At 42.7% G+C, this 122,038-nt stretch overlaps 4 protein-coding genes and 1 pseudogene across 5 annotated transcripts; 1 reads left to right on the forward strand and 4 right to left on the reverse strand.

The window, feature by feature from the left end:
• Window positions 1–15,424: 15,424 nt before the first annotated feature.
• On the reverse strand, window positions 15,425–18,266 carry LOC131271950 (galectin-4-like). The gene is made up of 4 exons (XM_058273543.1): window positions 18,240–18,266; window positions 17,687–18,149; window positions 17,200–17,600; window positions 15,425–15,517 (listed from the first exon to the last, which is right to left on the reverse strand). Exons 1-4 carry the CDS (start codon window positions 18,264–18,266, stop codon window positions 15,425–15,427), a joined length of 984 nt encoding a protein of 327 aa, XP_058129526.1.
• A 16,641-nt stretch (window positions 18,267–34,907) lies between these two features.
• Window positions 34,908–91,472, forward strand: LOC131271946 (zinc finger protein 436-like). 2 transcript variants are annotated; one of them, XM_058273539.1, is made up of 9 exons: window positions 34,908–34,993; window positions 35,145–35,570; window positions 35,633–36,283; window positions 47,314–48,022; window positions 48,380–48,660; window positions 48,731–49,030; window positions 49,109–49,192; window positions 49,272–49,320; window positions 91,372–91,472. In XM_058273539.1, exons 1-7 carry the CDS (start codon window positions 34,991–34,993, stop codon window positions 49,190–49,192), a joined length of 2,454 nt encoding a protein of 817 aa, XP_058129522.1. In that variant the 5' UTR covers window positions 34,908–34,990; the 3' UTR covers window positions 49,272–49,320; window positions 91,372–91,472. The 2 variants fall into 2 exon arrangements, with proteins under 2 accessions (XP_058129522.1, XP_058129521.1); XM_058273538.1 differs by lacking the exon at window positions 91,372–91,472 and having other exon boundaries at window positions 49,272–50,331.
• Window positions 36,375–37,238, reverse strand: LOC131271953 (transmembrane protein 60). The gene is made up of 2 exons (XM_058273548.1): window positions 37,112–37,238; window positions 36,375–37,047 (listed from the first exon to the last, which is right to left on the reverse strand). Exon 2 carries the CDS (start codon window positions 37,028–37,030, stop codon window positions 36,605–36,607), a length of 426 nt encoding a protein of 141 aa, XP_058129531.1. The 5' UTR covers window positions 37,031–37,047; window positions 37,112–37,238; the 3' UTR covers window positions 36,375–36,604.
• On the reverse strand, window positions 86,671–89,046 carry LOC131265028 (uncharacterized). Its single transcript, XM_058267293.1, has 2 exons — window positions 88,248–89,046; window positions 86,671–88,076 (listed from the first exon to the last, which is right to left on the reverse strand). Exons 1-2 carry the CDS (start codon window positions 89,044–89,046, stop codon window positions 86,671–86,673), a joined length of 2,205 nt encoding a protein of 734 aa, XP_058123276.1.
• A 10,758-nt stretch (window positions 91,473–102,230) lies between the features above and the next one.
• On the reverse strand, window positions 102,231–103,078 carry LOC131265039 (uncharacterized; annotated as a pseudogene).
• Window positions 103,079–122,038: the final 18,960 nt, after the last annotated feature.

The raw sequence follows: 122,038 nt of genomic DNA on the forward strand, positions 1-122,038 counted from the left end.
TGCATGTGACATTCTGCACCGAGCAAATGATAAGTTTCTAAAATATAATTTCTATAATGGATTGAATAAAGACTCATTTAGATTAATTAAAAAATCTTTGAAAAAAATTCAAATCCTAAAACATCGATGAATATTTTGAAACTTTCATGAATCTTAACGAATCTTTGACGAATCTTTAATGGATTGTTTGATATGTATGGGTCTTGGGGCTAAAATAATAAAGGGGGTCAATACTTTTCCATTGCACTGACTTTTTGTACTTCATTAATTTGTTCTTCAAACAATCATAAATCTTTGGAATCGTCTCAAAATCGAAGCAAAGGATCAGATTCGTGAATCTGCATGTCTATTACTCAAGTCTAATTGAAAGCTATCTGCAATCATTATAATAGCACATCCAGTTTTAGCAAAGAAAGTAATATGATTAAATGATCGTCGAAAAATTATTTCTCTTTCCCTCTTTCAAATTTTTCTCCAATTTTAGCTACTTCAACTAAAATATTTGATTTCAGCGCAATACACATAATGAAGTACAAGTTGACCCAGACCAATTGGGGTTTTGTGTGATGATAAATTTAGAACATCTTCAAAAATCTGAATGAAAATGATGAACATTACCAAATCAACATTACCGAACGAGGGTTAAAAGTTCTTTTCTTTTCTCTTGATCGAATGAATCCGATCGAATTGAGCTGTCAATTTTCATACATATAACATACATAAGGTTCGGTTTCTTTGACGCGATATGTATGAAAATTATTCAACAGCTCAATTCGATCGGATTTCTAATCAAAACGACCGAACATTTATCCACTAAAAATTTGCCTTATTTGAATATTTGCTGCACCAATTTTCCATTGCTCAATCATGTTACTTAAAATTGATGGAATTATACAAGTAGGTAACGTATTTTATCGATCCTCATAATTGATTTTAAATTGTATCAAACAATCAGGCTCAGCACGGACTTTGATCGAATTAATCCGATCGAATCAATTTTTATACATATAACGCCAAGGCTTCGGTTTCTTTGACATGATATGAACATAACAATTAATTGATTGAACTCCGTGCTGTGGCTGAATATGTTATACGTTAAACACAAAAACAGCATATGATACTTTTTCATTACACTTATCAATTCTCTTAAACAGGTCCATTCGACCATTTGTATAATTGGTACAAAACAATACGACCAGAAAACGGAAAAGAAAAGCAAGTGGAGCACAAAACTACTTGTTAGCAACTCGGAGGATGCCATACCTCGTTATTGATATCATTATCACCTAATCACTTTTCGGCTGTGCAAGCGCCCATTATCGTTGCCAAGCGAAAAGATCTAAAGGCAAGCAGATTGAAAAAAAAACAGGCAGGAAAAAAGAATGCAATGGTTTGTACGACAGCGTGGACCCTTGTGTGACAGCATAACTAGCACTCTTGCGTTCCCTGGTGGCCCATTGGATGATAGCTCTGTCTGAGCTTGTTACTGTTGCAGAGCCACGGTTTTCCCAAGTACGCCTCTCCAAAAGGACATTCTATCTTGTTTTCGAGTGGTGGTGGTTCCATTTTTCGTCAACGTTGAAATATCGCGCGTCATGCAGAACCATCACGTTGGAAGGCGAACAAAATGTGGAAAAAAACATTCCTGTTCCATCATCTTGACGATTTTTTTTCTTGTTTCAGACACGAATTATATAAAATGTGCAAAATAACGGTTAAAAGTGCACAGAGCAGAATTTCCATGACGATGTGCTTCAGGCCATTGTTTGGAACCGGTTTCATATTCTTTCCATTTCAGAATCGCTAGGGCACAATATTTTATTCTTTTTCTCGAGCAAACGTTTTCAGGATCTACTCTTTCTTTTCCAAGGAATAATAAGAGTGTACGAGGTCAGAAAAGCTTAGCTTTGACGGAAAATTGATCTTTTCATATGATAGGGGCAGTTCAAACTTCTCGAGCATTTTGATGCATATAGTTATGATATCTGCAGGACGTTTACGAATTCGTAAAACTATAACTTTCCTTAAACTATTTGAACAAGGACGACGTTTTTTTATTATGTATTATGTTCATCATGAATATAAAAGTTAGTAGTACTTTTTTTTATATAACAAGCTTTTAAATGGCAAGTTTTAAAAAACTTAAATAATTTATTTTGAATAACCCACAATTACTCAATGTTTGGTAGTGTGTTTGGGTGTCATAGCAACATTTAAATCCAAGCTATGCAAATTCCCTGTTGTATATGCAACTTTATCCATCCATCTATCCATTCATTATTTTTGTTATTGTTCTTAAAACACTTTAATTAAGTGATCCCTAGCTAGTATGAAACAAATATTAAAAAAAGATCATAAACACATTCATATATCTAGTGATAGCAGAACACATTTCAAATGAGTAAAATAATTTTATAACAATAGCTAACGTTAAGTTTTTAAAACATATTAGTAAGAATGATAAATCAAATCTCAATTAATGGCATCACGATAAATGTGACAAGTTATTACCACTTACCGAGTAATCGAACGAGCTTTCCGTTTGGTTACCGTCAACCTCCTTACTTTTGATCTCGTCAAATAATTTGTACTTATTCACCTTAGTATATGTAGTACAGATTCACTTCAACAGAGTTCTTTATTTTGTTGTTTGGTTGATATTCACATTTACGTTTCACAAACACCTTTTACTTTGATAGTTTCACTTTCGATGCAAAATTGCGGTAGTGATGCAAGATGCGGTAGTTTCTGGCAGTGAAATGAAAATTATCTATCTATTTAGTCTGTTTAGTCCGTGTAAACTATTCGAAACATTTTCACTTGCTGACAATACAACATGCTTTCGCCGCATACGAATATTGATTGAATTTTATTTATCTCACAACCTTGGTTCGAAATATTTTTTCCTTCCCGTTTGTTTTGGAACGTGTGAAATAAATTGATGGGAAAACTTACGTGCCCGTAGAGAACACTTTATGTGTCGTTGGAAAATGAAACGGTTTGCAAACCACAGCCTGACCTCGAGGCCATCAGGTGTACGCAGTGCAGCATTACCAGAACATATAACATGGGATGATGCGACAGCTCGGTTCGAACAGGTGAAGCTGTTTACACAAGGTTCAAAATATTTGAATACCGCTCCCTTCGGTGAACAAAGTGAATAGCTCTGATGAAAGTGATTGAAACGGAAATCGTGAGCGTAGAAATGACATTTCTCGTCCACCAGCAGGATACCCATCTGTGCATTAGCGTAATGCATGCAAACCGTACCACAGAACACTCTCAAACCCGCCGTCCATTAATATTTTTTTTTTTTAATGTGGCACGACATCCCCTAGTGGGACAAGGCCTCTCTCTGAAGAGAGTTTGTGTGACCGAAAGACGGTATATTATAGATCGGTGGTCAGCCGTTCATAATACCGGAGGGTGCCAGACTCGAGATTCGATCCCACACCTGTGGTGTGGTGTTTCCTCGCGCTACCGCTGCGCCATGGGCACCCCCATTAATATTGGCTAACGGAAAATTTGCAAATCGATTGGCAAACGAACCATGGTAAAAGCACAGGATGTTCCACCGCACAGCGGGATTGGAAGTGTTGGCACTTTGGAGAAAATGGATGCTGGGCCGTGCTGGGAGCACAAAGATGGCGTACTGGCGTGCCATTGTCCTCATGCTTCGACATTTCTAGCCGAAGAAGTGAAGCTTCTGGGCCATATCCACACTATTACATCCGGTCGTTGGCCTTCTCCTCCCCCGGGGGGCTACAATGAGGTACTCTTACCACAGAAGAATTCCTGCGGATGCTATGCTGTGCTCATTTCCTTTTCCAATACACATTGTTTCGAGGATTGTAGTAGAAAAAAAAAGAATTGCTATTCCTGGGTTTAAATTTTTTTCCCGGCAATAGTGCTTGTGTTATCAATCCTAGTCAATCCGCAAGAGTTTGTAACATTTTAAATACCGAACCAACACGTGGGCGCGATATTGGTTTGAAAAGGTAATGAAAATATCAATGTGAAAATCACGACTCCTTCAGCAGCATAAAAGTGCTGACTTCAAGAATCATGAGTTGAAAATACTCAGTGTACATGTATGTGTACTACATGTCTTGTGGAATTCAGGAAAATATGTGAGGTTGAACATGCACACACACGCACGCACTTTACAACCTTTGTGGGAATATCCTTATGTTTTTTTTTCCTTCCGAAACCTGAATGTAGCCGACATGAACGAGCGGTACATAGGTTAACAAAATCTTTTGTTGCACGATTCATCGTAGTTATGTTTTTTTCGAAGACCTTGAATGTTCTTGTTTAACAACGAGAAACAAAAATGAAAAAAAAGAATAAATCGCTAAGAAAACAAAAAAAAAATCATCAAAGAACACAAAACCGGTACGTATGAAAACGTTCATACAACGTTAGAATGAATGGTGACGGTTACGAAGCGAGAGACGGAGCGAGGCAGGCACATTTGCTAACCCCTGTTTATCCTTTCTTTTAAGAAATGTAAAAAAATCCTTCGTTGACTCGCAGCTGTGTGTGTTAGACGGGATAACCGGGAGCAAGCCAGGAAGATATGGTGGAAAGCAACGCTGGCACCTAGTCTGGTTGGGATATGCTGCCCAAGACGAAACCGCGCTTCCGAAAGCATCGGTGTGGGAACCCGCGACGAACAAGCCCAACCGAAAGCGAAGGAAAAATTAACTGCCAAAAAACGACGACACTATTTTTGGAACATTTCTGGCAGAAAATATCATTTTGTTGGCCAACTGCCATCGCTGAGGAGGGTTCGAGCTCCGTTCGCAAACGACAGATTTATCTCGCTTCCGCTGGCCATCGTCATTGACGACTTGGCTATGAAAAAAAGCAACAAATTCTCACTCTACGTCGGTGTATGCTAATCGCTTTTTCGGTTTGTCTGTTTCCTTTTTGGCACCGATCCAGAACCGCTGGAGCTTCACAGGCTACTTGGATCGAAGCAAATGGTGCTCGAAAAATGGATATTTTTATTCCGTAAATTCGGTTTGGTGTTCACGATGGCGACGGGAAAGTCCGACGGTCACATTGGACAGGTGACATGGAGGGCAGATGTACGACACGCGTGCCACGGCATTCCTTATGCCAGTGCCAGGCACGAATTCACCTCATTCGTAATCCACCCGTTTGAGATTTTTTCTTGGTTCGCACTTGAACTATTTCCGACGTATCTAACTGGCAAATTTGCCTGTTCAACCCTGAGACGATGTGTAGCATTCACTTTCCTTTCCTTGAACTGCCACCGAAGGAATATCCGACGAAACTCTATGGACTACATTTCAATGCATTCTTTTGCGCACAACGCATTTCGGTTAGTTGATTACATAAGGGATTTTAGGTCTGTAAAACAGATGGTAACGCAGTTGAAGAGGGAGCACATTCGCCCGGAAATTAACCAGAAGAATGTAAGTAAACAAACACACGGTTCGCGAAAAGGAGTATTTTGCCAATGGACCAAATGACAAAGCTTTCATCACGTCGCACTCAATATCGGGAACGTAGCAGTACATTCAATATGTCATTCATCACTAGCGCCTCAAACGTTGTGCACACGAAAAGTCAATACTGATCAACTGTGATTGTACACTTTTTATAACATTTTAGAGCAAAGTCTCTCTAATAATAAAATAAAACTGTTTAAAACATACTTTTCACAGCTTAATAAAAACTGGTATTACTCGAGATGTATAGCGATATTAGCTGCATAGATTAATCGGTATTTAATTTTTCTTAATTTCCACTGCACTATCACTGTCCAATTTTGGGATATTATCGTGATTTTTCTGCCACTTTACTTGCTTCGTATGTTGTACGTTTCATGAGTCCTCATTAATATCATGCACACTGCGTCTATTTTGTTCATGGTCAGCTATAGCTGTCGGTTACTGAGATCTCTAAAGACGGCGCGCTTGCACAAGCTCGAATACCCGACTAATACCGACCAGCGTCTTTCTGCCAACTAAACCCCGACAGCCAATGCCTCACGCAACGAGGGGAGACTAATAGCAGAGAAAATTTCACTCTTTTTGGCTCCACTCGAGCCAACGATGAGGATGGCGTATCCTCTCCGCGTCCACCGACGGTTGATGAGCAAACATCGACCGCAACACGATGCAAACAGGACGTGCATGGCACGGATGTCCCTCGAGTGCTCGTGTTCTTCGCCTACTTTTCGCGACACCGGCAACGCGGGTTCATATTTCGTCTACGGGTCGGATGCTACTGCTCCGCTCCAACCATTCACCGCAACAGTGCTTCCACCATTTCCTCTTCAGACCCTTCAAGACGAACTCTTGGCAGATGATAGTTGGTAGAAGAAGGGAGATCTAAATGAACCGCGCAACATGCAAAGACTCAGCCGTGTAACTTTACAAGAACTCAAAGATCCACGAGGGAGCCGTTAAGTTTCAACATGGACTCACTCACGCACGTTAGCACGCACGCATGCAAGCAGCTGACCAGGAGCAATGTTGAAAATATAAATAGGTCAGGTTTGAAGACTTTTCACGACTGACGTTGGCGGCCTTGGTGTTCCAAACGAGGATCAACTGGTACGTGATTATGAAACGATTGGTGGAAACTCGATACATCGGACCATCCTGTTTGCATCGTTTTGTTTAGTTGAAGGTTCTTGAATGCCAAAAACTTGAAGTATTTGAAAAAGTGAAAATCAATACCGATTCTGGAATACTACTAATTGTTTATGCTTTATTGACTGACACTTACGATTTTAATTATTATTTATAATCCAAAAGCGCACATTGTTGATTAATATTAATTCACAATACCGATTTTGCCAGAGCATGGTATGAACAAAATTCGTCTTGAAATAAAAATTTGTAAAAAAAAATAAAAATATTGGAATAGTATTAAAACTGCCATATTTCGTTCGTACACTGCTCAACTGCTGTTATGAGTACTTTTTCCTATTGCGAACCTTTACCACCTAAATTTCTTGTACAGCCAGCATACGTCCACATTTTATTTGGATAACGTTAATACGCAAATATTTTAAAATTATATTACTTTTTTATTCTTCTTTGCTTGTTTAAGACCTTCAGTTTACAAGAAGTGTCCTAAATTGGTGTGAAATAACATTTTGGTCTCTAAGCCATAAAATCAGAACAGTTTTAATACTTTTTCATATTTGTAACTTTTAAAGTCATTTATACCGATTCTGCCAGATTGCATTAACTGTCCAATGGAGGAAAAACAAGGGCATTCCTCACAATCAACCTGATGAAAATACGACGGACTTTTACGAATGGTAAAACTAGGGTCGCGAAATATGATCCCTGCATTCCGTTACTAGCTACAATCGGATGCGAAAGCATTTAATCATCGTGACAGTATCCTTCATCGAAAGCAACTGTATACAACCTTCACTGATTGATAAACAATAATTCCCTACAAGTCTGCCCTTGCCACGTCGCAGGTGAGCGTAGAGAACTTGCGAAACGATATACCACCGCCCATTCGCGGTTGTACGGCGGGCCGCAACCCGGTTATGATGAATACCTAACAGCCAGGCGCAGTGAAGGACAAGAGTCCGCTTTTTCTGCCCTGCACGGATCCGCCGGATCCCGGGAATGGAATTTTCCATCCGCTCCCTTCCAGTTGCGAGGGTCGTGCTGTCCAGGACCACCGGGCCTCCACCAATACCAGTGAAAATGGCAACGGATGAAGCGCTCACACGTACACACTAGTTTCCGCTCGTACACACACAAACATTACGGAACCCCCTAGGACTCGCGCAGAACAGGCCACCAGGAGGGTGCCACCGGAAACCGATGCTTTGGGGTGTTCGAGTTTGTCTCGAATGCGAAAAACCACGCGGTATTCTGAAGGACGTTTGACGTTTGGCTTGCGGAGCACCTGGTTTCCCGGACGTGTTGGACGGGGCCAGGAGCTAAGGGTCCTTTTTTCATCGATTATTCATAAACCTTTACATCGTGTTTCTCCCTCCTCCCCATCCCTCCCCTGATCCTGGAAACGGAAAATGAAAGCGAAGCATAATTCCCGGTGTTCTACCGGAAAAAAACTCTTCAGTGTGCTGTGGCGAAAGGTAGGGCACGTTGGTCCGTTTCAGTAGGCCATGAAAACTGTATTTCAAAAAGGCATGATGCAACGTTGGCCGCATTCTATGCGCAGTTTCGCCGCGGTCGTTACGAAAATAGTTTTCACCAGACGGCCAGACGTGTTGACCGCGAAAAACTCTTGTCGGATTGTCCGAGGGCACTGGTGGAAAATCGGCCCAAAACGGTATTCCTACGGTGTGGTTTGGTTTTTTGGGTCACACACTCTACCGTCCACCAGCAATCGGTCCTACCGGGAAGCGATTATTCATGCTGCGGGACCATTTTCGTGATTATGTAATGCAGAATGGCGACTGCTTGAGGATACAGCAATTGCAGGAGTCGTTACAATTTAGCAAAGGACAAAGCTATTTAGCAACTGGACACCGTAAACTCATTCGGCATCACAATTTTGCTCTTCCGTTTCGCCAACGATTTTCTTTTCATTTACGCCATTGGGACACAAGCAAACAACCAAACAACTAAAGCGAACCCCTGCGTTCAGATCGGGTCGATAATTTTCCTCCAAGATTTTCGTTTCCTTCCTCGCGCAAACAGCGGCAACAAATACCAATACTAGCAAAGGGTGAAAATGGGGAGCATATATCCATGGGGCCACCCACCCACACTAACACATCGACCAGCACGTAAATGGACGCACGCACACGCCCACCGCTCCTATCCTAAGGGTATCGATTGACGGGCAAAACTCCCCCGCACACTCTTGGCCATCGCAAACCGTACCGAAAATCCGTGTGACCGTTCCGGACGGCGGAGATTTGAACTCGGGACCGAAGCTCTCTTCCGGGGGGCGCACACAAGTTCAGCGTGGAAAACTGCTGGCCGCTTGCAACAACCGCACCGATAGAACTCGCGAACGGAACTGAACGCCGGCGCCGGCCACCGTCGACGGTTGACCGCGGTCGCGCATTCACCCTTATTTTTTCGCGATCATGGTGTCTCGCTCCTCCGGTTGCCATTGCAACGGGTCGGGTCCCATACTACTACCTGGTGCGCCCGGCTGATAGATTCCATGGAAAATGTGCGGCGAGATAAACACTTGTTCGGGCCTCTTTCTCTACATCACTCCATCGCTCTTACTCGCTCGAGGGGACATGCGCGGCACCTGCCAGTAAAGAATAAGTGAGAGATGCTGAGCAATCTACTAACCGAGAACACTATGTGAATAATCTAGAAGTGCTAAAACTAAAAACAATCTGGTTAAGTTAAGTCACCCTTTATCACCATGTAAGTCACCCAAGTTAACATGTGTGAAGTCGCTCCTATCATACTTTATCTTAAACCAGTTTAAAAATTACTTTTTTGTTACTTTTTGCTAGCATGCGATATCAAGTACAATTAATGTGATTTTTTCAGTCCTATCACCCCTTATTCTAACACAGTTTACCTTTTATTTGTGATATTAAAACTGCAACGCATTGTACCAAAATCTCGAATTTGGTGTTCTTTCATTTTAAAAAAATTTGCTACGACAATCAGATTACTGTAACGAATTTTATAGCTTTCAAACTACTTAACTTTCTTTTGTTACTCAGTTAGTTCTATGAAAGCCTTTTTTATGTTATTTGTAATTTCTTTTTCATGTAGGTTGAAAAACCTGCGTTAACCCACAGTGCACACTTTGCTCCAAATTTTCGATAGTCCAGCGAACAGCGAATCGAACCACATGCCGAACCAGATGAGGACGATGTGTTCTCTCGCTTTTCACGGTGCCATAATAAAACACGAGAGAGAAGTCCTACTCACAAGTTGTGATTTTAACGAAACTTTTTCGATAAAAAAATGTCTGCTATGTACAGATGCGAGTTTCTGTGCGTGTGTTTATGTGTGTTTCATTAAAGCCTTGCAAGGACGCAGGAAGTGTAGCAGAAAGAGGATCTACACCAGCATGAATTTTGTTGAGCGCAAACGAATGGTTATGAGCTTTGAGGTGCTTTGTGCGCTACGATTAACGCAGGATCTCCAATGAATATTTATAACTTTGTCACTAAAAGAAACAGACTTAGGTGTTCAATATAAAAGTATTGACTTTGATATTTACCTTCATATTAACTGTTGTGTAAACTAGTTTTCGTTATATAAGTCATGGTCAAGTTAAAATGCATTTGAATTCATTAAAGGATGCTTTCAAAAAGTTTACCAAAATATTCACTAGTTATATCCTATATTATTCGGGTTCGTAACTTATTTTTGCTTAACATCAACTCTAATTTCACTGTGTACTAAATCTTTCTTCTGGTCTGCTCAAAAACACTTCCAATACTATTCGCAAAGAGTGGGTTTATTTAAGAAAATGTTTTTTAAACAGTTGCTTGTTGTACAAGAAAACAATGTTTTCAAATGATGGGACGGGATTGAGTAAACCCATTTTTCCGTAAAACTTTTAGCGTAATATTTTTAGCAATAAAACTGAAAATAACATAGGCTATAAAGTCTTCCAACTTGTCATATGCTTATATCCCCCGCTGTTGGGATAATAATGAATGACCGAGCACTATAATGGTTGGTGATGACGTCATGAGGGTTCCATTAGAAAAATATGTAAAACAACATAAACAACATGTTACCTAATCACCCTCTTACACGGGGTTGATCCCATTTTCCTAGAAATTGAAAGTATTTACTCCCTGCACATTACTTTTGCTAATACGATTTAAGCGACAGTAAAAAAATACCATGTGAAACTTTAACACTATGCTATCGTTCAAATTTTAACTTCAATCGTTTGAAAGCACTCATACTTTTCCTTACTTTATCCTTTTATAGAGATTACTCATCCAACCATGGCCACGGAGCGTTACAACCCTTAATAACCGATCAAGGATTGGTAGTTTTGCTTCATATTATGGATAAGGTGACGTAATCTGCGTAGGTCGTGACTCTGTGTAACACAGCTATAAAGTCATAATGAGTACGTTTTCGACGTATCCATACACATTAACAATGATGCAATCGATTACGAAAGTACTGAAATGATTTTTATGTAAGTTTAACAGAACGATAAATGAAGTTGAGCCAGAACAGCTCAGGAGTAGTTTTTAAAGTATTACATGTGTTTTGATTACATTTAAAAAAACGAGATGCAAATCGGTTTTCTGTTTACAATCCTTGCATCTTCATAATACATCTTCAGCGTAGAACCACTTCGGTGAGCTATTGTACGCTATTAATAGCGCGAATTGCGAAGTTATTTACGCTCTTCATCTTTAGATGCGACCATTACCTTGTTGGAAAGGGTGGTCATGGTGAACCCGGTTTCATAAATTTTAAATGCTCTTGTAGGCCTAGGCTGATAGAAAAGCTTACAAATTCAAGCGAACAAAATCAAATCTCTAGTAATCTTCTCAGGTACGGTTACACACATATTTTTATTGATCAACGCATAACCTTTTGCCGGAAGCCGCATACAAAAAAAAAAAACGCTTTTACTAATATAACACTTATATACATTGTATAACAAGTATTGGTTCTTATTGAGCAATCCTTGTTAATCTTGACCCACTGTTCCAAACTGCCCCCAACTATCCTGTTTGTATGTTTTCTCGTGAAAAACGAGAGTTGTTTTCCAAATCCTTACATCACAATTCTGCAACGACGCAAAAGCAATTTTCTATTGAAATACCGTGTTTTTTTTTAGTTTCTTTTCGACAAATTCGTTGGCGTCAATAGAAGTAGGAATATTACACTTTTCACTTCATGGTACGCATCATGGCGAGCGTGCGGTTCAGAGGAGTGGGTTGTATTGGCATCAATCATTAATTTCGCTTCCGCGCGGAAACAAAACAAATCTATTACTTCTACTGGCAACCCGTTGACTTGCCGAAGCACATTGGAGTACGGCGTCAAAAAAAGGCCGAGCAACAATTGGCGAGAATTTCAATTAACTTTCAATCAACCAACGGAACTATGTTTAGCGTTTGATAGGAAGTGGTGGTCAACCAAGTTATATTTTTTATTTCCTAGAACAATGTGTTTGGTTTGACATTTAGGTTAGAAGTATTTTATTATTTTTCCATTTTGTTTTCCGTGTTGGTATGAAAATGTGAGCAAAACAGGAGTTAGCGAGGCTCTGAAGCGATGTGAAAAACAGGTAAGTTTGTAGCATGAAGTTACTGTAAAGTTTTTGTTTAAAGTCGCACAACAAACCCAATGATTTGTAACGACTTCCAAAAAGTCATTTAAAACAGGACTCGGAGAAGTAGGGGAAAACATGCCAAACAAATACAATATCAGTGTTTCCTGAAGCTGTCACTAGCAGCGCCCTTTGGCGAGATCTACTGCCGATGGTTCTGAAAAGAAAAAGCACTTAAAAACCGTTTCCCATAAAAACGGCCAACGTATTACAGCTTTCCGTGAGAGGCCCAGCAAGATTTGGCCCAATCGTTGGCGTTTTCCATTAATCACACCCACACTCGCAACCCATCTGTCACAGCCAAAGGGACGACACACCGAAGCCCGGTAGTCTCGGAAAACCCACGACTTATCCTGAGAGTTATCCTTCCCTTTTGCGCCTACGATCCGTACCGAGTACACGTGCACTCTGGAGAAACTATGGTATGCTCCCGGCTATTGGCATTTTCTTCGGGTTCGCGGGCGTCGGGTGTGGAAAGCCTTCATTCATGCGCGCGTGAGGAGGGTCGGTTCATTCATCGGTCGATATTGCCCTTGGTCTTCCGGGGGCTGCGCAAAAGGAAAGCTCCCGGCAGGTCTTTCCATCCGCGGAAGCTCCTGCCCGCTGATGGGGACTACGTTTTATTACTGATTTACTGTTGGTGTTGGTAAATGAAAGGCTACAGTAGTCGCTCGGCTCAAAAGTCGTTGGGCTGGTTGAAGAGAAGGTGTGTCCGATTGATTGAATGTGTGCATGATTGCGGATGACATCGACAGGATTTTTGATTCCAGCCGACCACGTTGCGGCAAATAATTTCTCGATTTGCCCACGGCTCATCATTCCGGGTCGCACCGGAGAAACCTATCGCATTATGCTTATGGCGGATCTACCTATGAGCGGACTGAGCGGCGGCGCTAAGCCCTGGGAAGAAAATTTAAGAATCCACCGATATTATTTGTAAAATATATTTTTCTCTTTTAAAATAGCGAGTGATATCAAACATATTTTTTTCAGTTACATTTTCGGTGTATTTTGATATTTCTTTTTCATTTTTAATTTGGACCTCTTTACCTTTAATTTCTTGGTAAAATATATTTTCTTACTCATGTTTTTTTACTCAAGAGATGCTCCAACGGATTTAATGGATGCTACACTGCCCATACTCGCATATCAGTTCCATTTGACTTTTCATCACTTTTGAGTTATCCCCATGACTAATGTTCATTTTCAATATATTTTCCAAAAAAAAAACTCTAAGCGGCTATTTAGTGCATGCTAATGTGAAAAAAATACCCAATTGACTGCGTCCCATATTGAATGTACCCACATAAGAGTCCCATATATGATTACTTTGCTTAAATTAAATAAAAGTTCTAGTTATTGAAACTTCAACAATTTTGTAATATAAAGTAATTTAAATAATCAACAAATGGTTGTAATTCAAGTGTTTTTAACGAATTATACACTGTTCAAGTGCAAATATCCGTATGGAATAAAACCCGAACATTTACGTTTTGACGAGCAAGGTAAACAAAGTATGCTATAAGATGGGACTGATATGCGAGTACTTTTGCTTTCGCCTTCGAAAGTACCCGCATATCGTGTCCCATATAGTTTATTTTCATCATTTTAATACTAAAAACGTGTATTTTATATAAAATGTCATTCTCAGCGAAATGTTTATGTTACAATACAATAGTTGTGATCAACCTATCATGTATTTTGTATCACTAATAACAGCAAAAGAATTTCTATTGTGAAAATGTTCAATCGTTATTTTCTCAAAATGGTGATTTTGCAAATGGGACTCATATCCGAGTATGGGCAGTACATCCCATGTATGTTTTTGGGGGTGCCCATAGCGCAGCGGTAGCGCGAGGAAGCACCACACCACAGGTGTGGGATCGAATCTCGAGTCTTGCCTCCCTTTGGTATTACGAACGGCTAACCAGCGATCCATATACATATGTAATATAATACCGTCTTTCGGTCACAGAAAAAACTCTCTTCTGAGATATGCCTTGTCTCATTAGGGGATGTCGTGCCACATAATAATAATTGCCCATGTCCTTATAGTTAAGAGTAGGGGTCGGCAAAGTCCAGCCCGCGGGCCAAATCCGCCCCGCCAACTGATTTCATCCGGCCCGTAAGAAAATGTTAGTGCTTTATACCAAAACCACAACTCAATTTGTTCACGATGTCAGGTTTGTTTTCTTCCCAAAATTAAAGATTAAAATTGTTTGAACGAGGTGTTTCTGGTATATGTTGAAAAATAAAATCAAAATTTAATGAAAATAAGTGTAAAAATGTGTAAAAAGTTTAGAGATAAAATTACAAATATTGTATCTTTTAGCTCCTTTTATGTAACTTTACTTTTAAAAAAGTTTATACTATTCAAATGAGTACTACTTTGAAAACATTAAATCATCGTTTAAGGTAACCGGCCCGCGCTTTCGGTTTCCTTTTAATAATTTGGCCCTTTTGAGGAAATGTATGCCGAGCCCTGCTTAAGAGTGTATATACTACTTTTAGAATTTATTTCTATTGATAAACATAAAAACCATATGACAATACTGCAAACATGTATAATGGATTACAAGCTCTTATAAGACAAATAACTCGAAATTTGGACTTTAGTATAGACACATATAGGATATAGGATAATGAAAATGATTAGAGGGCCCCGATTATCCCTCCGCTTGGGGCCCCGGAATAGATTGATCCGCCTCTGGTTACGGGGGAACTGGTCGATGACAGTGGTATTTTGCGTCGCAGTAAAAAAAATCGTAGACGAACGGTGAGTAAACAACTGGTGTTGACGTAACAACAGATTATCACATATTTCATTTGCGTTTGGATATAATTCGGTGTAGTTTGCTTAAGGCTAAGGATGTTCATCTTTTCTCGCACCGTGAGTAAAGCGACATATTGCTGCCGGCCTCGTTTTTCAACTTTAATCACAAATTCACAATATTTCGTTTCAAATTATTGAAATTTTCTTCCTTAGACAATGAAATAAATGTAAAACTCAAAAAATCTAATAATAAAATGAAGAGTGACGAAATGTATAAAATGTATGTAACAGTGGTGTAAAACGGTTGTAAAGAAATCCATTTTAAAACAGCAGTTTAAAATAGTTAATAGTTTATTTTATGCATTACTTACATGAAGTAAAGATTTATGTGTTACGTGAAAAAACATAGCCAATGTAACCGAAAACAGCAGCTATAACCAGAAAACGCAATACTCTCATCATACCAATTGAACAGGCCTGAAATGAAAGAAAAACGTTTTTAAAACATTAACACTTCTTCAACAAACATGATTCATAAATGAATAAACGTTACGTGATATCATATTTTACTTTGTTTAGGATGAATTACATTTCGACCCTGCGTGATACATACAAGTAGAAGTTCGTAACTTCTTGATAAATATGGAAATTTTAGCAAAAAAGAAATTCAACAACTTAGGAATCAGGAAACTTAAGGTTGAAAATACATATTGCAATTGTTCAAGTATATAATACAACATTCATCAAGTACATAAATGTGTTATGTAACTAATAATAACGAGTATGATGTGAAAAAGCATTTAGAACCAAGTGAATTTTTTTTTCGTGTCCGAAACAACACGTGTTTACATGTTTACATAAATTAATAATAACGTAGTAAAAAATTCTTCTTCTTCTTCTTCTTGGCGTAACGACCTCTTGGTCATGCCTGCCCGTTAAGGGCTTACGAGACTTGTTTCCCTGTTGTACGTGGATAGTCAGTCCTCTCGTACAGGAGAGGGTCCGGTCTCGGTTGGGATTCGAACCCACACCGTCGAGGTGGTGAGCCTCGGCAGCTCATGGGCCGATTTTCTAACCGGCGCTACCGCTCGGCTGTCGCGGACCCCCTCGTAATAATTACGTACGTAATTATTCCGTTCTCGTATTTTCGTATCCCCAAGTGCCCACGGTTTGGGCAATTTTGCTCCACAATTTTTAATGATGCATGGAAACCATTTTCCTTAAAAATATTGGCTTTTGTTATCTTTTATTGTTTTAATAGTTTTGTCAATATGTATAATGAGATGTTAGAGAATCGAAGCTGCGAGAAATTAATATTTTTCTCTTACATATTGTCTAATCTTGCGTTGTCTGCAGGCCTGTAAGTCATGAAAAGTACTTTAAATTGTTAAATTGTGTTTTATATAAAGATTATATAGCACTCTGTTCCACGCGTCATTATAAAGTGTGAAACAAAATGGCTCTTACTGAAATGTGCTTTTAACTTCAGACGAAAATGTGTTTTGTTACATTGGCTTTCACATCGTATATTTCAATGTGATGTAACACCATTATTCAATTTAAAATCCATATTTTTAGGTTGTGGATGCAGAATACGTGCAATCTTGAGTTAATTTACTTGGGACTGTGCCTCCACAACTACATGCAATGATTATGAATCGAATTATGTTTTGTATTCATTAAGTAACATATTGAGGAACTTTAAGAATGTCTGGTTGAAGGAATATATGTTATTACTTCATTTTGGGTTTAAATTGCTTAATTAAAAGCTAAAAAAGATTCAAGGCATTTTACCCCGCTGGAGTATCTTGCCAAACTTTCCTCTAGGTGTCGGTTTTGGTTTGCAGATTTATTTCTATGAAACTTGAGGAGGTACGCATTGTATCGTAACTATCTTACATTCCAAAACTACTTGAACAGAATTTTAACACAACAACCAAAATATTTTCTAAATGGTGGCGTGTCATTCACATACATTTCACCACCCCAAGGGGAGGGGGCAAAAATTCATGAGTTCGATCCTTTTCCAAAGAATCATTTAAAATCTCTTTGCATATTATACAACCACCACTGTTGATATCAGCACTGAGAGTAATTACATTATTTTTATTTCGCCAAACACATTACTAATATCATTTATACTAAGGATGCATGCTTACCAAAATAGCTGCTGGCATAGCTTCACATTTGGACATCCGGCTAAAACAAGACCTCCAGAACAAGCAACGATTGATCCTTCTTGCCTTTGCCGCTTGCTTACGATCCACCTGAAACAACGGCAAGAGGTGCGAAAGACTTTCGATGCCCAACAGGAGTCCAGCGTTCCCGGCGATTGTACTACGAGCGTTACTATTCGCCTGCAGCTGAGACGCAGCAAGCTGTACTAGTGGTAGCACTTGCAGTATAACCTCCCCTATGTTGGCGGGCTGGTGTTGCTGGTGCTGATAGCCTACTAGGTGGTGCTGTTGAGCTGCTCGTGGGTGCTGGATTTGCTGATGTTGTTGGAAAGGCTGCTCCAATGTCGGGTATAGTCCCGCGGGCAGTTGAAATGGGGGCGCTGCTATGGAACGAAAGCGAATAAACAAGAAATAAAAACCACCAGTCACTTCCAGTTCCATTTAGGTGCTGAGCCGTTTTGATTCATACTTGGCTGCTGCGCTCGATGCGGTTGCTCGCTGGTGGTTACGTTCCAATTTTCGTAGTGAATTGCAAAAATAATACAACCGCTCGAGATGAACAGATAGCGAGCCGACGCAAGCGGCACACGGTAGCCGAAGGTGTGGAAAGGGGTTCCATGTAGCACAATTTCGTACCCGCTGGTGGTGGGCACAATGGTCAGTTCAAAGTCCTGCCCGCACTCGATCGGACAGTTGGGGGCACGTTCTTCTGCACCATCGGTAGTGCAACCGATACAGAGATGGTTGCGAACGATCTCCTTCCGCCCGGGATGAATTGTGATGTACAGCGGTACGTCCTCGTGTGGATTCAGGAGTGCTTCCTTCTGTAGTATGATGTGCAGCGTGTTCTGTGGTTCGCGAAAGTGCCCTTTCAACTTAATCCGTGAGCCATACCGCAGTTCACCCGGCAAACGGCCAACGTAGGGCAGTAGCTTCAAATGGAAACACAGAATTGGAAATCAAACATTCGAAGTTTACATTACAACCGCAGGCACAATTTAAAATTTCCAAACACTGCTCACCGGTGTAAATACTTGAACGCTGCTCATATCCCTGCTCAATTTCACACTAGTCGCATCCACTACGATCCTGCCCGTACAACGCTTCGACAGATAATGACCGACGTCGTGCAACTACGGTTGACGATCCTTCCACAACGCTGCTCGCCGGTTTGGGAAAGAATTTCGAAAGCACGACATTGAAAATTTTCTGGCAACTGTTTCGAGCGGGAGGAAAAGCACCAGCTCTGCGTGTACCCGCGCGTGCTGAAGTGAAAGGAGAACCCGCGATGCGCGCACTGTCTCTTTGGAAATCGGGCATTGGATTTTGTTCCTTTTGGATAGGTAAGATAAACCATTCAGTCACTCCGGCCAGTAAGGTACGGGAGTCGACGATTTCGCGAAATAAGTTCATGGTTACACTACCGTTATTTCTGCTCCCCCAACGGTCGGTTTGCTCCGAGCCCCACTAAAGATCGTTTCGGACTGTTTCGATTCCCCCTACGCGGTAGGCGTTGTTGTGCACGTTTCACAAGTCGGTGAATGTCACGTGACGAAATGTCTTTGGGATCAGTGAATTTGGAAGCTTGCTTTCTTGTGGGCGGAAGCGGTAAGAGTGTTGTTTTGCCTATTTTCGCCTTGCTCAGGGTGATCGCACCCTGATGCTGCTGACCGGAACACCGCCGAAAATTACGCAACGGTTTATATGATATGCACGAAAAGTTGAATGACTGGACTGTAATGAAGGGAAGGCCAACTAGTGCCGCAACAATAGTTGTTCTTTGAAGCTGCAGAAATGAATCAACGTGCGAATCTAGGTCAATACGATAATGTAAGAAAAAGCAGATGCTGTCGATCGTTTTGATGAATTTTTATATATGGTACATGGCGTATACATCATCCAAGAGGCACTTAACTTCCATCGCTTACCACGCTTATGGCATCAAATTAGACAGCCTGTATGGTGTTTCGTACGGGGTTCCTAATGTTCTGTAGACATGCTAACTATCCATACATTCTTGTATTTTAATTTGTATTTCGTTCAATCCCTTTTTCTACGTAGTTGTTCTTTTATATTTTTTTCATGATGAAATTCAGTGCTGGGGTTCGATGGCATGGGTTCGAATCCTAACCATGACTGGACCCTCCCTGTACGAGAGGACTGACGACCCACGTACACAAAGGGAAAAAGTCTGCCCTTCATGGGGCAGGCATGCCCAAATACAATCGGTTCGCCTAGTAGACGTGTACAATTCTATGGCCAACCTGTAGCTGCACATAACATATTTCAAAAGTACAGCAAATATTATAAAATCACCATCCAACATCTACCATGCAAATTTTGTATCATTTAAATAATGTCAAAATGCTGTTTTTCCGTTGCTTTTTAGCATAAAAACCATAAAAACTTATGCTTATTAAACAGCTAATAGTAATTTTACATCAGATCAATTATATCAATTAGATCTTGTTCGGTGAGATAGCCTCGATTTTCCATTCATTTCAGTAACCGCCACATTGAACTGAGAATGAAAAGTTTCATACCGAAAATTTCACAGATAAATGTCGGTGCAAAGAGTGAAAGAGATACGTACATTTGCTATCTCTGTTGCACACAGCAGTTGTCAGTCTCGTCTTGCTCTGCCATTTTCATTAGTGATGGGGATACTGAATCCCTACAGGGATTCGAATCTTTCGATTCAAATCCTTTCTGAGATCCGGATCTTCGAATCCGAATCCCAATCCGTCATATCATACATGCTCATCTGATGCCGATTTTTCATATGATGTGTTTAATTCAATGAATGATTTACATAAGAATATCAATATAGTTGACATTATTCTTCTAATTGTATTGAAACAACACGAACAATTTAGTCCTTTTTGGGAATATGCAGACTAACTGATTTACCCGAGTTTATTCCAAGAAGAGTAGCATTTATTATGTTTTAAAAACAATTGAGACAGTGTTATCATTCAAATTGAATCCATCGTGGGTCACTGAAACAGTGAAGCAAGTCCTTTGTGATGTTTTTCCGCACTTTCCCAGCGGGCACTTTATCGCGGAACGAACATGTTTGATGCTCTGATAACATTTTTCACAAATAGCGCCTCAGACATGGCTGATATCATGTATTTCAAGCTAGACAGGTAAGTAAACTGGTGCTTTGCGTCCATTAAAATATATCTAACGTATTTGAGCTATTCAATTGGCCCAAATGAGCTGTTTTATTCACAGGTCCAAGTTTATAAGACCCCCCACTAGCTCACTTTTTTCGCCGCTCGTTTTTGGCGGGAAACGGCGAATTCTCTCCCAAATTTTTTAGAGATCCGGGCGAAATATGCTCACGACCTTGCCGACACCGGGTCTTGTTCTAGCAAATGACCTCTAAACGCTGAACCGGTAAACCGGTTCGGGCGAAACGTTGTTTCTGTACACGCACCGCGCATGCGCCGCGCATGTGCGCGAGAGGAAATTTCATCTTTTCTCTCGACGTGAGCTGATAGAATAACTAGAAAAGATGGATAAAATGTAATATGTTCCTTGAGACAAAATTACTCGTCTTGCAAAGACCTTTCATTTGAGGGGTCATTTGTGGAAATCGGTCAAGAAACTAAAAAGTTATGCGAGAATTGGCTTTTTTAACCTAAATTGCCAATCAACCTGATTTACCTTTTCGCCCCCTCGGGCGAACACATTCCCACCTGTGGTTTTTATCAAAAACAAGAAAGTACGGAAACATCTACCTTCAACACAAATGCGCGTCTTGAAAAGACCATTCATTTAAGGGGTCAATCGTGAAAATCGGTTCAAAGAATCAAAAGTTATTCACAAATTGGCAATTTTTGGAGTTCCAGTAATCGAGGTTTATCAACATTGTTCCGGGAAGAGTTGTCTCTTTTCCACACATTAGTTTTCTCAAAAACTAGAAACTATAGAATTATCTATTGTTACACAAAGTTGTGTGTCTTGAGCAGACCTTTCATTTAAGGGGTCACATGTACAAATCGGTTCAGCAGTTATAAAGTTATTAGCAAATTGGTTATTTCAGCAGAAAATACAAACCAAAGTTTCTGCACCCACGCCTCAGAATTTCATAAACCAAAAATTACGGAAGAGTCTTTGTTGCACAGAATTATTAGTCTTTAAAAGACCTTTCATTTGAGGGGTCTGGTGCTAAAATTGGTCAAGCCACAAAAAAGTTATTAACAAATTAGCTATTTCAGCCATTCATAAGGCAGCTTAGTTGTTTCAATTTGAAATCTTTAATGTCTGAATGAATTTCACGACAATGACGATTCACCAGCCTGGCCATTCAACAAAGCTACCAACTTTAACACGTTGTGCCAACGCAAAACCATCTGTGACCTGAAAGGCCATTCTAAGAATCGAACCATTGTGGTAGCCAGACGAACGTTAACGTTTCGTAACGTAAATCGTTTTCAAAGCAAAGTGAAGTTTAATTGGTGTAAATATGTCTCAAATGGTGAATGCTTTGCAATGCAATTGTAACAATAGTGAAAGCAGTGTGCCAGACGGGATATTGTGCCAAGATGCACCAACAGTCACATTCTCGGAACCTGTGGTAAGTGTGGAATGTTTAAGTTTTCGTTTTTTTTTGTATGAAAAACGTTTGGAAAACGTATATAATTAATCTATATTGCTTACTGTAATATGTGGTCATATGTGTCTTTTGACCCACGTCGTCATTACATTATAGAAACATTAATCTAATATATAAAAGTCACCGTTGTCTGTGTATATATATCCCTACCCCTCCCGAACACCTACCCTCTAAAATTAATGAAAAACAATTATAGTTCAACAATTATTGAACGAGTTTTCACAAAAATTAGTACACATACTGCTCACATAGGGACATACCATGGTTTAAAATTTCATCTTTCTAGGAGAAAGGGAAAGGGCGGCTCCCATACTACCCCCTACCTTAAAAATGGTTAAAATGCAATATGGGTATCAATTTCGCAGTATTTATGGTTTCTAAATCGAATGACCTCACTATTAATGTTCAATCTTAGCCCAAACTCCCTCTACCCTCCTCCTCATCTTCGGCAAATCAATAGCATAGCTCAAAACGAAAAGTGTTAATTCTTATCACAAGTATGCAACGCAAAATCTACTAAGTGTATCTGTGCCAAACTTGGCTGGAGTATAATTCATTTTCTCGAACTAATTCGAACCCAGACATCCCAGGCTTCTTCTATCTTCTCCTACGTAACAAATATTCTCAATCACACTAAATCGGTCTAATCAATTTATACTAAACATAATCATAAGAAAGACATTTTTTCAAGTGTGAAATGTCCAACATTCTTATGCCTCCTTCCTGCCAATAACTTTCTATCATCTGGACGATAGAAATTAAGTAAAACAATATAATGCCACATTACTTACGGAAGCGACGAGTTTAAAAAAAGCGTACATATCATGGGGTGACGGTTTTACTGGGGTATTTCTCATACTTGCTTCAATTGATTAATTTTAAATGGTTGAACCAAGGTGGAAGCACAATAAGATAGCGAATGCAAAATGTATATTTACATGGTTTCGTCGACTAAAGGTAATACTAAAAAATACCACTATCCCCAAAACGCTAAATTTAACATTGCAAAACTCAAGATACTGAATGAAAACACTCTTTCGTTTGGAATTTCTTTCCACCCGGATGAAATCGGGTTAATCACCCAAGTAACATTTTAAGTTTTATCATGGTTCTAACGATGTTGTTCATGCTCATCATTGAGTCTCATCTCAAGAGTAAAATATCTTAAAGACTGTGATAAAACATTCATAAACCTGTTTTAAGTGTAAGAGGGCCCACTCTACAGAACGTTGTCAAAACCATCCCTTAAAACCTTTTCTAGACCTAAAATCACTGATTGGTTTTAAGAGAAGGTTTTAAGAAGGACTTAACAGCGTATTTACAGACTCTTCAAGTCTACTAAGATTTTAGACTTAATGAGCGGTTTTATAGCTATCCTCAAAAGGTTTTAAGGATGTCAAAATTATTAAAACTATTTTGCCTGCTTAGAAACCTCTATAAAACCAATTGGACTTGGTACACCCATGTTAAAACATTGATAAAACTTGTTGAAGTCTAATAGGTCTAGGAAATGTTACTTGGGCAGCTAGTATTTGTATAAAAAAAACTGCCCTCCTACGAAAAAAGGCTACAATTGAAGCGCGATAGGCACAAATATACTTTAAATAAAAACGACAGAAACCTAAAATTCCAAAAGGAGGATTTTCGAATAGATCAGCTTTTAACAACTTTAACTTGAAAAGACCTTTCATTTAAGGGGTCAATCGTGAAAATCGGTTGAAAGAATCAATAGTTATTAACAATTTGCCACGCGGTGCCGCCATTGGGTTGTATTCTGTTCCAATCATCTTGCATGCGTGTTTAGAGATTGTCCGTTTACGAAGGAAATCATCTAAAATCTTCCATAGGTGTTTTACCAGGTTCATATCTGGACTCTGTGGGAAGCGAATGGAGTTGTTTACGGCTGTGTGCTTAGGCTCGTTATCTTGTTGGAATAGGAATCTTACTTGAAATCCTAACTTCTCGGCGCTTTTTATACAACTGTCTTTCAAAATTTGAACGTAGGTTTTGTGATCCTTTATCCCATCAATTAAGTGCAGCTGCCCCACTCCTGTCGCACTAATGCAACTCCAAACCATGTCGGAACTTTCACCATATTTCACCGTTGAAATAAGATTCTTTGTTTGCATCTCAGTATTGCATTTTTTATGTGGTTAAAGCTTGTGGCTCCACCTTTTCGTTGCTTATTGTCGAATGTTTTTGTAACGAAGAATCGATCAATTGCCGATTGAGCTTTAAAACTAGGTCTGGCCGCAAGTTTTGCTATCTCATTGGTAGACTCATGCAATCAAACGATTCGTTTTTCTCGTCAAAGGTTGTCTCTAACGCCTTTCGATCTATGTTGTGAACTAACTGGACATTCCGAATTAACACATTAAGCGCTCCGTTCATTTTCACTACTTTCCGTTAAGTCATTAATTCGTCATAGATCATGGACGGTAGGTAGTGAGCAGTGCTTGCATGTTCAAACATTCCTTGTTTGGGACCTGGTTTCCCTACAAAAACGGCTCTGTCGGTTCAACGAGACTAAGAGAACGCTTAACGCGCTTTTGCCAGACCGTGGTATACTAGATTTCATTTAAATTGAAGGTAAAATCCCAAATGAGGCCCCCTAGTCGCCGCATCGTCGTCATTTTTTCGATGTTAGCGCCTGGCAGTAATGTAGTAGGTGGCACATCAATTCAGTTTGAATATTTGAACCGTTGAATTTCCGTTTAAAGCTGTAATGATTTGAACTAATCGGTTGAACTGGGCAAGATGGACAGCATAAACCAATGATTTGGAGTGAAAAAATGAGTATGAAACGGCGGCGCGCCCGGACGAGCGGACTGCGCTAGGTCTACCGAAAAAGGGAGTTTGTTATAAATTTGTGAAATAAAAAAATAAGACCGCACCCCTAGGTTGATAGCGTAGCCGAATTTTCATACACTCCAATCCTGTTGCACATACATACATCATTGCATTTGTGAACTCCACGAAGCGTCGGTTTATCAATGAATTCATTCATAAGCATTGTTAATGCTGTCCAAACCAGAAGTAATCTCCAACGAGCAGATTCTTTGAAGATAATTAATTATTATCACCAGTGATCGATCGAGAAATTTTTCGTTGATTCGAAGAGCGAATATACAGTGGATCTCGGAAAATCACGGATGTAAGCATAAATTATATTAATATCAGCTTCAATGAAGTCCGTTACGGTGTATTGCAAAAAGCAGCAGTTTCGAGGATTGGACACTTCTCAAATAGGGCTCCGCAATGGGGAACCTATATCGTACAGTGTATAATAGGTATTGTTTTGGCTTTCCTCCATGCACCCGGAAAGTAATTTACTTTATAACAGCAATTTAGGATGAATAATAGAAAGATCCCGCTAGGCAGCTCGAAATATCATCCTAAAAACGTCCTACGCGCGTGTAACGAGCTGGTTGTCCGTTGTGGTGGTCTGGATCGTGTGCGTCGGTAGTCTTCAACGCGAAAACCTTTTACTCTCTACTCAATTCCTTCGGGTTTAGTATCAACGTGTTCGGTCCGGGCCGTGACTATGCCGACGCCGGAGAAAACAACGTGTGATGCTAAGACCTGGACTTGAAGATAACCGAGAATTCGGTCCGCGATGTGACTATGCCGACGCCGGAGGAGACGCTCTAGAATTTTCCTGAGTCCTTCGGACTGGAATAGGAAGTTTGTTTCGGTACGATCGGTCCATGCCGTGACTACGCCGACAACGGAGAAATCGCAACCGGGTTGGGAATTGAACTTGCGGATCTTCCGATTGTTTGGTCAGTGCCGCGACTATGCCTACGCCGGAGGAGACGCTCTCAAAATTTCCTAAGTCCTTTGGGTAAGGAGGGGATTGGGACCGCTAAATTTTCGGATTGCTACAAGTGTCATGCTCACAAGTGTCGAGGTTGAGATGATGATTTATTCAATAATTTCGTCGGCTTATATACCTATAATATATAGTTTTCGCGGGTTGAACTTGACATAGAACTGTGCCATGATGCGTGGTTTACTTTCTAACTTCTAAGGAATTGTTCATGTTTTACTTTCTAACTTTCTTTCGTTGTTTAAGTTTGATTCTTTCCTCATTCTCTGGCCTTTTTCAACATTGCTAGCGTTGCAAGTTCCTTCATTCATTTCTCAATTTTCAAGTTCGCGCCTGTCTGTTTTGGTTACGAACGAACATATGGTCCGTCCGCTACAGCGCTAACAAACGTCCTACTTTTTTGCTATCTATGAACAGAGGTCGATCATTTGAAATTAGTGTAGAGATAGTTGTGTTGTTGTATTTGATTATTTTCATAAACTTCACAATTCTACAGCTATTTTTGTCAGTGTTCATTTTCTTCCAGTTTGTTGTCCATGCTAGATTCCTTGATTTTGAATGCTATTTTTTACTTTGTTAGCGAAGTTATTGGCCTGGTTTTCGGAGCTAAGTTTCTTTTATTTTCTTGTTATCATGTTTCTGAGTTTAATTTTAGCTTTTATGTCATTGAGAAGAATTTGGTTATAATAACCAGCGTGCATTAATGGGACGAACTTATTATGAGCTTCATTGATAGATTGAAAGAGAAATTCTATCATAGTATGAGTTGGGAAACGTTACTAATGTTACTCAAGTTGAGATTAGTTGAATCGATTTTACTATCTATGAACATTCAAAGCTCTGCCCGAGAATAATCCGGGATACCTAAACGGGAAGATTGTCGGAATCAAAATTCGTAAAAGCATGTAACTGAGACAAATCGTGGAAGTTGTTTGTAAGTACTAAACCGAGAAACGAATTAGTTAAATTCATATACTAAACAGTTTTTCTTTGGTAAATAAGGTTCTCCGTTTTTTTTTTCAGTTTTAACATTTTATGGCCAATTTGCACCAACTAAAGTGTGAAAAACCTTTTTAAGTTTTATGGTGATGTCAGGTTCCTTATTCTGTATCGGATCAACCACCATATTTGGTCATTTTATAATGGTTTTATCACAGCTTTTAATAAGAATGTTTCCTCTTAAAATTATACTAAGTGATTCGGCATCTTTAGAACCATGATAAAACATAAAAATTACTTGGGTACATTATATTTTTGGTAAAATCCCAAATGAAGCCCCCCCCAGCCAAAATCGCTGTCGTGGCTACACCATTTTTGAGCGGGTGTACCTTAAAGGTATGCAATTGGTGTAACAAATGCCGTTGTGTGAACCGTTTGAATTGAATGTCTCGTTAAATTAAAGATTTTGATTATACTGAAAAGGATGTACAGCATGAACTCCCTCATGCATTACTTGCATGAGGTTATGAAAATTCGGCTACGCAATCAACCTAGGGGCGTGGTATGAGGGGGGCCCACGGGCCCCCCTTATTTCACAAATTTATAACAAACTCCCTTTTTCGGTAGACCTAGCGCAGTCCGCTCGCTGCGCTCGCTGCGGGCGCGCCGCCGTTTCAAACTCATTTTTTCGGCCAAACTCATTGGTTCATGCTGCCCATCCTGTGTAGTATAATTTACAAGGTACCTATATATATAACATTATATTAACCAGCATTAAATATCTACTGTATGATTATATTATTGTTATATTTTGCAATTAAAGCATGCTGTGATTAAAGACATTTTATAAATTTAAGTCAAAAGTTTTAAAATTTTCTTTCTATCATCAGGGGACAGATTCTATATAATATTTAAATTGTTTTAAAACTGACTCGTATGTCTTAGCCCTTTGTAATATTAAAAATTTTACATTATCACAAATGACATAGAATGCATTAATTACAAATCCTTAATCGATAGAAAATTTGTGTTTGTCTCGCTTACGCACACGATTTTCTTTTGAACTGAACTATACGATGACTCGTTAGCTGTTATTCCTACATTTGCAAAATCTGCGGGAAAACTCTTGATGAATGTTACTAAAGATTGCAACAACACTGATCCTTGCAATAGTTCACATTCAACTGTTTGAGGCGTCTTGCTTGTAGCATTTATTTTCTGAAGCAGCGTGTTCCAAATTACGGCTATTAAAACAACCTCATATTTACTCATTCGATGGAGAAGCGTGTTTGTTTCATCTATTGTTATTGCTTTTTCATCTTTACCGTTACAAATTTTTTGCAATGCATTTTTGATTTCTCCAAACCCGGGTTTTAAAGCTAAGACTGCGTCGACTCTAGTTGACCACCGAGTCATTGAATGATTGTTTTCCTTTTTCATTTTTTTTTTGTTACAATTTTCCAACGATGGGTTGAAGAGGTAAAAATGCGTTTTAGCTGAAAAAATTGCACTGCTGCCTTATAATTTGTAGCTGTAAAATTAAAAATTGAATTTTATGAGTGATTTGCACATGGTTAATTCCACTCATAGCACCTGCACTTTTCCGCTTAATGCTTGCGCGAAGGCTCAAGTATTTTGCAACGTCAATTGACTGTGCTCTACAGTTTGCAAAATCCATAATTATTGTGTTTTTACTTCTTGTTTTCAGTTTTTTATAAGATCTTAGTACTTCTTCCCAATAATTGTGTTTCTTTTCCCTTTCATTTATTAACTTTGTGTCTTTAGTTTGGGTTAGCGTATTTCATCGAATATAGTGTGCATTTGTTCTCAAATTAAAGATCGATCCAATACTATCTGCGCACAATATTCGGAAGTTACCCATTAGCAAGTAACCAAGATGAACTTCCCAATACTTTTGTTTTAGTTTAGGTGCGCACTATTCTCGTCTGCGCACCATACTCGATAAAATACGGTAAACTAAACCTTTTGTACAAGTTACAAATAGATGTGATGTGTTCTTTTGATTCTTGGGTAATAATTAACACTTTTGGTAGTTTCCGAAAATAACAACCAAGTGCTTTCTTCTGATGCTCCGTTGGTTTTTTAGTCAAAAATGTTCTGTATTGAACTTTCTGCAGTAAACGTCATCCTCATCTTTATAAAGAGGTTTTAGAACTCTCGATATTGCCATAATCTGCAGGTTTTTTTTTCATTATGTGGTCAATGAAAACATCGGAAAAGATTAGTTTTCATGTTGCAACAGTTTCAAAATCAAAATTTGAAGTTGAAACAATTATTTCAGTTTCTTGTTGGCTTTAAGACATGGTAGTTGTTTCTGGCCTAAGGATCTCCGGTGCTCCTAGAGACGGTTGAGGAGTCTGCATTTTCATTGTCAACCAAGTTCGAAGCATTTAAAATCTTATAAATTTACCCAAATCATTTTCTTGAAAATGAATAAATTCTTCTTCTTTTTTAATTTTCAACGGTTTACTGCTCCACTTTCAAACCGCTTCATTTAAGTCGCTTGTTTTGCGTAATTTTATAGTTGTTAATTAACTTGTATGTCGCTAATAATTACCAAACTGAACATAGCAATATGGTAATTTCTAGTAAGAATTGCAAGAACTCTTCACTTCTATCGGTCGTTTGAACACACGATCTTGGTTAACTCTCAATTCTGTAGTATGTTTAAAGGGGATCTCTGACCGGCGAGGCCCTTAGCGGCCGCCAACTCCACCCATAGGATAATCTGCCACTGCGAATGATTTATTGTAGAAATTTGCGCACGATGCGCTCCCAGGTGGCACTTCCATCGACGTAGGAGTTAAGAGGCGAGTTGTCGCTTGTAGAATACTAACTTTATTTTTCGTTCGATACGCTTTTTTACAAATTATAAACCTGTAACTAGGTTACTTACTTGTTTATCGGTTTTTGCCCGGGTAACCGCTTCGCTTCGTCGGCGGCTTTTTTCGATCCCTACTGACCGACCTACTGGCGCTGCGCCTCGTCTACGGTTTCGCTTCCCTCGACGACAATTATCATATTCAAAATTGTTCATGACTTAACGCTTGGTTGACGGGCGCTTTCCGCTAAAAACAACGTTAAGCCAAGCTACCCCGAGAGTGCACGGGCCCCGTCACCAAAGTGTTAAGGCCTATAATTTGGCTAACGTTGTTTTTAATATTATAATATCGTTTGTGTCATTCAGGTTAATGGACAATCCACGGTATTTCAACATCGGCCGCATCTGTCCCACATGCGGTACGTGGAGCTGGCGGCTCGTCTTTATCCGAAAACATTTTTAAGCTATCTGAAGATGTCGCCATCTGTGTTCGGCTTGATGTGCAATCTTTGCGCGCCTTATATTCCACGAAAAACATCAGGTGGAATACAATTGTCCACACAGGAACAATTAGCAGCTACTTTGCGTTATCTAATAACCGGGCGAACGGTACCAGACTTGGCGACGTCCACATTCATTGAAAGACGCATGCTGCACCAAGTTATCGCCAGCTGCTGCAAAGCAATCCAAACGGCCTTAATGCAGAAATTTCTGCGCGTAAGTGCTAATTTCGAGACTGTTGTATTGCATGCCAAATTTATTAAGGTACACATTTTTCAGTTTCCACATACCCAACATGAATGGGACACAATTGCACCGAAGTTTGAAGAAAAGTGTTTGAAGAAAATGTCGGTGCTCCAGGTCGGATGGCGGACGGTCGGGTCTATCGATCCAGTAGTTTGGAAACTGCTGTGAAACGAATGCCACCCGTTAACGTGCCAGGACCAGAGGGAATTTCTAAGTATGTTCTTGTTGGAGACAAAGCATTCCAAGGATCAGAACAAATGCTGGTCCCATTTAAAGTTGAGGACACACCAGATCGGCGTATGTTTAACAAGAGGCTTTCTCGGGCGCGGCAAGTGGTGGAGCGTACGTTCGGCCAAATCACCAACCGATTCCGAATTATAAAAATGAGCGACAAAAATTAAACAGCAGAAAAAAAAGTTCCCATTGTAACAACTTGTGTTGTTTTACATAACTTTTAAATTGCGACCGGCTAATGCAATTTCCGCGCAGACCGGTTAACAGAATTTATCCATAATATTTCAACTCTATGTAGAAGACGTTAATTTTCCCGATGATGAGCGCCCCATTATCACCGAAGATAAGCGCCTACAACGAGGCGAAAGAGTTAGAGAATTATTCGTTAAACATTTTCAATCCAACGTAGTTTCTTTTCAATAAGTTCAGTATAAAGTAACAGTAACTTCAAGCTCTAATTCCTATAACTAATATTCCATTGCCATTTTATGATTTGCAATCTGCGGTATCTGGTGTCTTGACTTCCATCACTTGTCGAAGGCTTGTTGATGAACATTCGCTGCTCTGGTGTCTTTCTTCCTTTAATCAGGTGCCAATATTTCTGTAGGAGTGTCTTTTCTTGCAAGAAACATATTTAGATATTCCGTCCTGGCACGTTCAGTACTATTCATGGCTACAGTCCCATCTTCGTCTTCGAAGCGTCCCACGGCTGAAACACGGTTGTTACTCCTTCCTCGTGCAATCCTATACTATATTTTAAAATTGCATTAACTCAGTATCTATTTCAGCCTAGCCAGGATGACATACATAAGATGACTTCGTAGGGACGTCTGCAGCACCAGCCAGCCAGTCAGCCAGTCAGTCAGCCAGTCAACCTCCGTGTGTCATTATAGGGCAGGGATCAGCATACATTTCTTAAAAAGGGCCAGATGATAAATAGAAAACCGAAACTACGGGCCGGATACCTTAAACAATGACTTACACAAATGGAAAGATAAAATATTTGAATTTTTTTCATTAAACATTTTTTAAACATTTTAATTCTTATTTTCGTTGTATTTTGATGGTTTTTTCAACATATAACAGGAACACCTCGTTGAACAATATTAATCTTCATTTTTGGGAAGAAAACAAACCTGACATCGTGGACAAATCTTATGAAAAATGGGTTGAAGTTTTTGTATGAAACACTAAAATTTTATTACGGGCCGGATAAAATCGGTTGGCGGGCCGGACTTTGCCGACCCCTGTTATAGGGCATAGTTAGTCAGGGATGCGGCACAAGATAAAGTGTAGAAGTGATTATGGCTACTTAAGCAGGGATAGTGTACCATGTATTTCGTTAGGGTTAGGTTAGTTAGGACTCGTTTCAATCAAATTACTGATAGGGCAGAGCTAATCAGGGATGCGGCACAAGATGAAGTGTAGGAGATGCGTAGTTATGGCTACTTAGGCAGGGATAGCGTACTATGTATTTCGTTAGGGTTAGGTTAGTTAGGAGGTTCGAGCATTTTCGAGCTCTTTTAGTTACTTCAAAGAGTTTTACATAGTCAATTTTGGTATGCCACCTATTTTTTCCTTGGTCAGGTACGGAGCATACGGAGATAGGAATAGTAAAAATGTACCACCACCACCTTTTCATGCTTAGCGACAGGCCACATCAAATTTTGATTAGGGCATATTTCGCCAGGGATGTCAGGATCTAGTAAGACCACTATCTTTGAACGGAATCAACAGTAGCTGTTGCGTGGCTAATATCTTAGTTAGGACAGGTAACATGCGAGGTTGGTGGTGTAAGAAACAGCTTTTTGCCGAGTTTTTTAGGGAGTAGTGAGGGATGCTCTTATGACACCTTCGAGTCTGTTCTTAGGAACCGCCCGCCTTTTTGGGCGCCCACGGAGTGCGTAAAATGCATTTTTCTTGGCTTTAACAAAAAAAAAATCAAACTAGCTGTCGTAGAATACACGCAACAATCGCACCAACGTGTTTGCTAACTAGTCCGGGTACCGGGAAAAAACAAACTATCCTATCACCATGTTCATGATTGAATTCTACCCAAAATAGATGGATCCTCTTGCCCCTAAAAGTTTACCAGTTACTGCCGCATGCTACCCGCGAAGTCCTTCCTACATACACGCTCCTCATAGTCGTACTGTGTTTTTCAACGGCCATCGCTGCCATGCCGGTAAGTATGATACAGAAGTCATTAAGGATTAGCTCACTGTTCTAATTGCACTGTTCTTCAATACATTGTTTTTACTTACATGGTCGCCTAGATGATCTTTCATATCATCTATTTGATGAATCTATGGGCCCGAAAATGCTCGCCGGAAGCTGCCGCATGTCATCGTTCTTTAGATGTTAACTGCCATTGCTGCCAGGCCTGTAAGTATGGAAAAAATGTACATCAGCCTAATGTTCCGATTGTTCATCCTTTTCATTTATGGGGTTACATGTACAAATCGGTGGAAAGAATCAAAAATTATTTACAAATTTGTTATTTCAGCAGAAAATACCAAACAAGGTTTCTGTATCTAAATCCCATTCAAATGTTTATTTAATAAAATAAGAATCGAGGTAAAATATTTGTTGTATCAAGTTGTTTGCCTTCAAAAGACCTTTCATTTGAAGTGTATGTTGCTGAAATTTACCAAGGCACTAACAAGTTATTAGCAATTTGGCTATCTCAGTCATTATTTCAAGCTGCGACCAAGTTTTTGAAGCTTGTTGGCGCGCTGCAGCTTTATGCTAGTGGTGGGTAAACCAAATCCCCAAATCCGAATCCCAATCCAAGAAACAGTCGGTCCAAGCAGCGGATAGTGTTCCTTTGGAACTGTGGTCTTTGTGTACCAAATTTTGAAACGCCTGGTACCAGCGTATTTGGGGAAAGGATAGTAGTTAGGACTCACACTCCTAATGCCGGTGAGCCAAGACTTCCCGGCTATCTGTCTGGAAACGCCCGAAATTCGTTGTTTTGCAAAGGAGTACAATGGTACAACAGGATGCCAAGAGAGATTAAACAAGCGTGAAATCTTAGGGAGTTCAAACGCCTATGCGCCGTATGCGTGAAGCGGGTAGTCTGACGCTGTGCTTGCAATGTATTTAGTAAATGTTGTAGTTTTTGAGCCCGTAGTATTGCATTTGTCAACATGGTCTTTGACTATGATGATGGTGAGTAAAAAAATGAACAGGGACTTTTTATTTTATTATTTAATTTAACTGAATAGAATGAATGAGTCTACATAATTTTGAGATACGCGCGCATTGGTGGTCATGGCTGTACGAAAAAAACTAATAGTATCTACACATCTCGCTGTAGTTGGGTCCCTTTCTGTCCTTGATAGTGGCACCACATTATCAACCAATGGTAATTGGCGGGGGGAACTACAAACAGAGCAGAAATATCCTCTTATAAGAGTGTATACACTCCAGAAAGTGGTGCCTCGTTAACCTTGGGGGACTCGGCGATTTACCTTTCGTCCATGGGAAGGAACACAAATATACTTTCGTGCCTCTCAATCCTATGTAGGGGTAAGCGGTGGGACTCATAATCATCTTCATGTCAACTTTTGTATTTTGGGGATAAAACAATGAACTTTATTATTCTAACACGTTAAAATACAGGATACTAAGTTACAGATTAAAATTGGCGGACCGTCACGACGACGCGTCGGCTTCGCACGAGATGCCGATCAGAAGAGATCTTCTTTTCATCTCTTCACACCGCAGGACACTTCTCCACTGACAGCCTCCTGTCAGTGGGAGTGTCAGTCGATCCATCGCTCTCTGCTAGCCGCTGGATCGACGCGGTGCGGCTGCTAACATAAACAAATCAATGTCGGTCTGGAAATTGTTTATTCTAATCTGAATCCCCAGAATCCGATTCAGAATCCGGTAAAAAGGGTCTGGTCCTGATGAAATGGGTTTGGTTGGGTAGAACAACTCGGATAATGGACATTCTACTGTATTTATTTGTAAAAAATAGGTTCCAGTAATTTTTTTACAGCAAAACTTGCAAATCGCGCAAAAAACTCAATCTATGTCCAATGGACATTCTACCCAGCGTTCGATTTGAGTAAATTTAAATCAATTACATTGTCTCTAGATCGACTAGTTATGTAACTAATTCGACTCAAATCATTGTGAGTCGATTCAAACAGTTTAGGATCAAGTCAGAATCGAATCAAATCGAGTCCCAAACAAATCAAAACAGATTCGAATCCAAACAAATCAAATCTGATTCGAGTCCCAAACAAATCAAAACAGATTCGAATCCAAACAAATCAAATCTGATTCGAGTCCCAAACAAATCAAAACAGATTCGAATCCCAAACAAATCAAATCTGATTCGAGTCCCAATCGAATCAAATCTTTAGAATCCGTCAAATGGGATTCGAATCTTTAGAATCCCTCTAGGGATCGAATCTTCGAATCTTCCGAGTCCCGATTCTGCCAACACTAATTTTCATGTGCCAGCGGCAACATTCGACGGTAAATTTTTTTCAAAGGTTTGATAGTTATAAACAGAAACAAACGAGAACAAACAGTTGTGTGGAAAATGGTAAGCAATAATTATAACAATAGATGTTGTTTTCTTGCAATGAGCGATGTATGGCTTGACGATTGGCAAAACAATTCCACGCCTGTATTCCAAGCATTGTCATATTGTGTTTGTGACAGATCTGTTCGAACTAACCTTTTTTTACCTTTAGCGACACAACGAGTCACCGTCTTTGGACGGCGTCATAGACCCTGGCGGAGTACTTTTGCATCCGTACTGTTATGTTTGCAACCATTCGGCGCTGCAAGACGAAATCGGCTTTTGCCAAATGTTTGCTGAGATCGACGAGAACGTTATAACCCCAGCTAAGATCCTTTCCGACATACTGGAAATCGAAATCTCAACTGACCTTGCCCACTCACAGATAGTTTGTGTGAATTGCAACATGATGTGCCTGGAGTACCAGCAACTGATACAACGGGCGGAGACGATTCGCATTGAAATGACGATGGCGTACAACCAAACCGTTATGAAACTAGCCGGTTTGACGGAGAAAGATTTGAAGGAGAATGAAGGGGCGACAGGCAGTACCGAAGAACATTTAGAAAGCGCACTACACAACTTCAACAAGGAGTTGGTAAGATAAGAGTTGTCTAGATAAAACCAGCAGAGTGATTAAGACAAAGATTTATGTTTTAGATGTCCATCGAAGATGTATTTCAAATAGACGGTATTGCACCGAACGCTATCGAAGGAGATCCCGTACAAAATCCGGATCATATGGAAGAAAACCTATCGAAAATGGGATTAGTTTGGCCATCCGGATCGGCAGATTCCCAGCAGCCTATCAATGTAACTTCACTTTTGCCTGCAGATGATGAAGCAGAAAGTGAAAAGGTTTCAGACGCGAAAGAAGAACAGTCGCAGTTAGTCGGTTCGGAAAATTCATCCAACGATCTTGCAACTGCTGCGACGCTAATGATCTCGGAAAATAGTGCGCCAGACCTTTTATCTAGTGAACACAGTTTAGAGCAGTACATAAGTGAACCCAGCAAAGCTATCGTAGAAGTGGCTAGTGAAGATGGAACAGTGTATTGCATTTACGGAGATGTTATTGAATCGTACAGTGATGGTGAAGAAAACAACGATACTGCTTCGAATATTGAAACCACAGAGAATGAAATAGAGTATGATGAAATCATCGTCGAAAGTTCAATCCAAGATTCTGAAAATCGTTTGAAAACAACTACAGAAAAAACAACTGATACTGTGTCCGAGTCGAGCGTGGAGAAAAGCGACGATACAACTCCTCAAACAGTGAACAATGCAGACAACAGCAGCTCACATCCGGTAAGTTGGCGAGACACCATACTTTTCTATTTGCCTAACAAGTGCTTCCTTACTTTGGCAAGACAGGGTGAGGAAAAGATTTAAATTTTTACGTTCTTGAATAACATTTATTACTGTAAAAGTTCATATTACGCTCACGAAAACGTGCATACAGTCGATAGTATAATCTAGGTTAGAATTGAAGAAGCATCAGTTATTCTACAATCGGTTATGCATCCCTGGCCTAAGCAGCTGACTGCGCGCGGTGTAAGTGTAGGATAACATTTGTAACTAGTCTGTTGCGCTTGGTTCGATTTCACATACGCGCAGTTTCAAATACCCTCATGAAGATACTGCCGCTGATTGCCGGTTACTTCGATTCGAGCCAATTGGTCGCGGTTTCGGCTTCAAGTGTGTTCCAACGAAAACGATAAGCAGCACAAGTAGCATCCAAATCGGAATCATCATTGCGTACATTGGCATCCATTTGTACTCGAGCTTCAAGCAGATGGTTATTTGGGAACATATTTTCAACAAAATGCCCACAACGTAGTACTTGTAGTGGTGCAGCGAAATCAGCCGGTTGGCGTGTTGGCGTTGTACGATTTCGATCACTGCCCATGTTACTAGAATAATATCGTATAACCATAGAGGGATGAACACCAGAAACCAATTCCAGTATATGCGATGCTCCAATCTTAGGCACAGCACTACAAGAAACACTAACAAAATGAACCACGTAAAAAGAGCCCGCTGCACGAAACCCATTAGGTTTTGGACTGGTGCTGGAAGAGAAATGTAATGCTTTGGAAAGTTACATTGGTTTTGCAACGAAAAATAGACACTTACTTTTCGGAAGGTAAACTTGTATTGCCAAGTTGTTATGATTGAAGTTGATGCTGTTACGGCTTAGTTTTCATGTGTATCATCTAGATTGCAATGGAATGCTGCTAACTTTATGTTTACAATCGACAACAATTCGCTGCCCTCGGCACTGACGTTCCAGCTAGATGTCAACAAGAGATTATTTTGTGAAATATTTCATGATCATGCATCACTGAAATTTTTCGTAACATATGACTGCCCGGCTGACAGAAATTCATTTTTTTGCGGCAGTCATGTAGTTGCTGCAAGAGTTCCAGCAATCTAGCAGCAATTGCATTTTTGATGGATCGCTCATGTATTACCGGTGGTGTTGAGAACGGTGACGTTCATTAGGTACGGTCACACGAGACGAACCCCCCACTAGACAGCTCGAAATATCGTCCTAAAAACGTCCTACGCGCGGAACAAACGTCCTACTTTTTTGTATGGGGGTGAAACAAATGCAATACGTTTTCGAGCAGTCGTTCTACTTTGTCCTACTTCCCATACAAAACTGCTCGATGTTTCTTTCATTTTAGAACGTTTTTAGAACGATTGCTCGAAATCGCCTAGTGGGCTTGCTCGAATTTTGACGCTCGGCGAACCTTTTTTTGAATTATTTAGAGAATCGAGCGGAGTTCACAAACCTTTTTCGAGCAGAAAAGGTTCTTCTTCTTCTTCTTCAATTCGGCGAGGATTTACTCCAGTACGGCTATTGAATCCAGCTTCCTGGGCCTTCGCAAGCTAACCTGGAGACATAGACCTCTTTAGGTTAAGGACTGGCAACTAAAGGCCATATGTCCTGATTTTCTGTGGTTTTCGATTTTCTGTAGGCGTCGCCTTTTGACTGCCACCATGCGGCCAGGAGCACTGCTAGCCAACCACGCTAGTGCGCAGTCAAAATGCGGCTGTTCACCCGCCGTAACGAAAGGAATATTTCCTTCCGTTTGTCAGATCGCACGAAACTCGTGATCCGCTTGATTACTCAAACAGCACGAGATGTGCGTCGGCTAGGATTTCTCTGACTTGAGCTCCAGCTCGGCGACACCACGCGGTCGTGCCTAAGATAACCTTACTTTTCAGCTAACCCTTTTCAGGAACCTCGTGCACTGCTAACCATCCGCTCTGATGCGACGCCGAACTGGGACTGAGCAGAAAAGGTTAGCCGATTTTGGTGGATTACACGAACCTTTGCCTCGAACCTTTTTGACAGATTCCGTTTGGATGCACCGTTTGTTTACAAAACGATATGGTGAAAAGCGGCGAAAGATTCGTTACGTGTGAACGCTTAAAGGTTCGGCAATCCTTTTTTTTGGCATTTGTTTGTAATAGTGCGTGAAAGGATCGCCATCAAAGGTTCGTCTCGTGTGACCGTACCTAACTGCTGACATTCATTCTGTTTAAAGCTCTACATTCAAATTTCGATCATTCACTTGACCGTCACGTCAAAAAATGTCATTTGATGCGACAACGCCGGGGCTCACCACCTCGACGGCGTGGGTTCGAATCCCAACCGAGACCGGATCCTCCCCTGGACGAGAGGACTGACTTTCCACGTACAACAGGGAAACAAGTCTCGTAAGCCCTTAACGGGCAAGCATGACCAAGAGGTCGTTACGCCAAGAAGAAGAAGAAGAAGATGCGACAACATTTTCTTGGTGAAGCTGTGCTAGGGCTATGATTTTTTTTTTTGAATACAAAAATCTGCGTGTTGTGATTAAAAACCGTTATAATAGGTACGGTCACACGAGACGAACCTTTGATGGCGAACCTTTCGCTTACTATTACAAACGAATGCCAAAAAAAGGTTCGCCGAACCTTTTAGCGTTCACACGTAACGAATCTTTGATGTAGTTTCATTGATAGTTGGTAAGAATAAATTAAAGTAAGCATTGTAAACAAATGGTGAAACCAAACGGAATTTGTCCAAAAGGTTCGCGGCAAAGGTTCGTGCTATCCACCAAAATCGGCTAACCTATTCTGCTCGAAAAAGGTTCGCGAACTCTGCTCTCCTCGCTTCTCGCCGGACCGTGGAACATCCAACAGTGGGTAAAAATACCGGTTAGCACTAGTGTACATTTTTTAGTTTTATCGTCGCGCTATTCAACTTGTTCGTCGTGGGTAGATGCATGATCAAATCGGACGCTCTTCCCGCTAGGCGAGGTCGCATGCAAGTTGTCCTCCACTTGTGTCATCAGGCCTCGGGCCTGGGTAAAGGGAGGACGTTTTTATATGGGAGCTTGCACGCGTCAAATAAAAAAGCAAATGGGGATGTGTGCGTGCATCCAGTGGCCCAGAAATTGTAGCTTTGTGAGTATGCTCGGAGGAGTTTAGTTGTATTTGTGATACCTACCCATGTATGTTTAATGCTAACGAATTTCATTCGAATTGAAAGGCTACCTCGGTTCATACCTGAAATTGTTTCTTCAACGTGAAGAGTCACTTTATTCTAAAACGGATTGTACCACTTCTGCACATCCTGGCAAGATCCTCCATTAAGTCTTAATGCGTTTTTCACTTGCTCACGTTTGTTTACGCCGGCATACGAGAAAGAATGCTCTCGGCCCAACGGTACCGACGTTGCGCTTAACGTGTTAACACAATAATAATCTCACTTTAAAATGGGTCCGCTTTTACACTACGTATGAATAGCTTTCACTACATTTTTTATCTTACCAATTCCAATGTCTGTTGTCGCTGAATCCTCCGGAACATTCGCTGAACCCTTCTTCTCCAACAATTCTGATTCCACTTCCACTCTAACTCCTCCAGAAAGCGAAGACGATGCCATTCCTCAACAGTTGCGCGTAGATCATCTAAAATATAGTGCCCGCTAGGCAGCTCGAAATATCGTCCTCAAAACGTCCTCCGCGCGAACAAACGTCCTCCATTTTTGTATGGGGATGAAACAAAAGGAGGACGTTTTTCGAGCAATCGTCGTCCTTGTCCTCCTCATCATACAAAACTGCTCGATGTTTGTGTCATGGAGGACGTTTTTGAGGACGATTTGCTCGAAATTGCCTAGCGGGTGTTGTCGTTAGTACGACTTGCTCTTGACTGAAATATGGGCGCCTACCTGAACTTGTCAAATTTTCGCCGGATCGTCTAACAATTCTCGAATCAACACAAGTAAAACACACGAGTGTACAGATACGGGTCACCATGTTGGATCAAAGCGGTACGTTCATTACACAGAAGAGGAAGATAGTAAAAAATAGCCTAGGCGTGTAAGGGAGAAAGCATGCACCAAGTCTTGTACACAACATCCAAAGTATAGGTCAGGGGTGGTTGCGGATCGAGGAAAGTACTCGAAATCGCCTAGCGGGTTTCAAGGACAGGTTGGCGTTATCGACTGCTGTTTAGGCATCGATAACTAAACGGTCGTCATTGCTGTAGATTAAGAGGCAAATGAGCAATACGCACCCTTTCCAATTTCCCTTGAAAAACGAGTTTTGGACGCGTAAAAAGTAGTCACCCTGTAAGAACAAACTAAAATATGGCCACCCTGTGAGTTTTACAGCTTTAAATCAACAGAAACGCGAAATAAACTTAAAACAAAATCATTCTCAGCTCTGACAGTTTTTGTTATAACTTGACGTGTCATTCCGCTAAGGAATATTAAGTGCAGAAATCGATATTTACCCACGAGGAATACGAAATTTAGTGAATTGAGAATCAGTGCTTCAGACGGTTCATGAAAATTTCAGTAAGTATGCACATTTACTCATATTTTAGTTGAAAATGTGTTCAACTATGAATAGGGGCAATATGCACCCAGTATGTCGGGGTAAAATGCACCAGTTTGTAAACAAACTAGAATGATGTTTGCTTTCTTTGGCAGAAAGGGTTCGCAATTCACAAATCGGTTCGGTCAAATCACAGGATATTTTTGAGCTTTTTGAATGACCCAAAATTGTTTTTTTGATGAATGAATTGTATCTTTATTTCACGGTGGATGTTGCCTCTTTGTTGTGGTGCCTATTGTCTCTTTGTTATGGTGCGTATTGCCCCTTTGTTGTGGTGCGTATTACCGTATATAAATGAGTTACATCAAATTCTTATTATCTAGATTTGGTTGGAGCAAGATCGATTAAAAGACAGGTCGTGTCAAAGCTATTTTCGACCCAAATCAATAATATTTTCATGGTTTCTGGCTCGTTAAATGTTACGCTGCGACCTCTTTTTTCATTGATGTTGGGTTCAAGTCAGAATCGAATCAAATCGAGTTCCAAACAAATCGAGTTCGATTCAAATCCCAAACTTTAGAATCCGTCATGGGATCGAATCTTCGAATCTTCGAATTTTCGACCTACGAATGCCGATTTTGCCAACACTAAATTCGACAATATGTGCAAGAACGTTAGACCGTGCACAACCGGTATCCGGAAACGTGAGAAACAATTTGGTGCGAATGAGTGGTGCTATTCCAGGAAATTACAAAGAAATATTCAGCGGTACGTTTAACTTTCTATTTGTTCGTTTTTGTACGTATCAATTTGTTGTTTGTTGTTGTTCATACGTGCATTTGCATCGTTTCATCTGCCGGGGTCTGTGAACATGTTCGTACACGTTATTGTTAGGATATGGAGGTGATTTTGGTTCAAAATATCATTTTCTTTATGTTATTTTTTTTTCTCAAACAAAACAGAGCCAAAACTTTTTTTTTTGAGCACGCCGCATCTAGTTCCTTGATTCTTGAAACCAAAGTTAGACAAAGCCAACTCTGTTCCAGCAACTTCGCACACGTGCATTGGGTAACGTCGCCTATTCAGCGGTAATACTGAGTCCTACACACAGTGTGCAAATCGGTAAATGGGACGGTCGAAAAAAGAACACTTGTATGGCTTTGCGATCAATTTTAGGGTACTTAGAATTGATAACAATGAATTTCGCTTACCACATCTTCGTTGTCTATCTTTCTATGAAGCATATGCAAAAAGAGAGACTAAAAATCGGTCACCAAGCGGCGCAATGATCAAAAAAGTGCAAAAAGTCATAATTTTGCCAGCCAAACGTAAAGTTGGACACTTGCTTTTCAGGTTTAATACACTGTGCCAATCGGTAAGTGGGACGGTCATAAAAAGAACACTTGTCTGACTTTGCGATCAATTTTAGGGTACTTAGAATTGATAACAATGAATTTCGCTTATCACATCTTCTTTGTCTATCTTTCTACGAAGCATGTGCAAAAAGAGAGAGTAAAAATCGGTCACCAAGCGGCGCAATGATCGAAAAAGTGCAAAAAGTCATAATTTTGCCAGCCAAACGTAAAGTTGGACACTTGCTTTTCAGGTTTAATACGTGGTTTGTTGAACTATTTCCAGAAGTTTTTGGTATTTAATGTTATTTCTGTTATAGTCTATGACTGTTTGTTGATGCTTGACAACAGTTTTTTCTAACTTTATTGGACATTTCTGCTTAAATTTCTTCCTATTGCTGTTTTGTTACCAATTTATACTATACAGTGTTTGTAACATAGTATACTGTACAATTTTACCCAAATTGGCTATTGGATTTCATACTAAAGACTCAGAAAGATTCTTCTGAACTTTGAGGCTGATTTAGAGTAGTAACTTTTGTGTTATTCGTAGCTTATAGTGAGTATAGTTAACCTGGCGGAACTTTTAATCTTGGAATAGTCAAACTATATCAACAATATCTGTCATAATTTTCGTCATCATATGAACGTTGTAATGTGTACCTATCGAACTTTAATTAAAAACAAGTTTTTCAGTTCATTCTGACCACATAAACACCTACAACATTAACAAATGACCTCCAAGGAATAGAAGTTAAAACAACAATTTTTTTAAAACGCGTCAGCTCCGTTTTACGTTCGAAAACTGCCTGCCTTTCTAACCAAAAGTGTATATGTTTGCTTCATATGTAAGTCATACTTACTGTGACGACAATTACCACATTAAATTAATGCATTTGAACGAGATAGGAAGAGTACCTTTCAACATAATCTAAAATCATCGTCTATATAAGGTTTTGAAAAGTAAAGGCGTTGTTTGCGGGTTTTGCGGGTATGTTCTGGAAACAGTTTGGAACCTTCTAAATGCTTTCATTATTTTATTAAATTCTTAGACATCTATGATTGAGGAACAGTCTTCAATTCAGTTGGTTTTTTGATGAATCTCACATCATCGTCCTTTAAGTTTATTGTAAGATGACCCATTTCAAGTTATATTTTTGACAATATGGGCTTTTTTATCGATTGTTAGTGTATCGCAAAACAGTAACTTTTGTTAAATTGATAAAACTCGATAACTTTCGGCATTTTTAATCGATTTATATGATAAAAAAGATAATATTTCATTCCTTTCAGTGGTGTAACATATTTCAACCACAAAGTGTAAATAATTTATCAAAACTCATCTTTTTTATACATATAACAATAATTTAGTATATCATAGATCATCAGAAAATGATTTTACGTGCCTAAGCTAGCTTCCATAACACTTCAGCCGCAGACATTCTTAGGAATCCTAAGTGTCCAACTTTACGTTTGGCTGGCAAAATTATGACTTTTTGCACTTTTTCGATCATTGCGCCGCTTGGTGACCGATTTTTACTCTCTCTTTTTGCACATGCTTCGTAGAAAGATAGACAAAGAAGATGTGATAAGCGAAATTCATTGTTATCAATTCTAAGTACCCTAAAATTGATCGCAAAGTCAGACAAGTGTTCTTTTTATGACCGTCCCACTTACCGATTGGCACAGTGTACGTGGTTTGTTGAACTATTTTCAGAATTTTTTGGTATTTAATGGTATTTCTGTTATATTTTATGACTGTTTGTTGATGCTTGACAATTTTCTAACTTTATTGCACTTTTCTGCTTAACTTTCTTCTTTTCGTTCGTTTTACTACCAATTTATACTATACAATGTTTGTAACATAGTATACTGTACAATTTTGCTCAAATCGGCTATTGGATTTCAAGCTGGAGACTCTTTCGCTGGAGAAATATTCTTCTGAACGTTGAGGCTGATTTAGAGAAGCAACTTTTGTGTTATTCGTAGCTTATAGTGAGTATAGTTAACCTGGCGGAACTCTTAATCTTGGAATAGTCAAACTATATCAACAATATCTATCATAATTTTCTTTATCATATGAACGTTTTCATATGCTTTCATTGTTTTATTAAATTCTTAGACATCTATAATAGAGGAAAAGTCTTCAATTCAGTTGGTTTTTTGACTGGCGACAATATTTCATTAGAGGTAAGGAATATCAACCAGTGGTGAATCTATTCAAAAATCATGGACAAATTTAACTTAAAAGCATACAATCAACATAAGAAGTCTCACAACGGAGCAGTACATCGCCAGCGGTGAACAATTCCCTCGGGTTCTCAGAACAATGCAAGCAAAGATCAAGAGTAAATTGACTATTTTTCGAAGGGATGGTGGAATAAAAGTGTGGAGAAAACCCACGGTAGAATTGAATCCCGCTATACGCTGAATACCGAGGTGGAGGCGTCTTAGTATGGGGCTGTATGGGTGCAAGAGGGGTAGGGAATCGGGAAATTCTTCTTCTTCTTCTTGGCGTAACGACCACTTGGTCATGCCTGCCCGTTAAGGGCTTACGAGACTTGTTTCCCTGTTGTACGAGGATAGTCAGTCCTCTCGTACAGGGGAGGGTCCGGTCTCGGTTGGGATTCGAACCCACGCCGTCGAGGTGGTGAGCCACGGCGCTCATTGGCCGATTTTCTAACCGGCGCTACCGCTCGGCTGTCGCGGATCCCAAATCGGCAAATTATAAAAGCCAAATTGATAAGTATGTCATCATAGATCTCGTACACTATTGTCAACATAGGTTTGGCCACTTATTTTGGGTTCAGCAGCCACAATCGTCTCAATCATGCGCAACATCCGGTTCGATATGACGGTAAACCTATCGTTTCTCGATCAAATTTCAACACCGTCCTCGTTTTTCCGTTGCTAAACCACTCTAGCTACTGTTCTGTGGTTTATTTTGAGTAAAATAGCATCCTCATACTAACTTGTTGCTCCATTTTCGAACAATCGGATGATATCAAACCTCTTCTGCAAAGGAGTTCCGTTTCTGACCATTTTGAGCCAAAAAAGAAGCGAATTTGTTATCACCCACTGTTAAACTGAATGAATCGTTCACATTTCATCATAAAACCCCAAACAACCATCTAAAATTCAAACAAAATCAAAATACAATACAAAATATGATGAAACATTGTACTGTGTACTCACTTTTTTGGTGCGTGTTTAGGGTGCGACTGCGCAATTTTGACCATATCTCGGGAGGCCAAACTACGATACGTATCGTATCGGCCAAATTACATAAAAAAGAAGAGTATAGTGCCAGAAACAATCCCTCATTCTTACTTTTTCAATATAATTGTTGCTCTCAAAGTAAACGGCCTTTGTTTCTGTTTTTGCCTGCTGTGTACTGACTTTATGGGTGCAGTGTATGTATCATGTCATTTCATCATAACATAACACATGTTTTCTTATACTAATTTTTGATAATCATAAGTAACTTTTTAGTAAAACTGGGATAACACGTTACAGCGTTTTACATCTTAGCTAGCAAAGCCGGCAATGTAGAACATCAGACAATGCTAGCCTGCTGTAAAGTATTTGATGTTGTATCGTTAAACCTCCCAATTGCAAAACAAGCGGGTTAAGTAGACAATTTATCGCTTTCTAGGATCTTTATTAACACGTTAAGCGCTACGTCGGTCCCGTGGGTCCGGCAGTGTTCGTTCCCGTAAGCCGGTTTCCCGTTCCAGTTAGGTAGGCCATCGTTTCTAAGAATCGCTGGCAGAACGGAAAGCAGTGCAATTTGCGCATAGCGCTTAACGTTTTTTAAAATTATTTTTTAATTTTCGCTTGTGTCGTTCCTGCATAAATAACTGCTTGTGTCGTTCCTGCATAACACGTTTTTGCACTCCTTACCATTCTGCTGGCGATTCAGTGCTTTCACGTGGCATCTGTTTTCTTTAGAATTGGAACAATTCTGTCTACAAAGCGATGTCTGACTACTAATAGAAACAATAATATCTCCACAGCGATATCTGCCGATATCGATGAACAAACTCATGTTCAATTATTATTTCAACTGTGTTTGTGTTTTATTCTAGGATATGCAAAGTCTTACGATGAAATTTTTGTTCGTTTCCCAACGACTCCCAAACAAATGATTCTAATAATGCGGACCGACGGTATGCTTTTGTAAAACTTACTACGCTGTCGGTCCCGAAGCGCCTGTGTCCGGCTCTATCGGTCCGAGCGGTTCGACGCCGGCATACGGGAATGAACGCTGTCGGCCTCACGAGACCGACGTAGCGCTTAACGTGTTAAACCAACATTTATTAAACCAACGATTTTTGAAGGCTACGCAAAAACTTAGCTTTTCAAAGAATTGATATTAAATGTTACTATAATTTTTATGTTCCATTTTCATCTATTTATGGGTCAAAAACTTTTTAGAACTGATTTCTGCTGTCACTCACTGCTGTGCTGTTGATATGCTTGGTCTATCGAACACATAGTGCTCCTTTTACTTTTCTTTTTCCAAAGTTTAACACTTTGTTGACAGGCGCTTTCTGGGAGAAATATGCTGCAGTCACCGTGATCAAGAAGAGGTGAAAGAAGCCTCCCGGCTCAAAACCTCTATAAATTATTAAATCATCATCACCGTGATCAAAGTATGCGTGCATCGAGTTGCTCTAATCTCTGCTTACCGTGTGTGTTCGTCTTGCCGTCAGAACGTAAAGCCAAGCTAGACCGACTCGGGCTCTGTCAACAAAGTGTTAAAACCCGTTTCGACAAACGGTTTTCTTTTTCTCCAGGTTTCCTCGGGATACCAGTGGTTTCTATAGTGATCCTTCTATTTTCCTCAACGAAGCTCATTGCTTGGCTATGGCGATCAATGCATGTCGAGAGTTTCCATACAAAGATGAGATGTTGCATCGATTTTAGTACTTCACTTTATCTAAGTAAGAGTGCCACCTTTTTAGTGACATTAATTATCTTTTATAAGAAGAAGAAGATGCTAGATAACGATGTTTTGCTTGAATTATACAACTATCTTAATTTAAAAACAGTTTTTTAGTAGTAAAACAATTTTTTTAGAAGTAAGTAGGCAAAATCGTTACAATCTAAATAATTTACGTTACCGTTACCTTTTTTTTCTTTACAGTTGTTCGTCAAAATTGACGGCATCTACTACTGCACGCTATGCTCCACACGTGGGCAGGTAGATTCATACAGCATAAAAACCATTACATTGCATTTGAAGAAAGAGCATGGAGAAAAGATACTCATTTGCGAACGATGTGACGCAATGTTCTACCGGCGGCCAACCTACAATGAGCATATGGACCAGCACACGATCGAGGATTGTAGGGACTTCTGTTGTGATGTCTGTGGGATCGAGTTCACGGAAGCTCGAACGTTACGGCTGCATCGAAAAACGCACGCTGCCGTCAATAAAATGTGGTCCTGTGATACATGCGGCAAAAAGTTTACATCTAAGACTGTCTACGAAGTCCACAAGAATACACACTTGGGACTGAAGCCTTTCAAATGTTCCGTTTGTTCGAAAGATTTTTCTTCCAAGTACATTCTGACGGTGCATATGAAAACACACAAGGATCGGGTTCGGAAATTTGCTTGCAGTAAGTGCGATAGCGCATTCTACAGTCGCAGTAACCTCCTGCATCACGAAAAGACGCATATTGGGAGTCGAGACTTTCCTTGCAGCGATTGCGGGAAATCTTTCTTGTCTCAACACAACCTAAATGTTCATAAGGTTATTCATGCTAGCACGAAACCTTTCGCTTGTCGTACCTGTGGAAAACCTTTTGCCCGGAAGGCTGAAGTCGCCGATCACGAACGTATTCACACCGGTAGGTATAGTATTTTGTTTTAATATTTGTTTCTTCTTTTTGTAGTATTTCTTTCTTCTTGTGTTGCGGTGAAATTGATAAGTTTCGCATTTTATCAAACTACAATGTTGTGCCTACTGGAGTAGTACATCATAATTAAGTTTTCTTTTAAATTCTATCACCAGCGAATCTGTGTGAATTTTTTGCGTTACAAGGCATGTGGGGCAGTTCGTCCAGCATTTTTACATTATATATTATTTTAAACATGACATTCCTGGGCTGGTTAAATGACCATTAAGATTGAAATATTAGATAATAGTTCTCCATAAAAGCAAACTTGATTTGCCACGAGTTCTTATCGTTTTCGTTTCATTCCAGGTGAGAAGCCGTTTTCATGCGATATATGCGATGCCAGTTTTGCTCAACGCTCGAATCTGTATTCTCACAAACGACTAACACACTTCAACGATAAACGTTTCAAGTGTGAAACATGCGGTGCCTGCTTTAAACGACGAAGGTTGCTCTTGTATCATACCAGAGCTACTCATACGGGCGAACGTCCCTACAAGTGTGATTTATGCGATGCTACCTTTGTATATCCAGAACATTTTCAAAAACATAAACGCATTCATACCGGAACGAAGCCTTTCGCATGCGAGGTAGGTTTTTGATAATGTCTCTTAGGAAAAGCAATATCTTAAGTTAACTTATTCTACCTATTCTATACAGGTGTGTAATAAAACTTTTAACAGCCGAGACAATCGCAATGCGCACCGTTACGTGCACAGCGACAAGAAGCCATTCGAGTGCGTCAGTTGTGGATCTGGGTTTATGCGCAAGTCTCAATTGTACACGCACATGCAGAAAAAGGGTCATCTTAATGAAACGATAGTGATTAATCAACCGCGCATAACAACATCACACGAATATGAAAGTGAGTCGGTACACGAGCCTGTTGTCGGTGATCAGCAGAATCCTGGAGGTAGCTACGAAGAGGAAGATGCGGAAGACATGACCGAATCGGCTGAGGTAAAGTTACATAATTTTATTTTCGAAACCACTTAAGCAACCATAATATTTATTGATTTTGTTGTCGCTTTTTTTTAGTACTACCTCCAAGATACGGAGGACCAACAGGGCGATACTTCGTGGTCTAATCTTCTTGAACAAGACGTTAACGAAACCGATTAGGTAAGTCATACAACGGCACCATCTCCTAGATAAAAACTTTCGAACCGGATAAGTAAATAATTGATTTCCTTGTCCGCAGAACTCTCTAAAATGTGGCGCAGCAGGACAGAGCTAAATAGCTCTATCAGGTTAGTGGCAGTAATGGTGCCATGGGATGGACCCCAAAATTGGAGGTTACGATCCCTCGTAACCTTATCATTCAGAAATTGATTAATTACTTGCTTAAGTCTATATTTTGGGTACAATTACTTAAGATTGAAAATAGCTTAAATTTAATTATGAATGGATATCGAATCTCTAGCGAAGTGTACGAAATAATATCCTAAATTATATTCATACACTTTTTTATGAACGCAGAGTATATTTCGACACGTGTGGTGAGAGTGACTGGTTTCGCACGAATGACAGTTCAGCTAATGTCAAACAACACAATTTGTACGGTTATATCAACCGGTTTGGATGTTCCATAATTCCTAACACCCCCGCTCAATTGGCGACCCCAATCAAAGTTCTAAGCCGTTGAAGCCGGATGGCATCCAATGCTTTCATAAATATATTGCCTTATTGCTCCTTAGTGCTTATTTGCTCTATCTTGATGCTCCCAGTGTTGTATAACTCAGTATTTCGGACGAAATTTTAAAGACACTGGAATTAAGTGAACCTCACAGTTTGCCGGTCGGAATCGAAGAGAGAGACCATAATGACGTTTATTTTGCAATTGTCAAACCGTAGTTGTACCATATTTGGCGCAGTTAAGGAAATTCTGCATAAAAAGTTGAATAACCAAATCAATGTTCGGTCAAATCATACTACGTTTTGCACAGTGCTAGCCTAACTACCATAGAACACAAATAAAATAAGTGAGAAACTCTTAAATTAATATTTCTTCAAGTTTCAGAAGCCTTTTGTGTGGCACATTATGTTCCTAACTTGGCGCATTGTTTTTGCAATGTTTCTTACTTGGCGCGATGTGTTCCTTACTTGGCACACTTAAAACAAAATGGATGTAGTTCATTGAATTCAACAGGATTATTCAAAATTCAACTTAAAACAATAGAAACACTTTGCAACAGCAATTTTAAAAACAATGTAGCTTTTTTGCTGCGGACTTTGGCTTCTCTCGTGAAAATAAAACTATCTCATCGCTAACTTTTATAATCTCATTCATCAAAGCCTTCTATGATTCAAAAATATCTAGCAGTGCGAACAGTCATATTCTCCACGGTGAATAATTAGGAACACTGTGAGCCAAACTTGGCGCAAAATATTTTCGCTTCAAAATTAGTATAAAAATCTCAGCGCCGAATCTAACCACGATTCATTGGAAATACTTACGTCTTAACAGTTTCTGATAAAAAACATCCACAATAATTTTCCCTTTGCGGATAAATGATTAGAAACAGTTTCACCATCTCCTTAGCAGCGTTGCTAACGTGGGTAAAAAATGGCGCACTTGTGGGATGGAATTTTTCATTTAATTAAATATACATTCAATAACAAAAAATCAATAACATGTTTAGATGCGGATGTATTGTACAAACATAAACAAATATTTGACTACATATTTTAGGCTGAAATGTTTTGGAAATAGTCTAATATCGAAGAAAATATTAGAAAGTGCGCCAAGTTTAGACCCGCGCCAAGTATGGTGCTTCTACGATACTTGCCAAAGTATCGCATAAAATACAGGTTTAGAGCCATACAAGGTTTATAGAGCGGTAATCCTTCACACTCAACGCTCCTCCTGAATGATTACTGACTAATTAATAGTCTAAGATTCTGGATCAAACAAAATTCGACTTATGTAAGTCATCAAGATTTTAACAAAACGAGAATAAGACAAGACCTAAGTGCGTTCGAACGGATCGCTAGCCGGAACAGAAGAATATTCTGGGGATTCGGAAAGTTTGCTGAGGATGGGTCGAAGGACCCGATTGACCCTTTCAATCTGCCCATTAGCTTGCGTGGAACTAGTTGCATTAAGGATAAGGCTTGCCTTCCAGGGAGCACTCACACACCGTTCGCATACCGCAGTCTTTGATGTTAATACCATCGGCTAGTCCATTCCTCATTAGAGCATTTATATCGGTGATATTGCAATGACCCATTCTCCGATGCCAAGTTTGCTGGCAGTTCACACTATGATATCAAGAATTTTCCTCTCTTCTTTCTTCGATTTCTTTCAACTTATATTGGTTGCCGACCAACTATCCAACAGCCACGACATCAACTTCTTCTGTTTTGATGGCACATCCTGGGCCTTCAAAACGATCTTTAGTCCCTTAGTCGCAAGCTTGCGCACCGATATTAATCCCCCTTCTAGCGACGGAACCAACAGTACATTTTCCAATTTTATTACAACGCGTTGGCCTTTGTCATTCATGCCGATTACGTTTCCATCTCCAATTCCTGTGGATTTTGCCGATCTTCCATCCGCTAGTATAACATCTACGAAAGCTCTTTTGAGGTTAGTGAAAAAATCTTGATTGTTTGTCATATGACATGAGCAGCCGCTATCGATAATCCATGCCCCTGCACAATTCTTTAGTGGTCTCCGTACGTTTAGGTTTTGACGAACTTGCATCATGGTTTGCTAATTTTGCTTGTTTAACATTAGGCTTGGTTTCGGCTAAATACTTTCGGCAATCTTTCTTGAAATGCCCTGGTTTCTGACAATAAACACAAATCTTTTTGTCGTTTCTTTCAGAAACCACCCTCATGGCTTTTTCTTTGTGATCATCTAAGCCCGCTTCTGGTGTTCGTCTCTCAATCTGGCAATCACCAAATCCAGTATTAGGCACAAGCAGACCTATTCAAGGGTAGTTCCAAAGCTGTTGTACGATAGTGGGAGACTGCGTAACAGCATAATGATGCGGAGCAGCTCATTAAATTCTACCCCAGCATTGTCAAGCCTTTCGAATAAACATTCGAACTCTTCCAGGTGCTTTTCTACGCCACCACCCTCGTCCAAGTTCTTGGAACAAACTTGCCGGAAAAGCATCACTTGGTTTCCTATTGTGGCTTTTTAATGGTAATTTTGAAGGTTTTACCACATTTCCCTCGTCGTTTCACACTTTTTAATGGAACGCAGCTGGTTGTCTTGTACGAATAACGAAATTGTCGCTCGTGCTTTTATGTCCATGCGCATCCTCCAGGCCGCATATCCGACATCCACTTGTTCTGGCTTTCGTTGATCAATTATGTCCCATAGCTCCTCGCGTTCGAGCAGGGACCGCATCCGAAATTTCCACATTGAGAAATTTTCATTATTCAGTTTTGCAAAAGACACCTTCCAACCGTCCGCGCACAGGAAGCGAAGCACACTTTTTGTGAATCGCGTCCGGCTACTGTTGAATCGCGGACTACTACCGTTGAATCTTCACAAATGTTGACGGCAGGTTTATTTCTGCATAAGGTCTGTAGCGGTCGCGGTCTAAGTGAAAACGGGTGGATTATACGCTTCAGCGTTTGCCAGTGATTTTCCGTTAGTGATTGTTGAAATCTCCCCACATAGGCAACAGGGAAACACAGATCAGGGCGTAAGCACAACATCTGATACATCAAGAAAAAGTTCGTCGGTCCACAATCGGTCATTTCAAACTCACCTGCAAGACAGCACTTTAGCTTCTCGATTGTTTGAATGTTCCGTCCTACTATCAACAGAAAAAAATTAAAAAATCGAAATAATCAGCTTTTCTCAAGTTGGTGTTTCTTTGTTCTACTGAAAGCACTTTTCATTGACCCCCCCCCCTCCCCCCCCCCCCCCCTCCCCCTCCTTTCCACAGTTACTGATAGTGTATTCAACCGACTCCAAGAAGTCCATCCCGATGATCAACTTCGCAGTTATAGCTTGTACCGGCACTACTGTAAGTTGAATTTCAAATACTTCGCCACCTATCGATATGGCAACCTGGGTTTCCTTGAAACCTCTTTGTGATATGCCACCAAGACCTATCAGCGTTCGTTCCGAATTTTCCCACACCTTGGGTTTTGTTGGCAGCTCCTCGAAAACGTCTTTTCTTCGCTTCCAGTGTCCGCCAACGCTTCGAACTCTTTGTTTTCACACGTCACCTGTATTGTGGGTAATTTCCTTTTGCTGGATCCTTCTGCTTTGGCACCGGCACACTCCACTGCATAACTGTTCCCGCAATTTCTTGCCTGATGCCCCACGATACCACACTTGAACTTGTCTTTTTGCTGTTTCTTCGTGCACTCCTTCGCTCGATGTCCCAATCCATTGCTAGCAAAGCACCTCGGTCCGCTTTTGTTCGCTGAACACTTCTGGGCCTCGTGCCCGACGTTTCCGCAGTTCTGGCAAACTCGTTTTTTCATGCTTTCTACTGCGGGTTGGTACTTCGGCCGGTGTGTTGGATTTACACCATACTCAGCGATCTCCGCGGCTTCCGCGGTTACCGTTTCCATAAATCGGGAAAAAAGCGATACAGCCGGTTCATTGCTGGCACTTCTAAATCGTATCCACTCTCGTCGATAACTGGGGGGTAGTTTTTCCACCAATTCGTCCACAAGCAGCGGATTGTTTAGATGATCCCTCAGTTCACCAGCAACTAAGTGATCTTTTAGTTGCTTGACCTTTATTCCAAATGAAATGAAGGTCTCCGGGTGCATCTCATCAAGATTTGCGGCCTTCCTCACCTGGTCTAGCATGCTTTTCAGTAGCTTCAACGGCCTGCCGAATGCATTCTTCAGGTCGACGATGATGCCCGGCACTGCTTCTGGGAAAACCAACCGCCATATATTGATAGTGTTTTTGGCCGGTGAGGCACTGAATGGAAGGAAAACGTATGTACTACTTACTTGCTACTTACATGCTAACTTACATACTAACTTACTACTAGCTGTACAAACATTATCAATATAGTTGCCGTATGTAGGCGAATTCTGACAGTTGCGACTTGCGCATGAATTGTTCCGTGGTCGCTAAGTACATATGATCTATGGATGTAGTTCCTATTATTTCATGGAGTTCGTTGATTCTAATGTATCTTGATGCATTTATGATCATGCGCATGATCCTGTTTAGCGCAATCTGGATTTTCTTTTTGTGCATGTTGGCGCATTGGCCCCAGACGGCGAGACCGTAGGTAATCGTTGGAAGAACGATAGCCTTATAGAGGACTATCTTGTTAGAAATTGAGAGTTTTGACCAGCGCTTCAGTAAGGGATAGAGGTATTAAGATAGTATGGCCAGTTTTTGAATTAGTAAATTGGTATGTGATCGAAATAGTAATTTTTGGTCTATTGTTATTCCGAGGTACTTGACCTCGGGGGACCATTTTAGAGGGATGCCGTTGGCCATTAAATTTGCCGTCGGTTTGAGGAGCTCTCTGCGGAACCGGTGAGGTAGGGTGATCGCCTGGGTTTTCGCCTGGTTGATCTTGATCTTCCAAGACTCGAAGTACCGGAAGACGGCGTCAAGGCTCTGCTGGGCGCGGTTTCTAAGTTCTGCTACGGTACGCCCCTTTACCGTGATAGCAGTGTCGTCCGCGAACAGGAACAGCTCGGCTCCGGCGGGCAGGGTTGGCATGTCGCTTGTGTAAACAACATACAGCAGGGGACCCAGAACGCTTCCCTGAGGGACTCCGGCCGATGCTTCGGAAACGCAGGATGGTGTTGTTCCCAGAACGACGCGGAAGGTTCGTCCCTGCGGTAGCTCTGGATCAGCTTGGTGAGATGGCGGGGAAGGCCGAACATTGCCATCTTGTGGATGAGACTGTCATGCCAAACGTTGTCGAACGCCTTCTCGACATCCAAGAGAACCATTGCGGTTGTCTTGGATACAGCCCGATGGTGTTGGATGTTGTTCCGAAGGCAGACGAGTTGGTGGGTGGTGGAGTGTCCCGGACGGAAGCCAAACTGCTCCGGCTTGATTATTCCACGTTCATCGACTGCATCCCTCAGCCGACGATGGAGTAGCCTCTCGAACACCTTGCTCAGGGACGACAGGAGACTGATGGGCCTGTAGCTGACTGGAAGCGTTGGGTCCTTCCCTGGTTTAAGGATGGGCAGGACCTTGCTTGATTTCCAGGTGTTGGGGAAATGACCCAGCTTCATGCACTTGTTGAAGATGTTGACGATTAGTGCTAAGGCTTTTTCTCCGAGGTGCTTGAGAAGGATGTTCATAATGTTGTCGAAACCGGGAGCTCGAACCGAGCGTGCGTTCCACGTGACTATTTTCAGCTTATCCATATCGGATGAGTATGGACGCAATGGCGTTTAGTTGCTCCAGTCGAGTGCGACAGCTCCGAAGACTTTGGGTCATTTCCGCTAGAATAAGCAGCAGCGTGTCCGCATCGTAAAGGTCCGACGGGCCTGGTGCGGGGGCTGTTGCCTCTCTAGGGGGAACCTTCTTGGCCGCTGGTGGGACAGGGGGCTTAAGGATGTTCGACTTCGCCTCCCAGGACGGAAGTTCGGGAGCCTCGGAGTTGGTCAAAGGTGCTGGGGGGAATTCCGCAACTGAGTTTAGGGTAGGCGGAGGAGGAGCCACTGGTTGAGCCTTGGAGGTTTTGACTTTGTTTTGCCGGTCTCGATTGCTGGCTTGTTTCCGTATGTCCAGGTACATCGAGCGCTTGAGGCACTCCAGACGGTCAGCTTTGTGCTCACCCTGGCAGTTAGCACATTTAATGCTCTCGAGATTGGGACACTCCGCCGAAGAGTGGCCACCGGGACAAACAGAACAGCGGGGATGCATGATGCAGTTCCGCGAGCCGTATCCGAACTGCAGGCAGTGCATGCACTGTGTGGGGCCCCAGCGCCCGCCTCGATACGGCTCCCACCTTATTATCACCGATTGTATGGTTCGTATGGCCCAGAGGGCTTGGATCGTTGACGTGCCGCGCTTCAGCGACACAATGTATAGTTGGTTGTGGTACGAGCGTTCCTGCTCGTCCCGTCGCTTGATGCGTTGCACGTCCACGACATGGAGGCCGTGCTGCACCTGGAGTTCGCTGGTAATCTCATCAGTTTCCATCAGTAGCAGACCGCGGACCACTACCTTGAACGGACGCTCGCTTTTGACGTCGTGTGTGAAGTACTACGCTTTTTCATTCGTCAGAAACTTAATGAGCTTTGTCATCTCCGGGCGAGAATTGACAAAGACTTTACTGCCGATGCCCGAAAGCTGGAACGTGGCACTTATTGCTCTGGCTTTCAAAGCCGAGCGGATGGTGTGAAGAGGGAGACTTCTCACAACCACCGGAGGGAGCTTCGTCGGAGCGGACGAAGCGGAGGTGGACCCTGCGGCTGGGGCAGAAATTTGGTTGGACGCTGGCTGGGAGGCAGCATCCGACTTTGGTTTGCGTCCCTTTGAGCTGACGGTGGTGAAACCAGAGGACGAGCTGGTTTCCGTCGATCCAGAGTCGTCGGTGTAATCGCCCGAGGTCTCCATGGACGACTCGTTCTCGGGAGATTCGGCTGTACTCACGCTCATTTTGGATCTCTGCGACCCGCTGCTTGAAGCCACTGAGAGAGTCTCCGAACGCTCATCAGAGGCCTCCGACTTGGCCTTCTTTTTCTTCTTCTTCGTCGCCGCTTTCTCACTCATCACTACTACTACTAACTTGACACTTGCTCACTGAGTATACTGGCTGCGGGATGCTCTAAAGTGTCCAGCTCGATCGGAGGCTGGATGCTGACTATCTACTGATCTGTCTGTCGCCCTGCACTTTCCTGGCTTTTTATTCTCAATTCTTATCACCCAGCGGCACCCACCTTCACACAGCGGCACCGCTCTCCGCTCTCTCTTTACATATATATATATGTCCATCGGACGACTTGGTGCTCCAGGGCAACGATTTTTCTTAGCAGCTTTATATCTACCGTCCCTTTCATGAAGTGTACGAGATAGACCGCTTGTTCGTCATAGCTCTTGTTTTTGATATTTAGTTTTTTGACTGCAACTGGATTAAGCAGTTCCGTTTTTAGGATGTCCTTAACTTCATCCGTGGACATGTCCATGAGGCCGCTGAGGACGATTTTCGTTCTCTTTTCCTCGAGCAGTTGATAAGTATGAAATTCCGTGCCCACCGACTGCAGGTGACGACACACGGCCTTGAAGTCCTTCGTGTTGGTAGTCCTCACTACGATGCCTTTGAAGGTAGCTGATGTGGTGTTTCTTACTACACTCGCCTCGATGGGTTCGACGATGATGCTGGCTGAACATCATCGCGCTTGTTGTCCTTCTTTGACTGCGTTACCAAGGGTCTCTTTATAGGGTTGTGTGTGACATCCATTGTGGGTACACTAGCTCGCAATGCCACTGAACTCGACATTTGTACACTGCGTGCTGATAGCTGATAACTGAAAAAATCGACTGCTCTCCTCCGAGTCTGATTTGCTACTGACCGAAATTAGTGCGAAAATGCCTTTTTGGGCATGACTCACCTCTCCGACGGTGGTGCGATTCTCTGGAGGCAGGGTTGGTTGTTTGGAGTTTACTCTAGCCACTGATGAGGCCACCTCCACCTCATGAGTCTTCACCAGTCTTCTCCGTTGGAGTAAGTAACACTGTGTTGTCGGCTGCAACTAGAGGTGGTGGTATCGGCCTGGGTTTCGTGCGGAGCGTCTTTTCCACTTTGCAGAAAGCGTTGGTACCTGGATGGAGTCGCTGGACCATGCGCTCAAAGTTGTTGTTTCTAATAGTCTCCACACGATGCTGGATAATGCGGGAAAGTTGTGCTGCCTGCTGTTTGTATATCTGAGACCCGGAGCGCTGGTATTGCCGCCTCAGCATGTTTCGCCGCTAGATAAGCTGCCGAGTGTGGTGATCGAGGACAATCACCTGCCCTCGTGTGGACACCTCTGGGATACACTCCTCCTCTGCCGAACGGATAGCCTCCTCCACGATAGTTACAGCTGCCTCAATGGAAGCTGGTGACTGTGCAATCTCGGTGCTGGTGATTTGCTGGTCAACCAGTCTTCCAAAGCGGTCCCAGTCAACGCAGTGGTAGTTTTTTCTCAGCTCTGGTTTAAGATGCGTCTCAACTATTAGCAACGTCGATGTTTTGACGATTCAGAAAGTCGTTTAGTGGAATTTGTTTGTTCCTGACAGAACAAGCGTTCCAGGTAGCCACTCTCAAATAAGCATGTCGAAGGACAAGCTTAGTCAGACGAGTGAGCTGCTCCTGTTTAATCTGGCAGGAACGCACGGTAGCCATCATTTCATTGAAAATCTCCATAAGAGTTGCCACATCTAGTAGATCGTTTTCATCGTTGTTTGCCATTTTAGCCTTGGCGGCGTAGGATGCTTCCTTTGCTTGCTGCTTCAGGTGATGCACGTCTGTGGACACCTCGTTTTGGGCTGGCTGATGATGCTTATTGTTTGGCAGGTCCGGAAAATTTTCCTGCACAATTTTCAGCCGGTCGCTCAGCGCGGATGATGGATGCGCACTTGGGTGGTAAAATGCGAAAGGGAGCAGCTTTCGCATTTCGGCAGCAGATGGCAATTTCGCGAGCCCTGTCCAAACGCTTGGCATCGATGGCAGTGGGTCCTCCTTGGCCCCCACGGTAGGACTCCCACCTAATGCGGACTGAAAGGATCGCTCGTACCGATTTTAGTTTTCAATGTGCAAGAAGCACGTTTCAGATGTGCCACGTATAGCTGGCACGTTCTGAACTACCACTGGCGGTGGTCGGCGATTATTTGGCGCAAGCCCTGTTGAACGCCCTGGTGCAGATGTTTTCGACGCATTGTTTGCACCTTTCCCTGTAGTGCTCCGTTTGGCTCTCGAACGCACAGTGCGGAAGCCCTCCGGGTCTTCGTCGGACGAATGGTCTACCTCGCTACCACTGCACGCAGCCATGTTGACATCGGGTGGCGGCAAAGTACCCGAACCGCAAAATTTTTTCTCTCGCTTCTCTCACTACCACTAGAGCCCGAGCGCATCGTTCTCTTCTTCTTATCTTTACTCTTATCCTTCGGCATAATGCCGAAAGGAAAAAATCGCTTCAATCACTACTAGCACTGTGTTTTTTACTGTGTGTCACTGCGTCTACAGTTTTTTTTTTTTTATGAATTTTAGAGACTGACCTTTTCGGTCATTCGTCTCTACTCCGTCTGCAGTCTGAGTGCGAATCCGTCGGACCACCGTGTCTGTGTGGGCGGGTGTAGGGGGAGGCCCGTGATCCGTTGATCGACGGTTTTATAGTACTAACGCTCCCCTCCACTTCCCTAAACGTGGGAGAGTTGCCCGTAGCGAAAACTCTCCCACGCAGTCTCTCCTGTGACGTACCAGCACGCGGTCCTAAGCTGACATTCCAGCACGCGGTTTGGCACGTCACGAGGGGATTTGCATATTTGATAGTCGCACGGAGGACATCATAAATATGCGCTTATCGTAGCGCATCGTTGTGTCGCTCGAACACACGCTGAAGTGCATCCCACACGTCCTTTGGAGTTTTCTGGTCCTGAATATACTCCAGCTGCGAATCGTGTATTCTCGACACAAGCAACGACTTGCACCGCCGATCGAGCTTTGCTCGCGCTTCCCTGTTCCGGTTCTTTTCTCGAGCGATCGCCTCTGTATTACCTGCCTCGTCCTTCAACTCGTCCAAACTATCCGCGTTGTTCTCGATGCACACCAAGAGCTCGTGCTCCTCCAGGAGAATCGTCATCTTATATTTCCACGCGGTATAGTTATATAGCCATCGAACAGCGGAAGAAAATGGCGATCGTTCTTTTCTTGCTCTATCACAACACAACTTTTATTATTTTTACTTCGCCGTTGATCAGAAACGGGCTGGGCCCATAACCTAAAGTTGCAATTTATTGAGTACAAAAGAAATGCGCCTTATCGCTACAAAGAACCTACGCTACAAAGAAGAAGGATAATTCACACAATAGGCGCGTTGCCAACTTAACCAAAAACAAAAACCACCCAAGGAGCAAGACTCCTGTACATTCAAGTGTCAAAGTGACACGTCTGACTGTCAACTGCGGCTGTGATGATGTCGTATACAGCACGCAGTTCCGCATTTTAATGTGAATGTTTTGGACAACTAACGAGAATACCAACGTGCACGAATCACTGTTCAATTCAAACTAATTTATTGGTGCATGAATTCCGATTTATATTTACAAAGGTATTGAGTGCCCATGAGTGACACTGCAGTAAGCTTTTACTTTATTATTGACTGTTGGTTGTATAGATCCATTTGCATTTTGTACTATTAAATTTAAAGTGTGGACAGATGTGACCGGCACGTTTCATGTTGGGTTATTGTCCGTTACAATGCATGTTATGTTTTCAACCCTGGGGCGAGATTTTTAAAAAACTCCCGTCCTGGTCGACGGTCTTATTCAGACTAACTTTATTATGCTCTGGATCTTTCTACAATCTTGATACCTATGTTTGCGTCCCTATGTCCCTCCCGTGGGAATGATGCTGATGCTGCGTTTTACCGCGCATCATGTTGCCGGTGGCTTACGGGCTGCCGCACGCGTAGTCGTGGTCATCGTGGGAGCGATGCTGATGTTGCGTTTCGCATCGTATTACTCCACCGCAGAGTATGGGTTGCCGGTCGCGATGTTTACGTTGGCGTACGGTAACTTGCAACACACTTTTTCCGAAATTTTAAAATTGGACATGACGCTCCCTAGCCTTTGTGCTATGGTTTTCAGATGTATGCTTTTCGTGGAATTCCTCACATTCTAATAAATACGGTTTTAAAGAATAATCCTTATCGCTAATAAAGTGAGCGGTTGCCGCAAAAAAACTTTCATTTTTAAAGTTTGTCCAGCCATTGAACGTCAAGCAGACTGCTTTGGACTGACATATTTCTTCTAGCATTGTTTCTAAAACTTTTCATAATGTATATCTAATAGCGTATTACTAAAAGTTTTCTTGATGCTGGTAATTCGGACAAAGTTCTTTTATCAATTCTTTAAAGTCACTTGCCTCAACAATATGAAACGGTAGGGCACGTCCACATACAACGCTCAACAGTTTGTTATCAATCGTTTTTTTTTTCGGGTAGCACTTAGAGGTTTAGTCACATTCACCTACTGTTCTATTGTTTTTTGTATTGGTACGGTTTATAGATACAGAACTGGTCGGGATGGTTTGAAGGTTTAACTTGTAGCGGTCTTTCGATGTCCACTGTAGGATGTCTCGTTTTCAACCACTGTTGTTTACCAATAATGTTTCCTTACAAATGGTGCAACCCTTTTTATTCGAAATATGAGTATTTTCGAAATACCACTAAACACTACTATTTTTTTTATCAGCCAATGTCAGTGAATATTTTACGGTATTTGAAATTGTAATCACAAGTGTACGACTTTTAGCGGCCACTGGGAGGTAGATGCTTTTTATTTGATCTAGTGAACGAGTGAAGACGCTTAAGATATTCGTATGTTTTCCCGATTTGAACTGTTGAAGATTACTCTTGTCGGAAACTGCTACCGGTACGTGTTGCGATGACGCTGCGAGGAACTTGACTGGTGCGGCAGTCATCCGCTTTACTTGTCCTGCTGCTACTGACAGTACTTTGCCTTTCTCCCAGATGGCGCTGTAAGTGGCTGTCACAAGCTTTCCAGACTGCACCGTCGCGTAACGCGACGTCGCCTGACAGGCGCTGAACTCAGGCGAAACTAGCGCGATTCGCGCGACATCTCGCTAGGTTTTTTTAATATGACATATTTAATATATGTCAGGCGACGTCGCGCTGTAGTGTGGACTCCGAGTCATGTGTGTCGCCACAGTACTCCCCTACTAGAGCGGTGTTACCGGTATCGTAGGGGTATGGTTACCCTCCGATTTGATCGCGTAACGCCGGTCGATACTATCTGTTCTCCGTTGCGTAGAGATGACGATGGAGTGTTACAGGTTGTCGGAACCGACGATCGGGCGAAAAACTTCGCCGGTATTCTGAGCGTTGTTCCATATACGAGCTCAGCTGGTGATGCGTGAATATCGCTCTTAAATGTCGTCCGTAACCCTAGCAGTACCAACGGAAGGTGTTCGCTCCATCTGGTATCAGTATCTTTACAGCAGTTGTCTGCTTTCACGGTACGGTACCAAATGATTTTGCTGGTAAACCCTTCGTCATGATATCTGCTACTTGCTGGTTTGTCGGCACATACTTCAGTTTGATGAGACTCCTGTTGAATCAGACTTTGGACAAAATGAAACTTTATGTCGATGTGCTTCAGTCGAGTAGTTTCCTTTTCTGCTCCCATAACTCAAATAGTTGATTGTTGTCCTCATGCTAGGTATGTAACATGATTCTCCAGATTAATGTCGAGATCTTTCAACAGTCGTACAAGCCATATGCCATGACATGTTGCCATACATAAGGCAATTAGTTCAGCTTCGGTAGAAGAAAGCGAGACAGTGGATTGCTTCTTCGTTGATCAGCTTACTGTACTATCATACGCCTTAAAGACGTAGCCAGTTAATGATCGCCTATCCATCGCACTGTTTCCCCAATCAGCATCAGAGTACGCCTCAATTGTTTTGTGACTTCTTCGTTGATCTGTTCGCGCATTCGGGACTCTACAGTCCTTTACAGAATTCATCTGATTTGTTTTCAGCCTATTGGGGGTCCAGGTTATGACTTTCAGCTGGTTATTATTTTCCATTGAGAACATGTTTAGCTGTAAACTGGATTATAACAGCGATCGCTTGATCCCTGGACACTTTCTATGTTCTATACAAACTTCTTGAATAATACAACCGATCTCATTGATATCGATTCCGGGACTATGATGTGACCCTTGGTGGAGATGTATTTTGGTAATACGGGTGTGTTAGCTTGTGGAGAGATCGCACAGCTCTGTCCCTATATTCCCGGCTAGATGTGGACGCTGATTCAAATCGAGTGTTCCTCACCATTGAAAGTTAGTGAAGAGGAAAGGCTGCTGAGATTCGAGACAAAGTTAGTGTCTCAGAACTCTTCGGCTTTCCTTGGGTGACCACTTTGGACTTTAAGTCCAAATCTGATATAACAGCTTCAAAGGACGTTTTAGTCCTACCTTCTAGACCATCCTTAAATGCCTCCAGATTGTTTCCCCGCAAGTTAAACAGGGTCCGCAGGAAGCTCACAAGGTTGTTAAGCCCTTTAGGACCTGATACTGGGATTGATTTATCCGAGCCAAGCTCAGTCCCTTCCCGCATCTTGCTCTGCCGGATTGCCAGGATCTTCCTGACCTTATCTGGATCAAAACCCTTGTATTCAAACGCCTTGAGGCATTCGTCAAACAGGGCTAGAACTTCGGCATATAGGCTACCCCCATAATCAGCAATGATCTTAGCCAATGCCTCATGGGTCTTAGCATCCATCTCAGAACTCATGATGATGCCTAGATCTTTCGGCTCTTCTTCTGAGGACTCTTCTAGTGCAGTGGTTTCTTATGTTAGTACAGGGATTTCAGTGTGCTCTTATGTCTTCTTTGATCTCTTTACGGCCCTCTTCTTCTTGGTAAGCTTTGGTGAGCTAGTTTTGATTTCTCTCTGAGCCTTGATTCGTTCAAATAAGACCTGATCAATGCAGGCAATCTGTTCCTTTGTCTGTCTAGATTTAAGTTCCCACTGCAAGAAGCTTGGTTTAAGGAATTCTTCCTTAGCCACACTCGCAGAGCAAGTACAGTACCTTGAAGCTTTCTGTTCCTGGCTGCAAATGCAAAAGATGAATCTTCTTCTATCCAGATTAAGGTCGAGATTGAATGTTAACCAGTGATCTTAAGTGTCTCATTAAAATTTGTATCCCGTCAATGTGTCAATGATTCCGGGTGGACAAGTTTGTACCTGCCGATAAAAACTAACTGGCGGACACGGGTGATTTCGGTAATGCGGGGAAGTTATATTGTCGACAATATAGCTTTGTTTATCTCTTTTTTACTGTTGACTTCCTCGGTGTTGGTCGCTTTGGGTAGCCCATAAATGTGGGAGTGTAGTTGCCTTCGCAGTTTGCACACTTGAGCTTGTGGTCTGGTATTTTCCCTTGCTTGTTTGTGTTGTTTCGTACCGGCCAGCTTACCGATGCATGCTCGTCACCACACTTGTTGCATTTTGGGACACTGTTGCAATTTGCGGCACCATGACTGAATAATTGACATCTTTTGCACTTGCATTGGCCCCGCTTGATTTGCAAATGTCCATGATACTTTGCAGTGATAGAGCGCTTTTATCGAGCGCAGTTGTTGCATGCTTGTTAGGCCCTTTCTAAAGTAAATGAAATAGACGGCTTGATCGTCGTCGTAACGTTTATTCCGCACTTCCAGTTTGCGTATAGTGGATGGGAGAATTCTTTCTTCAGGATTTGCAATACTTCTTCGATCGGGAGTTCAATCAGGCCGTGTAAGACCATTTTTGTTGTCTTATCTACCTGGATCGGAGTATGACCAAGCTGCTTGTTCAACTAGTCATATGTCTCTGTATTGAAGTGGAATACTAGTTATAGAATCGATCTGCCTTTTGCCTCTGCGATTTACCCGTCTCGTGTCAACCATATAAGGTAGGAACGGAGACACAAACGATGACTTATCTTCGCTAGTGTCATTGTTTGCTTGTCTTTTTCCTCACCCAGATGTGTAAGTTCTGGCATCTGTGACATGGATTCATTTGACCTCAACTCAGTAAGGTCGGTCAGGAATAAAAACAGGATAACCATCATGTGTAGCAAAAGAATAAATCAATCCTTCAGGAGATACAAATATAGGCGTGTCACTTGACGTACATTCTGGAACAGTTTCCATGATATTTATATGGCCCAATTTCATTACTACATTAACTAGATGTAGCTGAGATGAATTTATCCGAATAGTCTTTCCGGTCTTCTGTTTTCTCTGCAAAAAGCAATCCTGCCAAACTTGCGGTTTTTTCAATGCTGCATATATCAGAAGCACCTACCCTTTTCCACATAGCCATTGTAGAGTCATTGATGATACATTGAAAGGAGTTTCGAATGGAGCAGCTAGGTTTGCATATAGTGGATGGGAGAATTCTTTCTTCACTTAGGATTTGCAATACTTCTTCGATCGGGAGTTCAATCAGGCCGTGTAAGACCATTTTTGTTGTCTTATCTACCTGGATCGGAGTATGACCAAGCTGCTTGTTCAACTAGTCATATGTCTCTGTATTGTAGTGGAATACTAGTTATAGAATCGATCTGCCTTTTGCCTCTGCGATTTACCAGTCTCGTGTCAACCAAATAAGGTAGGAACGGATACCCAAACGATGACTTATCTTCGCTAGTGTTATTGTTTGCTTGTCTTTTTCCTCACCCAGATGTGTAAGTTCTGGCATCTGTGACATGGATTCATTTAACCTCAACCCAGTAAGGTCGGTCAGGAATAAAAACAGGATAACCATCATGTGTAGCAAAAGAATAAATCAATCCTTCAGGAGATACAAGTATAGGCGTGTCACTTGACGTACATTCTGGAACAGTTTCCATGATATTTATATGGCCCAATTTCATTACTACATTAACTAGATGTAGCTGAGATGAATTTATCCGAATAGTCTTTCCGGTCTTCTGTTTTCTCTGCAAAAAGCAATCCTGCCAAACTTGCGGTTTTTTCAATGCTGCATATATCAGAAGCACCTACCCTTTTCCACATAGCCATTGTAGAGTCATTGATGATACATTGAAAGGAGTTTCGAATGGAGCAGCTAGGTTTGCATATAGTGGATGGGAGAATTCTTTCTTCACTTAGGATTTGCAATACTTCTTCGATCGGGAGTTCAATCAGGCCGTGTAAGACCATTTTTGTTGTCTTATCTACCTGGATCGGAGTATGACCAAGCTGCTTGTTCAACTAGTCATATGTATCTGTATTGTAGTGGAATACTAGTTATAGAATCGATCTGCCTTTTGCCTCTGCGATTTACCAGTCTCGTGTCAACCAAATAAGGTAGGAACGGATACCCAAACGATGACTTATCTTCGCTAGTGTCATTGTTTGCTTGTCTTTTTCCTCACCCAGATGTGTAAGTTCTGGCATCTGTGACATGGATTCATTTGACCTCAACCCAGTAAGGTCGGTCAGGAATAAAAACAGGATAACCATCATGTGTAGCAAAAGAATAAATCAATCCTTCAGGAGATACAAGTATAGGCGTGTCACTTGACGTACATTCTGGAACAGTTTCCATGATATTTATATGGCCCAATTTCATTACTTTATTAACTAGATGTAGCTGAGATGAATTTATCCGAATAGTCTTTCCGGTCTTCTGCTTTCTCTGCAAAAAGCAATCCTGCCAAACTTGCGGTTTTTTCAATGCTGCATATATCAGAAGCACCTACCCTTTTCCACATAGCCATTGTAGAGTCATTGATTATACATTGAAAGGAGTTTCGTATGGAGCAGCTAGGTTTGCATATAGTGGATGGGAGAATTCTTTCTTCACTTAGGATTTGCAATACTTCTTCGATCGGGAGTTCAATCAGGCCGTGTAAGACCATTTTTGTTGTCTTATCTACCTGGATCGGAGTATGACCAAGCTGCTTGTTCAACTAGTCATATGTCTCTGTATTGTAGTGGAATACTAGTTATAGAATCGATCTGCCTTTTGCCTCTGCGATTTACCAGTCTCGTGTCAACCAAATAAGGTAGGAACGGATACCCAAACGATGACTTATCTTCGCTAGTGTCATTGTTTGCTTGTCTTTTTCCTCACCCAGATGTGTAAGTTCTGGCATCTGTGACATGGATTCATTTGACCTCAACCCAGTAAGGTCGGTCAGGAATAAAAACAGGATAACCATCATGTGTAGCAAAAGAATAAATCAATCCTTCAGGAGATACAAGTATAGGCGTGTCACTTGACGTACATTCTGGAACAGTTTCCATGATATTTATATGGCCCAATTTCATTACTTTATTAACTAGATGTAGCTGAGATGAATTTATCCGAATAGTCTTTCCGGTCTTCTGCTTTCTCTGCAAAAAGCAATCCTGCCAAACTTGCGGTTTTTTCAATGCTGCATATATCAGAAGCACCTACCCTTTTCCACATAGCCATTGTAGAGTCATTGATTATACATTGAAAGGAGTTTCGTATGGAGCAGCTAGGTTTGCATATAGTGGATGGGAGAATTCTTTCTTCACTTAGGATTTGCAATACTTCTTCGATCGGGAGTTCAATCAGGCCGTGTAAGACCATTTTTGTTGTCTTATCTACCTGGATCGGAGTATGACCAAGCTGCTTGTTCAACTAGTCATATGTCTCTGTATTGAAGTGGAATACTAGTTATAGAATCGATCTGCCTTTTGCCTTTGCGATTTACCCGTCTCGTGTCAACCATACAAGGTAGGAACGGAGACACAAACGATGACTTATCTTCGCTAGTGTCATTGTTTGCTTGTCTTTTTCCTCACCCAGATGTGTAAGTTCTGGCATCTGTAACATGGATTCCTTTGACTTCAACCCAGTAAAGTCTGTCAGAAACAAAAACAGGATAACCATCATGTGTAGCATGATGGTTTTTTAATCACTTTTTAGTGTTGTTTTCCTCTGTGTTGTTCGCTTTGGGCATTACGTAAATGTGAAGGTGTGGTTGAACTGGCAGTTTGCACACTTGAGCTTGTGTTCTGGTATTGTAGAGCTTGTTTACCTTGATCGTTGGTATTTTTGCGTAACGGCTAGCTAACCAACGCGTGCTCGTTATCACACTTATTACATTTAAGAACGCGGTTGCAATTTTCGGCGCTATGGCCAAACAGTTGGCATATTTTGCACTGCATTTGTTTCCTGCATGATTTGCCTTAGACCCGGAGGCCTGATTGTTTGTATGGTTTAGTTTTGGTTCGATCTAGAACTTTTCGAAAAGCGCTAGAACTTCCTCATGATCAATTTTAAATTAATACCAAAATAAACTGCTTAGCTGGCACTTGCTTGTGACTTTTGCTGTGTAGTTGAAAATTGGGATCGTTATGTAAGAATTCAGTGGTGCCTGAAAGTTTTGCAAAGATTTCCTCCGGCAGTGGTGTAACGGATGTTAATTCATTTCAATGCAATTGTTTAGTCCTGTATAGTAATCAGCGCACACTCGAATTTTCGGAGGTTGGCTGTTTAACGCTTTCTTTCGAACGGCGAAGATGGGTGCTGCCCAATCTGAAAACTCCACTGTAGATGTGACACCCTGAACTTGATATCTCTGCTGGAATGAATGCGCTTTTTTAGAGACGAATGACCAACGAGGTCAAAGTCTGATGTGGTTTGCATCCATCTTGAAAATTCCACCGTTGGATGAAATTTCAATCGATACAGTACCACATCCATTTAATCACCTTGCAGACGCCATTTTCGATAACAATACGATGGCCTGTGCGCGGTGCCACGTCAATCGAAATTAAATTTGCTTTTAGCTGAGGAACATACAGCACAATTCTCAGACGCAATTTCTTGTTACCGACCATCACTATGGTAGAGCCACAACCTTCCATTTCCAGCTGCCTGTCGTCTGCAACTGTAATGTGCTGTTTCTCAGAAGTGCGAACATCACTGAGAATGTGCCGGTTGGATGTCATATGGCACGATGCTCCGCTATCTAAATACCATTCGTTCGTTATTTCTTCGGAACATGCTGATAACGCGCTAGCATAGTGTCGTGATCGCCAGACATTATTTCTTCTATTTTTTATCTTTTTTTTAATTACTTTCTTTTCTTTTTTTTATTTTCGCACCACTGTACTCTTCAAAGTCTACCGCAAGTCTGTCCTCTTCAAAGTCTACCGCAAGTCTGTCCTCTTCAAAGTCAACCACAAGACTACCGCCCGCAATCGAGCTCGCGCTTTACCAGCTCGCCGACGCCGGTCCCCCTGTCTTCCTCTTATTCGGTCCTTCTCTCTCAATTTCGCCCGTTTTTTGGCTAACACCCGCGTTTCTCTTCCTATCTCTTTCTCTGACTCGGTGCATCTCTTCCTATTTCGCCCCAACCACTACACATAGTTCCCTTCAACTGCTCTATTCGATTTAGCGACGTTGCCATTACCACCGCAGCTATCGCTGACACACACACCGTTAACACTGTTGCCGCTGTAAGCGCCGCCTCGCACGTAACCGGGCTTTGTGCATTTGTTTTTGAAATGCCCCATTCTGCCGCCCACTACCGATAAGGCTTTGTCGAAATGATTCATATTGTGGTGCCAAATTTCCAAGCATGAATAGAGCCACAATGTTGTCTTTGAATTTTATGTTCACTTCCGTACACCGTCTTCAGGCTTCCGTCATCTTTCCCACGTACTCGTCGTTAGAGGTGCAATCTGCCTTGTATGTGTGAGAAAGTGTCATCACTGCCTGCAGGTGTAGCCCCTGGCTGGTTTCTGCGAACGTTTTCCGAAGCGTCTCCCAAATCTGAAACGTCTTTTCCGAAGTGGTGTGATATGTGGTCTTCACTAGCAAGGAAGATCCCCCCGCAGCTCGCGACAGTTTTCCCTCATCATCTTCAGTCGGTGGTGCAGGAAGAATGCATTTGTACAGGTCTTTTGTTCGGAGAAATGCAATCATTTTTATCTGCCATGTCGCAAAGTTCGAACGACCGTCCAACTTCTCGAATTGAATGCCGTCCTGGCTCATCATGGAAATGTCTGTTAATAAATGCACTGCACTTCACTTTTATTCTCTGCTCAGCACGGCTGGACCCATAATCTGTTGGTTTTTCTCTTTGAGGAAATAATACTTGGGCGAGTTTGTTTCTTCACACCTTTATTCGATCAGAGTTCACGAGCGACTGACTTACAATTGTCCACTAACGGTGGTTCAAATAACGGTAGGTGTCAAATTGGCGGTGCTGCCAGAAATACAAATGGTATGGAACGTTCTTCTCAACACCTTCTCCTCTGGTGGATTAGCTGATAGAATCTCCTTCACTCCATGTGGTGCTGCAGGTTGAGTATCGACTCGAAATTTCCACGTGCCGAAACCCTCTCTCGAAAACTGCACAATGCCAGCTTTTTTCGCATTACTGGTAATTTTTTGCTTTTTCCTAACTTCCCGATTCCAACATTACTACTGTTTCCGATTCCGTGTCTCCCTGCTTACGCAGTTGGGCCCATAACCTGATAGAGAATGTAGATTCTTTCAGGGGTCTTCCAAGGAATAGGTGCAATACGTTCTCTGCTGTAGCGTTTTATTCACACACTTAATACCGGGCGCTCGCGCTTTTATATTGTTCGACATATTTCATCTGTCACCAATGACAGCCCACGTCGACTTCTCCCATGTAGCAACTGCTAATGTCGATACTTCAGATAGAGGTGGTAATATCGTTGTAACCGCAACACTCTGGCCTGTCGATTTTTTCTATGCGAATGTAATAATTGGTCTCTTGTATACTTCCTGATAAATTTTTCAACTAAGTTATTTTAATGGCCGGAAGGCTAACGGCCACTAACGACAGAGATGTAATAATGATTAAGAAGGTTCCACGTACGGAGATTAAAGATGCAAATAATTAAGAAGGTTCCACGTACGGAGATTAAAGATGCAAATAATTAAGAAGGCTCCGCGTACGGAGATTAAAGGCACAAACAATTAGGAAGGCTCCACGTACGGAGATTAAAGACACAATGTCAATTGTCCGGATACGCGATTTTCACAAGATTTATATTGGTTTACAAGGTTGCTAAAATATTCGAAGGCCGGCGTTCGATCCGTACGTTACATTATGGAATCTAGAAAAGAATCTAGGTTGTTAGCGGAAACATCGTACACTTGTACGAGTGCTGTGGCTGTTTTTATATCGAACTGAGCCATTCTATTGAAAATTATAATTAGTTTGCAAAGTGTTTGTTTTAAAAGTTGTATGCTGTCGAGCTATTCCAAGGTGTTGGTTTATGTTAGATTTTATGTTAGAGTAAATATATCGGGAACGCATAATTATGGAATTGGCCTCTTCCTCTCTTATAACTTTTTCCAATTGAATAATATCGGCCTGAATTTCAGCTATTATTTATAAAGTAGAAGAAATGAGTACCAAATATGTGATCTTGTGAGATGCAACATAACTACAGGGGGGCATCGGGCAGATTGTAGGTGCTTTCACGAAAGACAATGTTCTCATTCAATGCCAATGTGAGCATTTCTTTTGGCCATGGTTAATAACGCTGGAAGAAAAAAAAACAATCCAATGTGTTAAAGGGGTCAAATATGCAACAATTTTGAAATTTGTGATGTTATTTAAAAATACTGACCGATTTCCAATCGTCAATAACATGCCAGTTTCCCTTCTGAATTACTGATTAGTACGTCCACACACAGCTGACCGTGGGTATTCCAACTGGCTGGCTCCCTGGCTCCCTGCCTCCCTGAATGCAGGACTGCATGACAGGCTGGCCTGGCTAGGTGGCTGGCTGGACTGCAGAAGTGAATAGAGTTAATGTAACTGTAAAGTATGGCAAATAATAATAGCACGAGGAAGGTAATATAATAGTACTAGTATAATAATAATAGTACTAACCTTGAATTATTAAATTGCTGCAATGTGGCCTTATACGGTACAACATAGCCACAGGCGGTCATCAGGATCCATTCTTCATCGGCTTGGCAAACGATCAGTTAGTCAGCATTCCCTTAGGTCATGGTTAATGACGCTGGATGGAAAAAAATCAAATGTGATATGATGCAGGGGTCAAACATTAAACAATGTTTTTGTTAATTTGATTATAAAAAAAACACTCACCAATAGACGATAATGTCCATGTAGAAACAACATGATCGTCTTGCCTTCCAGATTTGCTGATCAATATTGTGATCTTTCAGATGATTAGCTTAGCTATGGTTATGGTGCCCTTTGGGAAATGTAACAGGTACATCGCCTCGTCATTGAATCTTTTGTTCTTTATCGTTTTCTTCACTGCGTTCGCCTGGATTTTGCAGTCAGCGAGCGCGGCGGAGATTTCTTCTATGGTCATATGTGGCAGTCCAAATATTACCATTTTTGTTCTTCTTTCCTCTGGGAGCTGGTGTGTGTGAAAGCTCATTTTGTCGGACTGGAACGCTGCCACAACTGCTTTGAAGTCTTGTGGGTCATTAATCCGTACTGCAATACCTTGCCTTGTGGCGTTGGATGAGTACCTAACGACACCGGCCTCGACTATTTTTGGGTGCACGTCGGCAATCGACGTGCTCGACACTACACTGGGTGGAACCCGTTGCTCTTTTGTTTTCGGTGACTCCGGGGGCTTCGAAAACGTCGATGGTGCTTCTGCATCTACGCTGAGCATCTCGTACGTGTTTTTAGTATAGATGCCGCCATCACACTCATACTTTGGAACTCGTCAAGCGATACTGTCTTTTTTTTACCCTCCTTTCCCTTATCGGGGGTTTCATACTGATCTTTTTTGCTCGACCCATGTCTGCGGGTTTAGCATCTGCTCTTTTGCGGGTGTTACCACCGATTATTTTGACTCTTGTTTTATCCTTTTTTCCGATGCTGAAACTATTCCATTCGATAACCAGAACACTTCTGTTCAGTCCGGAGGCTGAGAGTGAACTGAATTGGAAATAAAGTATAATATAGAAAAACGTTAAGTGTTAAGGAGTTATCCTTAAAAAAAAAAAATTATTCCCAACAGGTGAACCTGTCGTCTCCAAAGTCAGAATTAAAACTAATCGATTCTTATTAACTAAGTAATGGAGCTAGCCTCCGTGTTTCCTATTCTTAGTTCTTTCCTTCCTGCACGTGTTGCATCGGCTGGTCGCTGTTGGTCGTTTTCCGCTGACTCTGCTTTGCAGCCGTATAAAGTAGCAATTTTATCGCCTCATATTCCATCAATAGAACTTTGTTTTCTGAATTTTGTCGATCAATAAGCTGGTTTACCGTGTTGCTGATTTCTTCGATGCGGTTTGTTATCATTTGATTTATCTTAATTTGGTGGTTGTTTTCCTGGATGAGTTCATTAGTGGTTTTGTTAATTATTTGTAAATCTTCGGCGTCAGGACTTCCCGCCAGCCACTTCCATGCTGATCCTAGCTTATGCCAGCGTCGCTTCCTTCTACGTTCGACCGGTTTAATCTGGAGCAGGTTACTGTGCAGTTCCCTAGTTTTGCGTGTGACCAAATTCTTGATGCTCTGAACGATTTCTTTTGATTTGTGATAGTACTTTGCCACACTCATTCCTTCTGTCATTCTAAATTGCCATAATTGGCATTTATAGGTCGATAACTCCTGGCGGTCGCCCAAAGCGTTGATTAAAATGTCTTTCACGCTTCGGAAGTCGTCTGGGTTACCGGCAAGCCATATTATGTCTTTTCCTTTCCCTTGGATTTTATTATTCACCGCAGTCATATACATCTTAAATTGTATTTGTGAGACGTGTGCTTCGAACGCATCCAGGGTTTCCTCGGCTGTTGTCAGCCAGTGGTTCAGCTGCTTTGGGTTACCATCAAAAGTCGGCAACATTTTTACTGGGTCGGGAATTTTAAAAAGATATTCCACATTGTGGCCCTGCGAACTTTTTAAGGTTTGTTCTTGTGGTGGGTTGGAGCCCGCCTGATTTTGGATGTGTGCGAAAAGGGAAGAGTGTTCCTCATGTTTCGACGCTAAATTTTGCGTCAACGCCATGAGCGCTGACATCTGTTGGTGAACCTCTCCAAGTTACAGTTACAGTTTGTTTAATTCTTATCGGGAACAATTTTTGAAGTGTTTTTACATTGGATTTACATAGGTTTCGGTTTTTACCACAACTCTATACATATAAGTTTTTGCTGCTGTTTGCGGGTATGAATTTTTCCAAGGAGGATGGCCGTGAATGTTTGATACAGGGAAAAATGTGAAAAAACCCTCTGCCTATCATTTTTGAGTTATATCTACTAGCTACCTTAATTTCCTATTTGTACAAAACATCGAAGCCTAATACTTAACAACTAATTGAATAAGAATAATTACCGTCGATCGCGGTGCCGTAAGATTCATCGGTTGTGGTGTTTATGAGAGATGTTTCCTATATGCTGTGACATTTTCTTGATGTTCGTTTTTCTATGTATATCATTAGTGCTGTGCCAGGGGGGTAGATTTATAATTCGTTTAAGAGTCTTGTTTTGAAACCTTTGAAGCTTAGATAGGTGTATTTCTGCACAATTCGACCATACCGGATATGCATAAACCAGTACAGTCTTTTCAAGGATCTATTGTTCACGCTGTCTGCCCCAGTAGACTTTTTTCCAGTTAGGTTTTTGATGATAGCTAGTACTGCCTTAACTGTAAAAAGATTATTTGCTTGCGGGAAGTCGGCGGAGTTGTGGTAGTTCAAGAATGTGTTTAATGCATCCTCTACTGTATGTTCATACTGGCTGTGGTAATTCCTAGTGGAATCGTTTGCTTTTTCAAAACATTGTTTAAATGCCGCGCATTTTTCTTTTGGAGTGATTAGTGTATTATCGATTGTTCGAAGCGGTGGGATTGCCATTTTCTTCCCTTTAATTATATTGATGAATCTCCAGAGTCGGTTGTTGTTTGCAGAACTGTTAATCTTGGATAGATTTTTCCCCCACGATTCATTTCTGAGTTTTTCGATATCTGATTTGATTTCGTTAGTTAGTGTGTTCTGCATATCTTTGAGAAAATAGTTCCTCCTGCATCAATAGATTTGTTTTTCAGCCCGTTCGCGTTCCAGGATATGATTTTCAGATGATTCTTATTTTCCATTGAGGATATGTTTAGCCGTGAGCTGGATGATAACAGCTCTAAACAGACTTCTTGGATAATGGAACCGATCTCGTTAATATCGATTCCCGGGATATGATGTGACCCTTTGTGGCTGGAAGATGTATTTTGGGGATACATGTGTGTGTTGGCTTGTGGCGAGAAGATTTGGGAGGGATCTGTGTGTGTATTGTTGGCGAGATTTGGATGTTGGTTCCGGATGAACAAATTTGCACCCGCCGATAAAGACCAACTGGGGGGCACGGGGGATTTTGGTAATGCGGGGAAGTCTTTCTCCTCGGCCGTATAATTTTGTTTATCTCTCTTTACAGTCGGCTTTCTCGGTGCTGGTCGCTTTGGGCAGCCCGTAAATGTTGAAGTGTGGTTGCCCTCGCAGTTTGCACACTTCAGTTTGTGATCTGGTATTTTACCTAACAGCTAACGGATGCATGCTCGTCTCCACACTTGTTGCATTTGAGCACCCGATTGCAATTCGCGACGCCATGGCCGAACAATTGGCATCTTTTGCACTGCTTTGGACCTACACGATGGACAAAATATTGCCATGTCACTTTGCAGTGATAGAGAGCCTTTATTGTAGTGATGAGAATAACAACTCTTTTTAGAGATTTGAATCAGAGTGAATAATCATAACGATGATTCGAATCTTTAAGTCACTCTTTTGTGATTTAAAACGTGTAAAATGATTTATTAACCTTCGAGGTGATTTGAAACCTTAACTGGGATTCGAATCCCAAAAGAATGAACGAGTAGGTAAAAGAGTCACTAGTCGCCATAGAGATTCGAATCCCAAGTTGTGATTCGAATCCCAAGTTGTGTTTCGAATCCCAAGTTGCGATTCGAATCCCAAGTTGTGATTCGAATCCCAGTTTGGGAATCACTATATGGGATTCGAAACCCAAAAGAATGAACGAGTTGGTAAAAGAGTCGCTAATCGCCCATGTAGTGATCCCAAACTGGGATTCGAATCACAACTTGGGATTCGAATCACAACTTGGGATTCGAATCTCTATGGCGACTAGCGGCTCTTTTACCAACTAGTTCATTCTTTTGGGATTCGAATCCCAGTTAAGGAATCAAATCAAAGGGAGTCACAAAAACTATCTGTTAGGATTTAAATCGTTCATTCAATATGAAGATTTGAATCACTCACTCATTCTCACTCAGAGCGCACATCACTACTTTATTGAGCGCAGTAGTTGCATGCTTGTATGGCCCTTTGGGAAGTGAAGGAGATAGACGGCATGCTCGTCATAGCGTTTATTCCGCACTTCTAATTTACGTATCATAGTCGGGAGGACCCTTCTTCGCATAAAATTTGTGATACTTCCTCGATCGGAAGATCAACCAGGCCATGTAAGATGATTTTAGTCGTCTTTTCTTCTTCCAATTGGTACGTGTGGAAGTTTACGTTGCGAGATTTAAAGTGTTTGACCACTGTCCGGAAATCTTTGGTTCAGGTCAGTTGAACGACCGTTCCGGTTCTTTTTTGTGTCGTCGTATAACGAACCACTTTTGCTTCGATCAGTAGCCTGTGCAGGCAAGCTACCGAGTTGCTGGCCACCGAGATTGGTGGTACTTTATTGCGGTTACCGGACACCTGCTGGCTGGTAGGATCGGGTCTCGGTGCGGTTACTGCTGTTGGCCCAAATTGGTCATCACTCAGAACAGATGTAAAGTATAAAAGTGTAGAAAGAGTAGACACAAAAACTTCCGCTTGCTTTCTAGTCGCAGCCCGAACTCAGAACTGCCGTTTATTTCTCAATCCACTCCTTATATACGCAAATCCTCTTAGGGTTCGGCTAGTTCCGATCGCTAATAATCCAGTTCATTACTCCTCTTACGCGCACCTCTATTCGTACAGCAGTACAGATACAGCGGCACGGCGTATTTCAACTTCTGACTTACATTCGGCCTTTCCTGACGCCTAACGCAGACCCTTGCTAGGCACTATGCTTCTTCCTCTGAAGATTCTAGCTCCTCTTCATTGACAGCATATGCCCACAGCTTCATGTTGTCAATGCTAGTCGTTGTCATATTCGGCCCTTCGCATTCAGCGGCTTTTCTAACTTTAAAACGACCGTTTCGATTCACAGTCACAATTTGATAGGGCCCCAGATATTCGCTTGCCAGTTTCCTACCAGCCACAAACTGCGTTCTTCGTATAGCTACCAAATCCCCGGTCACATAACCCGATTCTGGTTTCCTTTTTTTATCGAATTCTTTTTTTTGAGCTAGCTGCGCTTCTTCATTAGCCTTTCTTGCATTGTACCGCATTTCCTGTCTATCTCGCTCAAATTCCTCATATATCTCCTGCTGCAATATTTCTCCCAGCTTATCATCAGTTAGATTCTTCATTCGCACGCCAAACATTAACTCAAAAGGTGATTTACCAGTAGTTGCATGCCCGTGTGCGTTAATCGCCCTCCGAACCCTTGGGACCTCCTTAAACCACTTGCAGGGATTCTCGGCAGACAACTTGGATAACATGTTGAGCAACGTACGGTTAACTCGCTCCGCTTGTCCGTTACCCCTAGGCACCCCTGTTGTGCAAACGACGTGTTCGATCCCGTTGGTGTTCATATACTCCGCAAACGAATTTGCCGTGAACGCCGCTCCTCGATCCGTCACCACTCGTTCTGGGTTCCCGAACACAGACGACCATCCTTCTATCTTCCGCAGCGTCTCCTCCGCACTCGTAGTTTTAGTCGGGTACAGCCAGACAAATTTGCTGAATCCGTCCACCATCGTTAGTATGTACCGGTATTGCTTCGACGTTGCGTCCATTGGGCCGACGTGGTCGATGTGTAACGTGTGCAGCGGTTTGTCGCCCTTCTCTATAGGATGAAGATACCCTTCCTTCAGACCCAATTTTTTATTGTACAATATGCACTTCACACAATTTCCGATGACTTGTTTCACTTTCATTTCAACCTGAGGAATCCAATACTTCTGTGTCAACGTATGGATTGTTTTCTGACTACCGAAATGTCCGTTGTTATGCACCTCTTGAATAAGCTGCTTTTGCATACTTCGCGGAGCCACTATCAAAGCTTGTCCATCCTTCAAATAATATAGTATGCCACCTTTCAAGTGGTATGCTCCATAAGGTTCTTTTCGTAGGATCTCACAAATTGCTTTCACCATTTCATCTTTCTGTTGACTGTTCTTGATGCGCGCCGTAACTTCTGACGTCACTACCATTACACGATATGGGTATCTACTGAGGCAATCCGCGTGTCGAAGCCTCGATCCCGGTCGATGTTCCACTTCAAACGTAAAATCCTGCAGGTACATTACCCACGGTAACACTTCGCTAGGTACCTCAGCCTTTTTCAATGTCTGTTTAAACGCATTACAATCAGTCACCAGCTTAAAAGGTACACCCAGAAGATATCTTCTAAACTTCTTTGTTGCCAGGAACACAGCTTTCGCTTCTAGAACATAGCTATGTTTTCTTTCCTCTGCGGCCGTCGTTTTTTTACTCCAAAACGCTACCGGATGCAGTTTTCCTTCAAAACGTTGGAGTAACACCGCACCATATCCCTCCTTCGACGCGTCGGTATGCAATTCTGTCTCTGCTTCACGGTCGTACAACCGTAACACTGGTTCACTCGCAAGTATCTCCTTCAACTGGTTAAAGGCTAGCAGCTCTTGACTTCCCACCACGAACTCCGTATCATTCCGCAGAAGATTGGTGAGGGGGCGAGCGATATGAGCGTAGTTTTTCACGAATTTTCTGAAAAACCCGGTGAGCCCAAGAAAAGCCTGCACAGCCTTCACATTCTTCGGTACACTGAACTTGGTCACAGCATTGATCTTCTCGGCGCTTGGCGAAATCATGCCAATTTCTACATAGTGGCCAAGGAAATGGACTGAGGACTGCATAAACTTGCATTTTTTCCATTTCACCGCGAGTCCATGTTCTGCAGCCGTCATGAGCACTTGTTCCGTTTTCCACAGACACTCCGCCGCCGTTTTTGCGTAAACGATCAAATCGTCCATGTACACTTCTAACACGCCTTCGTTGATAAGGTTCAAAAACACGTGGTTGACGAAGCGCATGAACACCGCAGGAGAGTTACACAACCCAAACGGTGCTCTATTAAATTCGTAAAACCCCTTTTTCGTCACAAAAGCGGTGTATTTCTTACTCGCCTCGTCGATCGGCACATGGAAAAATCCATTTTCTAAATCCATCACCGAGAACCACTTTGCACTCTGAGGCTTCTCCAGCACCTCGTCGATTCGCGGAATTGGAAATCCGTCTTTGAGTATCATCGAGTTCAGTTTCCTGAAATCGACGCATACACGATTGCTGCCGTCTTTCTTCTTCACCACGACCACCCGGCTGGCGAAATCAGACGTCGAAGCTTGCACAATCCCTTTTGATAGCCATTCATCCACCTGCTCGTTAACGGCTTTTTCTTCCGGGTACGCAAGTCGCCCCGGTGTATGTCGAAAAGGAACAATGCTTTCGTTTGGGACTATTCTCAATTTCACTGGACCGTCCTCCAATTTTGGTTCGCACCATGCTTCGTTGTATTTACTAACGACACTATCGATTGCCTCCTGGAATTTGGGTGGTACTACTATTTTGTCCGGCTCGCAAATAAACACGTCACCGCTAAACACACATGCTTCCTCCTTGTTCTTACCACTTGGGCGCACTTTTATGCCGTCTTTCGTCACCGTCGCTTCCATATCTTTCAAAGCCTCTCTTCCGATGAGTGCCTCGTAACACATGCTTCCAGTAGGAACAACATAGAACTGTATTTCCTTGTACTCATTCTGGTCGATCGTCACTGTCGTCACTATTGTTCCCAACGCCGCAGTTCTTGTGCCGCCGAATCCGTTGAGGGTCATTGTTGTCGGAGTAACGCTTGGGAATCGTATGGCCTGTTGCGCTTCTTCGGACAAAAGATTGTATTGGCTGCCCGTATCGAAAAGGGTGTTTAGCTCTTTCGTTCCGATTCTCATGGTGATCGTTCCCCCTTTGTCGCCGCTGACTAAATTGGTGTTCCCGGAAAAACTCGGTCTGTCTTTGCATTCGCGTGCTCGGTGACCTGGTCTGCCGCAGCCAAAACAAACCGGTCCTGCTACTTTGTTAGGGCACTCTTTGGCAAAATGTCCCATTTTCCCGCAGGTACGGCATTTTACGCTGGCCGCTGTTATTTGTTTGGAATTGTTGCCATCCGTAATCTTTGTGATTACTGGTCGCTTCTGACGTTGTTCGCGAATTTGGGCGACCAATTTTTCGTATCCCTTCATTTGACCTTTCAATTCTTTAATTGTTTTCGCAGCGATCAGGCAGGCTTTGTTTAAGGGACCGTCGTCTATCCCTTTCACTATGTACTCGCAAAGGGATTCTTCTTCCACGTGTCCCTTTTTCCCAATTGCACACATCGCGTAAATGTATTCCGTAAATGTTTCTTCTGTCTTCTTCTTCCGGTGTCGTAACGATTCGTGGACACTTGCGCTCGACACTTTTTCCTCGAACTCTTCCACTAGCGCACACTTTAGCTCCTTCCACGACGACACTTCGGGAATGCTTTTTACAAAAGCCTTGGCTGCGCCCTGCAGCACACGTTTAGCGTAAATGAGCTTGTGGAGTTCATGCCACTCGAAAAGTTGGCTACTCGTCTCGAACTCAATCACCCATGCACACACATCTTCGGCTCCGGAGAACGTAGGCAAATAATCTTGCACATCCTTAAAGTGAATGGACACACTCTGGACCTCGTGATTCGCGTTTTCTCGTGACGATACACTGTCCCTTTCTATGGCGCATAGTCATCCACCCCCGTGATGTCTTGACTTCCACCTTCCCGATGCGCCATTATTCTACCAGCCAATTCCTCCTTCGTGCCGTCTGTGTTGAGTCCCAAGGTATCACACCTTTTCACCAAGCCGATACGGGTAAATTGTTCCACTAATTCTTCTACACTTGCCATTGCGCAAAATCAAAAGGCACAATCACTATTCGCAAAACTCGAACGTGCAATGTTGAAGCGCAATCCCACTTCTGACACCAAATGTAAAGTATAAAAGTGTAGAAAGAGTAGACACAAAAACTTCCGCTTGCTTTCTAGTCGCAGCCCGAACTCAGAACTGCCGTTTATTTCTCAATCCACTCCTTATATACGCAAATCCTCTTAGGGTTCGGCTAGTTCCGATCGCTAATAATCCAGTTCATTACTCCTCTTACGCGCACCTCTATTCGTACAGCAGTACAGATACAGCGGCACGGCGTATTTCAACTTCTGACTTACATAGATACCCTATCGGTGGAGGTCATTCCACTCTCCATCTCCGGATTCATCTCAGTCTCATCTGAGCTGAGAATATCGGTTACCTCTCGAGTTTGACCTGCTACGGCCCTCCATCACGTGATCGCTTTTTAACACATTAGGGGGTCTTCTCCTTTTGCTACGAGTGTCTCTCTTCACACTGGCCTCCATTCCGAGAGAGCGTCAGCCAGTCACTATCGAGATAAAAAACTTGCTTTGTTAGATCTTACCGAGGAGCACACGGTATCACGTCTAATCACTGCCGAGTCCAGAAAGCTACTCGAACCTCTCTCCAAGTGTCATATTTGTTTCTTTGAGGGACAAGTTCGACAAAGAAGGAAGGTTTCGAATTGGAATGTGTGCAAATTCTCCCGATTCAATCGCAACTGCTGTTCTTGATTCCTCTGAACAGGTCACGAGTTCTTTCGAGCGGTTCGCTTTTTGGATTCCTTTGACATAAAGGAGTGAAATTTTCTGAGCCAGACGTTCACTTAGAACTCGTCTGAACTCCCAAAATAGCAATTCTCTTAGAACTTTGCTTATTTTGGTTAGAAAAAAAAGCTTCTCTTAGAACGGCTTTCTTTCCAGGTGATAACATCTTATACAACTTCGTAAAATCTTCCGAGTCAGACGTTCTCTTAGAACTCGTCTGCACTCCCAAAATAGCAATTCTCTTAGAACTTTGCTTATTTCGGTTTGGAAAAAGTTTCTCTAAGAACGGCCTTTCCCAAGTGAAAGAATCTTATTCGGCGGTCTAAATTTGTCACTTGATGAGAAATTAACTCTCCTGTTTTGCTGTCGTGGTTGTGGTGGTGGTCGCGGGTTGCTCTGGTCCGTGTCGTGCGGCGAAGCCTCAACTCCGATCACCACTCTACGATGAAATCGGATGCTTTCACTAATCACTTGCTACTCGCGGGCCTACTTTATTGCGGATTTACGAATCCGTATTTTTGCACTGTTTTTCACTTCACTGGAACCAGGCCGGACGGCTGCGCCAAACACGTTAAGTGTTAAGGAGTTATCCTTAAAAAAAAATAACTTTATTCCCAACAGGTGAACCTATCGTCTCCTCCTAAGTCAGTATTAAAACTAATCGATTCTTATTAACTAGGTAATGGAGCTAGCCTCCGTGTTTCCTATTCTTATTTCTTTCCTTCCTGCACGTGCTGCATCGGCTGGTCGCTCAGCTGGTCGCTGTTGGCCGCTTTCCGCTGACTCTGCTTTGCAGGTACGGTGCCCTCGGCTGGCGTTGCGTTGCTGACGCTGCTTTGCAGGTACGGTGCCATCGGCTGGCGTTGCGTTGCTGACGCTGCTTGGCGCTGGTACGGTTGTTCGTTGCTATGCGGTCATGCGGTGTCGATGAACTGCAGGCCGTGCAGTTATTGCTTGGTGCATACCGTAACCATAGTAAAGTAGAAGAAATGAGTACCGACCATGCGATCTTGTGAGATGCAATATAACTAGAAGGGGGGGCATCGGATAGATTGTAGGTGCTTTCACGAAAGACAATGTTCTCATTCAATGCCAATGTCAGCATTTCTTTTGGCCATGGTTAATAACGCTGAAAAAAAGAATCCAATGTGTTACAGGGGTCAAATATGCGACCATTTTGAAATTTGTGATGTGATTTAAAAATACTGACCAATTTCCAATCGTCAATAACTTGCCAGTTTCCCTTCTGAATTACTGATTAGTACGTCCACACACAGCTGACCGTGGGCAAATGTATGCCAACTGGCTGGCTGGTTGGCTCCATGACTCCCTGGCTCCCTGGCTCCCTGGCTCCCTGGCTCCCTGGCTCCCTGAATGCATGACTGCATGACAGGCTGGCTGGACCGCAGAATAGAGTTAATGTAACTATTAAGTATGGTAAATAATAATCATGCTATTATTACGAAGGAAAGGAGTACTAACCTTGAATTATTAAATTGCTGCAATGTGGCCTCATACGGTTCAACATAGCCACAGGCGGTCATCAGGATCGGCTTGGCAAACGATCGGTTAGTCAGCATTCCCTTAGGCCATGGTTAATGACGCTGGATGGAAAAAAAATCAAATGTGATGTGATGCAGGGGTCAAACATTAAACAATGTTTTTGTTAATTTGATTATAAAAAAACACTCACCAATAGACGATAATGTCCATGTAGAAACAGCACGATCGTCTTGCATGATTTTCGGAATTGTTGGTCAATATTGTGATCTATGCCCTTGTCATAATAAATTTCTCGGAATGTCTAATTCCAGGTGGTCCTGCGATTGTCCGTGCGATCTGTTTATGGTCATTGCGAAGCATGGTTGGAGTGGAAATAGTTTGCGACGGATCTGAAATGGTAGAACCTTGTCGTTGCTATCGCAGTAGATCGTCATCGTCGCCTCATCGCTTATACGTAATTATACGGGCATGTATGCAGTTCGCCTTCATGTCGGTTATCTGCAACCGTGTACCATTACACAAACCCCCCATGTCGGTGTTGAGATTGCGCAGGAGCAGAATTGGAGCGAATCGCATCAGTCGCAGCCGATTTACGGGCATGCCGCTGATGTTTAATGAGTTCAGGAACTCTGGAGGCAGCTGAAGATTTTCTTGCTCCTCTGGAGTCACCAGCGTGTCAACAGAACGGTATTCCATGAGTGGCTCGGAAATTTTTTCCAACACGACGTTGTTGATGGTGGTGACATCAACGTTTAATGGCGACAGGATTTAGCGCTCCGTAAAATAATCTGCGTACCGATAAAACCGCTCCAGTTCAAAGTGAACTTCGGTTATCAACGCATGCATGTCATCGTGCTTCTTTGTACCCTAACTTTTTGTTGTACATGATGCATCTTACGCAATTGTCAATAACTTGCTTCACTTTGTGCTGCAAATGAGAAATACAAAACCTTTGTTTTAACCCATGAACCATCTTCTCCAACGCAAAATGACCACGATTATGCTCGGCACAAATGATTTCTTTTTCCATTGCTTTTGGTACAACTAGCAGATCCATCCCGTCCACTGTTTTTAATACTAATCCGGCTTTTAGTTTGTATGAATCATATGGTTTGTTAACCAGTATCTCTTGAATTGCTCTGATCTTTTCATCTTTTTTTGAGCTTCACCTAATTTCGCTGTCATATCATCCGTTACCATCATCACTCGCAGAGGATATCGACTCAAACAATCGACGTGCTTAAGCCTTGTCCCCGGCCGGTGTTCCGCATCAAACGTAAAGTCCTGAAGATAAACCACCCACGGTAGTACTTCACGCGGCACTTCAACTTTCTGCAGTGTCTGCTTAAATGCAATACAATCGGTCACTAATTTGAAACGGATTCCTAACAGATAATGTCGAAATTTTTTCACTGCCAAATAAACTGCTTTGGCTTTTAGAACGTAGCTATGTAGCATTAAACAATGTTTTTGTAAATGTGATTACAAAAAAACACGAACTCCGCATCATTACGCAACAGATTAGTGAGGAGGCGAGCGAAAAGAGCGTAGTGGTAGGCCCAGGAAGCTGGATTCAATAGCCGTACTGGAGTAAATCCTCGACGAAGTGAAGAAGAAGAAGCATTGATCTTCTCGGCACTTGGCGAAACCATGCCGTTTTCTACATAGTGGCCAAGGAAATGGACCGAGGACTGCATAAACTTGCATTTTCTCCATTTCACCGCGAGTCCATGTGCTGCAGCCATCATGAGCACTTGTTCCGTTTTTCACAGACACTCCTCGTCCGTTTTTGCGTAAAAGATCAAATCGGCCATGTACACCTCTAACACGCCGTCGTTGATAAGGTTCAAAAACACCTGGTTGACGAAGCGCATTAACACCGCAGGAGAGTGTTTACGGAGTTGTCCGGGTGTGTTCCCGTTGCGGAAGCTGGAACAGCAGCGCCTTTTTGTGGTGTCGATCCAGCTGGATGTTGAGGAGCAGGGCCCTCTAATGTCGGCCTGGAACGGTGAAGACTTTCCCTCTCTCCCCGCTTCGTACTGCTTAGGCCCCACTCTGCTCCTCTCGCTCACACTGTTGTTTGCTGATGCTGATGGGTCTTTATTCGTTCTTGGCTGGTGGTTCGGGTGCAAAAGGTCGAATGCGTAACAGTAACATAGTTCTCTTATTTAGATTTGACATCTTCATCGGTTTACAAAGATTTACAGTTCAGGTGTTTGGTGTTAGTCTAGATGTGTCTAATATTAACCGCAAGATTTTGTTCAGCAAGGCCTAGGACTGGCTACAATATTGATCCCCAAGCTGGATTTTCATCAGTCTTACCGAGCAGGCATTCTGGGTTGCTATGCGAATCACGTTATCTATAACGAATAACGAACTCACCCAAGGCAGCAAGTCTTTACGAGAGCGACATGCACCTAGTCGCTGCACCATTTCCATCAAAATCTGCATTAAGGCTGCAATGTGGGGCCTCCGGCTGATCTGGATTTGGATTTTCAGAATCGCAGGGTGGAACATTTTTTACCTTGGCAGCATACTGGAGACCAGGAGCTATGGTGGGTGCGATGACTGGACCCGACGATTCCACGGTGGGATTGGAGGGGCTGTCACTGGTGGTGAAGGTGGCGATGCAGGCTGATTCGAAGAACGCTTTCTTGTTTTACCTTTTTCAGCTGTTAAGGCCTTCTGCCGGATTCGAGTGTAATTGGCTCGCTGCTGCACTTCGGATCGATAGCAACATGTTCTCCTCCACAGTTAGCGCAATTTGGGCTGGTCTTGTTTGGACAATCAGCTATGATATGCTCCTCCGCACTGGAGGCACATATCTGCCTCATATGGCAATAACGGGCTCCGTACCCAAAGGTTTGGCACCTGAGGCACTAGGTGAGGCCACGCTGTCGACGGCCTCTCAGCGTACTAAGATGTATTTGATAACTCGCAGGGTTTTTAGAGCCGCCATGGTACACGAGGTGTTGACGAAATGACTACGAAATGGAAATCTTTATCAATTGAATTCACCTGTGAATCGTCGCCTGGGTCACGGAGACCATAATGCTGTGAAAACCATCATGCAGAAGGAACTAGGAAACACTCAATTTAAGAAACTATCTGGTTTGTTAGGTTTGACCTAAGGGAATTGTTGAAGCGGTTGTAATTGAGGAGGAGTGCTGAGTTATCGATTACTATATAACCACTTGGTACTGCTGGCGTGGTTACTTTATTGACGAGTGATCGGTAAGACTGACAAACGCGGACTGATACAGTTTCTACTTCGGTCGGCTTTTAGGGTTTATTCGAAGGAGGTACAATTTTGCACGTTTTGTCCCTAATATTCACTCGGCGCGACGAAGCTACGCGGCGTGGTGCACGGTACGAAAACGCGGTCGGATGCAACGAGCCTGACGCGGTGCGCAAAAGGACACACCAGGTAAGAGAAGAGAAGTTGGTTGCGCACGTCACTGGCTTTTATCCGCGCTAGTGCAACGTGCACTCCCTAGCTGTCCTGTTCTACCTGCGTCCGCTGTCCCTGTCTCCTGGTTCGCCAACCGGCCTTTTTAAGTTAAGACTGATATGCGCCAGGTGGCGTCCTGGTCGCCACAGTACTCCCCCCTTAGAGCGGTGTTATCGGTATCGCAGCGGAATCTTCACTCTTCGTCCGACCCTGGTAACACCGGTCGATATGTCTTTTCCTGGTCGTCGTAGGATAGATGGTGGTGGAGTTGGTATGGCATGCGGTGCCGGTGGTTGGGGCGAAGGTTGCATGGCGGGAACCTGCTGCGTCGGCGGGACGCTGGGCGTTTCGGTCTGATCGTGCGACGTCGGTTCGGGTGCCGTGGTGGTTTCCTTAACTGTGTAGGCCGGTTTCAGACGGTCGATGGATGCTAGCGTTGGTCGTCCATTGAGTAGTAGCTGAAAAGACTTAAGATTTCGTGTAAGTACTTGGTATGGACCGTGATACGGAGTTGTTAGGACGAGACGGACGGTGTCGTTGCGTACAAACACGTGAGTGCATTTGTTTAGGTCGTGATGGACGAACGTGGTTCGGTTGGTGTGCCAAGCGGTGCCAGGTGGTCGGAATTTACGCATCGCTTCCCGTAGCGTCTTAACGAAATCGGATTGATCGGTCGCTACTGGTTGTGGTCCCTTTGAGAAAAATTCGGCGGAGATGGTAAGCGTCGTGCCGTACACGAGTTCGGCCGGTGATGCGTTGATGTCGCTCTTAAAAGTTGTGCGCAGGCCGAGCAGTACTAAAGGAAGATTTTCACTCCATTTAGTTGTGTCCTTGCAAGTAATCGCTGATTTGAGAGTGCGGTGCCATCTCTCGATTAGCCCATTAGCTTGCGGGTGGTAGGCGGTCGTCCGAATGTGTTTCGTTCCGAGGGTTCGATTCAACTCGCTGAACAAACACGACTCGAACTGCCTTCCTTGGTCCGTTGTCACTATGGATGGCACTCCAAATCGGGCGATCCAATGATACAACAACGCTGCGGTCACGGTGGATGCGGTGATGTCCGGTATCGGCACTGCTTCCGGCCAGCGGGTGAATCGGTCGATGATCGTCAGGCAGTATCGGTTTCCATTGCTTACTGGGAAAGGTCCGATTATGTCGACATAGATGTGGTTGAACCTGTCCTGCGTAGACGGGTACGGTGTGAGCGGACTTTTGGTAAGGCGGCTGACCTTAGCACGTTGGCAAGCCAAACAGTTCCTCACGAACTCGCGCGTCTTCTTCTTTATGTCCACCCAGAAAAATCGCTCTGTCATCAGTCTGACTGTGGCTCGTGCTCCGGGATGGCTTAAGTCGTGAACAGCGTGGAGAAGCTGTTGGCGGAATGATTTAGTAATATACGGTCTAATTATTCCGCCGGGGCAGTCGGCGTACAGCGCTTTGGTACTTCCGGGTATCGGCGTCTTCTGCAGGGACAGATCGGAGGGGCTCTTCTGGTTCAGAATGGCTATAAGCTCGGGATCGCGGGTCTGTTCGTCGGCCAGGCGTTCGAAATCGATGCTCGGTGTCACGCGTACTACTTCAATACGTGAGAGCAAGTCGGCTGTCTCATTTTTTTCCCCTTAGACGTGGTGTATGTCGGTCGAGAACTGTGCTATGAAGTCCAGCTGGACTTACGGAATACGGAACTCCCTACCCTCTAGTTGATAGCGAAAATGTCGTACGGCGAGATAAATCGCGGTCAACTCACGGTCGTAGGTTGAGTAGTTCCTCTGTGGTTTATCGAATTTCTTCGAGAAGTAACCTAGTGGTTGGAGTTGGTCGCCTACCCGTTGGTGCAGGACGGCTCCTGCGGCGAAATCAGACGCGTCTGTCCACAGCGAGAGTTCTGCGTTTGGGGTCGGGTGTGTCAGCAATGCTGCTTGTCGAAGCTGCTCCTTGCAGCGAGAGAATGCTTCGGTTGCTTCGGGTGTCCAGGTGAGCGGCGTTTTATCCTTTTTTTTATTTCCCGGGGTCATTTTGAATAAGCTGCCTTGCGTATCTATAGCGTTTGGTAAGAAGCGTCGGTAATAATTTACCATTGCGAGAAACTTCATCAGCTCCATTATCGTTGTGGGCTTTTTTAACTCGGTGATAGCTGCTACGCGTTCCGGGAGGGGGCGAATACCTTCTGTATTAACCAGGTGCCCTAAAAAGGCGATCTCGGTCCGGTTAAATTCGCATTTGGCTGGGTTGATGGCCAAATGGTGTTGCTCAAGACGCTGGAATAACTGACGCAGTTGTTCGTGATGCTCTTCTGGTGTCGTCGAAGCGATGATCATGTCGTCGATGTACGGGAACACGAAGTCGAGTCCTCGTAGAATATCGTGGATGAGCCGTTGGAATGTTTGTGCCGCGTTCCTTAGACCGAAGGGCATCGTGGTGAATTCGAACAGCCCGAAGGGGGTCGTGATGGCTGTCTTCGGGATGTCCTCCGGGTGTATCGGTATCTGGTGGTATGCCTTGTGCAGGTCGACCTTTGAAAAAATGGTCTTGCCATGCAAATGCATCGTGAAGTCTTGGAGGAAGGGCAAAGGATATCGGTCCGTTATAGTCTTCGCGTTGAGAGTCCTGTAGTCGCCGCAGGGTCGCCACGTTCCATCTGCCTTCTTCGTCATGTGTAGGGGGCTGGCCCAGCTGCTGTTGGAAGGACGACAAACTCCAAGTTGTACCAATGACTCAAACTCGGCACGGGCGGCTGCGTATTTCTCGGAGGACAATCTACGAGGACGAGCGAAAGTCGGGTGTCCGGTTGTCTCAATGCGATGAGTGATTTCGGATTGCAGCTGCGTGCCGGGGGTGGTAGGCGAGGTTAACCCGGGAAATTCCCTTAATAAGGAAGCTATTGGTGACGATGATGCACAAACCATGACGGTTGGCTCCTCCGGGTTATAGTCTGTGGCGCCGGGGCGTGGAGGTTAGTGAGGGCGTCTACAAGGCATCTGCGTCGTAGGTCGACTAGTAGGTGAAAATATTCGAGGAAATCGGCGCCAATAATAGCTGTACCCACGTCGGCGATCACAAAATTCCACAGGAAATTTCGTCGCAAACCCAGATCCAACGTACGAAGCGACTCACCGTATATCGTGATTGGCGTGTTGTTCGCGGCGAAAAGTTTCATGGATGACGGTTTATGGAAAGCACAGCTGATATCTCGTGGGATTACGGAGACGTCGGCATCAGTATCTATTAAAAATGGTTGGTTCGTTTTTCGGTCCACTATGACGAGGCGATGAGTTGTCGATGATATAGAGTGGACTGGTTGCTGCTGAACGTCTCCCGCAGATTGTCACGCCGACGACGACGATGCATTATTCCGTTGTTGAGCACGGGGTGACAAATGAGCACGGGGTAAAAGTTGATTATTTTCTTCCTCTTCATAGGGAAGAAATTCTAAAGGAGAGTTTGGAAGCTAGTTTATGAGAACGGAATTTAATTGAATAGTTTTCTGTAGAAGATGTTTCGTAAAATTGTTTTGTAAAAATGTTGGCAACTTCCTTAGGGTGAGTGAAATATTGCGAATTTTGGTAAAGAATGATTGAGCTATTAGATTTCTTTTTATGCCCAGACAAAGCGCCCACTCGTCTCCAAATTTCTTTGGTAGATAAGGCAGGATTTATCTCAGAGACAAATCTATTGAAAGATTGGCGGTTCGGTATTGTTCTGCAATGAGGTGCGATTGGCGATTCGGTATTGTTCTGCAAGTATAACAATTTGTGGGTTTCCGTCAACTAGGCTTGCTTTACGCAACTTTTTCAAAGCTTTTCGTCTGTTTTTTATTGCGAGCCCGACCGTTTGGTTCCACCAAGGAGCATACCGCTTTCCTGGGGTCCCTTTGGTTCTGGGGATGCTAACAGATGCTGCTTCTTCAATGATTTGCTTCAGTATATTTCAAACGCGGACGAGTGCGTGGAATCGGAATGTTAAGATCGTGTTGAATGAGAAGAGGAAAATGGTCACTTCCGTAAACGTCGGTTTCAACCCTCAGCCTAATAGAAGCCAGCATTTCAGAAGGGACTATGCAATGGTCTAAAATAGAACCAGTCCCTCTGTTTGGGCAAAAACGTGTGGAAATGGAGTTAATAATGGGCTGTATGTCCAAACAATCTAGGATGTTTTTCAAAACTTCACCACGTCTGGTGTTTTTGCGGTTTCCCCATTGAATATGGCTTGCGTTTAAATCACCCATTATAATAGATGATGATGGAATTTGAGATGTTAGGTCTGAAAAATGTTCTTCTATTTCTCTATTGTTAAAATGGGTAGGTGAAAGGTAGATGGATACTATTGTGGCTTCGATAGGAGCCTTAATGTTAACTGCAACAGTAGGAATGGGAGAAGAAAGCGCGCATGTTGTAAATGGAATGCTGTTGTGGACTCCAATGCAAACACTGTGATGTAAAATAGTAGATGCTGGAGAGTGTGTCCATTTATACAAATTAAATGGATAATTATTGGGAATGTGTTGCTGAAAAGTTTCTTGTAAAGCTATGACTGTATTGTATTTTATTAATAGCAATTTGAGATTGTCTAAATTGTTCCTAATACCTCTTATGTTCCAAGATATGGCAAATATGCTTGTTGAATCCGTTACTCTGTTAGTCGAATTGAATTTGAAAGAAGAATTTCGTAAAAAAACTTAAGGTAAAAAAGAGGTAATATGTTTGATTTGATAAACTGATCAAATCAAATGAACTTTGATTTGTTTTTGATCGGTTTTTTTTGTTTTTGTTTGTGGAAGGAGGGTTAGAGGAATTTGAAGAGGAAGATTGGGTTTCTTGTGAGGAGGCAGTAGTAGAAATGCTTGAAGTTTTACTGACTTTCTTTTCGCGTAGCTTGGTTTCTTCCTCAGATGAGCTGGAGCCGGTCTTCAGGGTACGTTTTCGAGGCGTTGTGCAGGTCGATGATGATGAGTCCGTGTTTATAACTGTTTCAGTGTCGGTTTCCATAGCGTTTTGTTGTCGGAGCGTGTTGATTAAATTGTCCTGGATCTTTAGCTTTTTATTCAGCGTTGCCATTAATTGGTTCAGATTCTGAATTTGCTCGTTAAGTTTGTTAACCGTGTTCGATAAATCTAGTATAATCTTATCTTTGTCTGCTAGGGCGGCTCCGGTTATTTGTGCAAAAGTGCTGGTGTTTTGTTGGTTATTAGAGTTTGTTCCGGTTACAGCTTTGCGGGCTTCGGTATATGATACCTGATAGTCCGTTTTGTACACAATAATTTCCTCTTCTTTCTTGTAGAAAGCGCAGCTTCTGTCTAGCAGGTTATGTGGTTCTTTGCAGTGGAGACATATTTTTTCCTTATTACACTCCCCATGAGCCTTTGATGCACAGTTCAAGCAGATAGCTTCTGCTGGGCATTTTGTTTTTGTATGTCCGTATTTTCCGCAGTTGTGACAAATCATCGGGCGAGAATAATATGCCCGAGTTTTTACCTGCAGGAAACCAAGCCGAATGTGTGTAGGGATTCTTGGTGCTTCAATTTTTAATAAGAAGGAATTTTTAGGAATGAGATTTTCACCGACTTTCCGCCAAAAACGTCGTACATTCTTTACGTTTTGCGTCTCTTGCTCTACCAAAATCTCTGCGTCGGTCAATTCTTTAAGGTCCGGACTGAAAATTACGCATTGAACGAAGTTGAGGGTGGTGTGCGGTGTTATTGTTATAGGTGTGCCGTCGATCAATTTTTTCAGGGTTTGTAGCTTTTCGTATTGGGTTTCAGATCTGGTCTTTAGAAGAAATTTGCTGCCGTTATCGAAACTGGTTCCAGGAAGATTTAGCTGTCCCCCATGATTTGTTAGGCTTTTACTGATGATGAATGGATTCTTCGGTAAAGTGTGGCCGTCTTCAGCTTGCAAAACCAAGAATCTCAAGTCTCCTCTCGTGCCATCTCTATCCATCCACTCGGGAACCTGCCTGTTCCTGCTGACAGGATCAGAAGGAGGGTCTCTCCTAGGAGGGGAATTCCCCTCCATGATTACGAACCGACCTCCACTGGCTCGGTTTACACTTTGTTATATACACCAAATATTATATGTTCACCAACACCCACAAACTGAAATTACTGTACAGTAACAACTATAAAATAATTTCTATGTACACAAATTCTCAATATGTCCAAAAGTTATCTACAGCTACGAAGCAAAACAAACACAAATATGTACACCCGTAATAGGAAAAAACCCAAAACTTTCCGTTGCCGAACGAGACGGATATACTTTCAACAATCCTTCGCTTGCACTTGCTTTACCGGATTTAGTCAAAAACTATCCACTCAGAGCGAGACAGATATATGTTCCGTGTCCTTATTCGCTGCGCTTCCGCTTGCGGCTAAGCTTGCGCTTGCGCCAAGCGCAAATTCACCCTCCTGTTCTCTGTCTCTCTTGCGCTTATAATTCTCGCTAGCGTTCCTTCTTCAGCTTCCAGGTATTTGATTGCAACACTGGCAAAGGAGATAATCCGAATATTTCCGTATCTGATATCGCACAAAAGAAAAACACGTCTGGTCTCGACCGAGGTCAGAAGCTGAATGACAAACGCGGACTGTTGTTGTTGTTGGTTTATTTTTATAGAGGCTTTGAGCCTTTCGGCTACATTCGCCTCTTTACTGTTGGTGGTGGCTAGTTATTGTTCATATTTCTTTGTAGAGGCCGGTGGATTTTAGGAATTGCAGTAGTTTGATTTGTTGGTTGCTGTCCGGTGAGAGTATGCTGTCGATGTTGGTGTCTAGTTGGCAGCTCGTACGCTGGGCTGAATATCCGTGGCAGGTTGTGAGGATGTGATGAACGGTGATGACCACTCCGCAGAAGCTGCATAGTGGTGGGCTGGATTTGTCGGTGATGTATCCATGGGTCAGACGGGTGTGACCGATGCGAAGACGGGATAGTTTTCTCTGGTCTTGATGGGATGGAGGGTCTTCCCATGGCGTGGTCGTGGCTTTGATGAGTCGCAGGGCTGAGGTGGTGCTTCTGAGCCAAGTAGTGTTCCAGTTGTTTGCGATGATGGTTTTGCTCTATTGGATGTAGTCACGGCGGGAGAGCTTGTTGTCGTAGCTTGGTGCATGGTTTCGTCCTTCGTTGGCAACACGATCGGCTTTTTCGTTTCCATGGATGCCAGTGTGACCAGGGATCCAGCAGAACGAGACCTTCGGTGATTGTGGTGTGTTGGACAGATGCTGGATGTAAGGGTCTCTGGTGGTTCCGGTTTCTAGCGCCTGAAGGGCGTTGTGGTTTCCTTGGCAGTTGATGCAGGTGGCTGGGGAAGAACAATCACCGTGCGCCGGGATTCCGCAGTTGCGGCATGCCAGGGAGGACTTGCATCTCAGCCGGGAGTGACCGTAGCGAGCGCATTGCAAACAAATCATGGGCCTCGGGTAATACACACGTGGAGTAACTTGGAGAGGTCCAAGTCTAATTGTGTTGGGGATTTTGGTTGCAGCGATTCGTAATAAAAAGGAGTTGGTCGGGACAATGACGTTGTTGACTTTGCGTGAGAATCGTCGGACTTCCGTTACGTTTTGGTCTTTCAAGTTGTTTAAGATTTCTTCGTCGGACATGTCCTTAAGGTCGGGGGAAAAGATGACGAATTGGACAGAGTTGAGAGTGTTGTGTGGAGTGATTTTAATTGGTGTACCGTCAATTAGTTTTGTTAGTGCTTGTAGTTTTTGGAAGTGTGATAATGATCGTGTTTTCAGGAGATATTTGGAGCCGCTATCTATCAGGTTACCTGGTACTGGCCGTGCGACAGCGTCTTGCAGAGATTTCCCTACAATGAATGGGCTGGGTGGTAGTTTCTTTCCTTCAGTGGCTTCCAGGACCAGGAACATCAGGTCTCCTTCGTTGGAGTCCATCCATTCCGGTATCGTCCTTGTCCTTGCGCCGAGAGGGGGACGATCCCTCTCGGGAGGATGTGGGCCCGACATCCCGTCGGCCCACTCACTCACTTTTTAAATAACGACACTCAGAATAATTTATTTTTGCACGACACGCACGAATTCTCTTTCTTCTGTGTAAAAATGTTTTACTTATTGTCAGGTAGTCAGAAATGAAACGCACGAATCACAGGTCACTTTTACAGGTACTGGTACAGGCACTTGAAGCTAGATGCTCTAGGCAGGTAGCTGAAAACACAAACTGATCTGCAGTATCGGCTTGTCGGAGTGACAAGGATAGCTACCACTGTCACTTCCACAAGCACTTTCACTGCACACGAAGCTGGATGCTGGAGGTAGGCTGCTGTTGGCACGTCTTCACTCTCGGCTCGGCGGTTGGAACAAGAATGGCTCTTTCAAACTATGACAAACGCGGACTGATACAGTTTCTACTTCGGTCGGCTTATTTATACCTTACGGACGGTACTCAGTGAGTGGTGTCAGAACGATTTGCTGTTACATCACCCCCCCTTTAAGTATCGGAGATGGTATATCTAACTTTCTTTTGATTTCCTGACTGTTTAAGTGTTTCTAAACTGTAAGCCGGTTTAAGTCTATCTATTGATACAGATACATTTTTGTTGTTGATGCTGATTATGAAATATTTTCTTAAACGTTTTACTACTTCGTACGGTCCCTCATATGGAGGTTGTAGGCCAGTTCTAACTTTGTCTGTTCTCAAATACACTTTTTTACATGTTGATAGATCTGTATGAATGTATGATTTGTTTTCTTGCTGCCTTGGGGCTGTGGGACTGATTTTGCTTAAAATGTGTTTTAAGCGAGTGACAAATTCAGTAGTGTTTCCTAACGGGTCCTTGTTGGATTCGAAGAAATCGGATGGCAGTCTCAAATTTTGACCGTAAACTAATTCTGCCGGAGAAGCTTTTATGTCTTCTTTGTAACTTGCACGGAATTCCTAACATTACTATTGGTAATTTTTCAGTCCATCTGTCTGAGATGTCATTTGCCATTAGCGAAATTTTTAATTGCCTATAGAATCTTTCTACTAGGTTAGGTTGCTACCTAACATTCTGGACAGTTCTTTAAATAAATTTGATTGAAATTGCGTTCCTCTGTCTGTGGTTATTATTAGTGGGCAGCCAAACCGGGCTATGTAGTTTGAAATGAATGTTTTTGCTACGGTCTCTGCTGTAATATCAGACATTGGGAATGCTTCGGGCCAACGTGTGTATCTATTAACTATTGTTAGAACGTATGTGCTATTATCGGATAACGGTAAAGGACCTACTATGTCCATGTGGACGTGGTCGAATCGACCTTTGGGAACCTCGAATGTATCGAATGGTGAACGCGTGTGACGTAGTGTTTTAAATATTTGGCAATTGTTGCATGAGCGAGTCCATAAACCTTCGTCTTTTGCCATTGATGGCCAAAAATATTTTTGTGTCACCAATTTCCGTGTTGCGCGAATACCGGGGTGAGACAGATTGTGTAGTTGTTGAAAAATATATAAACGAAGTTCTTTTGGAACGTATGGGCGATTTACCCCTGTTGACGATTCAAAATAAATGATTTGATTATTTATGAGCAGCTTATCTAATTTGCATGAGGAACTCTTTGGCTGCTTTTCCAAAAGTTTCTTTAATTCTTCGTCAGAACTTTGGCTTGTTGCCAAAACGTTGTAATCTACGACAGAAATAGTGTTGGTGTCACCAATGCGAGACAATGCGTCAGCGACTACATTGCTGTCTCCCCTGATGTGTCTTATATCACTTGTAAACTGCGCGATGTAATCCAGGTGTCTGGACTGGCGTGGTGTTTTCTCGGTTTTGGACGAAATTGCGTTGGTCGAGGGTTTATGGTCTGTATACACGAAGAATTTTCTCCCCTCTACGAAATATCTAAAGTGTTTTATGGCCAAGTATATTGCTAACAACTCCCGATCGAACGTTGAATAACGTTGCTCCGCGTCGGTAAGTCGCTTGGAAAAGAATGCCAGTGGCTCCCAAACATTGTTGTTCTTTTGGTGAAGAACGGCTCCTACTGCCACGTTTGATGCATCAGTAGTGATGTTGTATACTGTGTCATTTAAAGGATGACGGAGTAAAACTGCGTGAGCCACTTCGTGTTTAAGACGTTCGAATGCAGTATTGCATTCTTCTGTCCAAATCCATGGTTGTTTAGTTTTCTTGGTGAATTTGGTATTTGTATCTGTAATGGGCCGATTTTGTCTGCGATGTTAGGGATAAATCTTTGGTAGTAATTTACCATGCCAACAAATGTCTGTAATTGTTTTAAAGATTTTGGCTGAGGAAAAGAATTGATGGCTTCTACTCTATGGATAGCTGGTAGGATGCCCTGTTTGGTGATCTCGTGACCCAAACATTGGATTTTACTTTCCCCAAAAACATACTTGGATGGTTTAAGTTTGATATCATACTGTGAAAGTCGTTGGAAAATTTGTTTCAGGTGATTTCTGTGTTCCTCTTCAGTATGACTACTAATGAGTATGTCATCTATGTAACAGTAGACAAATTCAAGGCCATGGAAAATGTTGTCCATGAACCTTTGATGGGTTGCACCAGCATTGCGTAGTCCAAAAGCCATCCATAGAAATTCGAATAACCAGAATGGAGTTGTAATGGCTGTTTTATGGATATCCTCTGGTGCTACCGGTATCATGTGATACGCTTTGATTACATCTATTTTAGAAAAATAATTGCAATCTCGTAATCGCATTGTAAAATTTTGAATGTGTGGGATTGGATATCTATCGGGAACTGTTATGGCGTTCAACCGACGGTAATCACCGCATGGGCGCCAATCACTGTCTTGTTTGTGAACCAAATGTAATGGTGACGCAACAGAAGAAGACGACGGTCGACAAATACCCAAATCCAACATGTGTTGGAACTCCATTTGAGCGGTTTTGTGTTTGACCGGGTCTAATCTTCTGGGATTTGATGCTGGGAGTGGGCTTTTGGTGTGTATACGATGTACCACATCGTGTTTAATTGGTTTCTTAAAGTCGGGAGCTTCCATTAGTGACGGAAACTCTTTGCATTTGTAGTGATGCTGGTAACCGGATCTATTAGTCGCTTGTTGCGAACGTCCAGGAGTAAACCATATCGGTTCAGAAAATCAGCACCTATAATGGGGTGGCTAACAGCTGCAAGTATAAACGTATGCGAAAAAGTTCTGCGCAATCCCAACGAAACTTGTAAAAGTTTTACGCCGTATGTGGCAATTAATGTGCCATTTGCTGCCATTAGCGTGTCGTTAGTTTTAGTTAAGGCCCCGAAAAATGAATTTGGAATCACTGATACATCTGCACCAGTGTCTATGAGGAATGTGAGGCGTGTCAGTTCATCACATACAAAAAGTCGGCAGGACTTGGAGTTGCACGACGCAGATCCTGCCACATCTGCGGATTCTATTCGTTTTTTTGAGTATTGTTGGCCATAAAACTGCACGGTTTTGTGCATTTGATTGCATTTTCCTCAAATTTCGTGTGATTTGATTTCGACTTTTGTCCTGAGCGCGAGGATTGACGCGAGCGCGAATAGTGACGTGAGTTCGAGCGCGAACGTCCACGGCGACCAGACACCTGGAGGTGACTCAACATAGAACGTGATTCCTGGATCTCGCCACGCATTGCACTAATCTCATTTAATTCTTGGGTGCTAGCACACACGTTCACCGAAAGAGCCCTCGTGGCTTCCCAAATCCTGTCCGCCAGGGCTAGCAGCTCAGCTATATTCCTATCACTATGGGAGATTACCGCTATCTCTATTGCCTAGGGTAATCGAGTTAGCCACAGACGTCTAACAATCCTTTCACTTATGTCCGTTGATGTTCCTACTAACTGTGTTAATTTCCTATGAAATTCCGATGAGCTATTGTCTCCGTTTTCAGTGTTATATAGTAATTTAGCAATTATTTTTTCTTCGCTTGCTGATAAGCGTTCAAGTATTATGGTTTTCAAATGACTGTATCTATCTTCTTTTGGGGGAGCCTGTACAATATCTATTACTTTTTACAAGATTTCTGGTGGCATTGAAGCCAAAAGGTGAGAGTTTATTATTATTTGTGATTTATTGGTCTTGGAGGTCGCGTATGTTTTGGATATTGCATCAGGGATTGCTCTCAATAAAGCTAGCGGGTGGAAAATTAGATGTTTTTGAATAGTGTAACAAATACTGCTTTTCATCCGTACAGTATCATCATTTAAAGAAGGTCAGTTTGTTGATTATGCGGTAGTTTGACAGGTTTTGCTATACCATGGTATGAGCAGACCTCTCACTTCACAGATCTTGTGCGGCCGTCGAAATTTGCGTCCCTCCAACAGACCGCGTCCGCATTTCAACAGTAGGCAAACGAGATTCAGTCATATGGCGCGCCGTACGACCGTTGATACTCGCGTTTCCACCGTTATAGCGCGCCATTGCACAGAAGGCGGGCGCGCTTCCATCCTAAGTGGAAACGGGTGTATTTAAAATGCCGTTAGCATTCCAATAGGCTATTTTAAGCCTTTTTGTATTTAGATTATGCGGTAGCGGTTTCATTATAAACAATATTTTTGGACTATTTCGAACATAAGAGCAATCTGCTCTGGCTTGGTTTTGCACTTTGGTAACTTGTTAAAGATTTCCGTGACAATCGGAAGAATATCTGATGGCAAGAACGTGTCATTACCCGACTTTTTGTTCGTCTCATTGGGACCTGTTTCTAGCTGCTTTGTTTGTGTGTTAGTGACGTTTGCCTGATTGCACATAAATGCGCACGGAGCAGGTGTTGCCAAGATTGGGAATTTTTCGTTTTGCAGTGAGAACTGCTGTTTTTGTATGGGTTTCGCTTGTTTTGCGATAGTTTGCGGACGTTTAGGGCAATTAATATACCCTGCAGAGTGATTCCCTTCACAATTGACGCATTTCAGCTTGTGCTGTGGTATTAGACCATCTCCAGTCGATGGCCCGGCTTTGTGTGGGCACATTTTTGTCTCGTGGCTACCCGCACACAGTTTACAAGTCATCGATCTGTTACAGTCTGCTCCATGACCGAATGTTTGGCACCTTTTGCATTGCATTGGGCCCGCTTTTGTGGAGAAGTAGCTCCATGTGACCTTGCAGTGGTACAGGCCACGAATCGTTCTCAGCAAATTGATATGGCACGTGCCTTTCGGAAAGTGCAAAAGGTATACAGCATGTTCGTCATACCTTTTCTGCTTTACAGAAATCTTTTTAATGCTTGAGGGCATTATACCTTCGTTTTGTAAAATTTCGTTTACTTCTTCCGTAGGAAGGTCTATTAGACCGTGTAACACTATTTTCGTTGTTTTGTCTTCATCCAGTTGATATGTGTGATACTGCACATTTGTCTTTTTTAAATGGTTTATCACGGTTCGAAAGTCTCTGCTGCTTGTCACTTTCACTATCACGCCGTTGCGTGATTGGTTTGTCGAATATTTGTTCACACCCGCTGCTAATACCAATTTGTGTACTGCGTACACAGATGTGCTTTTCACTACAATTGGAGGCAATGACCGTTGAGGGTCCCTTTCTTCCGATCTCTCGGTAGCCGTAGTACTTGGCTGTCTAATCAGCTCTTGTGGCTGCACAGACTCCTCCATTTTATCACTTACATCGCTGAGAAGGGCATATCTGTTCGAAGATCGAGACCGACTTCTAACGCTCTCCAATGGAGCAGCCTGCTTGGCGCGGCTGCTCGTCACGTCACTTCTATTACCTCGTCCCATGATTGGAGAGGGAGCACAATACTCAAGGAACCTCGTGTGTGGTAGTGTCTCTCGTTACAGAATCACTGTAGCACTCGCGAAATCACTACGACTAATCGATAATTGAATTTACTCTCTGTGGAGTGTACCAAAAATACGTCTGCTCTCGTTGACTTATCGATCGCGACTGCAGGGGTTGTGAAGATAGGAAGGTCGATGCAGTAACTGGTAGGCCTGTGTGAAGTTCGATGTTCACCTCAATAAGTTCCGTAGAAGTCGTCTGGCACTTGTTGACCCTCCATGATCCACGATGTTGTTGGCAGGAAAAATGTCTGGCGACTGCTACCAATTCCGGAGAGCACGTCGTTCGGCGAAAACTGTCTGGCGATCGTTTCAACTTCTGGAGAACGCGTCGTTCGGTGAAAAACTGTCTGGCGATCGTTCAACTTCCAGAGAATACTTCGTAGTGTTTACAAACGCACTCGAAAATGAAGTTTATCAGCATGCAGCGGCATGAGTTGACATCCACACACAAGGTGTTGAGAATATGGCTGTGTGTGTAAGTAAGCCCGCTAGAGAGTTGACATCGAAACCGAAAATGTTGAGATCAATGGCATAAGCCAGGGGTCGGCATAAATTTCCTAAAAGGGCCAGACGATTAAAATGAAACTGAAGGCGCGGGCCGGATACCTTAAACGATGACTGAATGTTGTCAAAATAGGACCATTTTTAATGGAGTATCATCTTTCTAAATAGTAAAGTAACATAAAAATTGGTAAAAGACAACATATTTTCGTTGAATATGGATTTTTTTAACAGGAATACTTCGTTCAACAATTTTAATCTTCAGTTTTGGGAAGAAATCAAACCTGACATCATGCACAAATTCCGTAAAAATTGAGATGGATGTTTTGTATGAAGCAAATTTTCTTCCGGGCCGGATAAAATCAGTTGGCGGGCCGGATTTGGCCCGCGGGCCGCACTTTGCCGACCCCTGCTCTAAACGATCAGAGCAGATGAACCCTGAATTCGTCGCATCGGAAAGTAAATAAATAAAAGTGCATAGTCTCATAAAGTTCGCTTCACAATGGTTGAACTCATAGAAGATCTGAATTTACCCAACACCTCCGTGACAAGGTTGATGATGGAAGCCATTCCGGCCGATGTGAAAATATCGACCGAATGTCGGACAGCATTAACCAGGGCAACCTCGGTGTTTGTGCCATATCTAACGTCGGTGGCCACAACTGCCGCGCAGCAAAGAAATCACAAATCACTCATGGCGGACTATGTTTTGAAGGGCCTGGAAGAGATTGAATTCGAAAGCTTTATCCAACCGCTGAAAACCGAACTGGAAAGTTATAGGAAAATGATAAAAACAAAAAAGGAGAAGAGGGCGGGTAAAGCTGAACTGAACACAACGGTAGAATAGATCTTGAAATCGTGGCTCTGGACAGTTAAGACAAACAGCACCGTATTTATAACGATTTATACGAAATACATTACCAGTTGTTTGGTTTGTTTCTCCGTTTGAAAAAAAACGCATCAATCAGGATCAACCGGTAAGATCCCGCATACTCGTAAATGTCGGTCGATACTTTGTGGAATGGATATTCGGGTGGTGAGTCTTGCACGAGTGGCTCTTTCTGATTATTACGCAGAAATTTTTCACATATGCCATATTTGCTAGTTAATTCTTTTATGTCTTTTGTCATGCCAGGCCAGTAAAATTGTGTACGACCCCTGGCTAATGTTTTTTCAATACCCAGGTGTGGTGCATGTAACCATTTGCAAATCTTTGGTTGAAGTTCTGCAGGTATAACCAGACTATGATCTTTAAAAAGAAGTCCATTCTCAAATGAAGTTGAGTGGTTGTAAAATAACTGACTTAAGTGATCAAGCTTGGTTTGCGGATGCAGGTATTTTTAGTGGATTTTCTTCCTTGCTTGTTCTCTTGCTTCCACGTATTTGGCACGTTGTGGGCAGGCAGGGTTAGCCGCTCGGTAGGCCCCCATGCAGTTTGTGCACTTCACCGCTTGTTGTTATTCCATGGACGGACTGTCCTGTCATTGATGACACTGCGTTGGGCGTTTTTGGCCTCCACGGTAGGCCTCCCATCTCACTATAACCTGCTGGATGGAACGGACTGCCTCCAGTTATTTTAAGTGAACAGGTCCCACATTTGAAGTGCACGAGGTACAACCTGTAGTGGATGCCCTCGGCTCGTCGTTTGATTTCGGACCTCGAGCTAGTACCTCGACCGGAGCTCCTCGACTATTTCGTCCAGCGGCGTTTCGGGAAGATCCCGAAGCACCTCCATGAAAGGCCGGTGGTAAAGGAAAAATATTCCGCGTTTCTATTCTTTAGGTATGCAAGGACACCCTCCCGTTCTGCTTGAGTCCGCGTGATGGGAGGTGCCTACACCAGAAAGTCGGAACTCAGGCGTGAGACCCCGTGCCTGGAGTTCCGGGCGCAGCTCCAAAATGGGAATTGTCTTAACGACAACGGGTGGTGGTTTGCTATATGGACCCGGGTGTGATCTAGCATTTTTGTCTGCAGAGGCAGAGCGCGCAGGTGGGTTTACCGAACAGAGATTGGATGCTGCTGGAGGAGTAGGGGCATTGTTTGTCTTTTGTTTCACGGAGCCATTTTTCTTATTCGATCGCTTTTTTACTTCCATGAAGTCGTTTTCTATGTCCGATTGGACGCTGGTGGCCTCGCTGCTGTCGGTGGTGGTGCTGCAGCTGTTTCCATTGGTGTCACTCTCTGAATCCGTGCTCATTTCACTGGTGTCCTCCGTCTGGGCCGATGCTTCAGTGGTGATTTTTGAGCGCTTCGTATCGGTCGAGTCGGAAGAACTTCTTACCTCGTCGACTTCCCTACCTCGTTTCTTTTTCGCACCTTTCTTCGGCATAATCAGGCCGAAGGAGGCTAAATTCACTTTTCACTACTGTTCACACACTTGACCTGACTTCAAAAATGTTTCCGTGATGGCCATGACGGGGTTTTTTAGAAACAATTGTACTTTCCTTTTTTAAATTGAAGTACCATTGGTATTCCAGTAAGCTATCTTAGGATGTTTTGAATGGGTCATCACGAAAAAAAAATTTACTGACAATTTGAAATACGACCATGATTTGGCCCTTTTTATAACTACGTTTTTGCAGGTGGGAAAAAGTTTCCTTTATAATATCTCCGAGCTATGCCGTGTTGAAAAGGTTATTGTCTCGGAATGGATTCCTGTTATTCAAGGGAGTGTGTGGTGCTGAAGGAGGATTGGATCGGGATGGTAGGAGACCGAACTCTCTGACTGAAAACTCCCCAATAGGTTTGCTCTTTTCTATCTTCTGTTTAGATGCCTGTTTAGGTGTTGCTTCTGGGCGGTTTGGACAACCAGAGAAATTAGCAGAGTGTTGCCGTCACAGTTTGCACATTTGAGCTTGTGTGGGTGAATGAAACCTTGGTCGCTAGCAGCTGCTGCTGGGCACTTCGCAGATAAGTGGTTTCCTGCACATTTGATGCACTTCACTGGGTGGTGACAATTAGTTGCAGCGTGCCCGTATCGTTGGCAATTTTTGCCTTGCATCGGACCTTCTTTAGTAGAATAGTACCTCCATTGTACTATTTGGTGGTTCATTGCCATAATTGTTCTCAGAAAGTTTTGAGTCACTGCACCTTTTTTAAAGTGCACTAAATATAGTGAGTGCTCTTTGAATTTTTTGTTTTTGATTGTAAGTTATTTAACTGACACAGCGTCCAACTTTTCGTCTTTTAGCGCACTTGTTATTTCTTCTATCGGCATATCCATAATTCCTGATAGTAAAATTTTGGTCGTTCTGTCCTCCTCGCTTAACGCGTCCACGTGCTTCATCACCGATCCTGCTCGATGAACCATCTCATAATCGTACTACTCCAGTGTAAGAGCCCAACAGTCTGTTATGATTTTAAATTTGATACCAAGAAGGTACACTCAGAACTTTTCCACAGCACAAATCACGGCCAGTGTTTCCAAATGAAATGCTCTGTAGTTTCTTTCGGCACCCGATGTGTGTTGGCTCATGTACGCTATTGGATCAAACTGATCATCATCACTTTTCTGCAACGGTGCGGCTCCGTAACCGTACTTCGATGCGTCTGTGTGAAGCTCCGTTTCAGCCTTTTCGTCATAAATTCTTAGAGCAGGATCACTCGCCAGTCTAAGTTTCAATGTTTCGGAACTTGAACACTGGGGATGCAGGGATTCCAACGTTGTTACAATTGTAGAATATTGCAAACCCAAACTCAGCAATAATCCACACACAACGTCTATTTGCTCCACATGTGCACCATGTTCCTGGTATTGGTATACCAAACGATCGTAAAGCAAAAAAAAAAATCTTGGAGGCTTTAATTTTCATGTCTCAACTCTTTCAGTTCCCCTGCCACGTGTAATCTTTTACCTACGCTTTTTCTGTCGAAAACTGCTGACAATGTCGACCATATTTCATATACCGATTTGCTGAATTGAATATTTACAATTTGCTTGTCGTATAGCGTTTAGCAATAAAGATTTGCATTTTTTTATCTTTATTCACTATGGCAAGTTTCGCTTTTGCTGTAACGGCCAAGTCATCAGGCCCCCCCCCCTCCCCCCCGCCCTCGTCGTCGTATGGATTCTTCCTACATGTTGGTTTAATGTGCTTTTTTCTCCTCCTTCTTCTTGGCCGCGTGACGAAGACTACGACGCGGGGTGTGGATTTCTTTATCCTTGTAATGTCCCTTGGAAGCAGACGACTGTATGACGTCCTGTTTTTGTTTTAGTACCGGTGAGTCCGGCATTTTAAACTGGACGCCGGAGTTTTCTTGCGGCGGTTTGCCTGGTTTCGGGGATTCCTTTTCTGGGCCCATCTCTTGCTTCGTGGATGTTGTGGCACTCATGTCGATTAATGCTGCAATACATACACTTTTAGTTGTTGGTTTGCTTCATATTAAGCATTCTTTCATCAAAATACACTGCGAACTTGTTTGACTATAAAACCCATAACAGACAAAAAAAATTCTTTTTGATACCTTACAATCCAATCTATTATTTATCTAACCTAACCTAACCTTACTCTATAAGTGGCTAGACAAATTGCTTAGCCATTTGGAAATGATAAGTTAGTGACTTATTATAAATTTTGTTTTGCCTTTTTATATAAGTTATGTTTTCAACGCTGGGGCGAGATTTTTAAAAAAGATCCCGTCCTGGTTGACGGTCTTATTTTTTTTTTTTGTAAAATATGATTTATTTGTACAGTTTATACACGGGTTTACATTATATTAGGTATATTATTAGGTAACGGTTGTATATTAGGTAACAAGTAAAATCCCTGGGATTTGGTATGGTGGCCCTTATAGGGGCAAGGAACACGCGAGAACAGTCAGGTCAATCACACGATCGTTGTTTCCAACGATGTGGATGATGTAGTTGGCGAAATGATAGAGTACCTTGAGGCGTGTACTGGTGCTCATTCCGGGGAGAACTGGCCATCGTAGCCCCGTGAACGTACATGACCACCCCGGAGCATCACTGTGAGTCACATTTCGCAGCAGGTCCCAGGCCGCGGTGACTCTTGGACACAGTGTGAACTTGTGCTCCAGGGTGTCCACTTCGGGGCACGACGCACACGTGTCCGCTGGTACTCGCCCCATCCGATGCAGCAGTTGACCATGTGGAATCTTTCCGTTTGCGAGCAGGTACAGAATAGATCGCTGTTCTGACGGGAGTCTTCTGTCCAGAATATTGCTCCAGACAGTTTTCCACCTGACTCCTGGTGTGCAGGACACCTTTGGCTCCGGTAGGCGATTAACCAGGAGCCTTCGCAGCGATCGGGATGATGGGGCGTCAGCGAAACCTGGGGCGTACGCTAGCTGTTGCAGCACGATCCTGAGGCATGGGTAGTTGGACGGAGCATTCACCCAGTCCGGGGGGTTTCCCGCGCTCAAGATGTGCCGCTCCCCCAGCCGCAGGCAACTTGCATCGATGACGTATCGGTTGGTGATGAAGGCCGGGACTGATACTGCTGGTATGAGCAGCCCCAGTCCTCCGCGCCAAGGTGGAAGCGCCAATTGACTCAGCGGCACGCGCAGGCCCCCGGCGCCGGCCCAGAGAAGGGAGCCCATCAGGTGAGACACCTTCGCTATGTCCAGCGCTCTAGCGCCACAAACGGATGCGACGTACCACAGCTTCGGTAGTAGGAAGGTGTTCAGAAGAACAACCCTCTGTACCAGGTTAAGGTGTCTCACCCGATGCAGCCAGATCAGGTGACGGAAGTGCTGTATCACAGTGTCCCAGTTGTGTGACATTGCCTCGCGTATGTTGTTGGAGAACATAATACCGAGGAGTCGGAGCCTCTCCTCGGTGCGAAGCCACGGGACCGTGATTGGATTATCTGTACATCCTATATCCAGCGCGATACATTTTGCGACATTTAGCCGCGCTCCGGACACGACACCAAACGCATTGAAAACTCCTCTCACGCTTTCGATTTTTAGGGATGAGGTAGTCACCACCGAGACGTCGTCCGCGTATGCGACTACCAGGTCGTCCTGGCCGCAGCACACACTTTCCATTCTGGAGATGAGGGGTTGCATGTATATGGTGAAAAGGTGCATCGATAGAGGGTCACCCTGTCGTACCGAGCATTGGATGGGAAAAGGAGGGGAAATGTTACCGTTTATGAGAGTCTTTGAGGAGGATCTGTTTCCAATAGTCTGCAGTAGCTCAATCAGCCCCGGATGAAAACCCATCGAGGTCATTGTGGTCATCAGGAAGTCTCTTCTCACCCGATCAAAGGCGTGAGAAAGGTCAAAAGATACCAGTTTACCACGAATTTTCCTCCTCTTCAGATCGACTATTCTCTCCTTCACAGAGAGTACAGCCTGGAAAATGTTCTGAGGTTTGTTGCAGCATTTTTGTGCCCTCGAAATCGTCGGCGTCGCCTCAAGGATACCCTCGATACGCAGCTTCAGAATTCTCGACAGAATCTTGTAGTCTGTGTTCAGGAGAGATATAGGGCGAAAAGAGGACAACACTGAGCCACCTGCTCGCTTCCCCACCGGGACAATGACCCCGTCCAAGAATGCCCCTGGTATGTTACCGTTCAAGGCTTCGTTTAATATGGTTGTGAGTTCCCTCGTAATCATTCCAAAAGCCTTTTGGTAGAATTCGATTGGTATTCCATCCGGGCCAGGGGATCTGCGTTTGTTTGCTTTATTGATAGCATGTTTTATTTCCGCCGTGGAAATCTCTATCATGCAGTCGTTGTTTTTCTCGCAATCCACCGGGATGGAGCGTGAACATTCAAAGGAAGAGTCTCTGTGCGTATAATTTGACTCGGTTTCGTTATTTGTGTACAGACCAGTAAAGAAACAGCTGAGAATAGTCTGTATCTCATCCTTGTCCTCCACAACTCTACCCTCTTCTGTCGTTATACGGTCTATCACGGTTCGTCTTCTTCTTCGCTCGGCAAGCTGGAAGGATGAGACGTTTTCACCACAAACGCGTGTCTCATTTATGCGTGCAAAATTTTCTGAGAATTGCCTTTGGAGGCTAAGCATTTTCCCTTTGATGCGATTTATGTTAGTTATCTCGCTGGGGTCCGCCAGGTAGCGTCCGTGGGCGTTTTTTAGCAATCTGTACAGAATGTCGTGATGTAGTCTGAAGTTTGCGTATGCTTGATTAGTTTTCCACCGGAAGAAAGATTTTATTTTAGGCTTCACATATTCAATCCACCATTGAATGCACGTGCCATAGTTTCTTTTTTGTCTTTTCCAGTAGTTCCATTTGGTCTCGAACTCTTCAAGGTTTTCGTCTGTCAGCACGTGTGGTCTCAACTGCCAGTAGCCGTTTCCGTGTGGGCGGGTGGGTGAGGCAGGAAGGCAAAGACGAACCGAAACAGCCTTGTGGTCAGTAAAAGACAGGAGGTGCATGCATGTCGTGCGCAGCCCATTGCGCAAAGCTGGTGAGGTATAGCAGCGATCGATGCGCGACCCCGAGCCACGCGTGATGTACGAGTATTCTACCTCGTTTCCGCGGATCTCCTCCCAAGTGTCAAACATCCCCATACTGCTCACAACGCTCTGCAGTGACATGCTGAAGTTTCCGACACCCGTGGCGTCCACCGACCGCAGTACCGAATTGAAATCCCCCGCCATGATGACGTGTTCGGTGGCATTGGCCAAGTAGTGCATCAGCGTTCGGCCGAAAAAATCCTCCCGCTCCGCTCTGCGCTGCGACCCAGACGGGGCGTAAATATTGCACAGGGTAGTGGATCCCTCCAGCCGAGCGCATATTAGACGCGAGTCCAGGCTGCGCTCGACATGAGAGTATCTCAGGTGGTCGCGCAATGCGATCGCTGTCCCTCTCCTTTCTTCATCGACATTGGTTATTATATTGTAACCTGGCAGAGTTATCTCTGCGTCTGCTACCTCTGCGTCTGCTAACACTATGTCTGCTTCTATGGTCCTTAGAAATGTCCTCAGTGCATGCATTTTGGTAGAGTTTGTCATAGTGTTTATGTTGATGGTAACGAAGATGAAGCTTGTGTTAGCCATCTTAATAAGCAAAAATAAGTGTGATAAATAGGGAAGATGATGGAGAAAAGGAGAATAACAAGAAAAAGAACAAAAAAAAACAGACTACCAACTCAGATAGAAAGAAGAAAAAACAAAGGAATCTACGCTTATGTTGATATCAAAACGGGGAACTTTATGTTTCCATGGTTCCGCTTTCCCTTCCTTCGGCTTCCTTCCCGAGTGTGTCTTTACGAGTTTTACGATTGCGTGTACGTCCACGTTTACTCCCGACTGAGTTCACAGATCCTGCCTCGCTGTCAGTTGTTTCAAACGGCTCTTTGTCTTTTTTAGTGGAAGGGAGTTTGATAATAGGGGAACGATCGCGAGGAATCTTAAACTCTCCCGGTGTCGTATCGTATCGGCCCAGCACCTCCGTCACAATTACCTTTCCCCTCTTCGTCGCGTTTGCCAGGTACCTACCCGTCTCCGCCTCGTCACAGGCTTCCTCATTTGTAGCTGTTTTGGCCAGCGGTTTGTCGGCACTTGTCGGTTTGTTTGGCTCTATCTCCATCACCTGTCGAGTCATCGAAGTGCTGGGGCCCGGCGATGGCGGTGTCGTAGTCTCTTTTGATGGTGTCGTCTGCGATGGCGCCGGCGTTTGGGCACACTTGCCTACGCTTTGAAGCGGTGCCCATTGTCTCACATCTTCTTTGGCCTGCGGCAGGTTATTCATCCTAGCCAGGTCCAGGCGCAATTGGGCAATTGATGTGTGTACAGGCCGGGACCCGTTCGATTTTTTGCCCTTTTGTTGTTGTTTCGGGTTGGTTTTGGGTGCCGTGGTTCTCGGTGCTGTGTGTTGCGATGGTGTAGGTGCGGGCGTACGCTTCGCCATATCAGCGTAAGACTCACGCTTCGTCTGCGCACATGTCCTACCCAAATGCTCTGGTACCAGGCAGTACTTGCAGTACGCCTCTTGCCCGGGGTATTTTATTGGTGTGCGTTCACCAGCAATGACCAGCGTCGGTCCCAGCTTCATTTTGGCATTGAACGGTATTAGCCTAACCGTCCGAACGCCCGTCAGCACACCTGGAACCCGCGTTTCTGCTCCATATTTCTCATCGTGAATTGATGAAATTTCGCCGAATTTGGCCATTTCATCTCTGATTTCATCATGTGTAATGTAAGAGGGAAGCTCTAGCAGCCTCACCTCTATCGTTCCATCCTCCAGGATCAATGGTATGGTGTAGGTTTTGCCATCGATGGCAATGGCGTGTTTGTTGCCGTTGGCTGCGACAACCTCTCTCGCCAGCTCAGCTGTCTCCATCTGGACGAAGACGCGCCCGCGAGATGAGCAATTCTGAATTGCTTCAATTTTTTCGCCAAGGCCAAGTTTGTCAACGATAAAATCGATGACTTCTGTTCTTGAGGGGCGTCTTGGCATCCCCTCGTAGTCGATGCAGAACGTGTTAGCCCGTATGGGCTTCCTCGCTCTTGCATCCTCCATCTCACTTTTACTTCGCTCTCACTGACTTGTATCGCACTCGTATCTGTCGCACTTGACGTGGTGTAGTACGTCTACTCGCATCTGCGTTTCAGAGCGTACTGTAAAAACTCCCGTCCTGGTTGACGGTCTTATTCAGACTAACTCTTTATTATTATGCTCTTGATCTTGGTCCCTAGGTTTGCATCGTTCCTCCCGTGGGAACGATGCTGATGCTGCGTTTTACTTGCGCATCATGTTGCCGGTAACGTACGCGTCGTCGTGGTCATCGTGGGAGCGATGCTGATGTTGCGAAAATGGGTTGCCGGTCGCGATGTTTATGTTGGCGTACGGTAACTTTTATAATAATGAGTTGGACGCCACAGTTGGTTTAACAAAAATAAAACTAATTTTTATTTCTCTGTTAATACTACTGTTGAGGCGCGTCATCACTCGTTGAGTTCTACAAATAGACTGATCATAACTAATCGTTCCTGGTTCGCGATCGATGGCTGCGCGTGGATAAACGCGTAGTCAACTCTCCACGTGCCGGTGCTGCGTTGCGGCTACAGGTCGATGGCTGCAGGTCGATGGCTGCGCGTGGACATTTGCGGTGTCAGCTTCCCACGTGCCGGTGCTGCGTAGCGCGATCGGCCTTTCAGCTAATTCTGCATCGTCGTCAGTCTCGATGTGGTTGGCGACGTAACTATATATTGACTTGTGAATCTTGTGAAAAATATTGCTACTGAATTACTACCATTTACTATTAGCATCCATTTGTCACAGTAATTTGAAAAGGATTTCAAGGCAATATTGAGTCTTTTAATGATAGTATTAGATCTCTTTCCAGACGCTGCGATCGCAACGTCTTCAGCGTAAATGAATTGTTTGCAACCTTGCATTTTAGGCATGTCTGACGTAAATAAATTAAACAGAAATGGATATATAACGCTCCCATGAGGAACACCTGCACAAGGAACGTAGGTGTGAGATTTACTACCATTTATAAATACAATATTCTGTCTGTCTTTGATGAAGCTTTGCAAAGCTTTGCAGCTTTGGGAATTTCAACATAATAAGTTTATATACTAGACCATCCGTGTCAAACGCTTTTTCGGAATCTAGCTTAGTGAGTCCTGTAGATTGTTTTGGTTGATGAGTTTGTTTTGATAAAAAATTTTAGTCTGTTTAACTGGTGAGTAGTGGACATTCTGGTGTGATAACTTTTAAATAATCCACTGCACTGTAACTAAAGTTTTTGGTTTCCAGCCGATTTGATTATGATGATGACCGGTCAACTTCTGGATGGTGACTGGTTAACTGAATATCGTGTTCGGTCTGGTCAGTTTATTTATACCACTTTTTGTGACCTACTTATTACATTTTGTATAAACTGTTGTTAGTTTTGGTCATGCTATGGTGCTATGGTTATTTGTTGTAACTGGATAGACGTATGTTTGTTTTACATGTTGCGTAACCCTTGATCTGCACTACTATGTTTTCATTTGAACTTAGTTATCTTGATATTTGATTCATTGTAGTATTTTGGCCTTCTTCTGATTCTGCGACGCGTGTTCTGATCTTATGCTGATCGTGTAAACAATTGAAGATTGGTTACATCATCTTACAGCACGCTACGCTTATCAACAATGTTGATTCGTGCTCGCGCTGTTTTCGGCTATTCTGTTTCATGCGTACAATGTTGTATCGTATTGGATTGTGCGTGAATTCATCAATCCATAATTCGGTTTAGTTACTGCAACATATTATTGTGAACGTGTTGTGACACGTTTTGTTCTGAATCTGAATCTCTAGTTTGTTGCTTCCCTGACATTGTTGTGTTTCTTAGAATCGTTTCATTCTTTCTTTGTTGCTTGAGTTCGGTTAGCAGATTATAATATTCTGCTACACTGGGTTGGAATCCAAATTGGACCGAATTACCGCCACTTCTTCCTTGGTCATATCCACTGGACCGGATAGTACAATTTTCATTGTTTTGTCTTCCTCCAACTGATTCGTGTGGAAGATAACCTTTTCACTTTTTAGTTGGTTCATTACCTTTTCAATGTTATTAGTATTTTTGGTACGAACTATGATTCCATTTTTTGAGAATAAAGTCGTGTAGTTCACAACACCGGCTTTAATTATTTTGTTGTGCAAATCACAGATACTATTACTCGCCACAACTATTGGTGGAGGCGGTTTTTGTCGTTAGAACGTTTCGGTTCATTTTGAATCTGCATCTCAAGGTCATCGACCTTTGCCAATAATTCGAACGGGTTCTGATCCTGTCTGCCTGCTCTTGATAGATTGTCTCTGCCATCCACCAGTTTGTGGAATGATTTTAACAAGAGCGAGGCTCCCCTCTTCCCTCCTGAACTTTTGGTTCGGCCCATTGCTGGGCTTTTGTTAGAGAGAGCGCACGATAATCACTTTTTATTTCTCCTCTTCGTAAAAGTACTCGGCTTCTCGAAACACGTCCGATCGCGATCGAGTGCTAGACGCTACTGCCGGCACCACAAAACTATTCTTAACATCAACTATTTTTGTTCACTTGTCGGGGTCTGGGCCCATAACCTGTTAAGATTTGAATACAGTAGCCGACACGTAGGGTCTGTGGCAAATCCTAAAGGATGATATCCGAAAATCCATCCTCCATGGCAATATCGTACGGGTGAAAGTTCCCGTCGATAGTTTTGCCGTACTTCCTTTGCCTGCTGCAAAGAAGCCATTTGGAAGCCAGCCACACACATTTGCGTGTATTGACGCAAAATGCACTCGCACAAAATGCTTCTTTGCAATAAGCATCTTTGCGATGAGCTCGGAAGTCTCTTCCTTCGCCGGCTTAAATTGGAGCTGCGCCTTTATCGTTCTTATCGCTTGGTAGTTGTGAGCGTACTGAACAGTTCATTTGCTGGCCCTGCGCTCGGCATATACAAGTTATAATTGTTGATTCACGATTGTTATAAAAATATAACTTTTATTCAGTTATAATTGTTGATTCACGATTATTATAATTTTTATTCGTTAATGTTGGGATTGAAGCTTGTCACGAAGCCCTTTTAAATGTTGCCGTTGCTGCTTCGGTGGTCTTCGGTTTTCGACGTGTCGCTCTGCAGAATTCCTGTCTCGACTCGTTTGCAATCGTCGTCAGGTTTCAGCGTCGAGCGGTTACGTCCTGTAGCGAGGCGTTGAGTGGTTACGTCCTGTAGCGAGGGCTCTCGTGGGTTGTGGCGACATCCTGTCGGGAGGGTGAAATATGATGCGTCGGCTTGGTTTCTCGTCGTAGCGCCTTCCCCCTAAGATTGGTCGGTCGCCCTCGATAGGCTAGTATGGAGAGCAAACCGTGGGATCTGCAATTTCTTCAGCGGTACAGTTAAGTGTGTCCGCTCGGGAAAGGGGATAAAAAAAACAAGAAACTTGTTTTTTCGTTCTTTTCCTTTATTTAACACACAATTGAGTATACAGTTCTTAAACTTCTAATCAATCACTTATTCTTCTATGAAGATCGGAACCGTGCGACTGATCGGTGTCTTCGTCGATGCTGGTAGTCTGCGATGACGGCTGGTGTCGGGGTTGAACTGCAACTGATTTGATTCGTTGCTGCGAAGACCTTTTATACTGTTGATTGCTGCTATCAGTTATGCTCATGAGGTAATCATGTATTCGGTGCACGCTGCGACTGCATGGACGTCATAAGCGATTAGCTCCTTGGGGCACGCTGTGACTGCATGGAGGTCATAAGCGATTAGCTCCAAATTTGGGGTGCGCGTTTCTGTCATTAGTTGCGTTTAATAGTTTTGTTTACTTCATCGAGGGTTGCATGATCGTTTAATTGTTTTCGTGCTCAAAAAATATAATCGAGGGTCGCGGCCTGGATTTTAATTAAATTTATTCGTTATCACATCGTGGTGTGCTAACTCCTCTCCTCTTAGTTGCTTTGCCCTCAAAGCTTGGGGTGATGATAGGTTGCTGGTTTTCGTTCGTACTTCTTTGCTAATTGTATTTCTGATGTCTGTATCGGTTTGACTTCTACCTTTCTTGTTGTTGACGCTTCTGGTCTTTCCAAGAGTTCTATCGATGGGCTGACTTCCAATTTGACCTTTGATGTGTTGTTTAGACTTCTGTAGCAAGAGTAAATAAACATTAAGCTGAGGCAAATAGCGATTCCGCTGAGGGATCCAAATATGTGCATCTTCCAAGTAAGTGATTCGTTTTTCAGGAATTCTTCTCCGTTTATGAACAGGTTGCAATTCTCAAACTGGATGATGAACGATCCTTGTAGGACTTGCGTTGCGTTACTGCAATTTGACGAGATTCTCACGGTAGCGTCGTTGATGAGAATATTGGCTTCGTTGATTCTCTTGATTAAGCCGTTTGAATAGACTTTTTCGTAGATACAGTTTGAATGATTTCCTTGAACTAGTTTTTGAATACATTCTGATGGTTGCTGAAGATTGATGGTTTCACAGGTGAAAGTGTTGTCGTCCTCTTCTTTACAGGGTGATGTTATTTCAAGTATTTTGCTTTGGTTACGAATCATGTAATTATGTTGTAGCAAGATTCGTTTTCCTGCTAGTATTATTGAATCGATATAGTTGTATTCGAAGTCTGTTTTACCTTCATGAGGGTATTTCAGCATGTATAACATATGTGTTGAGTTCATTGTTACTTGGGCTGTTGATTTTGCTAACATCTCTTCTGGTGATGGTATTGTAATGTTTTGTTCTTTGAGGAAGTGCATCATGTGTTTCAGGTCGATCAAGGACAGTATCTTACTGCTTGGTATGCCATGTTTAGCTAGTAAGATTGCTTCTTCACTTGTTTCGAGATGATCTTGCAGTGAGGTTTGACAATATGATAAGTTGTTGTAGTTCTACTGACCTTTTCTTTGTCATTTCTGCTTTCATATCTAGCACGTTGTTCGTGATTCTGGTGACTTCGCGTAGTCGTTTATCAATACCATTGTTGATCATAAGTTGCTTGTTGTTCTGTTGAATCAGGTTGTTCGGTGTGGAGTTGATAATCTTTAGGTCTTCCGCATCCGGTGTTCCTGCTATCCATTTCCATGCTGTTCCGATAGCGTCCCATCTCTTCGGTCGAGATTTAGTTTTTAATGGTCTGATCTTTCCTATTGTTTCATGCAATTTTTGGAGTTTAATTTGGATAATTTTATAGAGTGGTCCCTCAGTTACACTTTTTCCCATGTTCTTGTATCCTTTAATTATTGTTTGTCTCATTTTTTGAGTTTTAAAAGGGAAGATTGCTCTAATATATCCTGATCTTATTCTTGCTTTCCCTAAAGGTATTATTGCCAAGGGGTTTTTTGCTAGATCGTATATGCTCATGTTGCCTTCTATTGCATATAGGCATATGCAAAGGATTCTGAAACGAGAAATTCGTATTTTAGTTTTTTCGTAAATTTACTTTATGGATTTTTCTGTTGTTCGAGTCGATTATATACGTGGGGTAATCCTTTTTTATTTTTATCATGTGGTATCTACTTTCTCTTTTATTATTTGTCTTATTTTTTTCATATGCTAATGCTCCTGGCATGTATTCTTCGTATTTTGTTTCAGTTATTTTCTTATCTTTCTCTTCAAATAGTTTGTTTATTCTTTCATTATTCTTTTCTTTTAACGTGTTTCTATCTCTGAATGATAATTCCTGTGGATTTTCTCCTACATAAATGTTTTTTGGAGTTTCCTTCGTAAACGAATGTATCGTATTGTTGTATTTGTACACTGCCTACTGAATTAGTGTATCGAGGCTCATATCTGGGTTGAGCGATTTTATGCATCTTGCGATTTCTCTTATTGTTGAGTGGCATCTTTCTATCTGTCCATTTGTTTCTGATCTGTTCACAGGAGTTTTAAAGATTTTTACACCAAGGTTCTTAATTGCTTGTTCTATAACTTTTGATTCGAATGTACTTTCATTGTCCATTACAATTTCTGCTGGTAAATCCCAATCGTATAATAGTTGAAGGATGTTTTCTTTTATATCCGGTATTGATTTTGATTTATAAATATTTTGAAAATTTATCAATGGATGTCAGATATAGATTGTTGGCATTGTAGGCGAATATATCCATGTGAACGATTTCTCCAGGGTATTTTGGAATAGGTGTTTTGACTTGTATAAATTCTTGCGGTTTCCTCTCGAATTTTTCTGATTTACAAATCTCACATGTTTTCACAAATTTTTGAATTGCTTTAGTCATTCCAGGGAAGTAATATTTTTTTTATAAATTGACTCGCGTTCTCTCCAGCGTTTCGATGTGCAAAGTTATGAATCCCATTGATTTTTTCTAATTGATCTTCTTCGGTTTTTAAATCTTGGACTTTGTTTTGGGTATACCGAAATTTAATAGTTGAGGGATTGAAAAGTGTTCTATAAACTTCTTGTATTTTTCCAATGGTTGGTTCGTCACAAAGTATTCCATTTCTTCTAGAAGGATGTATGAATTGAATTAGTTTATCTTTAAGAAATTCGATAGTGAATTCGGATTCTTTGAATATATGACGGGTGTATGACGGAAAGTGGTTTGAATATTCGTATGAGGAATTGGTGTTGTGGAGGAATATGAGTTGGTTACGAAATACAATGAAGGGAGATTCAGCTGAAAGAATAAAATTGCTGTCATCGTCATCTGCGGAATGTTGTGTTGGGGTTAGAGAGTTAATTTGTATATGCGATAATGCATCTGCGACAACATTCGCTTTTCCTGGTTTATAAGTGAGTTCATTATCGTGTTCTTCTAGAAATGCTTTCCATCTTTTAAATTTAGCATTGCTATTTTTTGGAGAGAGTGTAAAGGTTAGAGGTAGGTGGTCTGTGAAGATTTTAAGTTTTGCTCCATATATGAAGTTTCGTAATGTTCGTAGAGCCCAAACTACTGCTAGCATTTCTTTTTCGTTGGTAGCATAGTTTTTTCTGTTTTGGAAAGTGTTCTGGAAATAAATGTTATTGGGTGTTCTTCATCATTGAATTGTTGTGAGACTACAGCTCCAATTGCTTTGTCGGAGGCATCTGTAGTTAATATGAACGATTTTTCAAAATCTGGGAACGCTAATACATCTTCTGAGCATAGTATTTCTTTAAGACATTTAAATGATTTTTTTGCTTCTTCGAGTTGAGCGTAATTCTTTACGAAACGCCTGTAGTAACCGAAGAGTCCTAAAACTGATCGTAATTCTTTTAGGTTTGTTGGTTTAGGGTATTTTTGAATGCATTCTACTTTTTTCATATTTGGTTTTCGGCGATCTGGCGGGCTGAGGCCACGGCCGTCTCCACTACGTCGATGACGCGCATCAACGCGTTCGCCGACGGAGAGCTCATCCTGGGCAGTTCGAGGATTTTGCGGATGTGGCCCATAAATGCCACCCGCTTCTTATAAAATCTCTCCTCCAGCTTGGCCCAAGCTTGGGCGAACGGCATTCCGGCGTTTTCGAATGCCTCACAACTGTGCCTCGCGATGTCGCACCGCTCGAGGCATTTTATCAAAAAGGCGAATTTATCGGAGTCCTCCGTAAGTCCGGCCACGCGCTTCTCGAATCGACTCGAGAACGCGGGTCATTCGGAGGGCGAGCCCTCGAACTTGGGCAGTTCTATGCGAAGCAGGTGGTCTGCTCGCGATGGCTGCCCCGCCATCGTGGTGTCCAAAATGGACGGTTTGGAGGCGGCTCCCTCACGGCGCTTGGTTGCAGCCGCCATGGCTGCCGCATAAGCCTCCGTGAAGGGGCCCCTGCGCGGATGGGGGCCGGTGACACTTTCGACGCGCATCAGCGCGGCGTTCCCGTCCCGCCACAGGGACGCCAAGATGTCCACCTTCACGGCGGCCACCTCCGGTTTCATCTTCGCATCGAGGCTTGCGGCCACCTCCTTTACGCTGCCCTCTAGGGCGGTAAGTAGCCGCAAGGCCTCGGCCACGATGTTTTCGTTCTCGTTATTCATACTTAAGTCGTGACAGAATTTTGCACTTAGCACTTTTCACGTTATCACGTCGGGGTCACCAAAATGTTCTCGCACGTAGCGATGGGCGAGTGTTTTGCACGTAGCGAAAGCGAATGTTTTGCACGAAGCTAAAGCGAATGTTTTGCACGAAGCTAGAGCGAATGTTTTGCACGAAGAATTCACACGTTGTAATTACTAGGTTAAAAAGGAACTTTATTTGCACTTTTTAATTAGATTGGCACGTAGCAGCTTGTTACTCGTAGGTATACGTAAGAAAAACGAGAGAGCCCGTCGATCCGTTGATCGACGGTTTTATAGGTGTCATCGCTCCCCTCCACTTCCCTATGCGTGGGAGAGTTGCCCGTAGCGAAAGCTCTCCCACGCGCTCTCTCCTGTGACGTACCAGCACGCGGTGATAAGCTGACATTCCAGCACGCGGTCTGGCACGTCACACGATCTTCCGGGTCATGGAGGGGATTTGCCATAATTGATATGCGCTTATCGCATGATCGCGCGGATGACGTGATTGATCATGCGCTTATCGCATGATCGCGCGGATGACATAATTGTTTCGATTATAACGCGATTATTTCCCACAACCAGTCCATCTTTTGAAATAGTAAACTGTAAAGTCCGCCGAAGGGCTTGCACCACACCATAGTCAGGAAGGATAGAACTACTAAAGTTAATCCATTTCGGAATGATACACAAGGACCGAAGATACAAAAACGACTCGTCTGCTCAGTTTGACGGTCGGCTCCGAAAGAGAGTGAGCCTCGTGGTTTATTCCTAGACGTTCGCAGCCACCTGCATGACATGTCCATGACAGTTGGTGGTCGCAGCCACCGTCTATAATAACGGTCGGACGTTACAGCTCGGCCAATTCTGACTTTACTAAATTGACCTCAATTTACTGGGTCCGGCAGCGTTTTCGATGTCTATGCCTCCTCCGGAGCAGCAGGACGAACATCGTTGGTAGACAGCAGGTTGTTGGGCATCCGGAAGTCTGGCTACGCACTATCTTCACACGTGCTGGGAACATAACCTGTCCGCAGGTCGTAAGCATAACGAAGGTCCGTGGTCCGAGGGGTGGCAGGAACGATCTTCTAAAACCACGCGGTTTTCGGTGCACACACGACACGGTTAAGCGCTTGAAGGCGAATTTTCTGGGCAATCCCACTTCTGAAGTCGAGCAGCCTCAAAACACTTGAGCTGTCGGCGCAGATCATCCATGGTAGGAGTCACATAGCGCAAGCCTGCAGTCAGGAAAGGGTCTCCCAACCCGTCAATAATAATATTGATTAGCTCCTGCTCGGACACGACTATTTGTTTTGCAATCCGTTGCATTTCCAGCATGTAGTGGATTGCGGACTCTTGGGGTCGCAACTGTCGTGCGCGAAGTTGACGATACACGGACTCAACCGTCGGGGCGACATGCAGGCTCTGGATCAATTCCATCTTAAGTGCCTCGTACGACGAAACTCCTGATAACTTGGCGATCGCGGAAGCCGCACCGGTGAGTAGCTGGTAAGTTATCAGGAACTTGTTGGCGTTTCACGTATCAGGAATGTTGGGGACATTGGTATCTGGTGAAATCCAGAGGCCAAATCTAAAGTAGAAAAAAATTTGTTCGAGCCTAGGTTTGCTAGTACTGCGGCTGTATCTGGAATTGGATATTTATCGCTGATTGTTTTTGAGTTTATTTTCCTATAGTCTATGACTAGTCGGAATTTTTTCTCATTGGAGGCATCCAATTTTTTTTGGTACGATCCATACAGGAGAATTGTATGGTGATCGTGATGGTCTTATGATTCCATCGTCTAATAGTTTCTGTATTTGCGAGTTCACTTCCTTTTTGAGTGATTGAGGATATGGATACGTTTTGCTATATACTGGAGATTCATCAGTTGTTCGTATTTCAGCTTTTACTTTTGTGGTATATGGTAACCGTTTATCTGGTGATTGAAAAAGATCTTGAAAATTTTTCAACAGTTTATTTAATTCTTTTTTCTCATGCTCTTTAAGATGAGTATCTCTGATGCTGATTTGATTCACCTCTTGTAATTTGTATTGTAATAGAGGTATTTTGTATCTTCGATTTATTATTAAGTTTGCATCTGCTGTGTCTATGACAGCGTGTAAATCACGTAATGTGTCGTGACCGATGATTGCATCGAAGGTTTTGAGGTTCTCAAGGTGGTAAAATTTTACTGTTATATCAGAGTATGGCTTGAATAATTGACCTTACGAATATTTTTCGATTCTTATTTCTCCTCCTACTGACGCGACAGTGAAGGGATTTTTGACATAAGTGGTGACAGTTGCATATTTCGGATGAATATAATTTTTATTTGATCCTGTATCGATAAGTATTTTTAGAGGTTGCTCCAATTTTCCATAATATAGAAAATATGGTAGCGTAGAGTCTACTCTAAAAAATAAAGCTCCGTAATTTTTTCTGATTTCATTTGTTGTTTTTCGACGTTCTTGAAGTACTCGGTTTCTTCATTGCTTTGCGGCGTTTGAATGTTGAAGGTACGTTGGCGTTTCCTTGGATTATGGTTGAGTGAAGTACGAGGCCTGTTTTGGTAATTTATTTGCCTTGAATGTATGGATTGGTCTACATCCATTGGTTCTGGTGGTGGTTGGACTATTGGTCGTGGTCCAAAGGGGTTGCGTTGTTGGAAGTTATTAAATGGTCTTCTCTGTTGGAAGGGGTTGGGTTGATATTGCGGTTGATATGTCTGCATTCGTGGGTATGCATTCATCCTTGGTTGTATCGGCATTCGTGGAGGTAGGGGGGGTCTTGGTGGTGTGACCATTGCACTATGGAGCGAAAAGAGCAAATTGCCGGGATAAAATTCGGAATCAAATGTTTTGCAGTTTTTTCATTCTAATATCGTGTAATACTATTATATTACACGAAATTATTATGTTTCTGGACAATCCCGCCAGGTGGCGCTGCAAAAACCTCATATTTTTGGACTTTTCTATGGGTGCATTATTTTTTCAATCTTTTTTTTTACATTGACTTAAAGATTTTGTTTAGTTTGATATAAAACAAACTAAATTTACAAAAAACTTTCATTCAAAATATTGTTATTTGGAAAATAATTGATATTTAAAGCATCTAACGTGGACATAACTTATGAACTACTCTGATGATTGCAATGCTCTCATAAAAATGACTTTAATATTGAATTCTCGTTACATTTTACGGACGTGTTCTCTTCTATCCCTTCTGTATATTTTATTTCTACCTTCTGCTGCTTCCTCTCCTAAGGATCCCAATGGAGCTGGAGCATTTACAATGATTTCATCTACATGCGCAAGAACTTTATGGACAGTAGAAGGCATTTTGTACCAATTGTAATGATGTATGTAAAACATGTATGTATCTTTGCAATATAGACTAGTAGTTTTTGGATTTAAAGGCTGTGAACAGTTGATGGCTATTAATACATATACTCATGTCATACTATTTCCACCCATTCACCTTGGTTCATCTACTTTAACACCAAATTCCTTGTACATCTTTTCCAATACATTTTTTTTCGATCATTGTACATGTTTTTATAATTTTTAGTTACCTTCCATTTTTTTAAATTCAATTATGTACGAAATCTGGAGCAAGCATTCGAAAAATCTCATCCAACAGTGCAGTGGAGATATTCTATAAGATAAATTCTCAGGATTTGGAAGAAATCCATTTTATAAGTGCCCTACACTGTTCATTTCTGTTGGTTTTGCACCATGTTTGCATAGACAGAGTGTCGGTTAAATATGCCAAATTTTTCCATCAATGAAACTCATATAAAATGAATAGTTTACCGCCGCATAACTTGTTTCATATAGCTGAATTGTATTAATAACTAACCTGGCTAAATGGCTTTTGATTTC

This window comes from Anopheles coustani, chromosome 3 (genome assembly GCF_943734705.1).
Source record: "Anopheles coustani chromosome 3, idAnoCousDA_361_x.2, whole genome shotgun sequence".
In the NCBI taxonomy this organism is placed as follows: domain Eukaryota; kingdom Metazoa; phylum Arthropoda; class Insecta; order Diptera; family Culicidae; genus Anopheles; species Anopheles coustani.

Excerpts from the sequence above, each read along its gene's own strand:
- LOC131271950 (XM_058273543.1), bottom strand. The coding sequence starts at position 18,266 with ATGAGCAGCGTTCAAGTATTTACACCG. Across the intron at positions 18,150-18,239 it reads GCGTTCAAGTATTTACACCG|CTACTGCCCTACGTTGGCCG; the intron begins GTGAGCAGTGTT and ends TTCCATTTGAAG. Across the intron at positions 17,601-17,686 it reads GCATCGAGCGCAGCAGCCAA|CAGCGCCCCCATTTCAACTG; the intron begins GTATGAATCAAA and ends TTCGTTCCATAG.
- LOC131271946 (XM_058273539.1), top strand. Across the intron at positions 36,284-47,313 it reads ACAACAGCAGCTCACATCCG|TTGTTCGTCAAAATTGACGG; the intron begins GTAAGTTGGCGA and ends TTTTCTTTACAG. Across the intron at positions 48,023-48,379 it reads TCACGAACGTATTCACACCG|GTGAGAAGCCGTTTTCATGC; the intron begins GTAGGTATAGTA and ends GTTTCATTCCAG.
- LOC131271953 (XM_058273548.1), bottom strand. The coding sequence starts at position 37,030 with ATGGGTTTCGTGCAGCGGGCTCTTTTTACGTGGTTCATTTTGTTAGTG.
- LOC131265028 (XM_058267293.1), bottom strand. The coding sequence starts at position 89,046 with ATGCATTTGCATGGCAAGACCATTTTTTCAAAGGTCGACCTGCACAAG. Across the intron at positions 88,077-88,247 it reads GAACTACTCAACCTACGACC|TAGTACGCGTGACACCGAGC; the intron begins GTGAGTTGACCG and ends CACGTATTGAAG.